We start from the raw sequence: 141,252 nt of genomic DNA, 5'->3' as shown, positions 1-141,252 counted from the left end.
GAGGAAAAAAGGTGCTGCTGAGCTGGTAGGGGAGGGCAAGGTCCCAGGCGGGTGTTGTGTGAGGAGCTGTGTAGGCCCGGAAAGAGGTCCTGCTGGGCAAGGGCAGGTGAGGAGGGCCAGGGCTTTTCCCAGGGCTGTTGCTGCGGCCAAAGCCTTTGGGAAGCAGAAGAGGGCCAGGGGTGTTGTTGCCTGCTGGGGCCCATGCGACGGTGTAGGTGTACGCTGACCATAGCTGGTCTGTGGGAGCTGGGGCCACTCACCGTACCCCTTTCCTCGTTAGTATAGTGTTGAGTATCCCTGCCTGACACGTGGGAGACCGGGGTTCAATTCCCCGACGGGGAGGGTGACCCCTTTCGAAGGGGGGACAAAAAAATCCTTAGCCTGCCCACCACATGCCTTGCATTCTTCTTCGATGGCCACTTCCCTTCGCACCCCGCACTGATGACTTTCACCTCCAGAGAGACAATTACCTCGCAAGGACACGCTTGCCCTAGCCAAAGCCTCCCCTGGGTCCTGCATGTGGGGGCACATTTCAGAGCGGCAAAGGGAAATAGGCTGGCCAGGGCCATGAGGACAATGGCCCAGACAAACGGGGAGGGACTTGGTCCAGGGGTGGAGGAAGACAGAAAAAGGGACAGGCATGGGATTGGCTTCCTGTCTTTTTTCCTTTGCTCAGCATTTGACCTGTGACTGTAATGGGGAGACTTGAGAAAGACCTGTGGCCGCCGGCGAGGTAGGTGGCCGCCCCGAGAGCGCAGAGCTGAGCATTTTCCGCTGGGCTGCTGCCTGCGCCCCCAGCGCCTGGCCGTGATCGTATAGTGGTTAGTACTCTGCGCCGTTGTTGGTGTCACTGGGCGTAGCTACCAGGTAACTCGGGGGGGTGGAAGACCACGAGTGTCGATGAAGCCCCCCTGCTCTGGGTCTAAGTGAGCCACAGTAACTCCATCTTGTGAACTTTAACCAACCTACATGCTAACAGCCTAAAAGCAGAATATGTGAGAGTCAGCTTTTCTAGCAGACAGCTGCGATCCTGCTTAAACTAGCAAAAGTAGTGATAAGATGGGGAGGAAAGGGGGAGAAGTCTTCATGTGCCTGAGCTGACAAGGCCAACAGATAAACATGCGTATGAGAACTTTTCTAACAAGCTATAATGTAATGCCTAATGTAGCTGCAGTTAACAAGGGAGGGGTAGGGGGGAATGAAACAAAGGCTTTTACAAACAGCTTGACATATAAAAAGGGAAAATTGCTTGTTTTTGTTGCGCTGGATTTGAGATACTGTTTCTCCTAATGCCTGCTTTGAGATCTCAAATAAACTTTGTTTTGCTTCTCCACCTTGGTGTGTTTATTGGAGCGAAGCACAGCGGGCAATGAACCACTGTTGCTGTCGCCTCAGGCCTTTGTGCCGGCAACAGTTTTGGCGTCCCTGGGTGGGCTCGAGGCAAAATTTAGCCTTGCCCGGATCCCTCCTGGTGGCCGACGGATTGCGACAACGACCGACGCCCAGCGCGCACCGGTGACTTCATCGGGGGCCTCGGCGGAGACGTGGTTTGGTCGACCCCGGAGGGCACAATGGTGCAACGCACAGATAAGTGGAGAAGCAGCTGCGGGCGACGGTGAGGAACCGGTCCTGTGGATAAGGTAGGAACGGTCCAGTGGTGTGGACTTTTTGCCTGTTAGGACCTGGGGACGCCCAGTGTCTTCATATTCTTAGAGTATGGGACAGGGACAGAGTACAGCCGGGAGAACACAGTGTACACCCCTAGAATGCATTCTAGCCCACTGGGATGTGTTCTCATCAGATTCAATGCTTAGAAGTAAACTAAAAAGGTTCTGTACAGTTGACTGGCCTCAATATCAGCTAGAGGACCAGGAAAGGTGGCCACCAGAAGGATCTCTTAATTACAACACGATCCTTCAATTACTTTTGTTTTGTCAGCGAACTGGTAAATGGAATGAACATCTCTATGCATATATGTTTACGATGTTAAGAAATAGGACTGATATTTTATATAAGTGCCATTTGACTCTGACAGACTCGGTAGTAACTGCTGCTAATCCCCAGAACCCTCCCACGGTTGTAATGGCAGAATCGGTGTCCCCTTCATCTCCAACACCCCCACAGGTTCCAGGGAATGCCCCCTCGGTGGGATTGTATCCGTTGATTACTGAGAATGTGGTAGCCCGTCCTGGAACACAGGCGCGTGCAGCCCAGATTGTGCCAGTGTACTCTCATGTTCCTTTTAACCCTGTACACCTAGCTGCCTTTAAGGCAGAAGCAGGGGAATTCTCAACGAATCCAGGTCGGTTCATTTCAATCTTTGAAGGGTGTCTAGCTAGCCATAAGCCTGACTGGGATGATTGCAACATACTTATGAGAACTTTGTTGTCTGAAGTGGAACGGAGTCAAGTTATAGCTAAAGCTAGAGAGGCGGCACAAAGAAGGTATAATGAGGATAGAGAAGGAAAACCCTTGCCAGAAGCTGCTGTCCCCACAGTGGACCCCGGGTGGAATCCGAATGAGGAGGGGGGTTTGAGGATGCTTAACTCCTATAAGGAATTGCTTATGTATGGCCTCAGGCACTCGGCTGTCCGACATAACAACTGGGCAAAGCCGTATGAGCTAATCCAGGAATCAAAAGAGAGTCCAGTGGCTTTTCTACAGCGCATTCGGGATACCATCCGGCAAAGCACTAGTGCAGACCCTGACAATGCAGCAACTGAGGCAATCATAAAGGGTATCTTTACTAGCCGTGCGGCCCCTGATATTAAAAGGAAATTGCAGAAAAAGGAGGATTTAATGGGAATGTCTATGGCTCAGATTTTGGAGACTGCCAACAGGGCCTATGCCCTTAGAGAGGGAGAGAAGGAAAAAAGGCAAGTGAAGATGATGTTAGCGGCGGTGCAGGCCGGCGGCAGAGGAAAGTCACAGAAAGGTGAAAGGGGCCGGGGAATGAGAGGCCGTGGATGTGGGCGCCCCGGTCCCCAGGAAAGGCATTTGGGTTGCAACCAGTGTGCCATATGCCGGAAGGAGGGACATTGGAAAAATGAGTGCCCTGAAAGGGAAGATACCCCCATGATGGCAGCAGAGGATCAAGATTAGGGGACCATCCTGCCCCCGGAACCCCGAGTAAAAATGAGGGTGGGAAATTCAGAAATAGACTTTTTAGTAGACTCTGGAGCAGCACGAACTGCCGTGAATCAACCCCTTCAGCTGCCAGTAGCAGACTCCCTTACAGTGGTTGGTGCCACGGGGAAAGGAACCAAGTGCCCAGTATATGCCCCAGCGGAATGTGCCTTGGGAAACACAACTGTATCTCACAAGCTGGTTTACCTCCCTGACTGTCCAACACCCCTATTAGGACGGGACCTGCTTTGTCGTTTGGGTGCCACTCTGCATTTTACTCAAGATGATATAACCCTTACCTTACCTCCTGAGAATGCCTGGATAATGGCCCTTGCAGTTGAACCCTCAGCCATGCAAGCCCCAGAGTGGAGCCAGTGGGAGGACCAGGTGTATCCCCTTGCCTGGGCATCAGGGGTCCCTGGAAGGGCAACCCATCACACCCCTGTTAAGGTTCAACTCCTCCCAGGAAAAAGCCCAGTGCGGATCAAACAGTATCCAATTAAAAGGGAAGCCAGAGAGGGACTGAAAAAGACTATAGCTCGATTCCTAGAGCATGGGGTACTACGAGAATGCCAATCAGCTTGGAACACCCCCATCCTGCCCGTGCAAAAGCCTGATGGGACGTATCGGCTGGTACAGGACTTGAGAGCAGTCAATGAGCGGGTTAAGACTCTGCACCCCCTTGTTCCAAATCCATATACACTGTTAGCTTCTATAGGGGGGCAGTATACCCATTTTTCAGTCCTAGATTTGAAGGATGCTTTCTTTACAATTCCAGTTGATACCCAATCTCAGGAGATTTTCTCCTTCGAGTGGGAAGACACTGGAAGGGTTAAAAAACAGCTCTGCTGGACTGTGTTGTCACAGGGATTTAAAAACTCCCCTACGCTTTTCGGCCAGGCGCTGGCCAAAGACCTGGAGGAGTGGAATACTCCGGACGGGATCCTCCTCCTGCAGTATGTAGACGATCTGTTAATTGCGGCTGTGGGATTAACCCCTTGCCTCCAAGCCACTGTGAGCCTCCTAAACTTTGTTGGGCTCCGAGGATACCGGGTGGTTGGAACAAGGCTCAAATTGCCCTCTCAGAAGTACAGTACTTAGGGTTTCACATAAGGCAAGGAGAACGGCAGCTCTCTAATGAAAGAAAGGAGGTTATTTGCCAGATTCCTATCCCAAGCAACCGGAAAAGGCTTAGGGCATTTCTGGGCATGGCAGGCTTTTGCAGAATGTGGATCCCAGAGTTTGGACTGTGGGCAAAACCTCTGTATGAATGTGTTAAGGGAGCGGATCATGACCCCTGTCACTGGTCCCCAGAAGCGGACAGGGCATTTAAAATCTTAAAGAGGAAGTTAATGGAGGCTCCAGCCCTGGGTTTACCGGATCTCTCTAAGCCGTTCCAACTGTATGTACATGAGAGAAAAGGGGTAGCCCTGGGAATGCTTACTCAGCTGTTAGGTGCTTGGAAACGTCCTGTAGCCTACTTTTCCAAACAACTGGATCAAGTTGCCAAGGGGTGGCCAGCATGCTTGCGGGCGGTCGCAGCCACGGCCCTGGTGCTTGGGGAAGCTGAAAAATTAACACTGGGAGGAACTGTTCAAGTGTATACTCCCCACATGGTCCAAGCCCTGCTGGACACTAAGGGTGGTCTCTGGCTCACTCAGGCTCGGGTGGCTCGGTACCAGGCAAAATTGTTAGAGAACTCTGAAGTTACCTTGCAAACCTGTCCCACCCTTAATCCAGCTACCATGCTACCAGAAACAGAAAAGCAGGAACATGACTGTCTGGATGTCATAGATGCCCAATACTCCAGCCGCCCAGATTTAAAAGATCAACCGCTCTCAAATGCAGACTGTGAAAGGTATACTGATGGGAGCAGTGCTGTCATAGATGGGCAAAGGAGGGCGGGCTATGCTGTTGTGACCCTCTACGATACAGTGGAAGCAGAGAGTTTACCTGCTGGAACATCTGCCCAGCTTGCTGAACTAGTGGCCTTAACCCATGCACTTGAACTGGCAAAAGACAAATGGGTTAATATTTTTACTGACTCAAAATATGTTTTGGGGGTATTGCATGCTCACGCTGGTCTATGGAAACAAAGGGGAATGTTAACTGCTCAGGGTTCTCCGGTCAAGCATGGGTCTCAAATTCGCCGGCTTTTAGAAGCAGTACAGCTCCCCTCAGCAGTAGCAGTGATGCATTGCAAAGCTCACCAGAAGGAGGACCAGGATGTAACCAAGGGCAACGCTAGAGCAGACAAGGAAGCCAAGCGTGCTGCTACCCTGAAATCACCAACAGAGGAGAATGCCCAAATGCATGCCCTCATTCCATCAGTAGGTGAGCTTGCAGCCCCTAAGTACTCCTCTGAGGACAGAAACCTGGCTGACAGGCTTGGTCTCCAGGAAAAGGAGGGATGGTTTTACTCCACAGAGGGAAAAGTCCTCCTGCCCAAGGGCTTAATCCGACCAGTGCTGCAAAAACTGCATCAAACCACCCACGCAGGCAGGGAGGCTCTTACTCAGCTCATGAGCAAGTATTTTCTAACCTCTGGACTTAGACCCGTAGCATCCCAGGTACAGGCTGAATGCCTACTCTGCCAAAAGAATAACCCTCGACCAGGAGTGCCAGTGCTGCCAGCTACCTTGGAACCTACCCCAGGCCCAGGATTGGTGTGGCAAATAGACTTTACTGAGTTTCCTAGAACCCAAGGGTACAGGTATCTCCTCGTCATGGTGGATCGATTCAGTGGATGGCCCGAAGCCTTCCCATGTCGTAACAACACCGCCAAAACAGTGGCTCTTAAGTTTGTCAAGGAGATCATTCCCCGCTTTGGGCTCCCCCAGTGGATGGAATCTGACAATGGGACACACTTTACATCTCAAATTGTTCAAAGGATTTCAGATGTCTTGCAAATCTCCTGGAAGCTCCACACACCGTGGCGACCACAGGACAGTGGTGTAGTGGAACGTACTAATCAGACACTCAAGCGACACCTCTCTAAGATTTGCCAGGAAGCCTCTCTTAAGTGGCCTGATGCTTTGCCCCTTGTGTTACTCCGCATTCGTGCTCTCCCCCAGGGCAGGTTAGGGATTAGTCCCTTCGAGATTATGTTTGGAAGGGCATGGCCTCTGGATGGTACACCGGTTCTGTTAGGGGAGTGGGAGGTAGGCTGCGGGTTTTTGTCTCAGTACATGTGCTCTCTGTCTGCTGTTCTTTCTTCTCTTCACAGGTATACCAAAGATTCACAGCCTCCTCTACTGGATACCCCGGTCCACTCCTTGCAGCCAGGCGATTCTGTACTCGTTCGGACCTGGAAGGACGAGCCTCTCCAAGAGAAGTGGAAGGGACCCTACACCGTCCTGCTTGTTTCCCACACGGCGGCAAAGGTCGAAGGACACAAGAACTGCATTCATCACTCTCGACTGAAAGCAGTGCCTGCTCCTGAACAGTGGACTGTGCAGCCTGCTAAAGAAGCAGCTTCTAGCGACGATTTGGGACTTAAACTGCTATTCAAAAGACAATAAGGGTCGCTGGGAATGCCCTGTGATCTCTCTGAACAGCCACAGCGCACTTCCCATGAACACCCTGAGCATTGGTTTTATCTATTCACAGAAGGCCGACCTAATTTCTGGTCCTGGTCCTTTTATTTTCTGATTTGTTTGGTGGCTTTCATTCTTATCCATTGGGCATTTGGGTTGCTGTAATTGCCAGTATGGGTTCAGGTTTAGGGTCTTTCACAGCATTCTTTTTTGTCACAGAGGCATTCCTTCTGTTCCCTCCTGTTACACCCACAGCACATGCAGAATGGGGACCTCTCCCTACAGATATGGCTACCAATACATATGAAGCCCTGAAAATTGCTTTTGCCCGTGAGTTTAATCTCTCCAACTGTTGGATATGTGCCCAGATTCCCCATCATTCAGCGGGGCTGCCCTGGTGTGCCATTCCCCAAAATTGGTCTGATATTTGCCAGGAAATATTGATAACTTCTTATAATATACAGCAGCCTTTTATGTCGGGCAGAGTTGGAGGAAACCTAAGCCATAATTGTTCTCAGGAGCGCTTTTATAGTTTGACCAACAGCTCCTGGCAACCCTTTGGCAACCTCTTACAAAAACCTACCCCCATCAGACTCCGGGTTGTACCCCAAGGTCTGCTTTGTTTTAGGGAGCCTTCTTCACCTAATGCCCTTTGGTTTGCAGGTAATAGTTCCTGTCACTATTACTTGTCTCCAACAACTAATGTTATAGTCCCCTTTCTCAACAGCACTGGCCAGGATACTGGGGAAGGACTCCAGTACTGGCCCCCTCATATTGCCACCCAGCGCCAGCAGGGGATTAATGGGCTGGTTGCTAATGGACAGGCATTTTTTATATGTGGCCGTAATGCCTACAAGTGGCTCCCACATGGGTGGCATGGAAGTTGCTATAAAGGATTCCTTGCCCCTCCCCTCCGTGTTGTGGCCCACGCTCCCTCAGGTCGCCCCAGGTACTACCGGTCCCTGAGAGCTACCCTTGAACCCATCGGTGAGGGAGACAGGTTTGGAATGATATTCCTCCCTTCCTATGGGGTAGGACAAATGGCCCAACTGTACAAGAGACTTTCTGTATTCCTTACTCAGTTGCCAATGACACCCTGGCCATAGACAAAGGCATAAGTTCTGAGTTATACCAACTCCGGTTATTATCCCTGCAAAACCGCCAGGCCCTAGATTATATTTTGGCCTCACGGGGCGGGTCTGTGCCCTTATTGGGGACGAATGTTGTACCTATGTCCCAGAATCTTCACAGGATATTAAAAAGCACATCCTGTCAGCTGAACGGGTCTTTAACCTGTGGAAGGCCCAGGAAGCAGAACCTACTATTTTTGATTCCCTCTGGGGTTGGTTACCTGATCTAGGGGGATAAGGGGGAGGTATTGTTCGCCTCCTGCTCACAGGTGTTGTAATCTGTTTTGTTCTCTTTCTTTTGCTCGCTTGCTGTAAAGCACTTATACATAAGCTTTGTACCCCCCATTCCCCAGATGTTCCCTTGTACCCCTTAATTGATGACCCTGATTGTATGGAACTTAATCGCTTTTTGTCTTCGGAGTATGAGAAAACTCTGCCAAAGGTTTGTTGAGTGTTCTCAAAGGAGGGAATTGTTGGTGTCACTGGGCGTAGCTACCAGGTAACTCGGGGGGGGGGGGTGTGGAAGACCACGAGTGTCGATGAAGCCCCCCTGCTCTGGGTCTAAGTGAGCCACAGTAACTCCATCTTGTGAACTTTAACCAACCTACATACTAACAGCTTAAAAGCAGAATATGTGAGAGTCAGATTTTCCAGCAGACAGCTGCGGTCCTGCTTAAACTAGCAAAAGTAGTGATAAGAGGGGGAGGAAAGGGGGAGAAGTCTTCATGTGCCTGAGCTGACAAGGCCAACAGATAAACATGCGGATGAGAACTTTTCTAACAAGCTATAATGTAATGCCTAATGTAGCTGCAGTTAACAAGGGAGGGGTAGGGGGGAATGAAACAAAGGCTTTTACAAACAGCTTGACATATAAAAAGGGAAAATTGCTTGTTTTTGTTGCACTGGATTTGAGATACTGTTTCTCCTAGTGCCTGCTTTGAGATGTCAAATAAAGTTTGTTTTGCTTCTCCACCTTGGTGTGTTTATTGGAGCAAAGCACAGCGGGCAACGAACCACTGTTGCTGTCGCCTCAGGCCTTTGTGGCGGCAACACTGTGGCCGCAGCAACCTCGGTTCGAATCCGGGTCATGGCACTCCTTTTTGGTGGGGAGGGGCTTTCCTGCAGCATGCCTCGTGGCTCAGTCTGATGGCGTCCGTTTGCAAAGAGAGCCATCAGCCGGTCCTTAGTTTCTGCTTGGTAAAGGCAAGTCAGTGGGGTCCATCGGTCAGAAAAAGAGTACCAGGACTTCTTGCTGAGCGCCAGGGTCCAAAAGCAGGACATTCCCTCCTGGAAAGGGCTGTGTTTGGAATGTCCGTCCAGTGCGCGTTGAAGGGAAGGATCTGCGTGCCTGGGAAGCTGCGTCCCTCCAGAGGCGCTTGAGAAGCCAAAGGGGCCATGGGTGAGTTTGTGATGAGGTGAGTGTGAAGTGTGGAAGGGGGAGGGTGGCAAGAGGAGGTTTTGAGAGGAAAAAAGGTGCTGCTGAGCTGGTAGGTGAGGGCAAGGTCCCAGGCGGGTGTTGTGTGAGGAGCTGTGTAGGCCCGAAAAGGCGTCCTGCTGGGCAAGGGCAGGTGAGGAGGGCCAGGGCTTTTCCCAGGGCTGTTGCTGCGGCCAAAGCCTTTGGGAAGCAGAAGAGGGCCAGGGGTGTTGTAGCCTGCTGGGGCCCATGCGACGGTGTAGGTGTACGCTGACCATAGCTGGTCTGTGGGAGCTGGGGCCACTCACCGTGCCCCTTTCCTCGTTACTATAGTGGTGAGTATCCCTGCCTGTCACGCGGGAGACCGGGGTGCGATTCCCTGACAAGGAGGGTGACCCCTTTTGAAGGGGGGGACAAAGAAATCCCTGGCCTGCCCACCACATGCCTTGCATTCTCCTTCAACGGCCACTTCCCTTCGCACCCCGCACTGATGACTTTCACCTCCAGAGAGACAATTACCTCGCAAGGACACGCTCGCCCTAGCCAAAGCCTCTCCCGGGCCCAGCTTCGGGGCCTGCCCATGGGGGCACGTTTCAGAGCGGCAAAGGGAAATAGGCTGGCCAGGGGCATGAGGACAATGGCCCAGACAAACGGGGAGGGACTTGGTCCAGGGGTGGAGGAAGACAGAAAAAGGGACAGGCGTGGGATTGGCTTCCTGTCTTTTTTCCTTTGCTCAGCATTTTACCTGTGACTGTAATGGGGAGACTTGGAAAGACCTGTGGCCGCCGGCGAGGTAGGTGGCCACCCCGAGAGCACACAGCTGAGTATTTTCCACCAGGCTGCTGCCTGCGCCCCCAGCGCCTGGCCGTGATCGTATAGTGGTTAGTACTCTGCGCCATGGCCACAGCAACCTCGGTTCAAATCCGGGTCCTGGTATTGCTTTATGGTTGGGAGGAGCTATCCTGCAGCACGCCTCATGGCTCAGTCTGATGGCGTCCATTTGTAAAGAGAGCCATCAGCCGGTGCACTCAGCACTGCTATTATAAGTTCTGTGCACTACCCCATTGCACCTCTGTTGCCCACCTGAGGGTCTTGTCTCCTTGATTCATGGATGGATTAGGGGTTGAGGGGGTTGCATTAGCTAAAACAAATCCATATTAATGGCTGCAGAATTGCAGCAGCAGAGGTGGGGAGTCTCCTTCCATGTGATAGAGTTGGTTCCCCCTTCCGTTGCTGAGGGGAAGGTTGGTGCTTTTAGCCCACCCGGGGTGGGGGCAGCACGCAGAAGCACAGCCCCACCCTGCCCTGCCATGCGGAGGGGCCGGCAGCCACTGGAGCGAGCAGACAGATGCTGCTCAGCTCCGCTGCACTGCCGGGGCCCCTGGGGGGGGGGAGCGCCTGGGGGCAGCCGGTGGGGCCAAGGGAGTGACCAGGTCCCAAAACTGCTGGAGCCCCACGGGCGAGACCTGGGAACCAGGACTGCCAGCCAGACAAACACCTTTAAGAGGAGGCATCCCTCTCCCTGTCAAAAACTGATCTTCCTCCTTCAGTTCAGCAACAGCCTGAATTGTGCCTTATCCCGCCAGAGCCAGAGGATTGAAAGCAGCAACATCAAACCCCTGTGTAGCTCGCAGGAATGGACATAAACACTCCCTGGTAGCTGAGGAGATGTTCAGCTTTGCCCTTGGTCAACTACATGGCTAAAGGGAAAGGAGGTGGCGCCAGGTATAAAGAGTGAAACACGACACATCATAGTTATGCCCAAGGTGACTGCAAAATCTTTTTATGTACTTCCTGTTATCAGCAGTGTATTGTTTTCTCTGGAGTCTAGGCCTTGGCCAAGAAATTTGTATCTTGATAAAATAATCCTGACATCTCCAGTGCTGTGCCTGTCCTGGGAGTGTGAGTTTGCAACTGTGAGTGTGACACCCCCCCCCCCACTTCTTCTTTTGAGCTTAGCTGTCAGTATAATAAACGTGCTGCTTTCTGCCAAACTCTGGTGGGTCATTAGTCCTCCCTATGCTGACTAGCTGGCCCAATTTTGGGTAACACCTGCGATAAACTCAACCCCTGCAGGATAGAGGGCGGTGAAATGAGCTGGGAAAAAGCCTTGGCATCAGTAGGGGAAAGCTAGAGGATCTGGGCCAGGCATCTTTTGAAGCCTTGTGGCTTGGCTTCCTCTGCCCTTGGAGGTTGGCCTATGGCGGCCGGCTCTTCCTGCTGCCTCCTCTGTGTGACTTGCCAAAGGAGAAAGTGAGGCGGGTATGGGGCAAAAGAGGAAAGTCGAGCTGAGGAAGGCAGGGCAGAAGCTAAGTGCCTCAGTGGGGTTAGTAGAGCGTCACCAGTCGTTCTGCAAAGCCTGGGGAGATGTGGTTGGCTGCTGGGAGGTAGAATCCTGTGCCTGTCTCTTCACTTCCCAGGGATGGCTACTTGCAGCCCAGGAGAAGAAGGACAGTTCTTGGTGAAAGGATGACAAGCAAAGCTCTGGGAGGAAATTTGGGTGCGGGGTGCTGGCTCTGCGCTGGGGGAGGGGGTTGGAGTGCAGGAGGGGTGGCACTTACCCCGGGCACTGCAGCTCCCAAAGTGACTGGTACACACAACCCTCCGGCAGCAGGTCCTAGGTGGGCCATGCCAGGGGGGTCTCTGTGTGCCGCTGCCTGCAGGCGCTGCCCCCAGAGCTCCCATTGGCTGCAGTTCCTGGCCAATGGGGGCTGCGAAGTTGGTACTCGGGGCAGAGGCAGTGAATGGAGACACTCCCCCCACCCCAGGGAATGCTGGGACGTGCCAACCACTTCTGGGAGCGGCACGGAGGGACGGAGGCAGAGTGGGCAGGGAGCCACCTTACAGCTGCTGGCACATCTCTGCACACCCATTGGGGAGGGGAGCAGAGGGCCTCCATGTGCTGCCTGGGGTAGGGGCAGTGCACAGAGCTGCCTCCCCTCCCGGGTCTATTACAGGAGTGGGTGGGTGGGGTGTTTTGGCCTGCAAGGTGCAGCAGGTCAGACTAGATGATCACATTGTTCCCTTCTGACCTTAAAGGCTCTGAGTCTAAAATGGAGAGGGAAGTAAAGAATTTTTTTTTTTAAACAAACCAAACATTGTAATACCAGGGTAACTCCAACAGCTCATTGTACAGTCCCACCCCTTTCTTCCTCCACTGTGTGTTCAGTGACCTGCAGGACATTGATTCTTTCATTTCATTAATAAACTGATACAATGTGACTGAAATTAAACCAATTCCCAGTAGAGAGAATGTCACATCTCTGCATTGGCTGGGAATCGAACCCAGGTCAACTGCTTAGAAGGGAGCTATGCTAACCTCTATACCAGCAATACATATGGCAAAAGTGCCACTTATGCTTGCCCAATGAGGCTAGACCAGCATTGAGGCGATTTTCTGCCTGTTAAAATGTACTGGATTCTCATCACTAAAAAAACCCACCTCCATCTTCACTTGGGTTTGAACCATCAGCCTTTCAATTAGCCACCAAAGTTGTTAATCACAGAGTATGTCTACACTATGGGATTATTCCGATTTTACAGAAACTGTTTTTTGGAAACAGATTGTATAAAGTCGAGTGCATGCAGCCACACTAAGCCCATTAATTCGGCGGTGTGCGTCCATGTACCGAGGCTAGTATCGATTTCCAGAGCGTTGCACTGTGGGTAGCTATCCCGTAGCTATCCTATAGTTCCCGCAGTCTCCCCAGCCCATTGGAATTCTGGGTTGAGATCCCAATGCCTGATGGGGCAAAAACAGTGTTGTGGGTGATTCTGGGTAAATGTCGTCACTCAATCCTCCCTCCGTGAAAGCAACGGCAGACAATCATTTTGCGCCCTTTTCCCTGGATTGCCTGGGCAGACGCCATAGCACGGCAACCATGGAGCCCATTCAGCCTTTTTTCACTGTCACTGTATCTCTACTGGATGGTGCTGACAGACGCGGTACTGCAGCGCTACACAGCAGCATCCCCTTGCCTTTTGCAAGTTAGCAAAGATGGCTACCTGCCATACCGTCCCGTCTGCTGCTTTGCAAGTTGACAATGACAGTTGCCAGTTATACTGTACCGTTTGCTGCTGTCATGGGTGCTCCTGGTTGGCCTTGGTGAGGTCGGCCGGGGGCACATGGACAAAAATGGGAATGACTCCCCAATTCATTCTCTTCTTTAAGTTTTGTCTAAAGGGAGAGTCAGTCCTGTCTAGACTATCAGGCAAGCCTACTAAAGAACCAGAGAGGGAAACGGCTGCTCCGGGTCAGAGCCCCAGACAGCCCACAGAAATGATGAGCTGCATGCCATTCAAGGGGGTGCCCCTGAAACAACCCCACCCGTTGCTTCCCTCCTCCCCCACCCCTCCTGGGCTACCATGGCAGTTATCCCCCCATTTGTGTGACAAAGTAATAAAGAATGCAGGAATTTGAAACAACACTGACTTTATTACCTCTGCAAGTAGAGCTCAAAGGGGGAAGGGGAGGGCAGCCTCCAGCTGCTATGATATTCCAGGCAGGACTGAATCTCCATTAGACAAAGTTTAAAGAAGAGTCATTCCCATTTTTGCCCAGGCACCCCCTACCGACCTCACTGAGGCCAGCCAGGAGCACTCACGGGACGACGATGACGGATACCAGTCCTACTGTACCGTCTGCCGTCCGCAAGGGAAGGGAAGGGAAGGGGATGCTGCTGTGTAGCGCTGCAGCACCACATGTGCCAGCAGCATCCAGTAGACATACGGTGACACTGAAAAAAGGCGAGAAATGATTATTTTCCCTTTGCTTTCACGGGGGGAGGGGGGAATGACATGTACCCTGAACCACCCGCAACAATGTTTTTGACCCTTCAGGCTTTGGGAACTCAGCCAAGAATTCAAATGGTTTTTGGAGAGTGCGGGAACTTTGGGATAGCTACAGACATCAGTTGCCACTCCCTCCGTGAGCATCAATTTTATTCTTTAGCTTTCTGCTACGCTTATCCCAGCTCCTTAAGTTTCAGCACTGTGTTGAGTCCCTGTTGTGGCTTCTGTCTATCATGGCCTTGGAGATGTTTTCAAATTCTTTGGCATTTTGTCTTTTGGAATGGAGTTCTGATAGAACAGATTCATCTCCCCATACAGAGATCAGCTTCAGTATCTCCCGTACGGTCCATGCTGGAGCTCTTTTTGGATTCTGGGACTGCATGCTCACCTGTGCTGATCAGCGCTCCACGCAGGGCAAACAGGAAATTAAATTCAAAAGTTCACGGGGCTTTTCCTGCCAACCTGGCCAGTGCATCCGAGTTCAGATTGCTGTCCAGAGCGGTCACAATGGTGCACTGTGGGATAGCGCCCGGAGGCCAATACCATCGAATTGCGGCCACACTAACCCGAATCCGACATGGCAATACCGATTTCAGTACTACTCCCCTCGTCGGGGAGGAGTACAGATACCGGTATTAAGAGACCTTTATATCGATATAAAGGGCTTCGTTGTGTGGACGGGTGCAGGGTTAATGCGATTTAACGCCGCTCAATTCGATATAAACTCGTAGTGTTGACCACAGGGCCGGCTTTAGGCCGATTTGCCCGATTCCCCCGAATTGGGCCCCGTGCCGGCAGCGTCTCTCCCGGAAGCAGCAGCTGTTGTTGCTAGGCAACGAGAGATGCTGGCCGGCTGAGGGCTGAGGCAGCCGCGTGGGTGTTGCAGGTCAGGAGGGGGGAGGGGGGAGAAGGCACATGTGCTTTGCAGCCCTCCTTCCCCTCCCCCACCCCTAGCACTCACCTGGAGGAGACGCCCAGGGAGCTTCTGGTCCGGTGGGAGACAGGAATCTCTGCCGTGCACCTCACTCACCTGAGCAGCTGCTGGGGCTTCCAGCGGTGAGTGTTTGACCCTGTGATTCCCGGGAGGTTTGTAATATTGGGTTGGTTTTGTGGTTTTCGTGGTGTTGCTGTTTGAGGGTGAGTTGGTGCCTGCCTGTGTCTGGTTCAAAACTGTTATATCCTTGGGGCAGCCGGTGTAGGAAGCAATCACTTGAGGCCAGAGAGCAGGCAGCTAACCAAAACCTCCATTTTATTTGCATATATACAGAGAGCTTCCCAGCCGGTTGAAACCGGTTGAGCTAACCCATAATAATCTAACTCAGTTGCCATAGCAACAAAACCATGACAACCAAATACACAACATATTCCTCCCCCCCTAATAAGAACGTCCCCTAAATAAAACACACACTAGACTAGAGAAGGAGGGTAGACTGCCTCCATTCCTGGCTAAACCCTGGGGATTATTTTGCCCCATAACCGTGGGTTCGCCCTAGCTAAAGATCCAGCCAATGAGGAGGCCTTCTGTCTCTAGGTGGATTACGGCGAACTACTGGTGTTATTGCACCCGAAAGCACTAGGGGCTCAGGGTCCGCAGCACGAACAGGTGAGGAGGTGGTATCAGCTCGTGCTGGGCAAAGGGGTATCTCAGCCGCCGGCAGTAATGGAGGAGAACAGTCAGAAACAGGTGACTCGTGATTCGATCCCTCACCAGAAGAGGTGAAGTCAGACCCCTCAACTGCAGATGGGTCCTGAGGACTGGCATGACCTGGCAACAGCTGATCTACATGTCGCCGCCAGGTAAGATTCTCTGCAGTCCGAACTGTGTAGGAAACAGGTCCTGTTTGAGTGATGACTGTGGCCGGAACCCATTTAGCTCTGGAAGTATAATTCCGAGCCAAAACTGGCTGTCCCGGGCTAAAGGTTCGGTCTTTTGCTCTGGGTGCCCGTCTGATGACTTGATATTGCTGCTGATGTTGCACAATTTGTCGGGGTTCAGAAGGTTTCAGCAGATCAAAGCAAGTGCGCAGCTGTCGTCCCCTCATTAGAAAGGCCGGAGATGCGTGGGTCGTAGCATGAGGTGTGTTTCTGTAGGAAAGTAAAAAGGTATCCAGACGCTTTTGAATGGAGTGTTGTCCCCTTGCTGATTTCAAAGCGTTTTTCATTGTCTGCACAAATCTTTCAGCTAATCCGTTGGTGGACGGATGATATGGTGCTGACGTGATGTGGTGTATCCCATTTGCTTTCATAAAATTTTGAAACTCCTGAGAAACGAACTGCGGTCCGTTGTCGCTCACAAGTTGTTCTGGCAGACCAAAACGACTAAAGAGTCCTCGTAGTTTTTGGATAGTACTCTCTTCAGAAGTGGACTGCATTATAGAGACTTCTGGCCATTTAGAATGGGCATCTATTGCCACCAAGAACATGCTTCCTTCAAGGGGGCCAGCAAAGTCAACGTGAATATGTTGCCACGGGTTTTCAGGCCAGTCCCATGGGTGTAGGGGTGCCCACTGGGGTGCATTCCTCACACCCTGACATGACATACAAGCTTTTGCCTTCTCTTCAATAGCGCTGTCCAGTCCAGGCCACCAAAAATAGCTTCGTGCAATTTCCTTCATGCGCACTATTCCACAGTGACCGGAATGTAGCTGTTCTAACATCTGTGATCTCAGTGGTGGTGGAATAATGACACGTCTCCCCCACAACAAACAACCAGATTGGACCGATAACTCCGTCCGCTTGGACATGTAGGGAACAAGGTCGGATGAGACCGGAGAGGTTTGTCGAGATGTTCCATGCATCACCAGGTCCATAACGTGGGACAATACTGGGTCAACGCGAGTTGCCTTCTTTATCTGAGTAGCAGTGATGGGTGTATTCTCTACCTGTTCAAAGTAGAAGATTTCCTTGTGGGCACTATCTTGGTGTTTGACCGGCAAAGGCAACCTTGAGAGGCCATCTGCATTGCCGTGTAGAGTGGATTTCCGATATTTGATTTCATATGTGTGTGCTGAAAGTAACAATGCCCAACGTTGCATACGACTAGCAGCTAATGGGGGAATGCCTGTGTAAGGTCCAAAAATTGATGTTAGAGGTCGATGGTCTGTGAGAAGAGTAAATTTTCGCCCAAACAGGTACTGATGAAACTTCCGAATTCCAAAAACAATTCCTAATGCCTCACGTTCGATTTGGGCGTAGTTAGTTTCTGCTTTGCTTAGAGTGCGTGAAGCAAAAGCAATAGGTCTCTCTTCTCCTGAAGGCATAATATGTGACACGACTGCTCCCACTCCATAAGGGGAGGCATCGCAGGCCAATTGCAGTGGTAAGGATGGATCAAAGTGCGTTAGAACTTCAGAATTTAGCAATGCATCCTTAGCTTTGTTAAACGCAACATCACAGGCTTCAGTCCACTTCCAGGCCTTGTTCTGCCCAAGGAGCTCATGAAGTGGCTTTAGCAGTGTGGCTAACTGTGAGATGAACTTTCCATAATAGTTCAGGAGTCCTAGAAACGAGCGCAGCTGGCTTACATTTCGAGGTGGGGGAGCCTCCACAATAGCTTTAACTTTTGCAGGGGCCTTATGAAGACCTGCAGAATCAATGATATGTCCCAAATATTCAACAGAGGGCTTGAAGAATTCACACTTGTCTTTGCGAACTCGTAGGCCATACTCTTCCAGTCTTTGTAGGGTAGCCTCTAAATTCTTTAAGTGATCCTCTTCATTTCTTCCAGTGACCAGGATATCATCCAGATAGCACTGAACTCCTGACAAGCCACACAAGATCTGGTCCATAGCCCTCTGGAACAGGGCGGGAGCAGATGTTATTCCGAAGGGTAGACGACAGTATCGATAAAGCCCCTTATGAGTCACAATAGTCAACAGCTCTTGGGACTTTTCATCGACGTGCATCTGTAAATATGCTTGACTCAGATCAATCTTACTGAACTTTTGTCCCCCAGCCAGGCCTGCGAAGAGGTCATCGATGCGGGGAAGCGGGTATTGCTCTGCACACAACACTGGGTTGACAGTGACTTTAAAATCACCGCAAATCCGGAGAGAGCCATCTTTCTTCACGATTGGAACGATAGGAGTGGCCCATGAGCTATGGGTAACTGGTATTAGGACTCCATTGGTGACCAGGCGCTCCAGGTCTGCTTCAACTTTTGGCCTGATGGCATATGGCACAGTTCGGGCTTTCAGATATTTTGGTGGACTGCCAGGTTTAATGTTCAATGTCACAGTGATTCCCTTCATACTTCCCAAATCATCTCCAAAAACAGCAGCATGTTTCCTTAGTATAGGGGTTAGACTGGTTTCTTCTTTAGTCATCCGGTGCACTTCTGCCCAGTTCAGTTGAATCTTCCCAAGCCAAGACCTACCCATTAAGGCTGGGTAGTTACCTCTCACCACAAACAGTGGCAATTTAGCCACCTGTCCATTGAGCTCCACCTTAACATCAATAGTGCCCAGCATAGGCACAGCTTCTCCCGTATACGTCTTCAGAACAGTTTTTGTTGCCTTAAGCGGAAGATGCTGTAGCTTTTCTTTATACACAGTCTCGGAGATCAGTGAGACGGCTGCACCGGTGTCCTGTTCCATGGGTATACGTTTGCCATCCAATAACGGGGTTACCCAGTATTCATGTGAGCCCATTGCCAAAGACAAAACATGCAGTGGCACTTCCTCTTGCGATGAGGTGTCACCTTGATCATCCTGGGTCTGCTCTAGGGTATGCAGGGTTCCTCTTTTTGTCGGCCAAACCACAGGCCTCTTTTTCTTTTGTTTACAGGCACACTCAATGTGTCCCTTTTTGCCACAGTGTCGACACACCAGGTCCTTACACCAGCATTCTGATGCCTGGTGACCCGGCTTACCACAGCGGTAACATTCTTGACTCTGCACAGTTTTGTGGGTCGGTTCTTGTGACACTTTTTGCACCCTAGAGGGTGCACTGATGTATTGTGCCTCCCTTGTAGCCAGTTCCATGGAGACAGCAATATCAACAGCCTTCTGTAAGGTAAGCTGAGCCTCTGTCAGTAGGCGCTTCCGTATAGCTTCACTGTACAGGCCACACACTAACCTGTCACGCAGGGCATCATGTAACATCTCTTTAAATTCACAGTGTTCTGCTAGCTTTTTTAAAATGGCTACAAATTGTACAACTGTTTCATCTTCCTTTTGGTCTCTTTTGTGGAACCTATATCTTTCAGCAATTACCAGTGGTTTTGGGGAGAAATGAGACCCCAAGATTTCCACAATGTCACTGTAAGATTTAGTCTCAGGCTTAACAGGGTGTAGTAAGCTGCGTAGCAGAGAGTAGGTTTTAGCCCCTACAACAGTTAAGAATATTGGCACCTTCTTCGCTTCTGTAATGTCATTTGCAATACCAAAAAGCTCAAAACGCTCAGTATACACATGCCACTGCTCTGTATTTTCATCAAAAGGCTCCAGGGGCCTGGTCAGAGTAGCCATGATTTTTAGTTTCACTTTCACAGTCAGTGTAAACAAGCAGCTTTTTTGTTTGTTTGTTCTTTACCTTAACTTCTACTTCCTTCTGTTACTGGAGCAGCACCGGAGTCTCACCCTCGTCGCCAGTGTTATATCCTTGGGGCAGCCGGTGTAGGAAGCAATCTGGCCAGAGAGCAGGCAGCTAACCAAAACCTCCATTTTATTTACATATATACAGAGAGCTTCCCAGCCGGTTGAAACCGGTTGAGCTAACCCATAATAATCTAACTCAGTTGCCATAGCAACAAAACCATGACAACCAAATACACAACAAAAACTAAAGTCAGGATCATGTAACCCAGGAAAAAAGCCCCGAGCCGGTACTTAGTGCTGTGAACTCCAGGTGAGAGAGAGAGGGGGGTTTGGAGGAGGAAACCAAATACATAGAATCATAGAATCATAGAATTCAAGATCAGAAGGGACCATTATGATCATCTAGTCTGACCTCCTGCAAGATGCAGGCCACATTAGCCGATCTACCCACTCTTTTAGCAAGCGACCCCTGCCCCATGCTTCGGAGGAAGGCGAAAAACCTCCAGGGACACTGCCAATCTGCCCTGGAGGAAAATTCCTTCCCGACCCCAAATATGGCGGTCAGCTGAACCCCGAGCATGCGGGCAAGACTCTCCAGCCACACCCTCTGAAAGAGGTTAAGAATGCATCAAGAGGGGAGAATGCGAAAGGTCTGCAACACGGCAGGTTGAGACTTATCTCCGCCCCCTTCCTGGCAAGAGGGGAAACTGAGGCACGGAGTGATCTGATTCCCCTCTCCAAATTATTTTGCAAAGGAAGGGGACTGGGGCGCCTATCCAGACCAGTTCCCTTCCCATCAACTCTGCTTTCCCTGCTGCAAGACCGCTGTAGGGGCTGAATATTTCCATTAAACTATGACACCTTCATTTGCCCTACAACAATAAATTAGACCAGCTTGGGGGGGGGGCTATTCCCCTCCCCCAAAGCTGTGTGGATATTAAGGTTTTTTTGAGGGGGGCATGATAATATTCCAGATCAATCAAATGCCCAGCTCAGCTTTCTAGCCATCCAGCAGCTCTAGGGCAGGGAAGGAAGGTGCTCTTGGGGCAGAGTGGTTGCAAAACAGGGGTGAATTTAGCAGGGCGGGGAGTCCGGTTGAAATCCTGCCTGATGCAGCCATGCAGAATCGCTGGCAGCGCTGGGAGAGGCCAGGAGTGGAAGGTGGCCTGGGGGTGGGGGGACATTTGCCCTCAGTCCTGGGCTCTGGGATGGACTAGGCTGGGTGGTGGGTTCAGTCTAGTCTTCCAGCCTGTTGCTCTCACTGGGGTTTGTGGTTTTCATCTGGCTCCACCGAAAAGAGCAAACAAGCCCAGTAGAAAAGCGGGGTGAGAGAGGCGGGAAAGGGTGTGTAAGGGGTTAAAGTGACCCATCAACGAAAGAGTAAAACCAGAGTTTGACTGGGTTTCCCCCCAGCCACCAGTCCTGCAAACACTGGGCAAGGGGCAGCCCCATTCCCCACCGAGGCGATGGTGAGGGGCAGCAGAGGAGGAAGGAAGCCACATGTGATGGCAGTCCCCTCCCCTCCCCGCCCAGCACCCACCACCCCCTCTCCGGCCCCCAAACTCTGTCCCAGAGCCTGCACCCAGCCCTCCGCACTCCCTCCCACAGCCTGCACCCCTCCACCCTTCCTGCACCCCACCCCGTGCCCCAGCCCAGAGCCTGCACCCAGCACCCAAACCCCGTCCCACTCAGCCTGGGCAAAGCTCTCCTCCGTCTGGCTCCCAGCCCCTCTCCAAGAGTTGCAGCTGTCTGGAGGTGCTGCCTTCCACACCTTCCTCAGTCCCACCTCATCCATTCAACAGGGCAATTGATTACAAAGTGGGGGGAAGATCTTATTCTACTTCTAGCAAAAAGACATTTTTCTTTTACCTTAATTACACTACCTTAGAGGCCCCCTATAACATATTACCAAGGTTCAATACAAAGTGATATACAAGTTATACAAAAATGCATAATACAGAGATTTATCTACAACTGCATTGATTGACTGCTGTGTGCAGTAATATAGTGACCCCTGGGGCTTTGAATGAGGCTTTATACTTGAGGGGGAGGGGGAGGGGGCAAGTGGCGAGTGGGCAAAGAGGCGAGCAGTGAGCCAGCAGGAGATCTAGGGGTGGGCATGGGGGTTTCTGGCAGGGGAGGGAGAAGGTGAAAGGAGGCGAGTGGTGGGTGGGGACTGACTAGGAGGGACGCAGCAAGCCAGCGGGGGGCTAGGGGGTGAAGAGGGGTGTGATGGTGGGGCTGAGCAGGGAGGGGGCAGGTCCTATTTTACTGCTGTGATCTGGTCACCCCATGTGCCGTTTCTTCCTGCCCCCCGCCCCCACCGAACCTTGTTTTGACGGGGCGGAGCTGGGGAAGGAGGGTTTGTTTCCACGGGGCCGGGCGGCGCTGGGGGGGGGGAAGGAGGGGGCAACTTTATATTAATATTATAAATTTTAATAAAATAAACAGTGAAGAAGATCAGTTGTACAACTATCAAAACAAATTCTTTTCCTAATATGAAAGTGCAAATCAGCTAATTACTATATGATGCAATGTATGTAATAGATAATTTTGTTATTATTTATATAGTCATGGAAAGTAAATAATACATGGAAGAAATGAAAGGGTTTTTTTTAAGGTTTTTTTTGTTTTAGTCATCCCTGCCCCGGCCCCATCGAAACTGTTCAAATTGGGCCCCGCACTCCCTAAAGCCGACCCTGACAATGAGGCTAATCATCTAGTGGAACAAGCTCCACAAGGGATGTGGTTAATTCCACATCACTGCCCTGTGTAAATGAAGACCGCAGCTCTTGCTGCAAGACACCTGGTGTGTGGGTGTCCCTGTTCCCCTTCAGAACCTCTGGTACATGGTGCTTCCCTCCTTCCAGTTCAAGATCCCCATCATGTGGGTGCTCCCATCCAGGATCTCTGGTGGGTGTCTCTGTCCCCCACCCCATGAACTAGCTCCCGTGTGTGGTTTCCCCTGCCTGTCCCCATCCCGGATCTGTGGGTGTCTCTGTTCCCCTTTTCAAGATCTGTGTTGCTTGGGTGCATCCCTCCCCCCTCCAGGCTCTGCGGGGGGTGTCTGTATAAAAAGAGACCCTGTCTCACTGTCTTGCCCAGGCTACGCTGCAGGTGCTATTCACAGGTGCGATCCCACTACTGATCAGCACGGGAGTTGTGACCTGCTCCGTTTCCGACCTGGGCCGGTTCCCCCATCCTTAGGCAACCTGGGGACCCCAAGCTTCCTCGGGATCACCATATTGATGCCGAGCTTAGTGCAGACACCCGATAGGCACAGCCCCTTACAGCCCAGAACTCCAGCGATCCGCTGGCCTCAGCCTTCCCAGGTGCTGGGATCACAGGCACCAGCCACGGGGCCTGGCTGCTTTTATTGCTTGGCAGCTGGAGGTTTAAACTCTGCTTGTGAGTTCTGTGTCTTGGCCAGACGGGGACAGCCTGGAACTGGGAAATGCTCCTGCTTCCCCCGCCCCAGTCTCATGCTGGGGTGCAGGCTCCTCTGTCCTCTCATGTAAGATCCCGGAAGTTTCAGTGCCCCCACATCCCGTGTCCAGGAGCCCAGGTGTCCGGGTACCTCTGCCCCCCAGACAGAATCCTGGATGTGTGGGTGCCACTCTCCCCCCCTAGAAGATCTCTGCTGGGTGGGTGGGTGCCCCTGTTCGCCCTTACAGCATCCCTGGTGCACGGGGGCCTCCCTCTGTCCCAACTCAGAGTCCCCAGCGTGTGAGTGCTCCCATCCCCCAATACAGGCTGGGGCGGGGGGTATAACTGGCTCTCCCTGTCCTGCCCAGGCGGTGCTACAGCAGCTGTTCACAGGGGCAGCAACCCCACTGTCAGCCTGCTGCTTTAACCTGCTCCAGGGGTGACCTACTTCACCCTCCTTTGGGAGCCTGGGGACCCCGAACTTCCCAGAATCACCTGATTGACTCCAACCTTAGCACAGACACCGGCTCAGCATGGCAGGGTGCAGCCCTGAATTCCATCAGGTCGCCTCCGCCTCCTACTGCACAGCGAGGATCCCACGCGAGAATCTTTGTGCCCTGCGTGTCCAGCCAGGTCCCTCCCAGCTCCAGCTTTCAACTCTGCTTGTGAGCTCCCCTCTCCGGCCACACGGGGGCAGCACTAACGGCCTCATCTAAATTTGACCCTTCAGACTGCAGATTATAACCGAGCGGGCAGATTATAGCCCAGGAAGCCAAATCCTTCCCCAAATTGACCATTGAAGCAGAACCTCCCCTTGGAAAGATCAGGATTTTTGCCTTTAAAAACAAGGAAAATGTCCATTGTTCTCTTTTGTCTACAGCAAGAGATTGAAGACGCTCAATTGATTTCATTGACTGGAGGGTAAGAGGGGATTTAATCACTGTTTTTAAATACACAATTTTAAAAATTCCCAGAGGGGGGAATATCTGATTTTAAAGGGTTCTTTAATTCACCAGACAAAGGTTGAACACGACCCCATTGGTTCGCAGTCAACGTCACAAAATGCCAACTGGAAATTACCATTTTTTAACCGTGAGGCTAATTATCTAGTGGAACAAGCTCCGCAAGGGACGTGGTTAAATCCCCATCACTGCCGTGTGTAAATGAAGACCGCAGCTCTTGCTGCAAGACACCTGGTGTGTGGGTGTCCCTGTTCCCCCTTCAGAACCTCTGGTACATGGTGCTTCCCTCCTCCCAGTTCAAGATCCCCATCATGTGGGTGCTCCCATCCAGGATCTCGGGTGGGTGTCTCTGTCCCCCACCCCATGAACTAGCTCCAGTGTGTGGTTTCCCCTGCCTGCCCCCATCCGGGATCTGTGGGTGTGTCTGTTCCCCTTTTCAAGATCCGTGTTGCTTGGGTGCGTCCCTCCCCCCAAGACAGAATCCCCAGCGTGTGCAGGCTCTGCAGGGGGTGTCTGTATAAAAAGAGGCTGTGTCTCACCCAGGCCACGCTGCAGGGGCTATTCACAGGTGCAATCCCACTACTGATCAGCACAGGAGTTTTGACCTGCTCCGTTTCCGACCTGGGCCGTTTCACCCCTCCTTAAGCAACCTGGGGACCCGAAGCTTCCCCGGGATCAGGGCCGTCCTTAGGCATAGGCAGAATAGGCAGCCGCCTAGGGCACCACAAGGTCTGGGGGCACCACTCTGCCGGGAGCCCAGACAGAAGGGAAGCAGTGGAGCATGTAAGAGCAGGCTGCTGGGTCCTAGAGAGAGCCGAATGCAGCACAGGCTGAGGGAGGGGATTGGCTGCTGGGGTCTCTGGGAAGGGGAGGGGGTAGGGGTTGGGGAAGGAGCTCACCTGTGAGTGTGACTCTTCACCCCCCCCCCCGGCTGAGGTGAGGTGAGGCAGGCTCAGAGGCTCTGGAACCAGAATCCTTTGTTGTCCCCCATAACATCCATTCTTCTCCCCCCCTGCCCCATGGAGCACCCCCTCCTTTCTCCCTCCCCCCCCAGAAGCATCCCTCTCTCTCTCCTCCCTCCCCTCCATCAGGGCTGGGTTGGGTGAGGTGCTGGGGGGTAGGTGGGGGGGAGGAGGCTGCCTGCCTGCTGAGGAATGAAAGTGAAAGTAACTCACTTCCTGGGCAGGGAGCCAGGATTGGAATGTCACACAGGGCTGGGCTGGGGTTAGCCAGATGTGTAAAACATCAGGACAGGGGGTTGGGGTAGGGTGAGCAGATATCCCTATTCTATAGGGCTAATCCCAATTTTGGGGTCTTTTTCTAGTATAGGCTCCTTTTACCCCCCCCCCCCGGTCCTGATTTTTCACACTTGCTCTCTGGTCACTCTAGGTGGGGGTAATTGGTGCCTATATAAGACAAAGCCCCAAATATCGGGACTGGCCCTATAAAATCAGGACATCTGGATCTGGTCACCCTAGCTGGGGAGCGCGTCTCTCCCCCGGGCTGGCAGCGATCCACCTCATCCGGGGGGAGCTACACAGGCAGGATGAGCTGCTGTGGCTCCATGGGTGACCTGTCCCTGAGATCAGATGCTGTGCTAACTTCACCATGGTCCGTAAGGCTGGTGGTGGTGCCCATTGGTGTGTGATTGGACCTGAGGGTTTGCTGCTGCTGTTGCCACTCTGCACCCCAAGAGGTGGATTTTGGGGTCTACTGCAGCTGTTGGACCAGCAGGCTGGGGGGTGAGCCAAGCATGAAAGCAGTGCTGTGGTGCCATTTAGATTGTCATTTAACAACTTTGTTTGCCAAAAATTCTTGCTAACAATCCTGAATCCAATTTCAATATTTTTTTTTAATCAATATCTTAGCCAAAAACAGAAAATTAAGTTGTTGACAATTATTAGTGACAGGTTTGTTTTGAGGCAGGGAGTGGGCCAGTTTTCATCAGAGAAACAAAAAATGTTGACTGACTTTCCTATAGCCTGTTACTCCTGATAAGAACCGTCCAACAACTGTAATATGCTCATCTCCTTACTAGAGAATAAAGCAGGGGTCGGCAACCTACGGCACACGTGCCAAAGGTGGCAGGTGAGCTGATTTTTGATGGTACGCAGCGGCAGTCTGAGCAGCTCAGCCCATCACTGCTCTGGGGTTCCGGCTGCTGCCCTATTGCCAGCTGGGATACCGGCCACCAGCCCCACTCAGCACCCGCTGCTGGCCTGGGGACCCCCAAAGAACCCCAGGCTGGCAGCGGGCTGAGCAGACCAGCTGAACCACTCAACCTGCTGTCAGAATGGAGTTCCATTCACTCAGCCGGCAGCGGGCTGAGTGGGCTGGTGGCGGGCTGAGCAGGGCCGGTGGAGGGTTGAGTGGCTCAGTCTGCTGCCAGTCTGGGGTGCCGGCAGCACTCAGCCTACTGCTACTCCGGGGTTCCAGCTGCCAGCCCCTTGCCAGTCAGGAGCCCAGCCGCTGGCCCCACTCTGCCTCCTGCCAGCCTGGGTGAGCAGAATCCCAGGCTGGTAGCGGACTGAGGGGGGTTGGCGGCCGGGATCCTGGCTGGCAGGAGTTGGTGGTCAGAACCCCAGACCAGCAGCGGGCTGAGCAGGGCCTGGGATCCTTGTCTAGGGTTCCAGCCACCAGCCCCGCTCAGCCCGCTGCCGGTCTGGGGTTCCATTTACTCAGCTGGCAGAGGCCTGAGCAGGACCAGTGGCCAGGACCTCAGATAATAACAATAGTTTATTTATTTAATATAGACATAGAGACCTTCTACAAACATTAAAATGTATTACTGGCATGAGAAAACTTAAATTACAGTGAACTTGGCACACCACTTCTGAAAGGTTGCCGACCCCTGGTATAGACTGACCATATGTTGTACTAAGATTCTCCTGCTTTTTTTTTTTCCTGTGACTCAGTATAGCTTTTGCCAGCCCAGAAGTTGGGCAGCCAATGTTTTATGTTTTCACAATGTTTTCTTCAACTTTCATAAAGTAAATACATAGTTAATATGAGTTAAAAAGGCCAGGGACACTTCATTGTGAAGAATCTGTACAGCAGATCATGCTAGAGCTGTGAAAATGTCAGTTTTTGATGGAACTTTAGAGGCAGTGATTTATCATGTATTTTATCATGTGAATGTGCTGCTATTGCTAATGTCTTTCCAAACAAAAATAAGGTACAATAGGACTTCTGTAACATTTCTGTGCTACCTTAATCTAGATGAGATGATTCTGTGCTGACTTCATTTTGGTCACTTTGTGCTTTACCTAGCAGTAAAACTAGGGTTATATTTTCCCACTGTTTGGAAACCCAGCTTATTAAACTGATTTTGCAGCCAAAAAAGCCAGAAAGATTGCTTTTAATTAAAAACAAATCTTTGTTTCAATACCTCTTCATATAAATTTCCAATAAAATTTTGACAAATTAAAAAAATTATATTATTTGCATCATTCTGTCAAATCAGAATTTTTTCTATAGTGCTACTTCTTTAGTGCTAGTGCATCAGCATTACAGTGTGCTTAATTAAGTTAAACTGGTTTTAATAACGTGAATGTGGCAAGTTTTCCAATACTGTATGCTTATATTTGTGTTGCTAAGAGCAGATCAGGCACAGGGGCACCAGTTTAATAATCTCACCTAGGGCACCAGAAATCCTAAGGACGGCCCTGCCCGGGATCACCATATTGATGCTGAACTTAGTGCGGACACCCAACCGGCACAGCCTCCTGCAGTCCAGAACTCCTGAGCTCAAGCGATCCACCGGCCTCAGCCTCCCCAGGAGCTGGGATCACAGGAACCAGCCACAGGGCCCGGCTTGTTTTGTGACCTGGCAGCTGGAGCTTTAAACTCTGCTTGTGAGCTCTGTGCCTTGGCCAGATGGGGACAGCCTGGAACTGGGAAATGCTCCTGCTTTCCCCGCCCCCATCTCATGTCGAGCTGGAGGCGCCGCTGTCCTGCCAGGTAAGATCCCGGATGTTTTGGTGCCCACTTCCCCCGCCCAGGTGTCCGGGTACCTCTGCCCCCCCCTACAGAATCCTGGATGTGTGGGTGTCCGTCCCTCTGCAGAGGATCCCAGAGTGTGGATGCCCTGGTCACCCCCTACAAAATCCTGGGTGTGTGGGTGCCACTCTCCCCCCCAGCAGATCTCTGGTGGGTGGGTCCCCAGGGTGTGAGTGCTCCCATCCCCCGATACAGGCTGGGGGGGGGGGTATAACTGTCTCTCCCTGTCCTGCCCAGGCAGTGCTACAGCAGCTGTTCACAGGGGCAGCAACCCCACTGTCACCCTGCAGCTTTACCCTGCTCCAGGGGTGACCTACTTCACCCTCCTTTGGGAGCCCGGGGACACCGAACTTCCCAGAATCACCTGATTGATGCCGAGCTTAGCACAGACACCGGCTCAGCCTGGCAGGGTGCAGCCCTGAACCCTGACAATCAGCTTCCCTCCGCCTCCTGCTGCACAGCGAGGGTCCCACACGAGAGGCTTCATGCCCAGTTTGTTCAGGAGCGTCCCAGGCTCCAGCTGTAAACTCTGCTGGTCAGTTCTAACCTTTGGCCACACGGGGGCGGCACTAACGGTCCCATCTAAACGCTGTTTGCGTTCGGCCCTTCGGATCGCAGATTGTAACCCGCGGGCAGATCTCTGAGTGCAGCCAGATCCTTCCCCAAACTGAACATTGAAGCGGCAGCTCCCATTGGAAAGATCAGGATTTTTGCCTTTAAAAACAAGGAAAATGTCTACAGCGAGAGACTGAAGAAGCTCAATTGATTTCATTGACTGGAGGTTAAGAGGCGATTTAATCACAGGTTTAAATACGTTTTACAAATTCCCAGAGGGGGGAATATGTGATTTGAAGGGTTCTTTAATTCACCAGACAAAGATTGAACAAGACCCCGTTGGCTCGCAGTCGATGTCAGAAAATCCCAACTGGAAATGACCATTTTTTAACCGTGAGGCTAATTATCTAGTGGAACAAGCTCTGCAAGGGAGGTGGTAAATTTCCCATCACTTGGAGTTTGTAAATCAAGACCGCAGCTCTTGCTGCAAGACACCTGGTGTGTGGGTGTCCCTGTTCCGCGTTTCGGGATCCCTGGTATATGTGCTTCCAGTCTTGCCCCAGGTGCTTCCAGTCTTGCCTTTGCCATTCGTGACTTGCCAAAGAAAATGGGCGGCTGCCCGGGCTAGAGTTTGGAGCAGTTTCCCTCTTCCAAGTGTGCGCCTATCCCTGTGCTGGAGGGTACTTGCTAAATAACACCTTGGGAGCCTGGGTGTTTCTCTGTTTCTCGCCAGCTGGGGAAAAGCCTCTTGGGGTAAAATCTCCTGCCCCACTGCCAAAGTGAGCACCTTGAGTGGGAATGGTAAGAGGCCCCACCAGGGGGGCTGGCCCTGCTTTCCTACCATCTTCTGATGTTGGCCACAAAGCATCAGCAGCTGGCTGTGGGTGGTTTTCAGTGGGTGTTCAGCATGCCAGGGAGCAGGGAGCAGCCTGGCTGGGTGTCTCTGTGGCTGTCTGCTGGCCACGCATAGGCATGGTTCTCCCCTCTTCTTGCCCTGCCCTTGGTTGCTCTGTGGCTTTTAAGCTTCCCTTGGAGCTGTCAGCACCAGCCACCTCTGCTCCAGGTGCCCAGAGGAGGAGAGGTGTGCTGGGCTCCAGCCTGGGACTCTTCCTCCCTCCTGCCTTTCCCTGACTATGAAACCTGGCCCTGACACTCCTTCCTTCAAGCGCCATGTGGGCAAGAGGAAAAGTGTGGTAGAAAGCACAAGGGCCAAACGTGTGGGCATCAGAAATCCCAAACACCCAGTCAAACCACAGCCACTTCTAGACCCCATTCCAACCAAAGACCTGGCTCCAGTGGGTATGAGTCACTCAGCACAAGGTAAACAACTCATTCTTAGACAGCTGGAGATAGGAAAGCACTTGGATCTCCAGGGATTTACCACAAAGTCCCACTGAGATTTGAACTCAGATTTCAGCATGCCAACCATTACACCATGGGACCAGCCTGTGCTAGTTTCTGTGAACATTGGTGACCCTATCATAGAATACCAGGGCTGGAAGGGACCTCAGGAGGTATCTAGTCCAACCCCCTGCTCAAAGCAGGGCCAATCCACAGACAGACTTTTATCCCAGATCCCTACATGGCCCTCTCAAGGACTGAGCTCACAAACCTGGGTTTAGCCGGCCAATACTCAGACCACTGAGCTCTCCCTCCATCACAAGGCCCAGCTTGTGTAAGGGACTGTTGGCCCTTTACTTAAACTGAGTGGGGTTTTTTTGGTTGGCTAGTTCCCAGTCCCAATAGAAGGGGGAAGGGTCAATGGGAAATCAGGCCCCTGAGACTGACAGGCCCCTGGGACGATGGTCACCAACTGGTAGGGAACAAGTGAGAATTTGTTAATGAGTAAAATTCCTGCTGAAAATTGGCAAAGCTGTGGAGAGTTTGAAAAGTTCCAGTGAATTTACACATGAAGATAGAAACAGAGAGACAACTAGAGAGAAAGAGAACATCACAGACTGCACAGGCCCACACAGACATAAACAAAAAACAAACCCACACAAACCCACACTGCACACAGTGCCATATACACATAAGGGAAAGCCACACAAAACATAGAACAAATCCACACCAAAAAATACAGCAAAAGCCCACAACAGGAAAGCACAAAAACCACATACCAAAAGAATACTTAGCAAAAAACCAATCTGCATGCAAAAGCCATACACACACCCATGCACACAAAACTATGCAAGACATCAACAAAAATCACATAGGACCCACATGCACAGCAACACGACAGACAACAAAAAACCCCAACATACAGAAAGCCAGGCAGGGTTTGAGTCTCACAGCGAAGAGGGTGAGCACACAGGTGGTTTGGGGAGCAAAGACTGAGGGGGAGTCAGGGGCAGTGCTCTGGGCTCTGCTCGACCCCTCCTGACACAGGCGGCTGGTGGAGAGCAGAGCTCGGTAGATCTGTGGAATCTGCCCTGCTCTCTGTAAAGCAAGGGGACCTCGGTGTCTTCTGAGCTGCAATTGTATTTTCTGCAGGGCAAAATGATTGGCAGAAGCCATTTGCTTAAAGGAAAGTAGTGCTCTAGGTGAGGTTTGAACTCACAACCTCAGCATGACTCAACTCAGCACTGCTCTGGAAGTACTGGGCACTAACCCACTGCACCACTGGACCCTGCTGTCAGGAGCTTGTCTCCATGTTTCATGGATGGATTAGCGGAGTGGGGGAGGGGGTTGCATTAGCTAAAACAAATCCATATTAAAGGCTGCAGGATGGCAGCAGCAGAGGTGGGGAGCCTCCTTCCATGTGATAGAGCTGGTTCCCCTTCCGTTGCTCAGGGGAAGGTTGGTGCTTTGAGTCCACCCGGTGCTGGAACGTCCCATGGGTGAGATTAACGGGACTCTTGGGAAGGGAAGGGAAGGGAAGGGAAGTCTTTTCTATCCCTGCCTAGCTCCATTGGTCTCCTGTGGCCCTTTCAGCTCTCTGCTCCCCTGTTGGGGAGATGCAGAGACAAGCCCCCATCTGGGTGAGTCACCAAGAGGCTGTGTCCCATGGCATGTGGGGGGGAGAGGGGTAGGGGTGGGATGGGGCTCAAGGGGAGAAGGTTGTGTGTGACAGTGTGGGGGGGAGGGTGTGCTCCTTAGGATAGAAATGATGGAAAACACAGGGGTAGTGACAGTGGAGCCCCGTGTCTGAGTGTTATGACCCTGTGTGGTGCTGCCATTCACCTTCCCCTCCTATGGGCTCAGCTTTCATTGAATCCAGCATTTTTTCACCTGTTCTCACCACAGAGGTGTCCCACATGACTCAGCTACCGAGTGTCCCTCTTAGAGACGCCGAGGACCTGAACTGATTTCAGCTGCTGGACAGCTCTGCTAGGTCTTTATTGATTTGCACAGGAAAATGCTGAATGTTTAAATTCATTTCAAGCTCCTCCCGCCCCCATTCAGCGAACTCCTGAACATACTGGAGATGGGTCTGGAAATCGATTTTCATTCGAAAAAGATTTTTAAGGGAATTAGTTGGATTGGAACTAAGAACCCATTACCCGGCAGGGAAACATTCACCCACTGAGCTACCCTCACAATAGAGAGTGTCCTGGATAGCCCAGAGCAGGAACAGTTTTTAACCTAGGGGTTAGTAAACTTTATCTCTATACAAACACCACAGCTTACAAACTCCCCACCCCCGCTCTGTGTCACCAGAGCACAACAACAACTCTCCTTGGGGCACACACAGCTCCCCAGCTCCCTGCCCGTCAGTCTCTCCAGCATTGCTCCAATCCCTTAAAGCAGGGTCTCAACCACAATTTACCTTAGGGCCAGGGCCAGTCCTCCAGTCCTCCCAGTGGGCCAATAATGTCACTCATACTGCCCAGAACCCGCCCCCCAAAACTCCGCCCCTCACCTGCCTAAGGCTCTGGGAGGGAGTTTGGGTGGGGAAAGGAGGTCTAGGGTGCAGGCCCTGGGCTGGGGCTGGGGATTGGGGTGCAGGAGGGGTGCAGGGTCTGGGAGGGAGTTTGGGGGTGGGAGTGAGTATATGAGGAGTGGGTGGGGGTGCAGGCTCTGGGAGGGAGTCAGGAGTGTGGCGCTTACCTGGGGCTCCAAGGCAGGGCAGGCTGGGGGTCCTCCACATGCTGCTGCCCCCAGGCATCACCCCCACAGCGTCCCATTGGCCACAGGGGTGAAAAGGCAGGGGCAGTGCGCGGAGGCACAGCCCCACCCTGCCCTGCCATGGGGAGGGGCCGGCAGCCACTGGAGCGAGCAGGCAGATGCTGCTCAGCTCCGCTGCACTGACGGGGCCCCTGGGGGGAGCGCCTGGGGGCAGCAGGTGGGGCCAAGGGAGTGACCTGGTCCCAAAACTGCTGGAGCCCCACGGGCGAGACCTGGGAACCAGGACTGCCAGCCAGACAAACACCTTTAAGAGGAGGCGTCCCTCTCCCTGTCAAAAACTGATCTTCCTCCTTCAGTTCAGTGACAGCCTGAATTGTTCCTTATTCCGGCAGAGCCAGAGGATTGAAAGCAGCAACATCAAACCCCTGTGTAGCTCGCAGGAATGGACATAAACACTCCCTGGTGTCTGAGGAGATGTTCAGCTTTGCCCTTGGTCAACTACATGGCTAAAGGGAAAGGAGGTGGCGCCAGGTATAAAGAGTGAAACACGACACATCATAGTTATGCCCATGGTGGCTGCAAAATCTTTTGACGTACTTCTTCTTATCAGCAGTGTATTGTTTTCTCTGGAGCCTAGGCCTTGACCAAGAAATTTGTACTTTGCTAAAATAATCGACTGCCCCTGGTGAAGACAATGGACTTGACACCCACTGGGGTGTCCCTACACAGGTACAAGTACTAACAATAGTGGCTGCCTTTTAGCCATAGATTTTAAACAGGGCAATAAATTGAAACAAACTCCTGTTAAATCATTTCTCAGCCCGAGTCCTTCACCCACATTCCCTAGAGCATTGGGCCACCATTTGGACGTTTCATTTCTGACCTCAGTTTCACACAGAGACAAAATTTCCTTTGCACAGATCCATAAACAGCAAAACCTCCCTGTGTCTCTGGTCTGAGCCAGGGCATTCGATGCCAGTGAACCTTTTTCTCCTGCAATGGCGACGGTCAGACAGAGGGGTCATGGCACCTGCATCCCTGCCAGGGAGATATTGGCTCGGCTTTTTCTTTCTGCTGCTGTTGTTAGTCCATGAAACATCAAGGGTGGAATGCAAGGCTGAGTTCACGCGCCAGCCCTCTGAAAAATTTCAGTGCCCCAGAGAAATCCTGCCCCCTGCTATTGGAACGATGTGCTGGAGATTTGACTAGGAAAGGGACTGTCTGAATTGTCAGAGTGGGGAATGAACAACAATCTACAGCAATGTCATTCACACAAACACACTCTGATCATGCTCCAGTCGGAAGGGAAATGGGCAGGAATTCTCGCTGTTCAGCCCAGGACACACTTACACTGATGTGCAGCCGTGAGTGTGCTGGGGAAGCTGGTCTGGGCAAACAATTTGAAGTGACAATTCAGTGAGAACAAAATCATCATGCAGGAAAATGGACACATGTCAAGTAGTTGTGGCCGAGTGCTTAAGATGCTGGACTAGACATCTATTGGGGGGTCTCCCTGTGCAGGTTTGAATCCTGCCAACTATGCAAGCACTGCGCTGCTCTTGTTATTATTGTAGTCTTAGGCTTTGGCTACACTTATACTTCAAAGCGCTGCCGCGTCAGTAGTGTAGTCAAAGCGCCAGCACTGGGAGAGAGCTCTCCCAGCGCTGTCCGTACTCCACCTCCTTGTGGAGAAAAACGTACAGCACTGGGAGCCGTGCTCCCAGCGCTGGGGCTTTGACCACACTGGCACTTTGCAGTGCCGCAATTTGGAGCGCTGGAGAGGGTGTGTTTTCACACCCTGCTGCAGCGCTGCAAATTTGTAAGTGTAGCCAAGCCATTAGTGCCTGAGCATCCACAGTGCGAACTGGAGATAAATCTAGTTTTACTCTGTCTACACTTAAAACACTGTTGTGGAACTGCTATAGCACTTTGGAGTAGACAGTGACTGGAGGGATTTTCCCATCCCTGTAATAGCTGCATGGATAGAACAATTCTTCCTTTTCTTTAGCACTATCTAACCCGGGCTTAGGTCATCTTAACTATATGGGTTTGTGCAGGGGGTCATACCCTGGGAGACATCGCTTTGCCAGTTCAGTGCCCAGCGTACACCAGCCCTTAGATCCCTCTGGGTATTTCAATGCAGGCACTGACCTGTGAGAGGAAAACATCAGCTCACAAACACAGAGACTGAATTTCCCACATTTAATCTCGCTGCACTTTCCAGAAAGTCACAAAATTCAATTCATTTTTGCTAGGACAGAGAAAGAATAAGTGATACTAAGTTTTTGGTATCAGAGGGGTAGCCGTGTTAGTCTGGTTCTGTAGAAGCAGCAAAGAATCCTGTGGCACCTTATAGACTAACAGACGTTTTGCAGCATGAGCTTTCGTGGGTGAATACCCACTTCTTCGGATGCAAGCAGTGGAAATTTCAGGGGCAGGTGTGTATATATAAGCAAGCAAGAAGCAAGCTAGAGATAACGAGGTTAGATCAATCAGGGAGGATGAGGCCCTGTTCCAGCAGCTGAGGTGTGAAAACCAAGGGAGGAGAAACTGGTTCTGTAATTGGCAAGCCATTCACAGTCTTTGTTTAGTCCTGAGCTGATGGTATTAAATTTGCAGATGAACTGGAGCTCAGCAGTTTCTCTTTGAAGTCTGGTCCTAAAGTTTTTTTGCTGTAGGATGGCCACCTTAAAATCTGCTATTGTGTGGCCAGGGAGGTTGAAGTGTTCTCCTACAGGTTTTTGTATATTGCCATTCCTAAGGTTTTGGCTTGATTAAATAAAATTAAGTGTTTAATTAATATAGTAAAAATCTGTACTGATTCCTCTAACTAACACCATAGCGTGAAATAGGAACAGAGACAAATCTTGTCAGTGACGACTAATTTCACAAATGATCTTCCCATTATTAATTTCCATGCTGCCCCCACTGGAGGTCTGGGCATCTCCAGTGTCATTGCTCTGCGTTCACCTTCCCCTAGAATTGTTCTCGGACATTCGCTTTCCTCTGTGGCATGGGGCTCGGGTCACTTGCTGGAAGATTCCCTGCACCTTGAGGTCTTTAAGCCACTATTTGAGGACTTCAATAACTCAGACATAGGTTAGGGGTTTGTTACAGGAGTGGGTGGGTGAGATTCTGTGACCTGCATTGTGCAGGAGGTCAGACTAGATGATCATAATGGTGCCTTCTGACCTTAAGTCTATGAATCAATGAATCTATTCCCAAATTTGGAAAACTGTGCAGTTCAGAATGAGAACAGTGACCCCGTCTCCTTCCTGCACCTGCTCTACATTGCTCCACAGCAGCTTCTCCACCTGCAGAGTCACCCCAGCACGGCAGTGCAGCCACCCAGGGTTCAGCAGGGGCCCCTGGCAAGGACCGTGGGTGCAGCTAACAGCCCGGTGTGCCTGGCCCTGAGGCAGCTGTAAAAAAGCAACCCCCACCCTCCTCAGAAGTACAGAGACTGAATTCCTTAACTTTAACATCATGACCCCCTGTAGAAAGCCACACGTGTCAGTTGTATTTTCACAGGGAGATGCAAAAATCAAGTGACCAATTTTTAAGTTGAGTAAATAAAGTTGAGGAGATAGGTATTAACCTCCCAAAAATATACTAAAGATCCCTCAACATAACACCTGAAGGTGAAATATGAACAGAGACAAACCTTGTCAGCAAAGGCTCATTTCCCAAACGATCCTCAAAATGTTACTAATTCCCACCCCTCCTCCACAGGAGCTCTGTGCAGTGTCACTGTTCTGCAGGCAGCTTCCCATTAAATGCTGTTGTGGGACATTCCCAGACCTGGGAATGTACCAACGACAGAATTTGAAGAGCAAACCTGGCTCCCCGCACCAGGTGGGATTTGAGTGTTTTGTCCCTGTCACTTAGTCTGTGTCAATAGTACAGACGCCAGGGGCAGGACTCCAGGCTCTGCTTGAGGGATCCTGGCACAGGGGCTGGGGGGGAGAAAGGATTGTAGATTCTGACCTGGAGAGGAGGTAATAAGTGAAGGGGGCATTTTTTATTAGCCCCCTCCTGAGAGTCCCCAGGGCTGGAATTTTACGTTCCACAGGGCCAAATGAGGGGGTGATGCCACTTGGCTAATGAAAACCAGGGCTCCAGGTGAGGCTTGAACTCACAACCTCAGCATAGCTCCTCTCAGCACTGCCCTATAAGTACTGTGCGCTAAACAATCGCACCACTGGAGCACCTATTAATTGGGCTTCTTTGAGACCCCTAGGTTGATACAGGCGAGGAGTGACCCCAAAACATTCTCAGTGGGGTTGAGAGCAGGTAGTGACAAGTGTTGTACTTGGTGGGGTGGATTCTTCTTAAGGGTTCCAGGCCCCATTTCACCCTTTTGTTCTTCCCTGTGTAATAACAGAGCTGGTTAAGACTCAATGGAGAGTCTTGCTGCAGACCAACAGATCTGAAATCACTGATAACCAGCTCTAAGCGTTAGTCCTGCTTTGGGACAGTGTCTCTCATGCAAGAAACTGCCCAGTCTGCGCTAGCAGTGAGGCTCCCTCACTAACAGCTGAAATCAGGGAGAGCTGTGTGAAGTGCAGGGCCCCAGGGGTGTCTGAACAGGGGGGAACAACACCCCAGGTGCCCAGAGGAGGAGAGGTGTGTTGGGCTCCAGCCTGGGACTCTGCCTCCCTCCTGCCTAGCTCTGACTGTGAAGCCTGGCCCTGGCCCTCCTTCCTTTAAATGCCATGTGGGCAAGAGGAAGAGTGTGACAGCTGCAGGGACCAAAGTTGTGGACATCAGGTGAAGCAGCAAGAAGCAACCATATGATCAATCCACAGGAAACTCTAGCCAGACTGTTAAGTTCTGGGACCCCCAACCTACAGTGGCCAGTCCACTGAACAAGCCGGACCAAAGACCTATCTCCGGTGGGCATCAGTCACCCAGCGTAAGGGGGAAAAAGACTCAGTCTAGTTCACCCTGAGAGAAGGTAGCCAAACACATTGAGCTCCAGTGCTTTGCAGCAAAGCAATGTATCACCACGAGGTCCCACTGACATTTGAACTCAAATTCCAGGATTCAAAGTCCTGAGTGCTGCCCATTACACCATGGAACCTGCTGCTATTTCATTTTCTAGACCCCTGTGACTCTCAGCTGGCTGGTTTGCACTCTGCACTTATTGCTTCCCACCATCAGCTTCCTCTTGCGGGACTCTCTGTCCTCCTCCAGTGACTGTGGTCCTGCACTACCGGATCCGTGGGTCCTGCCCTGAGTCCCTGCATCCCCCTGCTTTGTCTCCATTCCCTGCAGGCTGCAAAAATGTCAGGGGAGTCTGCTCCTCCCTTCACTCGATGCTCCCGCTCATATCGGCCAGCTGCAGCCTCATCTCCTGGAACTCGGGCAGCTGTCGCTTGATCCGGTCGTACAGTCACACGCTGACTGGCTTCCCTGCCTGGATGCTCTTGTGGAAATCCCACAGGTGACACTGCAGGACTTTGCACTGTTGGTTTCTTTAATGTTGTGGTGTTTCCCCAGCCACCGGAACAAAGCCGCCAACTCCTCCCTCACCGACTCCCACCAATCCCCCTGGTAACCACAGAACCCTCTGATGCTTTCCCGTTCTGCCTACACCGCCAGGCCTCGACCCCCTGCTCCTTTATCTTGCAAGCTCTGGATGTTCAGCTTCAATATCCTCTGCCCTGGGTCAGGGAATTGCCCACATTGAGCACATGGTGAGAGCTGCGTGATCCGAACAGTCCATTGGCTCCACCCTACACTGGGCTGTCGACGTGCTCTCCTTCACGTAAATCCGGTCAGTGCGACTCCTGGCCTGTCCCCGCAGAAAGGTGTATCCCCTCTGCGGCTGGTGTGAGCTCGGGTCAGAGAAATAGGAGGCTACTGCCAACCCTCCACTGGTTCCACTGTGGAGAAACACGTCCTCTAAGGCAACCTCGCTACAGACCTGTGTCAGGTAGTGCTCATCATAGAAGAATTTCCTCTGACTGTCGGGAAAACAGGACCAGCAGTCCTCAGGCCGGTGCAACAATTGAAATCCCCCCCCAACACCAAACACCGTGCAGTCTAGAAGAAGGGAGCCAGTTCCTTCATAGAACTTTCCTTTCATGCCTTAACTGGGGACCATACACACTAATATAGCAGTAACCAGTGCCATGGAGCACAAAGCCACCAGTAATGCCCTCCCTGGTCAGAGCTCCAGCCCCTTCTGTACTCGCACTGCGAATGTGAAGAACAAGACTCCAACCCCATCATTCTTCCCTGGCCTGGAGGACCAGAGAGATGGGCCCTTCCTCCAATCACCCTCTGCCCATCAAGCTACCCTAGAGCTGTTAATGTGCATTTCCTGAACACCCACCATGTCCAAGCCCAGCTGCTCCAAGACACTGAACATCAAGTGCCTCCTCCTGGGCCCCCAACTCCCTTCCACAGGGCCACTTTCACACATGCCCCTTCCCTGGTACTGCCCTCCCTCAGCTGCACAGAAGAGTTTTCATCCTCTCTACCTGCCTATCACTGCCCAGCACCCCCTCTAGCACTCTCTTCCTGCCATATTGGGTCCACCAATAACTCACTTAGGAGAGACAGCTCCTGTCCCTCATTGTTAAATGTCAGGCCAGCCAATTAGGGGTGGAAGCCCACAAAATCTTTTCTTACTGCAGAGCCCAAGCACAGGGACTCACCTTGGGTGCAGGGACCACTGTGCTCCCAGAAAACAAGCCACCACTGTGCAAAGAGGGATGAAAGGTCCTGCCAAAGCCTGGGATTGAACCAGGGACCTTTAGATCTTCAGTCTAACGCTCTCCCAACTGAGTTACTTTGGCAGCTGCATGGTAATATTTTGGCCTGTTGCTTCTCTGCTCGAGATGTTTTTGCAGCAGTTGCACACAAAAAGGACATCATTGTGAGCAGCCCATGAAGACAAGACTCGCTTTTCCCTGCCTTGCTTAGCTTGACTTGCTGCCTCACCCTGTTCCTGCCCTAGTGCCCGGGTTGACCTGGTGGTGGAAGGGGACTGGGGGCCAGTGGCGCGGGGAGGAGGTTGAGCTGGACCCTGAGCTAGACTAGACCCTGGCAGTGAGAGTCTGGCCACCACTTGCTGCCCCACCCTGTTGTCCTGGCTTCCCCCACTGGGCGTCATGTCGGGAGGGAAGTGGGGCTTCTGCCTCCCCTCCCCGATTTTCACACCGCAGAGGAGTGTGAACAGGAAAACGAACGGCTGCTCCACACCCCCACCGGAGGAACCCGGCGCCCTTAGCTGCTTCCCCTGCTCCCCCCCAGCTGTGCTACTGAGTGGAAGCGACCTGTGCCCATCACACAGAGGTCGATTAATCAAAACCCTCTTCTGCCAGCACCAGGCCTCCTGCTTCTTACACGGGGCCTGCAAGCGAGGGGGCGGCTGGCACAGCACCAAGAGTCTAACCTGTGAGGCAGGAGGCGGCTGGTGCCCTCAGCCTCCTGGGGAGCTCCCAGAAGTTATTAAGGGACAGAGACTCCTTGATGCCCTTAGTAACAAGGGTTTGGGGGTCACCGAGGCCAGTAAGGGGGTCACTATATCGGCCTTATAACCCTGGGGTCAGGTCACTGTGCAGCTTTGATCTAAAGCTCGGATCCCAACAACCAACCAGTAGCCCACAGCCTCCCCCTGGGTCTGCCCCACCTGGTTACTCCTTACAGGGCGACCTTACCCCCCTTCCAGCCCCGGATTCGCCCCCTAAGCATTCTACTGCCACTCAGAGCCACAGCCGTGGAGGCGCTGAAGGAGGGAGGGGTGACTCTAGGGTGGGGTTCTTCTCTAAAGATGGCTGGCAGAAAGGTGGTGCTCAGCTCTGTCAGCCACCTGCCCAGTTGCCTCACTGCCAGGGGATCCAGACGTTTCTGTAAGGCCATTAAATGGGTATTTGGCTTCTGAGTGAATGTGAGGAATGTGCAATCCTGAGAGGGAATTTCCATCCTTCTTTTTCCTGCTTTTCAGGGCCCCAGTGGCCTAATGGATAAGGCATTGGCTTCCTAAGCCAGAGATTGTGGGTTCAAGTCTCAGCTGGGGTGGAAAAACTCCTTCCTCCTTGTATATTGCAACAAAGCCTTGGTGTTATGTTCCCCAAGGAAGCTGGGAGACATTTGAACCCAAAGTACTGGATCTTGGGAGCAATCCCCCAGAAACAGCATCTTCCACTTGACAAATCCTTTCTAGACCCATCAGTAGCAAACACTTAATACGAGTGTTTGTCTGAGAATAGAAGGAAGGGGAGTGTTTACTCCGACACCTCAGTGAGTGACACGGACAGAAAGAGCAAGGCCGTCCTGAAAGAGACTGGATCTGTCTGGAGACAAAGCAGAACCTGAGAATGAGCAACAGTGTGAAAAGAAGAACTTCAAATGTGTTAGGTGTTAGATAGGTTGGTCTGACAAATTTCAAGAAAATACCAATGCTCGTAGACTGATGCGGACACTGGCTGCCTCTGATCGTTTACTGAGAATTCATTGAGAAATATTTTCCTTAACTATGTTATGGAATATTGGGTGGGCTATGAAGGCACCATTCCTCCTGCTTTCGCCCTTGGAGACAACACGGCTACATGGCATGCGGCCATGTCAGAGTCTACCCTCACTTGAAACTGGGCGGTTTCAAAGTGAGGACCCGCATGTATTCCCCCACCCTAAAATCTTAGGGTAGGTCTCCCCTTCGGCTGCCACCACCCGGTCAATTCCGTGGGCCGGGACACCCCTGTTTCCCCCCTTGGGAACACAGATCAATTCACAGAGGAGGAACCTCCCCCCTCTTCCCTCTCTCCCCTGCTCCGGAGACAGAGGTGCCTGGATTCAAATGCCTTGAATCTCTACACACAGGGAAGCAGCCCACTTCCCCCTCCCCTTCCCCTGAATTTCCCCAAGGGAAGAAATTAACCAAGTCCAAAGAAAAGAAAAGAATTTATTAAGAGAACAAAAGAAAATACAGAATCTCTATGAATCCAAGCTGGGCACTCATAGGGTATAACCTTATCAATCTCTGGAGAGAATCCCCTCTCCCCCTTTTCTCAGTAAAAGCAATATCAGCAAACAGGAATAAAGCATTTCCTTTAGCAAACACACAATTGCAAATATAGAAATCAAATCATAAGACTAATTTGCCTTTCTAATTAATACTCACTATTAATTAGTAGAAACTACTCCAGGAGAACTTGGAGACATGACTGTCCTCTGTTAGATTCAAAAACAGTTCTCACCCAGACAAAGGCTTCCCTCCACAGAGATTTGAAAAAATCTTATCTCTGATTGGTCCTCTGGTCAGGTGGTCACCAGGTACTGCATGTTAACCCTTTACAGGTAAAACAGACTTTAACCTTTAACTATCTGTTTATGACAGGCCAGTGCTCACCTTCCAGTCAACTGCTAGAGAAGACAACACAGACAGGGACGGCAGCAGGGCAGACTGGAGCTCTGCGGAGATGGTGGGACCAGGTCTCATCAACGGGGAGGTGGCCACCCCAGAATGCACAAGGCTGAGCCAGTAAGTGTGGTGTGTGCTCCACGGTGCCCCTACTCCCTGCATGCGGTGGTGGAGGGCAGTTACTGAGTTCGGTTGGTCTGGGAAATTTAGGGCTTGGCTACACTGGCAGATGTAGAGCGCTGGGAGTTAAACCACAACAGGGAAACCGCTGCCGTGTGTTCACACTGACAGCTGCAAGCGCACTGGAGTGGCCACATTAGCAGCTCTGGCAATGCCACAGAGAGCAGTGCACTGTGGTAGCTATCCCAGTGTGCAAGTGCCTGCAACGTGCTTTTCAAATGGGGGTGTGACAGGGAGTGTGTTGTGTGTACATGGGGGGAGTGACAGTGTGTTTGGGGGGCTGAGAGTGTGTCAGCATGCTGTCTTGTGTGTTCGGACAGCAGCAGACCCCCACCTCCCCTCATACACACTCACAACAGCAGCAGCATTCCACACTAATGGTTGCTTTGTCCCAGAGCAGGTAAGCAGCCGGCTGTCAGAAACAGAGTTTTGAAAGGGGATCTCCGCATGCCTGCAGCCGATTTCAAAACAATGACCAGAGCGGGCACTTGACTTCAGGGGATTATGGGACATTTCCTGAGGCCAAACACAGTGCAGTGATGCAATACGTCATCCACACTGATGCCTGGGTATTTCAGCAAGGCTCAGCAAGCTTTATGCTTCTCATGGAGGTGGATTACCAGGAGCGCTCCAGCTGCAGAGCCCAGGTGCTCCATGTGCCTTGCGAGTGTGGACACCTCAGGAGTTAGGGCACCCGGGGCTGCTTTAATGGGCTCTAACTTGCAAGTGTAGCCAAGCCCTTAGACTATGTCACTTGTGTGACTTACTTGTGCTATTGTAATAAATACAATAGACGTGCAATGGTCAGAAATTGCACCAGCAGAGAAGTATATTGCAGGGAAACCATAAGGAAATTAAGAGTTTAAATTATCCTCCACATGTCCCACGTCCCACTAAAATGAATCCAACCCACAGGTCACATGGGCAGAAGTATCGGTGTCAGGATGCTACATTGTTAGCACAGTAAATGAAGCTGCAAAATAAATGATGTTTAAATGACCTCACTCTATTTTTTACAATCCGGTGTTAAGAGGTAATAGATACAGATGGACACCAGGCAGGGTCGCTTGGAGGACGAAGCGTTTATGCTTCCATCCCCCACCACTGTCAAGTTTTAGCCAATTAGGACAAGTCAGCAAATAAGAACAACCTCAGGTCTCAGTAACTGCTGCAGGTAGCAAAGTCCTACAGGGAGCAGTTTCTGGCACTACACCTGCACAGCTCTGCTCCCCGGCTCTTCTCGGGCTCCTGCTCTCGCCTTAGCTCTGCCTCACTCTGGCCCAGGCAGTTCCAGCTCCCACGGAGGATGGGCCCCCCTGGCCTGGTGAATCCCTCATTACACTGCCTGGCCTGTCAGTGCGGCTACCTTGGAGCTTTGTCCTCTCCCCATTGCCCCGGGGACTGTCAGTCTCAGGGTCCTGATTTCCCATTGGCCCTTCCCCCTTCTACTGGGACTGGGAAGTAGCCAACCAAAAACCCCACTAAGTTTTAGTAAGGGGCCAACAGTCCCTTACTCGAGCAGGCCCCGTGAGGGTCACTGATGGCCAGAGAAGGCCACATGAGCTGGTCCCATGGTGTAATGGGCAGCACTCAGGACTCTGAATCCTGCAATCTGAGTTCAAATTTCAGTGAGACCTTGTGGTAAAGCCCTGGAGCTCCCACTGCTCCACTTCCCTGTCTCCAGCTGTGCAAGAGCCATTTTTTCCCCTCCTGCTGGATGGGTCAGGGCTGTAGAACTGGCTACTGACACCTGAGGGTTGGGATTCTCATGGCTTCACCTGGTGCCCACAAGTCTGGCACTTGCCACTGTGCTTTCCCTCTTGCCCACCTGGCACTTGAAAGAAGCAGGGCCAGGGCCAGGCTTCATAGTCAGGGCTGGGCAGGCGGAAGCCCAGCACCTCTCCTCCTCTGGGCACCTGGAGCAGAGGCGGCTGGTGCTGACAGCTCCAAGGGAAGGTTTAAAAGCCACAGAGGCCAGGGCAAGAGGAGGAGAGGGTGAAGGAATAAGCCCTCTAACACTGTCATTTGTTGCTCTAGGCTCCATTAACATCCCACTTCTGACACAATCACTGTCTTCTATCTGAGGAAATAGCCTAATTTCAACCTCTCCTGTAACATTACACCACCAACTATTTAGCATTTGTATGAGAGAAGTTGGAGGGAATTCAAACATCTTCAAAAGTGGTGCGTGTAGAGCCCCTAGCTGGGTAAATTCCAAGCTCCTTACCCAGAAGAGTCTTGGCGTGGCTTGAGGGGGGCAGGCTTGGCTGGTCAATATAGAGGGGGAGGGAGAAGGGTACATTGACAGTGTAGAATGTGAGGCTCATAAGCTGTGGTTATGTGCTCTGAGAGTTAGCCCCTTGCTTTCCATTTAAGGTCAGGGAGGGATATTATAACCAAGTGTTCCGGCAAAACTTTTCCCCCGGCCTGGTCAGTGAATCCTACGGTGAGAAACTTTCTGTGCATTTCAGTTTCTTGTATTGTTGGATGGGGCCTGAGGTGCTGGAAGGGAAATGTCCATGGAAAACTTGGACATCACTGTTGTCCGAAAAAAGGCAGGTGTTAGACACTATCACTTCTCGTATTCCCGTGGAATCCGAGTCTAGCTAAAGAATTTCTGTCTATCCTAGAGAGAATCATTCCATTGTAAATACAAATGAAATGAGATCTTCAGGTCGAGTCAGCGCCTTTTAAAAATATTTACTGAGAAAAAAGCCATTCTTTGCCTTGTTGATATGGACAAGAAGCCCTCTTTTCCTTTCCATTTCAAATGCGAAATGAATGGAGATTTTCATTGAAAAACTTCTGGCTTTAAAAGAATTGAACCCAGGCCATGGCTGTTAAAACACCAGAACCTACTGCTTAAAGCACCAGGGAGGGCTGTTTTTTTTTTGACAGCCAGTGTTGTTTTTCTCAGCCTCCTACTTCACCAATGTCAGACTCTGAGTGTAGTTAAGCTCTGGAATAGGCTCCCAAAGGCGTCTGTGGTGTCTCTGTCCTCAGAGGTTTTTAAGAACAGGTTGAACAAACCTCTGTCACGGATACTCTGCATATACTTGGTCCCATAGACAACCTGCTCTGGCTCTATCTGCTACCTTCATCGTGTTTGGATGTAAAGGTGGGAAATGATGGGGAAATTGGCCCCTCTTTCAAGTTTAAATGTTGTAACTTCTACATCTAGACTGGGGTGGCCAACCTAAGCCAACGTAACTGCCAAACATGCACCTTTGTATGCAACTGCTGAGTCAGTTGTGAACCTTGCTACCATTATCATTATCCCTTTGAAATGATGATGGTGATGGACACTTGGCTGTATATCCCAGAGTGCCCTGGACGTCTACAGGCTGCATTAGCCAATCCAGCCATTTGGCACTTACAGATGGGCACCTCTGTATTGTGCCTGAGTCTTGTACAGCTATGAAAGGAAGGTAGATGCCGAAATTTTCCCATCTTTTTAACCAGCACTAATACCCAGCCAGGCCAGGGCTGGGAAGAGAGAGAGAGCAGCAGGTTTCCCCTATTGTGGTCATCTTGCTTTTTCTTGACTAGCTTCACCTCTGTACCAACTTGTGCTTTTGTTAATTTGTGAGCCTGGCTAGCTCAGTTGGCAGAGCATCAGACTTTTAATCTGAGGGTCCAGGGTTCAAGTCCTTGGTCAGATGAAAAACTTCTCCCAGTGATTATAAAAATCTGTCTCTCTGGAGTCTAGTTCAGTGTTACTCTTTCTCTCCAGGATTTTGCCTTTCCTAAGAAGGGCCTTTCTGTGGGGGGGATTGAAAGAGCAATTCCCTGACATCCCCTCTGTCCTTGCAGCCTGGAGGAATAAAGTCTTCTGGGCATATAGCATGTTCCTTGCCTGCACACACAAACACACAGAATATTCATAAGGAATTAGAATTAGAATCCACCACATTCCTTGGGAGCTTGTTCCTGTCGTGAATCATCCTGGCTGTTGAATATTTGTGCCTTAGTTGTAATATGAATTTGTCTCTTTTCACCTTCCAGCCATTGGGTATTGTTATGCCTTTCTCTGCTCGATTAAAGAGCCCTTTCATACCCAATCTTTTCTCTCCATTAAGGCCCTTCAACACTTCAGTGAAATCACCTTTCAATCTTCTTTTGATAAGCTAAACAGGTTGAGCTCATTCAATTGCAAAGAGCCACCAAATGTTCTGAGGGCTGGAGAAAAATGTCTTCTAGGGAAAGTGGTGGATTCTCCATCTCCTGATGTCATCTAATGGAGACTAGATGCCTTTCTGGAATGTGTTTGCCCAAAAGTAGCTCTTGTGTCATACAAGAGGCCTGTGATATGCAGGGGGTCAGATTAGATGCTCTAATGGTCTCTTCTGGCCATAAAGTCGACTAATTTCTGAAAAACTGAGTGTAACTTTGGGAGCAGCGTCTGATGTTTTTCTGTCTAGCCGGCTTGCTGCCTAGAACAAACGCTCCTTGAGTGGGGTGATCTACAGGGAGTAGCTCAAACCTCCAAAGTGCCTGGGCAGGGGCAGGACATTAGCACAGCAAGGGAGGGGTGTGACAGTGACATCACAAAGGCCTTTTGCAGGACCTCAGACTATTGGTCCAAGATGGTGGGGAGGTGGTGACCTCACAGAGAGATGCTGACATCAGCCAGGCAGGACAGGGGCGAGGGGCCAGGGAAACCTCAGAGACCCCTGTGGCTTTGCTTCAGCAAGTCTCCTTCTCCAGGTCTCTCTTTGAGGACTGAGAGAGTATTTGGGTTCAGGTACGTGAGTGCCAGGAGGAACCTCTTTTGAGTTTTCTCTTTCCCTTTTCCTGATTTTACTAGAAAACAGCCATCCCTGTTTAGAAGGTAAGAGCCTCCTTGAGGGAAGGGGTGTCATGGGCGTGTCACAGTTCGGATGCCAGTGGCCCCCCTACACTGTCAGGAAGTTCCCGCCACCCTGCTCTTTGTTCGCAGGGCGGGAGAGAGCAGAATCCATGGCAGTGATTTGCTCCTGGCTGCCGGAGCAGAGCAGCAGGCTCAGCTGTCAGAACTTCCCGGAGCGATGAAAGGGGAGGGGCCTATGGCTCTGTAGCAGGAATGCAGGGCAGACGAGTTCACGGCGGGCATTGTGGGATACTGGGGAAGGCCAGTTATGGTGATATAATGAACAGCAGCGTCTACTCTGTTACTTTAAGTTTGCTGCAAAAAGCTCTAGCCCTCTCATTGAAGTCGTTTTATTTTGTCAGCAAAACAGGGCACTGTTGTCGCCAGACACATGGGCGCCAACTTATATGGGCTCGTGGAGCTAAAGCCCCAGGAATATTCACAATCAGGGGCTCTGCTCCACCAATATTTGGAGCTAGGTTTCGCCCCTTTAAATCCCAGCAGCAGCCGGGAGTCAGAGGGCTCTGGGCTGCCGGCAGCAGCGGGGAGCCCAGAGCCTTTTAAATCCCAGACGCGGCTGGGAATCAGAGGGCTCTGGGCTGCCGGCAGCAGCGGGGAGCCCAGAGCCTTTTAAATCCCAGCCGCGGCCGGGAATCAGAGGGCTCCGGGCTGCCTGCAACCGCGGGGAGCCCAGAGCCCTTTAAATCCCAGCTGCGGCTGGGAATCAGAGGGCTCCGGGCTGCCTGCAACCGCGGGGAGCCCAGAGCCTTTTAAATCCCAGCCGCGGCCGGGAATCAGAGGGCTCTGGGCTGCCCGCTGCGGCGGGGAGCTCAGAGCCCTTTACATCCCAGCCGCGGCTGGGAATCAGAGGGCTCTGGGCTGCCGGCAGCAGCGGGGAGCCCAGAGCCTTTTAAATCCCAGCCACGGCTGGGAACCAGAGGGATCTGGGCTGCCTGCAGCCGTGGGGAGCCCAGAGCCTTTTAAATCCCAGCCGCGGCTGGGAATCAGAGGGCTCTGGGCTGCCAGCTGCAGTGGGGAGCCCAGAGCCCTTTAAATCTCAGCCGCGGCTGGGAATCAGAGGGCTCTGGGCTGCCCGCAGGGGCAGAGAGCCCAGACCCCTTTGAATGCCAGCCGCGGTGGCTGGGATTTAAAGGGCTCAGGGCTCCCCGCGGCTGCCAGCAGCTCAGAACCCTTTGAATCCCAGCCCCTGGCCGCTGATTGCCCCCTCCCCAGACCCCTGCCCCAACTGCCTCCCAGGACCCCCTCCCCCTATCTAAGCACCACTGGTCCTTGTCCCCCGATTACCCACTCCCGAGACAACTGCCCCTTGGGACCCCAGCCCCTATCTAAGCCTCCCTTCTCCTTGTCCCCAACTGCCCCCTCCTGAGACCCCACCCAACTTCCCCCAGGACCCCACCCCCTACCTGTCCCCTGATAAACCCCCTGGACTCCCATGCCTATCCAATTGCTGCCTGTCCCCTCACTGCCCCTCCGAACCTCTGCCCCATCCAACCCCCCCTGCTCCTTGTCCCTTGACTGGCCCCTGGAACCCCCTACCCCTTCTCCAACCTTGCAATCTTGTGGCACTGATGCGTTGTAGCTTCATTTTATATCTGCTTACAGGGCGGGAGCGGGGGGGCACCACCATTTTGGGCCCTGCCAAAAATTATACAAACCTGCCGCCTATGGCCAGACATGGCATTGCAGTGTGTACACCAGCCACAAGCTACCGACCGAGAGAGCGTTGTGTGTTTTTCACACACCTGAGCAATATAATTCTGCTGAAACAACTTTGTAGTGCAGACCTGGCTAAAGATTCACTCACACACAGCTTGCAAGAAAAACCTCACCTGCTCCTCTGCTTTGCAGAATCCAAACACAAGCAAAGCTTGTCAGGCCCTGATGGTGATGGCAGGGAGTCAGGTGTGGGCAGACAGTGTATTTTGGCCACCCTCAGGCACCATGGCTTAGCTGGCTAAAGCTTCTGTTTTGTAAACAGGAGATCCTAGGTTCAACTGCCAGTGGTGCCTTGTTGACTGGTTGTTGGGGCACCTGGCATTGGCTGCTGTCAGAAGACAAGGTCCAGAGCTAGCTGGGCCTTTGGTCTGGCCCAGTGTGGTTTTTCTTATGGTTTAAATAACACTCACAGGCACTGATAACAGAGTTACTGAACGTTTGGGAGTTAGGAGCGGGTAGGTCAGTGGTCCAGTCCCCACACAGATGACCTCCTCCCTCTGGGACAGGGGCAGGTCTGAGCTCTCACCCAAATGCTCATTGTGGCTGCCAGAATCTGTGAGCAGCTTGTTTAGTTTACGCCAAAGGTTGAGTCCTGCTTTGTGCACCGTGTGTGAGAATGAAAATCCTAAACTGCCCTTTGAAATAACAAATGCAGCAGGACGTGTTATTGTCCCTGCCCCCAAGCAGACAGACCAATGGAGAAATGTTGAGTCCAAGGTAATACTCCACTGCCATTTTACCTTTTTTGCTTGCTAAACTCCTTCTTATCTGCCTGGCCCAGGCTGTCCTCTGCCTCATCTGCTGCTCCCGGCCTGCTCTAGAGTCAAACACGCAGGGCCCCCAGGGGAACAGAGGCTGGGACAGGGCAGTAGCCTGGGCTGGGCTGGGAAGATGCTGGGAGTTCTCGTTCCCTGAGAACTGGCCTGGCTCCCTTCTCAACAGAAAACAAATCAATTCCACATCCCCTCCCCAGAAAAACCAGCCTGGAGCCAAGGGCAGCAGGGGACGATTCCCTGCAGTTCCCACCGAGGCAGGAGAGAACCCAGGGTGTTTCTAGCAGAGCTTATGGAACTGATGTGGGAAAACCAGCCTTTAATAACAGGCAGTTCCAGTTTAAGCTAAGTGTTTTTAACAATTTCTACAACATTAAATAACCCTTTAATCATAGTGTCACCATCCATAAAATTGCCTCCTAAGTGCACAACTAAACATCTCTTCAAATCCAAGGGAGTGGAGATCAGTCAATGTTCAGAGTCATCCCACATAAAAGAACCATGTTGTGGTACATAGTGGCCCCATCATGTGGCCATCGCCTTTCCCTCCTCCTCTAGAGTCAGAATGTGATCAGCTCCCACTGAGGGGGTGCAACACCCCTCCCTTGGTTTCTGTGTCAGAGCTCCTATCAGCTCAGTGTCCTTCCCACAAGAGTTGTCTGCTGAGAGGATTGCAATGGGGTAAATGAAGGCAGAGGAGGATGGTTCCTGATGGGTTTTCTTTGTGTTGCTCTGTGATCCTGCTGTAGGAAGCATCATTTGTGTTTGTTTCAGTGGCTTGGGTTGATCTCAGGTTGTGAGCCTGAGTACAGGGATTCCTGCACTTTCTGCTCTTAGCCCCTCAGGGAATGGACAATGGAGCAGCTTCAGAAATTGGATAGAAAGTAGCCTAAGAAAGTGTAACATAAGTGAGAAGAAAAACAGTATCATTACCTCCCTGGTGGGCTAGTGGTTAGGATTTGGCACTTTCACTGCCATGGTCTGCGTTCAATTCTCAGTCAGGGAAAAGTGACTTTAAACCAAAGCTGCTTCAATTATTCTTCACTTACAACATAAACAAATCCGTGGTATTTTCCTGATTCCCCCATCTTCCTAGTGTCTCCATGGCAGGGCTGGCTCCAGGCACCAGCACAGCAAGCAGGTCTGTGGGGTGGTCAATGGAAAGGGGAGGCTTCAGCAGCAATTGGTCCCTCTCAGAGTGAAGGACTTGAGGCCAAAAGCGGCAGAGGTAGAGCTGCAGTTGACTGCAGCTTTTTTATTTTTTTTCCACTTGGGGTGGCAAAAACACTGGATCTGGCCCTGCTCCATGGAAGACAATTTGTTAAATCCCAGATGAGTGGAGTTCTATCAGTTCTCAGTGACCCTAAGAACCAGCAGCCTCCAGAACAGCAGGTTTGGCCCTAAGAGCAGGGAATGTGTCCCCCAGGCTGCTCTTAGGCCACTGGATGCTCTGGGAATAGGACAGCTCTGAGTGTAACTTGCAGCTCAGTTGGGGATGTAGTGCAGTGGTAGAGCACATGCTTTGTATGTATGAGGTCCTGGGTTCAATCCCTCCCATCTCTAGGTTCTTTTTTTCTCCCTGCTGCTTTGCTCATGCCCAGAGGGGATGTGGCCCAGCAGTCTCCCTGCAGGAGTTTTAATCCTGCTCAGTGAGGGGCAAGTGCCAGTTGCATGGAAGGTCGGGGGGGGGGGTTCTGCTTCTAAGTCACCTCAGTACATGTAAGATTCCCACCCGCTGTGCTGCTTGGGACAAGGGTAGATGAGAAGGGCAAATCCTCCAGCACTGGATGGAAAGGTCCCATCTGCACAGACTGAGAGGCAAGGAAACACAGGGGCAGTGAGTGCTCAGAGAGGAGAGAGGTCAGTGATTTACACCCACCAGGGGACACTGTCTTTTTGAGTATCACAGGGGTAGCCGTGTTAGTCTGGATCTGTAAAAAGTGACAGAGTCCTGTGGCACCTTATAGACTAACAGACATACAGGAGCATAAGCTTTCGTGGGTGAATCCCCACTTCGTCAGATGAATGGAGTGGGAATTCTGTGCCTGGCTAGCCAACTACAAAAGCAATTTCTCCTCCCTTGGTGTTCGCACCTCAGCTGCTAGAAGAGGGCCTCATCCTCCCTGATTGAACTAATCTCCTTATCTCTAGACTGATTCTTGCCTGCATATTTATACCTGCCCCTGCAAATTTCCATGACATTAATCTGACAAAGTGGGGATTCACCCAAGAAAGCTTATGCTCCAATATGTCTGTTAGTCTGTAAGGTGCCACAGGACTCTTTGTCTTTTTGAGGCGAGTGCAGCTGGCTTGGGATGGTGCTGACGATGGATAGAAAAAAGGCTGGAGTCAATGACAGATGAGACCACAGAAGGGGAAGGGGAATGGCAGCCTCACAGAAGGTCCTGGGTGCTCAGATGTCCCAGTTATTGCACCCTGGCCTGTCACAGAGAGAGAAAAGACACCGAGGGACCCAGCCCCCATGCAGTGATCCCATGGACAAGAACCTGGTTGGGAGTGCGGTGAAGGTTCCCTCTGGGCAAAGGGGAGCTGAAATCCCCCAGTGTCCTGGAATTTAAGCAATGAAAGCTTCAAACCCTGCACGGGTGTGGACTGAGGTGCATCAGCAGAAGGTTGGGCTGGACAGGGGCGGCAGGTTTGTATAATTTTTGGTGGTGCCCAGAATAGGACCAAGTCCTGCCCCACCCCCACACACACCTGCCTAAGGCTCTGGGGGGGTGTTTGGGTGAGGGAGGGAGAGGGGCTGGGCTCTGGGAGAGTTTGTGTGCAGGGTCTGGACTCAGTCAGGGGGTTGTGCTGCAGGAGGGTGCGCAGGGGGCAAGCTCTTGGACGGAGTTTGGGTGCAGGTGTGGGGTCTGGGTTGGGGTTGGGGGTGCAGGAGAGGGTGAGGGGTGCAGCATTTACCTCAGGCATCTCCCAAAAGCAACCTGCATCCCCCTCTGGCAGCAGCCCCTAAGCGGGAGGGCCAGGGGTGTCTCTGTGCACCGCTGCCCGCAGACTCCACCCCCGCAGCTCCTATTGCTACAGTTGGCAGAGTTGGCACTCAGGGCGGGGCAGTGCATGGAGACCCCCCACCCACACCAGGGACATGCCTGCCGCTTCCAGGAGTGGTGTGCCACATGGAGTGAGGGCAGGCAGGAAACTGCCTTAGCCCCCTTGTGCTGCTGGTGGTGGTTGCGGGGGTCCCCGGGCCCTTTTAACTTGACCGGGGCAGCAGGTGGGACCAGGGGAGACACTCCCAAGGGCCTAACGTTGCTTTGCACAACAATAAATCTTGGAACAGGACAGAAATGAAATGGCAGCAGAACCTAAGGAATTAAAAGCCTCCGGATTCTTGTGTGTGCACTGACTCCGAACGGAAACTGAAATTTGACTCGCTTTGTGTCTGCGGCCGGTAAAATGTCAAGGCAAAATCATTCCATTGATTGTGACACTGGGATTGAGGCTTTGGTCTTATTAAAATGTAACTAGCATGTTACACTTGTGTTTTTAAAGGTGGCTTCCCCAAGGAATCCCAAGTTGTTCTTCCCACAGCTGGCTGATGCGGGGCAGCAGGGGATCTCCCCAATCTGGGGGAATCTCTCTGGGACCCACTGTTAGTTCTCCATCTTTTCTCCCCCTAACCACGCCCACTCCTCCCCTCCCCTCGCCATTATCAATGTTTTGGAGCAACCCCTCCCTCCCTCCCTTTATGGGATACAGACTCTCTGTGACAGAGACTAACTGGGGCTCCTCTCTGCGCGGCCCCAGTGGGGAAGGAAAGAGACTGGAGGGAGGGAGAGAAGATGAGCAGAAGGAGTCAAATGGGGCTGAACCAGAACAGAGGAGATTTTCTTCCTGTTAAAATGTCCTGGAGTCTCATGGCTGAAAAGCTGCATCTTGAGTTAAGTTTGATGCATCAGCCTGACAATCGCCAGGCAAAGGTATGACCCACAGAGACTGATAACTGCCTGCTTCCCAGCTTTGTCTAAGAAGCACCTGCAGTGGTGCAACTGGTTAATGCAGAAGAGGATTGTACTGGGGTTATGAATTCAAGCCTTATCTGGCGCCCTGGTTTCTATTACCTGTGTAGTTTCCCCAACTTGCTTTGCTTAATTTGCATGGAAAGGAAAAGGAGAGTAAGTTCCAAAAGGTAGAAGTAGGTGCATAGCTTGGAAACATCCCCCCTGTGCTGCCATTAGTTCCAGTAGATTGTCCACTGGCAGCATGAATTGATTTCTTTGCTGCTGTGAAAGCTGCCAGGAAAAGTCTCTGGTCACCAAAGCTCCCTGCTTCTTCCAGCACATCCCTGGCTCCTTCCCTGCCCCAGTCACTGCTGTAGGGGGGTCCTATATACACTGAGCCTAAAACTTTTCCATGCCTTCTTAGTGCAGTTGGCAGCGTGTCAGTCTCATAATCTGAAGGTCCTGAGTTCAAACCTCAGAGAAGGCAATGGCTTTTGCTGCCTGCTTCAGATTTTCTACAGAAAATCAGAGAAAAGAAACTATAGGAGACTGGTTTCTAGATACCCTCCCACCCATCTAACACACACACACACACACACAGACTTTTCTAAGACATTAACTTTTCCTTCTCTGTGCAGTTTGTATTCTCCATAGAGCAAAATAAAACAAAAACATGCAAGTCCAAGCCTAATACAGTATGAAACTCAATACAGATCAAATCTCACCCTCAGAGATCTTCCAATAAGCTTCTTTCGCAGACTAGACTTATTTCTTGTCTGGGCCCAACCTTTTCACCTGGTACAGTCCTTGTTCCAGCTCAAGTGGTAGCTAGGGGATGTCTCATGACTGCAGCCATGTTTGTTCAGTTCCACCCCCTTATACAGCTTTGGTACAAGGCAGGAATCTTTTGTCTCTGTCCTGAGGAAGAGCCCCAGGTTTAAGATGGATTCCTGTACCAGGTGACATGGTCACATGTCCTGTGAGACCCCCAAGCCTTCATTCTTCCTGGCTTGACTCACAGATGGTGCAGGACACAGCCATCTCCAGTCAATTGTCCTGGTTAATGGGAGACATCAAGAGTCCAAACCACTATTAATGGCCCACACTTTGCATCATTACAACAGGACCTCAGAGTTATAGTTCATATTTCTAGTTTCAGATACAAGAATGATCGGTTCATACAAATAGGATGAACACACACAATAGATAATAAGCTTTGTAATGATACTGTACAAGAGACCTTTTGCATGAAGCATGTTCCAGTTACATTATATTCACAGGTTTCAGAGTAGCAGCTGTGTTAGTCTGTATCCGCAAAAAGAACAGGAGTACTTGTGGCACCTTAGAGAATAACAAATTTATTTCAGCATAAGCTTTCATGGGCTACAGCTCACTTCCTCGGATGCATCTGAAGTGAGCTGTAGCCCATGAAAGCTTATGCTGAAATAAATTTGTTAGTCTCTAAGGTGCCACAAGTACTCCTATTATATTCACACTCATTAGTATATTTTCATAAAATCATCAACATCACAGCAGGGATAGGGTTTTACTGCGGCACCTGGGAGCAGTTGAGTTTCATGTTCAGGCTGTGGTATGAGTTCCTCCAGGTTTCTCGTAAGCAGACAGGGACCTTCGCGGGTGCTCTCGATACAGGAATGGCCCCCACATGATAAAGTGATGGGGATTGCATTTTCCTTTTTTAGTTTTTTATTTCCAATGACATTTCTGTTTGTGATTTCATTTTGTTTTGTATAACTGTGTTTTCTTCTGGATTTGATATTTAACTAAAAAAAGAATAAGGCCTCAGGGCGCCGGATGGAGGAGCAGGCTGGGGCTAGGACTGCTAAGAGAGCGAGAGTAGCAGGTTTTCTGTATTGTTTCCTGCCCTCATTTTCATGACTAGTTTCTCTTCTGCATGAAATGTGTTTTTGTTTATATGTGAGCCTGGCTAGCTCAGTTGGCAGAGCATCAGACCTGAGGTTCCAGGGTTCAAGTCCCTGGTCAGGTGAAGAAGGAACTGTTCCCCTCAAAATGGAAGAAAGTGTCTCTCCAGGATGTTATTTGACACCACCTTTTTTTCCCCAGGACTTGGCATTTGTTATATCCTTGGGGGGAGCCGGTTTAGGAAGAAATCAGTTGAGGCCAGACAGCAGACAGCTAACAAAACCACCATTTTATTTACAGAGACAGAGAGCTCACTCAGCCGGCTGAAGCTGGCTGAGCTAACCCATAATAATCTAACTCAGTTGCCATAGCAACAAAAACCATGACAACCAAATACACAACAGCATTTCACTAGGAATGGCCATGTACTGCCTGGGACTGAAGGGGCAACTTCCTCACATGCCCACTGGCCTCTCAGTCTGGATTAAGAAAGGCCTCTGGGAGCTGCAGCAAACTGCTGCATGACAACTTGGTGAGCAAAGGCAGGGCTGCCAGCACAGGGTCGTCCACACCAGAGCTCAGCAGAGGTGTGGGGGTTCCCTATTGGTCCCATGGTGTAAGAGCAGCACTCGGGACTTTGAATCCTGCAATCTGAGCTGAAGTCTCAGTGGGATCTGAGGACAATTCCTGTGCCACAAACCTTGCTGGGTCTTCCAAGGCTCGATCTTGCTTTCTCAAAGGCCATGAAAGCCTGTCTTTTGCCCGCTAGCTGTTGTGACTTGAGCACAAGAGGGGATGTTTGATCCAGAAGCCTGGCCGTGCCTGGAGTCCTGTAGGTAGGGATGCGCGCTCCATTTCCTCTGAGTCCTGAAGCTGGGCTGCAGCCTGGCCTAGGAGGCAGCCCTATTGGTTGACCTATTGGCCCAAAGTCACTTGGGCAGCATTGGTGTTCCCCAGGGATGCTGAAGGGCCTAAGGGAGGGAGGCTCAATACTCCCCCCTGTCAGTCAGGGCGGAAGAGGAGAGCTGCAAGAGTGGGCAGGTTGATGGCTGGGCCTTCTAGTGTTCGGCTGGGGACAAGGTGGGGAACGCGAACTGGGAGAAATGGTTGCTGGCCTGTGAGGAATGGCTCAGCCAGTGGCGTAAGTGGACCTTGTCATTAACCTACAAATTTGTGATGCTCAAGACCTATCTTCTGGCTGTGGGGAATTTCCTCAGCCATGTGTTTCCCCCTGCTCCACGAGTGCTGCTGAGACCGAACACGATAGCCTTCCACTTCTTGTGAGGCCATAGGACGTTCCTACCTAGTCAGGAGAAGTGCAGCTTTTCTGTTGTATTAGAAGAGGGGTTGGGCCTGGTGGGCTTTGAAGCCTTGTACGGCTCTACTGTTTTGCTTTTCAATTTTCAGTGGGTGGCTGAGCTGGAGGTCAGATCAGGCCCGAGGGGAATGGTGGGGCAACCACAAAGAACGCAACTGACTCTTCCGATATAGCTGTATTTTTTTTTACCCCACTGGGTGCAGCACTGGGTATGGAATGGCCGATGGTGGCAGAAGGGGGAGGAGATTAGGAAGCCCCCCTCCCCCAGTGTTCTTCTATTCACACCTTACATCCTACAGGATTTTCAGTGAGTGGCTAGGTGGAAGGTGCTTCCAGGATGGCTTCATCCGCAACAGTGGCCACCCTCACAGCAGTGGCAGCCACAGCAGCGAGGCCCGCCCCCCTTCGGCTCAGTCTGAACAGAGGTCAATGTACCACTGGGTGAGACAGGCTAATTTTAGGGAGCTTCCTCTGAAGGTGAGCAACTGTCCCCAGAACTTACTGACAGGAGTTTTAAAGTATTTGCAAATGTGCACGGCCGGCATGTGCAGAGCAAAGGCTGCCCAGGGGCACTGTGTCAGGCTCTGGCACCGCTTGAGACAATGGACCATCTTCAGCCACCAGGCGACCCAGGATCTAAGGCAGGAATGGGATGAGGAAGCAAGTCAAGCTGAGCAAGGCAGGCAAAAATTCATCTCACCTTCATAGGCGCTCCCAATGATGCCCTTTTTGTGTGCCAGGGCTGACAAAAACCTCCCAGACAGAGAAGCAGCAGGCCAAAAAAGCCCTCTACACCAACATTCCACACAAAGATGGATTACAAGCCATCAGGAACAGTATCCCCGATAATGTCATGGCAAACCTGGTGGCTGAACTTTGTGACTTTGTCCTCACTCATAACAGATTTGGGGACAATGTATACCTTCAAGTCAGCAGCACTGCTATGGGTACCCGCATGGCCCCACAGTATGCCAACATTTTTATGGGTGACTTAGAACAACACTTCCTCAGCTCTCATCCCCTAATGCCCCTACTCTACTTGCCCTACACTGATGACATCTTCATCATCTGGACCCACAGAAAAGAAAACCCTTGAGGAATTCCACCATGATTTCAACAATTTCCATCCCACCATCAACCTCAGCCTGGACCAGTCCACACAAGAAAACCACTTCCTAGACACTACAGTGCTAATAAGCGATGGTCACATAAACACCACCCTATACCATAAACCTACTGACCATTATACTTACCTACATGCCTCTAGCTTTCACCAGAGCACACCACACAATCCATTGTCTACAGCCAAGCTCTAAGATACAACTGCATTTGCTCCAACCCCTCAAACAGAGACAAACACCTACAAGATCTCTATCAGCTGTTCTTACAACTACAATACCCACCTGCTGAAGTGAAAAAACAGATTGTCAGAGCCAGAAGAGTACCCAGAAATCACCTACTACAGGACAGGCCCAACAAAGAAAGTAACAGAACCCCACTAGCCGTCACCTTCAGCCCCCAACTGAAACCTCTCCAGTGCATCATCAAGGATCTACAACCTATCCCTCACTCTCACAGATCTTGGGAGATAGACCAGTCCTTACTTACAGACAGCCCCCCAACCTGAAGCAAATACTTACCAGCAACCACACAACAAAAAACACTAACCCAGGAACCTATCCTTGCAACAAAGCCCGTTGCCAACTCTGTCCACATATCTATTTAGGGGACACCATCATAGGACCTAATCACATCAGCCACACTATCAGAGGCTCGCTCACCTGCACATCTACCAATGTGATATATGCTATTATGCGCCAGTAATGCCCTTCTGCCATGTACATTGGCCAAACCAGACAGTCTCTACGTAAAAGAATAAATGGACATAAATCACATGTAAAGAATTATAACATTCAAAAACCAGTTGGAGAACACTTCAGTTTCTCTGGTCACTCATTTACAGACCTAAAAGTCGCAATATTACAACAAATAATCTTCAAAACCAGACTCCCACGAGAGACTGCTGAAGTGGAATTAATTTGCAAAGTGGACACCATTAAATTAGGCTTGAATAAAGACTGGGAGTGGATGGGTCATTACACAAAGTCAGACTATTTCCCCATGTTTATTTGTCCCCCTACTGTTACTCACACCTTCCTGTCAACTGTTGGAAATGGGCCATCCCAATAATCACTACAAAAGGTTATTTTCTCCTGCTGATAATAGCTCACCTTAACTGCTCACTCTTGTTATAGTGTGTATGGCAACACCCATTTTTTCATGTTCTCTGTGTATATATCTTCCTGCTGTATTTTCCACTGCATGCATCCGATGAAGTGAGTTTTAGCCCACAAAAGCTTATGCTCAAATAAATTTGTAAGTCTCTAAGGTGCCACAAGTACTCCTCTTTCTTTTTGCAGATAAATGAATGGAGGTTAAGTCCATGGCCAGAGAGGCATGTTCCCACTGAGTCCTCCCTGCCAGAAAAAATTGTCCGCCACAGACAGGGGCGGCTCCAGGCCCCAGCACACCAAGCGCATGCTTGGGACAGCAAGCCGCGGGGGGTGCTCTGCCGGTCGCTGCGAGGGTGGCAGGCAGGCTGCCTTCGGCGGCGTGCCTGTGAAGGGTCCGCTGGTCCTGCGACTTTGGCGGACCTCCCGCAGGCAAGCTGCCGAAGGCAACCTGCCTGCCGTGCTTGGGGCGGCAAAATGCCTAGAGCCGCCCCTGCCCACAGAGTCCTCCCTGCTGGAAGTCTACAGTAATCAACAGGTGCTCTGCTGGTCCCATGGTATAAGGGCCAGTACTCAGGACTTTGAATCCTGCAATCTGAGCTGATGTCTCAGTGGAATCTGAGAACAATTCCTGTTCCACAAACCCTGCTGGGTCTTCCAAGGCTCTGTCTTGCTTTCTCAAAGGCCATGAAAGCCACTACAAAAGGTTTTTTTCTCCTGCTGATAATAGCTCACCTTAACTGATCACTCTCGTTATACTGTATATGGCAACACCCAATTTTTCATGTTCTCTGTGTGTGTATATATATATATCTTCCTGCTGTATTTTCCACTGCATGCATCCAATGAAGTTGGTTTTAGCCCAGGAAAGCTTATGCTCAAATAAATTTGTTAGTTTCTAAGGTGCCACAAGTACTCCTCTTTCTTTTTGCAGATAAATGAATGGAGGTTAAGTCCATGAATGGCTATTAGCCAGGCTGGGTAAGGAATGGTGTCCCTAGTCTCTGTTTGTCAGAGGGTGGAGATGGATGGCAGGAAAGAGATCATTTGGTCATTACCTGTTAGGTTCAGTCCCTCTGGGGCACCTGGCATTGGCAACTGTTGGCAGATAGGATGCGGGGTTGGATGGACCTTTGGTCTGACCCAGTGTGGCCATTCTTATGTTCTTATGAAGGGAGGGGCAGGTGCTTATGACAGAGTTTCTGTAGTTTAGTGGTTATCACGTTTGCCTAATATGCAAAAGGTCCCTAGTTCGAAACCAGGCAGAAACATGCTGGTTTGATTTTCCCAGCTCCTGCTGTTGTAGGAGCAGCAGTGATTTCTATGCTCAAAAGGTCTATTATACTTCCCCTGCTCCCACTTTTGTCTCCTCTCCCTCTCTGAATGCCTGTGAAGTGGCTTTCGCCTCCCGCTCCCTCCTGGAATGCTGGTGGGATGAATGGGCTGGTTGAAGAGCAGAAGAGCTCCCAGGTAGACAAGGCGTCTGGGACGCTAATTAGGCAGCGATCACACACCCAGAGCATGGACACTGCCCAAGGTGGAGTGTAACCAACCAGATGCAGCTAAGTCATCTCTAGTCGCAGGCCATGAGCTGCAGGCCCTTAAAAGGGGAAGGGGCCATGTGCTCAGGAGAGCACTCACAAGCTTGTACCTCCAGTGAATGCCCTTTACCCAGACCGCCTGGCCAGTGGTTCTCTGCGTTGTATTTCATTGTGCCTCAGGAAGATTTACCTTCATCACACCATCCATAGCTGCGCTGTGGGACACTTACCTTGCCGAATCCTGACATCTCCAGTGCTGTGCCTGTCCTAGGAGCATGAGTATGCAAGTGTGAGTGTGACACCCCCGCCTTCTTCTTTTGAGCTTAGCTATTATTATAACAAACGTGCTGCTTTCTGGCAAACTCTGGTGGGTCATTAGTCCTCCCTACGCTGACTAGCTGGCCCAATTTTGGGTAACACCTGCGATAATCCCAACCCCTGCAGGACAGAGGTTGGTGAAATGAGCTGAGAAAAAGCCTTGGCATCAGCAGGGGAAAGCTAGAGGACCTTGGCCAGTCACCTTTTGAAGCCTTGTGGCGTGGCTTCCTCTGCCCTTGGAGGTTGGTCTATGGCGGCCGGCTCTTCCTGCTGCCTCCTCTGTGTGACTTGCCAATGGAGGGAGTGAGGCAGGAATGGGGAAAAAGAGGAAAGTTGAGCTGAGGAAGGCAGATCAGAAGCTAAGCGCCTCAGTGCGGCTAAGTGGGGTTAGTAGAGCACCACCATTCGTTCTGCAAAGCCTGGGGAGGTGCGGTTGGCTGCTGGGAGGTAGAATCCTGTGCCTACTTCTTCACTTCCCAGGGATGGCTACTTGCAGCCCAGGAGAAGGATGGTTCTGGGTGAAAGGAAGACAAGCAAAGCTCTGGGAGGAAATTTGGGAGCAGGGTGCTGGCTCTGCACTGGGGGAGGGGGTTGGGGTGCAGGAGGGGTGGCGCTTACCCCGGGCACTGCAGCTCCCAAAGTGACCGGTACACACAACCCTGCGGCTGCAGCTCCTAGGTGGGCCGTGCCAGGGGGTCTCTGTGTGCTGCTGCCTACAGGTGCCGCCCCCAGAGCTCCCATTGGCTGCAGTTCCTGGCCAATGGGGACTGCGGAGTTGGTACTTGGGGCAGAGGCAGCGCATGGAGACACTCCCCCTGCCCCAGGGGATGCTGGGACATGCCAGCCACTTCTGGGAGCGGCACGGAGGGACGGAGGCAGAGTGGGCAGGGAGCCACCTCAGTGCTGCTGGCACATCTCTGCACACCCATTGGGGGAGGGGAGCAGAGGGCCTCCATGTGCTGCCTGGGGTAGGGGCAGTGCACAGAGCTGCCTCCCCTCCCGGGTCTATTACAGGAGTGGGTGGGTGGGGTCTTTTGGCCTGCAAGGTGCAGCAGGTCGGACTAGATGATCACACTGGTCCCTTCTGACCTTAAAGGCTCTGAGTCTAAAAGGGAGAGGGAAGTAAAGGAATTTTTTTTAAAAAATAAACCAAACATTGTAATGCCAGGATAACTCCAACAGCTCATTGTATAGTCCTGCCCCTTTCTTCCTCCATGAGAAAACATCACATCTTTGCATTGGCTGGGAATTGAACCCAGGTCAACTGCTTGGAAGGCAGCTATGCTCACCACTATACCACCAATGCATCTGGTGAAAGTATGGCTTATACTTGCCCAATGAGGCTAGAGCAGCATTGAGGAGATTTTCTGCCTGTTAAAATGTACTGGATTCTCATCACTAAAAAAAACACCTCCATCTTCATTTGGGTTTGAACATTCAACCTTTCAATTAGCCACCAAAGTTGTTAATCACAGGGTATGTCTACACTACGGGATTATTCTGACTTTACAGAAACCAGTTTTTGGAAACAGATTGTATAAATTTCAGTGCATGCAGCCACACTAAGCACATTAATTCGGCAGTGTGCATCCATGTACTGAGGAAAGTGTCGATTTCCGGAGCGTTGCACTGTGGGTAGCTATCCCATATCTATCCCGTAGTTCCCACAGTCTCCCCCACCCATTGGAATTCTGGGTTGAGATCCCAATGCCTGATGGGGCAAAAACAGTGTCGCGGGTGATTCTGGGTAAATGTCGTCACTCAATCCTCCCTCCGTGAAAGCAACTGCAGACAATCATTTCGCGCCCTTTTCCCTGGATTGCCCGGGCAGACGCAATAGCATGGCAACCATGGAGCCCGTTCAGCCTTTTTTCACTGTCACCATATGTCTACTGGATGGTGCTGACAGACACAGTACTGCAGCGCTAAACAGCAGCATCCCCTTGCCTTTTGCAAGTTAGCAAAGATGGTTACTAGCCATAGAATCATAGAATCATAGAATTCAAGATCAGAAGGGACCATTATGATCATCTAGTCTGACCTCCTGCAAGATGCAGGCCACATAAGCCGATCCACCCACTCCTTTAGCAAGCGACCCCTGCCCCATGCTTCGGAGGAAGGCGAAAAACCTCCAGGGCCACTGCCAATCTTCCCTGGAGGAAAATTCCTTCCCGACCCCAAATATGGCGGTCAGCTGAACCCCGAGCATGCAGGCAAGACTCTCCAGCCATACCCTCTGGAAAAAGTTTATATCATATCATTGACCCATTGTACAATTTACCAGTGGGGCACTTAATTGACCTATTGACTAAGCCCGTTATCCTATCATACCATCTCCTCCATAAACTTATCTAGCTTAATCTTAAAGTCATGGAGGTCCTTCACCCCCACTGTTTCCCTCGGTAGGCTGTTCCAGTATTGCACTCCCCTGATGGTTAGAAACCTTCGTCTAATTTCAAGCCTGAATTTCCTGACTGACAACTTATATCCGTTTGTCCTCGTGTCCACATTAGCACTGAGCTGAAATAATTCCTCTCCTTCCCTGGCATTTATCCCTCTGATATATTTAAAGAGTGCAATCATATCTCCTCTTATCCTTCTTTTGGTTAAGGAAAACAAACCGAGCTCCTCAAGTCTCCTTTCATACGACAGACCTTCCATTCCTCGGATCATTCTAGTGGCCCTTCTTTGTACCCGTTCCAGTTTGAATTCATCCTTCTTAAACATGGGAGACCAAAACTGCACACAATACTCCAAATGAGGTCTCACCAACGCCTTATATAACGGGACTAGCACCTCCTTGTCCCTACTAGAAATACCTCGCCTAATGCATCCCAAGCCCGCATTAGCTTTTTTAACGGCTACATCACATTGCCTACTCATAGTCATCCTACGATCAACCAGGACTCCTAGGTCCTTCTCCTCCTCTGTTACTTCCAACTGGTGCGTCCCTAGCTTATAACTAAAATTCTTGTTAGTCATCCCTAAATGCATTACCTTACACTTCTCACTATTGAATTTCATCCTGTTACTAATACTCCAGTTAACCAGGTCATCCAAATCTCCCTGGAGGATATCCCGATCCTTTTCCGAATTGGCAATACCTCCCAACTTGGTGTCGTCCACAAACTGTATCAGCCCACTCCTACTCTTGGTTCCCAGGTCAGCAATAAATAGATTGAATAAAATCGGACCCAAAACCGAACCTTGAGGAACTCCACTGGTAACCCCCCTCCAACCTGACAGTTCCCCCTACAATACTACCCTCTGCAGTCTCCCCTTTAACCAGCTCCTTATCCACCTCTGGATTTTCATTTAGATCCCCATCTTTTCCAATTTAACCAGTAATTCTTCATGCGGTACCGTATCAAACGCCTTACTGAAATCCAGATATATTAGATCCACCGCATTTCCCTTGTCTAAAAAATCTGTTACTTTCTCAAAGAAGGAGATCAGGTTTGTTTGGCACGATCTACCTTTCGTAAATCCATGCTGTAATTTATCCCAGTTGCCATCGGCCTCAAGGTCCGTAACCACTCTCTCTTTTAAGATTTTTTCCATGACTTTGCATACTACAGATGTTAAACCAGGGGTCTCAAACATGCGGCCCGTGGGCCGCATGCGGCCCGCGGAGCACTTCCCTGCGGCCCGCGGAGCTCCCCAGGGGAGCTCCGCAGGGGCCCCCAAGAGAAAAGTGGAGGCTCCCGCCTCCGCCCCTCTCCTGGAGCCTCGGCGCATAGAGCGCCGAGTCTCCGTCCGAGCGCCTGAGCCCCGCCCCGATCTGAGCAGCGTGGGGAGGGGGCGGGGCTGGGAGCTCTGGGCTGAGCTCTGCGCTCGGCGTGGAGCTCACAGCCCCGCCCCCTCACCACGCGGCTCTGAGCGGGACGGAGCTCAGGCCTCGCCGGAGACGCGCTCGGGTAAGGGGGGGGGGAAGCGGGACCCGCCGGGCCCGGGCCGTGGGGGGGGGGAAGGGAAGCGAGACCTGCCGGGCCGGGCCGGGCCGGGGGGTGGGGGAGGGAAGCGTGACCCGCCGGGGTCGGGCCGGGGGAAGGGAAGCGGGACCCGCCGGGGCCGGGCTGGGGGGGGGGGAAGGGAAGCGAGACCCGCCGGGGCTGGGCCGGGCCGGGGGGCATGGGCGGCAGGTTATATACTTGTGTGGGGCCCGGGCCCCAGCAATATTCAGGGCTGGGCGCCCTGCTCCAGCAATAGTTGGAGCTGGGTCTCTTCCCGCCCCCCCCCCCGGGTCCTGCCTGGATCGGCCCCAGCCACCGCAGGTCTCCCCCCGCCGCCGCGACCCTGCCTGGAGCAGGTCCCAGCCCCCGCCTGCCACCCCCCCTCCGCGTGTCCCCCCCCCTCCGCCGCGTTGTGTTGCGTCCCTGCCTCACAGAACGCAGCGCGCCTCTCCCCTGCCTGCTGCCCGGAGGGCTCCCAGCAGATTTGCTGTCTGCTGCCGCAGGGTCCTAGTGCCTGCCCTCCGCCAGTACTGGCAAGGCAGGCTGCCCTTACCCTGAGCCTCTCCAACCCCAAACCCTCAGCCCCAGCCAGAGCCCTCATTCCCCCCGCACCCTAATCCTCAGCCCCAGCCCTGAGCACCCCCACATCATGAACCCCTCATCCCCCTGCACCCTAATCCTCAGCCCCAGCCAGAGCCCTCATCCCCCCACACCCTAATCCTCTGCCCCAGCCCTGAGCGCCCCCACATCATGAACCCCTCATCCCCCCACACCCTAATCCTCTGCCCCAGCCCTGAGCCCCCTCGCATCATGAACCCCTCATCCACAGCCCTCACCCCACAGCCCATCCCTCTTCCCTAGCCCTGAGCCCCCTCGCATCATGAACCCCTCATCCACAGCCCTCACCCCACAGCCCAACCCTCTTCCCTAGCCCTGAGCCCCCTCCTGCATCATGTACCCCTCACCCTCAGCCCCACAGCCCTCACCCCTGCACTCCCTCCTATCCCCAAACTCCATCCCAAAGCCTGCACCCCCACCCCCTGCCGCAGCCTGGAGCCTGCATCGAGCACAGAGCCTGCATCCAGACCCTCTCCCCCACCCAAACTCCCTCCCAGAGCCTTAGGCAGTAAATCTAAGTGCGTGTTTTGTCCTTTGAGTGAGGTGCATTACTGAGTGTATATATTTATTAAAACTGCGCGCGCTTAGGGGAGGAGGTGGAGAAGAGACAGGGCAGGGGCGGGGCCTCATGGAAGGGGTGGATTGGGGGTGGGGCCAGGGGCAGCAAGGGGGCGTGTCAGTGATGCGGCCCTCGGGCCAATGCACTAGTCCTCATGCGGCCCTCGGGGTCATTTGAATTTGAGACCCCTGTGTTAAACTAACAGGCCTGTAGTTACCCGGGTCACTTTTTTTCCCCTTCTTGAATATAGGAACTACATTAGCTAATCTCCAGTCAAACGGTACAATCCCCGAATTTAGAGATTTATTAAAAATTATCGCTAACGGGCTAGCAATATCACTCGCCAATTCCCTTAATATTCTAGGATGAAGATTATCCGGGCCCCCCGATTTACTTCCGTTAAGCTGTTCAAGTTTGGCTTCTACCTCGGATACCGTAATGTCTACCCCCATATCTTCATTCCCATCGGTCCCTCTATCACTATTCCCTAGCCCTTCATTAGCCTCATTAAAGACCGAGGCAAAATATTCGTTCAGATATTGTGCCATTCCAAGATTATCCCTAATCTCCACGCCGTTTAAAGTTTTAAGCGGTCCCACTTCTTCCTTTTTGGTTTTCTTCCTATTTATATGGCTAAAAAACCGTTTGCTATTAGTTTTAATCCCCTTCGCTAGGTCCATCTCCACCCGTCGCTTTGCCTTTCTCACTGCTTCCCTACACCCTCTGACCTCAATAAGGTAGGTTTCTTTGCTGATCCCTCCCATTTTCCACTCCTGGTACGCTTTCTGTTTTTTCTTAATGACCCCTCTAAGACGCTTGCTCATCCAGCTCGGTCTAAAACTGCTACCTACGAGCCGTTTTCCCCTTCTTGGGATACATGCCTCTGACAACTCCTGCAACTTCAACCTGAAGTAACCCCAGGCATCATCTGCCTTTAGATCCCTAAATATGTTAGTCCAGTCCACTTCCCTAACTAGTCGCCTTAATTTAGTAAAGTTAGCCCTTTTGAAATCGTAAACCCTAGTCTCAGATGCAGTATTGATTATCCTCCCATTTATTTTGAAACGAATTAGCTCATGATCACTCGAGCCAAGGTTGTCCCCTACAACAATTTCCTCAACAAGGTCCTCGTTATTCACCAAAATCAAATCTAAAATGGCATCCCCCCTCGTCGGTTCAGCAACCACTTGATGAAGGAATTCATTAGCTATCACGTCTAGGAAAAGCTGAGCCCTATTATTATTACTAGCATTTGTTTCCCAATCTATATCCGGGAAGTTAAAGTCCCCCATGATCAAGCAGTTCCTATTAGTATTTACCTCCTTAAAAACATTAAAGAGCTCTCTATCCGTCTCCAAGCTAGATCCCGGCGGTCTATAGCACACCCCAATCACTATCCCGGGTGAGGCTCTGGTAGTTTTCTTCCCCAATGTGACCATTGCCCAGACAGACTCCGTATTATCCATTGCATTGCTAGTTATTTCATTACATTTCACCTCATTATTGATATACAATGCTACTCCCCCACCTTTACCTTTGCCTCGGTCTTTCCTAAACAGCACATACCCTTCCATACCTGTACTCCAGTCATGGCTACCGTTCCACCATGTTTCGGTTATTCCTACGATATCCGGTTTCAATTCTCGGACCAGGAGCTCCAGTTCCTCCATTTTGTTACCTAAGCTTCTCGCATTGGTGAACAAACATCCTAATCTTTCCTGTTGGGCTCCTCTCACTCTTTTCCCCCAACTCGGTAGGGACACAGTACTTCCAGTATGACTTGTAGATCTAGTATCCGTCCCCCCCCTCTTCCTTACACCTAACTGTCCCCCTCTGGCTATATCTGTTGTTATCCTGTTGTTCTCACTCCCAATGTATAAATTTGGCGTGGAGAGCACCAGGAGCTCTCCCAACCGTCTCCCCCCAGTGTCTAGTTTAAAGCTCTTTTGATCAGATGAGCCAGCCTCCCGCCTAGAATTCTACTTCCTTCCCTACTCAGGTGGAGCCCATCCCTTGAGAACAGTTGTCTGTCCCCAAAAGCCTCCCAGTGCCCATACATCCCAAAGCCCTCCTTGTAACACCACTCCCTCAGCCAACTATTAATCGTCACGATCCTGTCACCCCTTTGGCGCCCTTCCCTAGGGACAGGAAGAATCCCACTGAAGATCACCTGAGCCTCAATTTCCTTGAGCGTCTTACCCAACCTGGCATAGTCTCCCTTGATCCTTTCTAGCGAGAATCTAGCAGTGTCATTCGTTCCCACATGAAGGATGACCAAAGGGTTCTTACCTGCTCCTCTTAGGATCCTTTTCAACCTCAGGTCCACATCCCGTATTTTAGCGCCCGGTAGACAGCACACCCTTCTGTTCTCCGGATCGGCCCTGGTCACAGGCCTGTCCAACCTTCTCAGTATGGAATCCCCAATCACGTAGACCTGCCTTCGCCTGGGGACAGTGCGGTCCTCTAACCTATCCCCCGTTCCCCCTGGTTGCAAGTTCCTTCCATTCCTATCATCCCTTGTGGTTCCCTTTAAGCCATCCTGTATCCTCCCTGGGCCCAAACTTGGTGCTACCTCCATAGACTCCTCCCCTTTTTCTATGGGACTGGCAGCTCGTCTCTTTTTCCTTGGCCTCCCACCATCAGCTACCATCTGCTTTACCCCTTCCTCATTCTCCAGACCTTCAAACCTGTTTCTTAGCTCAATTTCCCCCTCACTGGCTCTCCTTTTCCTTGGCCTGCTTCTCACAGTCACATGCCTCCACCGCCCATCTTCCTCATCTGGTGGTCCCCCCTCATTGGCCTCAGCCCCTGCTCCCCCCTGTGCCCCTGGGCGTTCCCCTTCGGTTACTGCTTGCCATTGCTCCATCAGCTGCTCGAACCCCCTTCTATTCTCTATCAAAGTTTCTACCTGCAGCTCTAGGCCCTGGATCTGTCTGCCGTCCTGTCTGCTGCTTTGCAAGTTGACAATGACAGTTGCCAGTTATATTGTACCGTCTGCTGCTGTCATGGGTGCTCCTGGCTTGCCTTGGTAAGGTTGGCTGGGGGCGCGTGGACAAAAATGGGAATGAGTCCCCAGGTCATTCCCTTCTTTACGTTTTGTCTAAAGGGAGAGTCAGTCCTGCAGTCCTGTCTAGACTATCAGGCAAGCCTACAAAAGAACCAGAGAAGCAAATGGCCACTCCGGGTCAGAGCCCCAGATACCCTGCAGAAATGCTGAGCTGCATGCCATTCTAGGGGGTGCCCCTGCAACAACGCCACCCAGTCCTTCCATTCTCCCCCACCTCTCCTGGGCTACTGTGGCAGTTATCCCCCTATTTGAGCAATGAAGTAATAAAGAATGCATGAGTTTGAAACAACACTGACTTTATTGCCTCTGCAAGTAGAGATCAAAGGGGGAGGGGAAGGCAGCCTTCAGCTGCTGTGATATTCCAGGCAAGACTGAATCTGCATTAGACAAAGCTTAAAGAAGAGAATGACCTGGGAGTCATTCCCATTTTTGCCCAGGCGCCCCCCACCGAGGCCAGCCAGGAGCACTCACAGAACGACGATGACAAATACCAGTCTTACTGTACCATCTGCCGTCGGGAAGGGAAGGGGATGCTGCTGTGTAGCGCTGCAGCACCGCATCTGACAGCAGCATCCAGTAGACATACGGTGACATTGAAAAAAGGCGAGAAATTATTTTTTTTCCCTTTGCTTTCACGGGGCGGGGAGGGTCGGGGGGATGACATATACCCTGAACCACCCGCAACAATGTTTTTGACCCTTCAGGCTTTGGGAACTCAGCCAAGAATTCAAATGGTTTTCGGAGAGTGCAGGAACTGTGGGATAGCTACAGTTGTCAGTCGCCCCTCCCTCCGTGAGTGCCCATTTAATTCTTTGGCTTTCTGGTACGCTTGTCTCAGCTCCCTAAGTTTCAGCACTGTGTTGAGTCCCTGCTGTGGCCTCTGTCCATCATAGCCTTCGAGATTTTTTCAAATGTTTAGGCATTTTGTCTATTGGAACAGAGTTCTGATAGAACAGATTAATCTCCCCATACAGAGATCAGCTTCAGTATCTCCCATACGGTCCATGTTGGAGCTCTTTTTTGATTCTGTGCTGATCGGCGCTCCACACTGGGCAAACAGGAAATTAAATTCAAAAGTTCATGGGGCTTTTCCTGTCAACCTGGCCAGTGCATCCGAGTTCAGATTGCTTTCCAGAGCGGTCACAATGGTGCACTGTGGGATGGCGCCTGGAGGCCAATACCATTGAATTGCGGCCACACTAACCCTAATCCGACATGGCAATACCGATTTCAGCGCTACTCCCCTCGTCGGGGAGGAGTACAGATACCGGTATTAAGAGCCCTTTATATCGATATAAAGGGCTTCGTTGTGTGGACGGGTGCAGGGTTAATGCGATTTAACGCTGCTAAATTCAATATAAACTCGTAGTGTTGACCAAGCCAGAGAGAGCAGCAGGTTTCCCCTATTGTTTCCCACTCTTGTTTTCTTGACTAGTTTCTCCTCTGCACCAGCTTGCCATTTTGCTTTATGAGCCTGGCTCTCTCAGTTGGCAAAGCATCAGACTTTTAATCTGAGGGTCCAGGGTTCAAGTCCCTGGTCAGGTGATAAACTATTCACTAAGATCTTAAACTGTGTTTCTCACATCCTCTTTGATGTTACTTTTTCTCTGCAGGATTTTCCCTTTCCTCAGAAGGGCCTTTTTGTGTGGGGTTTGAAGGGGCAACTTCCTGACAGCCCCTCTGTCTTGCAGCCTGGAGGAATAAAGGCCTCTGGGCATAGAGCATGTTCCTTCCCTGCACAGACACACACAGACAAAGCAACAGAATATCCCTAAGGAATTACAATAACCTGCTGCCTTCCCCTTTCCTTCTGGATCCCCAAACGAGGATGCTCTTCAGCCTAAACCCATGTCCCCTCTTTTCCCAGTGCCCCTCAGTCCCAACCCTCAGTCCCTCCTATGCTCAGTGCTCCTCACTCCCAACCAGAGCCTGCTCCTCTTCACCCTTCTCCTCTGTCCCAACCCACAGCCCTTTCCTATTCCCAGAGCCCCTCAATCCCAACCCACAGCTCCCTCCTTCCCTCCAGCAGCAGGTGCTTCAGACCCCTACAGGAAGATTTTCTTGCAAGGTTTCATGTATGAGTCTGCATGTGGATTTTACAGTATGTTGGAAATAGGTTGGGTTGCTTGCTGAAATGATCACTTTTGGCTGGTGTTGGAATCCCAGTCTCCATGTTATAGGGGCAGGAGAAATAAAGGGTTGTTATCCTTGTTGTGTGAATCGAGGGCAGCACAACTGTGCTTGGCAGACCCCGATAGAGGGACTCACCCTCAATTCAATAGCACTTGCTAGGCAGGGGACATACGGTGCCTTCTTATTTTCCCCCATTTCCACCCAGGATGGCAGGTGAACTCTACAGAGGCACCTCTGGGCTTGCACTGACTAAGGACAACAGCTGTGAGTGGGGTGCAGACAGGGGATGGCTCATGTTAAAGGACTTTTGGTTGCTGGACTTATGAACCGTAGGGAGAAGGACACTGCCCAGCTTATCTGGGGGGTGGGTCTTTCTCTTGTGGTTTATGTTTATGTGTTGGGGCTGCTGACATGACTTCTACTAACCCTGGGCTTACATTGCAGTGTAGACATATCCTGAGACGGCATCTATACTGTGACAAAATCCCGCTGGCCTGGATGGTCTGATTTGGGCTCCTGGGGTTCAGGTTGTGGAGCTAAAAACTACAGCGTAGACATCTGGGCTCAGACTGGAGCCCAGGCTCAGAGACCCTCACCCCTCGTGGGGTCTCGGAGGCTGGGCTGAAGCCCAAGTGTCTACGCTGTAATTTTATAACCCTGCAGCACAAGCCTCTCAAGCCTGAATCAACTGACCCAGGGTTTGAGAATAGTGACTTGGGTGTGTTAATGGCAGTGTAGACATAATGCTAGGCGATGTCCACACTGCAATGAAACACCCAGCGCTGTCCCGTGCCAGTGCAGGCTCCCAGGCTAGGGCCGTGGGGTGGTAAATTTGCAGCATAGACATCTCGGCTCAGGCTCAATACCGGGCTCTGGGAGCCCTCAAGGTTGGGAGGGAGTTTAGCAAGCGAAAAAGGTAAAATGGCAGGGGAGTGTTAACCTGGACTCAATGGCATTACTCCATTGGTCTGTCTGCTTTGGGGCAGGGACAATAACACGTCCTGCTGCTTTCGTTATTTCAAAGGGCAGTTTAGGATTTTCATTCTCACACACGGTGCACAAAGCAGGACTCAACCCTCGGTGTAAACTAAACAAGCTGCCCACAGGTTCTGGCAGCCACAATGAGCCATTCAGCATGAGAGCCCAGACCTGCCCCTGTCCCAGAGGGAGCAGGATCATCTGTGACAGGCTGGAACACTGACCTATCAGCTCTTAACTCCCAAACTTTCAGTAAGTCTGTTATCAGTGCCTGTGAGTATAATTTAAACAACTATACTGGGCTGGACCAAAGAGCACTGTGTTTTGCCCTCCTGCAGTAGCCAATACCAGGTTGCCCAGGAGTTAGTCAACAAGGCACCACTGGGAATTGAACCCAGGATCTCCTGTTTACAAGACAGGTGCTTTAGCCAGCTAAGCCATGGTGCCTGCCTGTGGAAGCAACACAGCGTCTGCCCACACCTGACTCCCTGCCATCCCCACTGGGGCCTGAAAAGCTTTGCTTGTGTTTGGATTCTGCAAAGCAGAGGAGCAGGTGAGGTTTTCCTTGCAAGCTGTGTGTGTGTTTGTGTGTGTGAATCTTTGGCCAGGTCTGCACTACAAGGTTACTTCAGCATCATTATATTGCTCAGATGTGTGAAAAACACACAATGCTACCTCGGTCAGCAGTTTTTGGCTGGTGCACACACTGCAATACCACGTCTGGTGACAAAATTGCCCTGTTTTTGGTGACAAAATAAAACCACCTCGATGAGAGGCCTAGTGCTTTTTGCAGCAAACTTAAAGTGACAAATTGTCAGTGTAAATGCTGCTGGTCATTATATCACCATAACTGGCCTCCACCAGTATCCCACCACATCTGCCGTGAACTCGCCTGCCCTGCATTCTTGCTACAGAGGCTGGGCCCCTCCCCTTTCATAGCTCCAGAAAGTTCTGACAGCTGAGCCACTATCTATACCGGGATTAGCTTGATAGAACTGCATTGCCAGCCTAAGTCATGTAATTACACCAACCTAACTTTATAGTGTAGACCTGTCCAAAGAATCACACACACACCTTGGGAGCAAAACTTCATCTGCTCCTCTGCTTTATAGAATACAAACACGAACAACACTTGTCAGGGCCCAGTGGGGATTGGCAGAGAGTCAGGTGTGGGCCATCTTTATCCCAGGAGAGATAGACTCTAAGGGTACGTGTCCATTGCAATGTAAGCCCAGGTGTGGCACGCTGTGCTCAAAGCAGCACCTGGAAGCCCCATATTCACCACTCTCATATAATGATGACATGGTTTGTACAAAGTCTGCCTGGTGAGGTGTTATTTCAAAAGTCTTGATCTGTTGAACATTAATATCGTGTTGGATTGTGTGTGTAGCATTGGTTGGGAAGTTATGAAGTTTGGTCTGTGTGTGTTACTGAGATATGTTATGAGGTTGGGAAATGCCCCACACCAGCCTTTCAGATATGACAATGGAGGCACCAGACTCGCTGCTGGCCCACTGAAGATATCCACACTCCCAAGGACTAGCCCAGGAACCGTTTACAATGCAGACTTCTCCGAGATAGCACAGCGACAATGGACACTGCTTGACTCACATGGTAGCAAAGGAGCTTCCTAGCAAGTTAGAAGAAACTATGAAAGAGGGGAAGAGACATCATGACTTGGCCTCTCTCCCCCACAACTCAGCAGCTGGAAACACACCTGGAGGACAAAGACTGAACTGAACTGATTCAGAAATCAGAAGAGAATAATAACAATAATACTTTCAAACCAAAGTCCCCAACCAGACTAGTATTGGTTTTTCAGCAGAAAATTTTCAGTTTGGGGAATTTTGTTTTCTCAGTCAGACCTTGCCAAGGGAAGCAGGGAGAAAACGTTTGAGTTGCCTCCTTCAGAACAGCTTGGCCTGGACACTAGCTCTGGTTCACTGCTCTGGCCTTGCATGGGTTGAGGGTATTTTAATAATTTGGGCAGGTCCCAGGGTGTTTGGGGGAGATGATGAGGATGTTCCCTTTGGAGAAAAAAACTAAGAAATACAGCACTAGAGAATTTTTTTTTAAAGAAATCTGGGATTTAGACATTTTATTTAAAGCAAGGGAGTTCTGAGTTTCTGTTTGCAAGAAGCAACATTGTTTGATCTGTCACTGTACCAAAAGGGGACATGGTTGTCTACAAAGGAGGGATGATGACTAAACACATCGGATGAGGATGGGATTTGAACCCATGTGTGCAGAGCACAATGGATTAGCAGTCCATCACCTTAACCACTCGGCCACCTCATCTGAGCTGTCAAGTAACAGACAGGAGGAGAAATCTAAGGCCAGCAGAGCTAGGGACACTAAGGAGTTTTTAAATACTAAGCGGAAGCAGGGGCTGAATGAGCTCCCCCTTCACATCTAGTGAGGAGCTGGGGGAAAGACTTCAGGAACAGACCATGTTTGCACAGACACACCTACTCTGCCTAGCTATGCAGCATGATGGGGCCACTTCTCCAAAATGACCAGTTTTGGCTGGTGGTGGGTTACAAATCACTTTAGGATTGAGTGGAATGAAATGTTATTATCCTTCCTGCGTGAGTGAAGGGCAGCAGAACATACCTAGTCCATCCTGATGGAGGGGTAGGTGGGTGAGGAATAGCTTTTATTGGACTGCATAGAAATGATTGAGAACATCACCCTAAACCAGTGATTCCCCAAACATTTCACACTGTGCCCTCATATCCATGGCTGTGGCCCCTCGGAAGCCACAGTCAAGAACCGAGGCTGGGAGTGGGGCTGTTGCTTGCTGGGGAGAGGGGTGCAGACAGGGGTAAGGGGGTCGAGGCTGAGCTGGGAGCCAGAGGCCCAGGCTGAGGGTGGGGTTGGGGAAGAGCTGGGGCAGAGTGGGGCTGAGTGCTGCTCCCTCCATGGGGGCTGGCTCAGGCCCTGAGGTGCCCCCATGAATGTTCCTCTGTGTCCCCCTAGGAGTCATGCCCCACTTTTTGGGGACCACTGAACCCTACTCACTAATCAGCAGCTAGTGATGCCAAAGCCCAGGGAAAAGGAGAACAAGTGCGGGGCCCCCAGCACTGGAGCCATGTGAAGGGGCTGCAGGAGAGGGGCAATGGCTGGTGGCCCAGGGAGTTAAGGGCAAAGGGGGCACAGGAGGGGCAGGAGTTAGGGGTGAAGGAGGTGCAAGGGCTGGGAGTGCAGGAGCTAGCGGTAAAGGGGGAGTGGGGATCGTCCAGGGGCAATGGGGAAGTGCCAAAGTACAAGTTGCCAAGGGCACCATTTTCCCTAATGCTGGTCTGAGCAAACAATTGGAAATGACCCTTCAGTTAGAACAGAACCATAGTGTAGAAAAGCCTTTTGGTTAAGTGGTGGTGGCTGAGTGCTTAGGAAAAGCAACTGGGTGTCTTTCTGTGGAGGTTTGATTCTTGCCTGCTAGGCAAGGCTGGTGTGTGGTGTCTCCACGGCTGTATTTTCAGTGTCTGATCACCCACAGTGCCACAGGGACCCAAGTCTAGACATATTCAGAGGCTCTATGCCAGGGTTTCTCAAACTTCCTTTCACCGCAAACCCCTTCTGCCAAAAAAATACTTACTACATGGCCCTGGAAAGAGGGACCAAGCCCCTCCACACTGGGCAGAGGCAGGGGAGACAAAGCCTGAGCCCTGCCCCAGTTAGGGGAGGACAAAACCAGAGCTTGAAGGATTCAGCTCTGGCTGGTGGGGCTCAGACTTTTGGCTTCAGCCCCAGGCACCAACAAGTCTAATGCCAGCCCTGGTGACCCCATTAAAACAGGGTTATGACCCACTTTGGGGTCCTGACTTAGAGCTTGAGAACCACTGCTCTATGCTGATGGGAGAGAGTTTTCCTGTGGGTGCAGTTAATCCACTTCCCCAAGAGGTGGCAGCTATGTCAGTGGGAGAAGCTGTATCGGTGGGTGTGCAAGCTGTGGTGTTTACCACATTTAAGAAGTTTAATCAAACCCCATTTTTAAAACCACCTGTGTTCTGGGAATGGCAAAGGTGCTCGATGAAGCAGGGTCTGTCCTTCAAATTCCTGGAGATCACAATTCCACTTTACTGATGTGATGGGGGTATAGCTCAGTGGTAGAGTACTTTACTATTGATCAAGTGGTACTTGGTTCAAACCACAGTACTTTTGTTTAAAAAAAGGAAAACATTTTCATTTCCATTCTCCATTATGTTCAGGAGCTCCACTATATGTGGATGCTTAATATGAATTTAAACACTCAACATTTTGCTGTCCAAATGCATAAAACCCTAGCAAAGTTGTCCATCAGCTGAAATCAGTCCAATCCTCTAAGTGTCTAGTGTATGTTTTCACTAATTAAACAAAGGGATCATATGAATGTACATTTGCAGATCCCTCTTCTCCAGGGGCTGTGCTGTGCAGAAGAACAAGAACCACATCCAGCTGCAGTTCAGGAGTCTGATGACCAAAGAACCAACAAATGTTCTGAGGGCTGGAGAAAAATGCCTTCTCGTGAGCTATTGAACGAGCTCAACCTGTTTCGCTTATCAAAAGAAGATTGAAAGGTGACTTCATTGAAGTGTTGAAGGGCCTTAATGGAGAGAAAATATTGGATATGAAAGGGCTCTTTAATCTAGCAGAGAAAGGCATAACAAGACCCAATGGCTGGAAGGTGAAAAAAGACAAATTCATATTACAACTAAGGCACAAATATTCAACAGCAAGGATGATTCACCACAGGAACAAGCTACCAAGGAAAGTGATGGATTTGCCATCTCCTGATGTCATTTAATGAAGACTAGATGCCTTTCTGGAATGTATTTGCCCCAAAAGTAGCTATTGTGTCATACAGGAGGCCTGTGATATGCAGGGGGTCAGATTAGATGCTCTAATGGTCTCTTCTGGCCATAAAGTTGACTAATTTCTGAAAAACTGAGTGTAGCATTGGGAGCAGTGTCTGATGTTTTCCTGTCTAGCCGGCTCGCTTCCTAGAACGAATGCTCCTTGAGTGGGGTGATCCACAGGGAGTAGCTCAAACCTCCAAAGTTCCTGGCCAGGGGCAGGACATTAGCACAGCAAGGGAGGGGTGCGGCAGTGACATCACAAAGACTTTTTGCAGGACCTCAGACTATTGGTCAAAGGTGGTGGGGAGGTGGGGACCTCACAGAGACATGGTGACATCAGCCAGGCAGTACAGGGGCGAGGGGCCAGGGAAACCTCAGAGACCCCTGTGGCTTTGCTTCAGCAAGTCTTCTTCTCCAGGTCTCTCTTTGAGGACTGAGAGAGTATTTGGGTTCAGGTACGTGAGTGCCAGGAGGAAACTTTTTCGAGTTTTCCCCTTCCCTTTTCCTGATTTTACTAGAAAAGAACTGTCCCTGTTTAGAAGGTAAGAGCCTCCTTGAGGTTTGAAACCTGTTCAGTGTGATCCATCTGGTGACAGTTGAATGCTACGCATGGAAAACACGAGTTTAAGGGGGTCAAATTTTATTCTACACCTGGGATTTTGTCCCTTAGAATCACTGGGGATATTAGGGTTTGTCCTTTTTGTTTCATCTTTTCCTTCATCCGTCCCTCCCTCCTTTCTCTTTGTCTCTTGCTTCTTTTGTCCTTTCTCCTGTTCCGCTCCCAACAGCAGGAGCGGTGTGTGTGTGTTTTGCGGGGGAGTGCTCGGCAGTGTTGAGATGAGTTCCTGTCTGCATCCTGTAAAACTTGCCCATACCGGTATTGCCCTGGCCTCTTCTTTTGTCATTCAGTGTTTAACGCATTCTAAGACAATATGCATTTCCTCACCTTTTGGGGGCGAAGCCAGACTTTAAGGCACCTGCTCCCCTACTTGGTGTAAACTTTGCTTGTGCCAATCAGAAACGGACACAAACAGGTTTTGGGCACCGTCCCCTATGACACTTCTATGCAGGGCCGGCTCCAGAGCCCAGCGCGCCAAGCAGGCGCGTGGGGCAGCGTTGTCGGGGCAGGGCGGCATTTGACTCCGGTGGACCTTCCGCAGTCATGCCTGTGGGAGGTCCACCGGAGCCCGGGACGAGCGGACCTGCCGCAGGCATGACTGCGGTGGGTCCCCTCTTCCTGCGGCTCCGCTTGAGCTCCCGCAGGCATGACTGCGGCGGGTGCGCTGGTCCCGCGGCTCAGAGGGAGATCCCGCAGGCATGCCTGCGGATGCTCCACCGGAGCCGCGGGACCACCACACCCGCCGCAGACACTTCTGCCCCGGCCGCGGGACCAGGGAAGGGCAGCGCAGCACGGCGCCCTGCTTGGGGCGCTGTATTTTCTAGAGCCGCCCCTGCTTCTATGATGTCATAGTTAGTACTTTAGGCCTGCCTGCCATGTGCAGGCAGGGAGAGGAGAAAGAAAAACGAATCCTGTGTACACCCGTAACCGAGCCTGGTCACCTCGACGCCTCTCTCTCAGCTCACGTGTTTCAAACAGAACTTCTACGTTTGCCAGTCGTTATGTGTTGGTTTGTATTTGTAAGTATCAGTTATTATTAAATGCTGCACCTTTGTTTATAAATATTGTTAGTGGATATTTTAGTCATTGTGTGTTTTAAGTTTCATTAACTCTATTAGCTAATCATACGCTCCTCCCTTACCCCTTGTAATTATCCCCAATAAAACTTTAAATTGATTAATTTTAGTGTGTGTGTGTGTCTGCAGTTTGCATCGTGACCCATACTCTCCTTGCATCCCTTACCAATATAGTCTGTTGCCACGTACAGCCTGGTAAATAACAGGCCTGCATTTTCTTTCGCCCCTGCGAGTCCGTGGCAATCTACAGGCAGCTCCCACTGTGGGTGGTCCACCCAAAAATGTGGGGCTGAAATAGTGCTGGGGCAGTGATCCCCACCGGTGACCTGGGCCATCCTTTGGGCTCTCTGGTGAGAACCCTCAGCCTCCCGTCCTCAGTCTCTACCCTGATTGGCTGAGCAGGGGGTTATTGACAGGGAGGAGACTCAGGTCCTTGTTCTTCTCTTTTCAGACCAAGGAAATAAGTCATAACCTGTCATATGTTTGACAAATTTTGCTGCTTTCTGCATTAATGGTCTCTGAGCAGTTCATGATTCTCTCTAAAATTGTAGTTCTCAAATACTTGCTGAATAATTACTGTGCACTGTTGTTGGTCTGGAGCTCATCTGAGAGCACTTTATTCAGTTCCTTCAGTGTCTGAAATTCAAGATCTGATGGTTACTTTGAAAATCAGGGCTCTTGGGTCCTATTCCCAACTCTGCCACTGACTGGCTGTGTGACCTAAGACAAGTCAATTCTCCTTTCTCAGCCTTAGCTTCTCCCTCTTTCAAGTAAGGATAATAATGATCTGCTCCTACCTACCTCACGGTGGGTGGAGGATGCAGATCCATTGGAGAGCGTCACTAGGAGTAGTGCATAATATGAGGTGTCCTATCACATTTACTCAGAGCAGATTAACACATAATAGAATAGCTGAAATAGTCTATTTCATTTGTATTCTTTTATTTTGAAATTGTGAAGAGCAGCAACTACTTAGCTCAGACTGAAGCATATTATCTAATGTTTGAGATCTAGGTGTCTCTTTGTGTGTGAGGAGACAATTTAACACACTGTGACAAACAGGAGATGCTTTTGTTTTGCAACAACATATTTTTGCAAAGAACTTTCATCCCACTTGTTATGATTTTGAGAAACAAACTGGTTTAGTCTGAATAGGCTTTTCTGACAGAAACGGTTTCAATGAAATTTCCCCACCATCTCTATTCCTGGGCTCTATCCCTGCCTCGGGGTGGTGGTGGGGTGTTTGTCTGTTAGAACAGGAGTCAGGACCGGTGGCTTCTCTTTCTGGCTCTGTCACCACCTTGCTGGGTAGGTCACTTCCCTTCTCTGTACCTCAGGCTCCTCCTCGTCTGCCCAATGGGAACAGGGACAATTCTCGAACTCTGGGCAGTTTTGAGCCTGAGTGAGATAAGGGGCATTAAAGCCCTTTGTGAAGGAGAAAGGGGAGTTTCACAGAGTTTAGCACCAAGGAATTCTAAAGTTTGCTAAAATGTCTAGTCTGCAGAAACAAGAAATGGTCGGGGCCAAACCTTTTAACCACTGCCTTTTTAAAAGCCCCTTCAGGGATGTGAGTCCCTGTCTTTTAGGTAGCTGGGGTTCTTTGCCAGCAGGAGAGAAGAGGTTCCTGCCTCTGTTTTTGTGGCCTTAACAAACCAGGTGTTGTGCCCGAGTTCTCGTCTGAGATCCCTGGTAAAAAAACATCCTCCCATCCATGAACAAGACAGGACCTATCTTTAAAAGGGGAACAAAGAGACCCCTGGGACTTACAGACTAGCTAGCCTCACTTCCACAGCTGGGGAGATACTGGAATACATTCTTAAACACTCAGTTTGTCAGGAGCACCTCAGAATACTTTGGTTCTTAGGACTATTGAGCATGGATTTGTCAAGAACAAATCATTCCAAACCAATCCTCTTGCCTTCTTTGGCAGGGTTCCGGGCCTAGTGGAGGTGGGTAAACAGTAGATGGGATCTATCTCAGTGTTACTAAGGCTTTTGACACAGTCCCGTAAGACAGTCTCACAAGCAAAGGAGGGAAATGCAGTCTAGATGCAATCAGTGTCATGTGGACGCAGAGCTGGTTGAAAGCCCAGACTCCAAGAGCCCTTCTCCATGTCTGGCTGTCCAACGGAGAGGGTGCACCTAGTGGGTCCGGCAGGGATCAGTCCGGGGTCCGGTACTATTCAATATTTTCATGAATGATTTGGAAAATGGAGTGGAGAGCATACTTCTAAAATTGGCAACTGACACCAAGCACTTTGTTGCACAGGATTGGAATTCAAAACGCCCTTAACAAACTGGAGACTTGGTCTTCTTGAGCCAAACTCCATGGCTGGGCTCCTCTCTCTAGACTGGTCTGAAGTGAAACCCCAGAGCCAAACCCTCCCCCTCCTGGGCAGTGCGCTCCACCCTTGAATGGTCAGATGCTGCTTAGCACTGTCAGAGCAGCTTTGGCTGGGGGATTCTCCCAGCACTTTCCACTAGCAGGAAAGTATGAAATCCCCATTTGACTGCTGGGGACAGAGCCCTAGAGGGGGGAGCAACGTGCCCAAAGTCCCACAGGAAAAGGAAAACAACCAGCAGTGGAACCAATAGGAGACCCAGCAATGGAACTCAGGAGTCCTGACTCCCAATCCCCTGGCCCAGTCACTCCAGCGGAGCACACTCCCTCTCAAAGGCGGGGGGGGGAGCGGACATGAGGGCCTGGCTTGTAATTGCCAGCTGTGGGAGGGAGTGTGCAGCAGGGGTTAGTGAAGGGGCCTAGAAAGAAGGACTGCTGGGTCCCATCCATCCTTCTGACACTTGGTGTGACCCTGAGTCAGTCGCTTCCCCTCCCCAGGCCTGTTTCTCATCAGCGGGATTGGGGTCGCAGTCCCGACAGCCCAGGGGGGTTGGGAGGCTCTAGGAAGGTGTGTAAAGTGCTGGGATGTCAGGATCCTGGAGGCCCCTAGCGGGATGTAAAGCCTGGCAGCACCAGATGATGTAGTAGGCGATAGCTAACCCAGGTGGGGCACATGACCCCACACGCCCTCTGCAAGTGTTGCCTCTGAAATTAGGAAAACTGCTGAGTTGAAGGCACAGCTTCACACCCAGAAGAAAGCCCAGCACGACACGCCCAGGGTGAAGGGGGTGCTTAAGCCTGGCATCAAACCAGAAACCTTCATATCTTCACTCTAATGCACTCCCAGCTGAGCTACTTTGGAAATGACCGGGCCAACCAGGAAGGCTTAATACACGAGCCGCAGCACATGCTGGGAAGATTTAAATCTGGATGTCACAACGCAGGAGACAAGCAGTGGACTTGGCCCCGAGGGGCAGGCTGGGGTTTCCTATATCCCAGTCACTCAAGCCAGCACCTGCCCCCTCAAGCTGTCACTGGTGCCCCCAGGTCTGGGAGACAAGAGCAGCGGTTCTCACTGGAACAACTCCACCCACAGCTCGCAGGCGCCTCCCAAGCCTAAACCGGAAAACCATCTTGCCAGAAAGCCGCCCACGAGGACTCACCATTGCTTCTTTTCCTTCCACCCAGAACCCCACTTCTTCTCCTGGGCTGCAAGTAGCCACCCCTGGGATGCCAAGAGGCAGGCACAGGATTCTACCTCCCAGCACCAACCGCATCTCCCCAGGCTTTGCAGAACAAATGGTGGCTACTACTAACCCCACTTAGCCACACGTAGGCCAACCTCCCAGGGCAGAGGAGGCCAAGCCACAAGCATTCAAAAGGCGACTGGCCTAATTCCTCGAGTTTCCCCAGGCTGACGCCAAGGTACTTTGTCCACTGATGTCACCACCCTCCATCGTGCGGGGGTTGGGGTTATCCCAGGGACAGGCCAGTGGCAGAAGGAGGAGCACCTTGCTGGACAGCATGGGGAGCTGGGAAAAGGAAGCCAGCATGTTGCTGCCTGGTTTTGGGCTGAGGCCCTTCTGCATGTCAGGTTACCGTGAGAACCACTACACTACAGAAACTCCATCACCGTGCGCTGCCCTGCCCCGCCCCTCAAATTCCATGCACTTTGGTGGTGCTCACCCTGGCACATACCGAGGGGCGAACCCGGAGAACATGGCCGCAGCTCTTCAATGGGTCAGCTGGAAGAGCAGAGGACTGGAGCCGGGACTCAGGAAGTCGTCCTTACATCACCCTTGTGACTCCAGCTTGAAGGGAGAGCTTCTTTTCCTTCCCCTTGCTGAGAAAGAGCAAGAGAAGAAAGAACGGTCAGGTGGGCCAACTGGGTGCAGAAGCCAATACTGCCTTTTCCTGCAGCTAAGCCTGAAATGAGGGACTTGCATTCGGTAAAGGAACTGCTGTGTTTCCAGGAAACAGCCCACTGCTGCAGAAAGAGGGATGAAAGAGTCTGCTAAAGCCTGGGATTGAACCAGGGACCTTTAGATCTTCAGTCTAACGCTCTCCCAACTGAGCTACTTCAGCACCTGCAGGGGGCCTTTTTGGGCTGCTGCTTCTCACCTTGAAGCTTATTCTCAATAAACCATCACTCCAGTCAATAATGGCCAATGCAAGACGGACATCACTTGCTATTTTAGCACTTGGAAATGTCATTAACTAGTCTTTGGATCTCCCGAATGCTGTGCTTCAGTTCATGGGGGAAAGGTGAGAGAAGCGACCTTTGAACAAAAGGCCTGGGGTTAACATCCTAACGCTGTCTGTCTCCGACTGTAACACTATTTAATAGCGGCCCACCCTGTGCTGGTGACAGTTCCATTGCTAGGTGTTAGCACAGTTCAGTTACTGTTAAAATTAAAAGTTTCTATATGCTTAAAGGAAATGATTTTTTATTTGCTTATATATGGCATGAATAAATACAGGTTTACACATCCTAGCATGAAAATGTATTTTATATGACAGAGAAAATCATGTATCCAAACTGTGCATCAAAATCATGCAATGAGCTACAAATGCAATAAAAAATAAGGTATTCAATGGTTTAACATATGGAGCAGGGGTGGGGGGCACCGAAGACACTTCTTGCCTGGGACGCCACTTGGTCTAGGGGAGGCCCTGTCAGGGAGAGCAGGAGTTAGTCTCACACGCCTATTTCCAGGCTGTTATCTGTGGGCACCCTGCTCTGGGGACGGGTTCGCGGCAGCCCAGACTCAGGGCTGGAACAGACCCCGGATTGAGGGGGTGGCTGCAGGGTTTGCAGCACTCTGATGTCTCAGACAATGTCAAGTATCAGAGGGGTAGCCGTGTTAGTCTGGTTCTGTAAAAGCAGCAAAGAATCCTGTGGCACCTTATAGACTAACAGACATTTTGTAGCATGAGCTTTCGTGGTTGAATACCCACTTCGGATGCAAATACCCACTTCTTCAGACAATGTGTCTCCCCAAAGCCTCAGATCTGCGTCCCCAGAAGGCTCCTGCGCTGCCTCCGCTCCTCTCACAGTCTATAGCAAGGAGCAGCAGCAAGGAGCAGGGATGAGCCATAGGGCACTAGGTGGGGGGCAGAGGCTGCAGGACTAAACCCAGCACCCAGAGCAGAGGGGGTATGAGGCTTTTTCTCTCTCCTTAGCCACGTGCTATAGCGCCGAGAGCTCTGTGAAATGCCTCCCCGCCCACAGCCTGGGGAAGGGGAAGGAGTCTCAGGTTCTAGCGTGATTTGGATGAGAATCACTGGACCCTAGAACCATTCACTGCCCTTTCCCGGAGAAACCTGTGATGCACAGAACGGGGCTGAGATAAATGCTGACAGGAGCCAGGATTTGCTCCCCTGGAATAGCAGCAGGATTGGGCAGCTGGAAATCTCACCAAAGGAGCTGAAGCCTTGATGGGTCAGACACAGATGTCCCAGGTACTGCATGGGGGGTTTAGGTTTGTTTCTGGACAAGAGCAGTGAGAGTCTTATTGTCTCAACGTTTCAGTAGAAAAATTCAGACCCAAACTGTCTGTGGCGGGGAGGTCGATAGCGGTTTCTTTGGGTTTGATTTAGTTTGTTTTCTCTTTCTCATTGTAAAAGCCCTGGATCATTTTGATGGGAACAATGTTTGCACAAGGCCAAGGAAAAATAAGAAAAGTTAAACATCTGCATTGGAGTGAGGGGGTCTCTGAGGGCCAGGGCAGGGGTGGAGATTTTCATGGGGAGGGGGTTAAGGGATGAATGAGACACTTTTGCGGGAACACAGGGGGATGTTTTGCAGTTTAATTTTTCCAAAGGGAAACCTCCCCACTCTCCCTGTGCTGCTGCCCAGCTCAGACCCCACTGACACCCCTGTGACGAAGTGGGAATTTTCAGAATGTTTTGCATATTGTGCATGCCTCAGTTTCCCCTATTTGTTGCATGATTATCTAGGACAGAGGTCCAAAACGCAGGGTGCATCCCGCCAGGTGGAATGAAGTAACACTCAGGGGAATGGACCTGGGGCCCAGGCCAGCCCCCAGAGTGTGTGGGGAGGGAGCACCATCCAGCTCCGCTCCTGGCCCCAGCCCCAGTTGCTGGCCCTGGCTGCTGGCCTGGCTCCCAGGGCTCCACTCCCAGCCCTACACCTGTGGCTCTGCTGCCGGTCTCTGCCCCCACCCCCAGCTCTGGCCCCTGCCTCAGCCCCCTGACCCCTGTCTGCGTCCCTTCCCCCACAGCTGTGGCCCCATTCCCAGGTGTGGCTCATGGGGGCACGGACAAGGGTAAGGGGGGGGCCTGACCCTCAAAAAGTTTTGGGACCACTGATCTCGGTGCTGGGACAAGGGTGTTTACTCTGCGGAGACCCCCAAAGGGCAGGTGTGGCTGCTGTCCGGCTGCCTGGGCCCAGACAATGGCCACAAATTCTGTCTCCTAGCAACTGCTGGCCGGGGCGCACCTGCTGCAAGACACCAGCTGGCTGGGATGAGTTGGAGAACAAAGAACGAGGTAGAGGCCAGGTGAGCAGGTTACCGGGGAAACAGAACAAAGGACAGAAGAGGGGAAAGGGCCTGGCTGAGTCAGGCTGTTGGAAGCAAGGAGTCTGCTGGGTTGGGGACTCGACGGGAGAGCCCAGGCTCTGAGTTCGGGGTCCCCCCAAGATGGACGTTGCTGAATCTTCCTGCTTCCTGTGCTAACACAGAACTTTCCCAGTCTGGATTCCAGACCACTAATAAACCTTCTGTTTTACAGCGCTGGCTGAGAGTCACTGGTGATTGTGGAAGTTGGGGGTGCAGGACTCCTTTGCGGGCGGGGGGGGGTGGTGTAAGGCTTTCCCAGGTGTCCTGCTAAGGTGACTCACTACAGGAAGCTCCTGGCATGGAACAGGGGTGCTGAAAGGTCCAAGGTCAGTCCGAGGACGTGCTGAAGGCCAGGAGGTTTCCCGCAGTGACAGCGTCCCCTGGGCGGTGTCACACTGATGAGGGCTCTGCCTGGGTTTGGTTCAGAGCTGTTCCAGAGCACTGAGTCTGGGTCAGCCCCCCAGCATGTGACCTGCAGGCTCCACTCTGGCAAAGCTCCCTGTCCCTGGGCTTTGGCACCACTAGCCCCTGCTTAGTGACTAGGGGTCAGTTTAGGGGAGTGATTCCCAAAATGTGGGGCATGCCTCCTAGGGGGGCTCAGAGGAATGTTCATGGAGGCACCTCAGGGTTGAGCCAGCCCCCATGGAGGGCACGGAGGGAGCCCCACTCAGTCCCAGCTCTTCACCCACCCTACCCTCAGCCTGAGCTTGAGCCCCTGGCCCAGCTGCAACCCCCTTACCTGTGTCTGCACCCCTCTCCCCAGCAAGCCACAGCCCCACTCCCAGCCCTGGTTCTCGACCGCAGCTTCTGGGGGGCCTTGGCCATGGCTAAGAGGGCACAGTGTGAAAAGTTTGTGAAAAGTCGGTCCTCAATTGCTTCTATGCAGTCCAATAAAAGCTATTCCTCACCCACCTACCCCCTATCAGGACTGACTAGGTATGTTCTGCTGCCCTTCACTCATGCAGGAAGGATAATAACATTTCATTCCACTCAATCCTAAAGTGATTTGTAACCCACCACCAGCCAAAATTGGTCATTTTGGGAAAGTGGCCCCATCATGCTGCATACCTAGGCAGAGTAGGTGTGTCTATGCAAACACGGTCTGTTCCTGAAGTCTTTCCCCCAGCTCCTCACTAGATGTGAGGGGGGAGCTCATTCAGCCCCTGCGTCCACTTAGTGTTTCAAAACTCCTTATTGTCCCTATCTCTGCTGGCCTTAGATTTCTCCTCCTGTTCATCTTTCAGCAGTTCTGATGAGGTGACCGAGTGGTTAAGGTGATGAACTGCTAATCCATTGTGCTCTGCATGCATGGGTTCGAATCCCATCCTCATCGGACACATTTAGTCTTCATCCCTCCTTTATAGACAACCATCTCCCCCATTGGTACAATAATAGACCCAACAATGTTGCTTCTTGCAAACAAAAACCTTCTCAGGAACTCAGAACTCCCTTGCTTTAAATTAAATGTCTAAATCCCAGATTTCTTAAAAAAAAAAGAATTCTCTAGTCCTGTATTTCTTAGTTTTTATCTCAAAAGGTAACATCCTCATCATCTCCCCCAAACACTCTGGGACCTGCCCAAATTATTAAAATACCCCCATCCTGAGCAAGGCCAGAACAGTGAACCAGAGCTAGTGTCTAGGCCGAGCTGTTCTGAAGGAGGCAACTCAAACATTTTCTCCCTGCTTCCCTTGGCAAGGTCTGACTGAGAAAACAAAATTCCCCAAACTGAAAATTTTCTGCTGAAACACCAATACTAGTCTGGTTGGGGACTTTGATATGAATGTATTATTATTATTATTCTCTTCTGATTTATCTCAGTTCAGTGTTTGTCCTCCGGATGTGTTTACAGATATTGAGTTGTGGGGGAGAGAGGCCAATTCATAATGTCTCTACCCCCCTTTCATAGTGTCTTCCAACTTGCTAGGAAGCTCCTTGGCTGCGATGTGAGTCAAGCAGTGCCAATTGTCGCTGTGCTATCTCAGAGAAGTCTGCATTGTACACGGTTCCTGGGATGGTCCTTGGGAGTGTGAATCCCTTCAATGGGCCAGCAGCAAGTCCGGCTCCTCCCTTGTCGCACCTGAAAGTCTGATGGGGGGCATTTCCCCACCTCATAACATATCTGAGTAACACACACAGAGCAAAACTTCATAACTTCCCAACCAATGCGAGCACACACAATCCAACACGATATTAATGTTCAACAGATCAAGACTTTTGAAATGCTACCTCACCAGGCAGACTTTGTACAAACCATGGCATCATTATATGAGAGTGGTGAATATGGGGCTTCCAGGGTGCTGCTTTGAGTAGAGTGTGCCACACCTGGGCTTCCATTGCCATGGAGACGTACCCTTAGAGTCCATCTCTCCTTATTATCCCTAGCTCTGCTGACCTTAGATTTCTCCTTCTATCCCTTTCTTGACAGCTCAGATGAGGTGGCCAAGTGGTTAAGGTGATGGGCTGCTAATTCATTGTGGTTTACACACATAGGCTTGATTTCCATCTTCCTACAATGCTTTTAGTTTTCACCCCTCCTTTGTAGACAACCATCTCCCCTTTTGGTACAATGACAGATCAAACAATGTTACTTCTTGCAAACAAAAACCTTCTCAGAAACTCAGAACTCCCTTGCTTTAAATAAAATGTCTAAATCCCAGATTAAAAAAAAATTCTCTAGTCCTGTATTTCTTAGTTTTTATCTCAAAAGGGAACATCCTCATCATCTCCCCCAAACACCCTGGGACCTGCCCAAATTATTAAAATACCCTCAACCAGAGCAAGGCCAGAATAGTGAACCAGAGCTAGTGTCTAGGCCAAGCTGCTCTGAAGGAGGCAACTCAAACATTTTCTCCCTGCTTCCCTTGGCAAGGTCTGACTGAGAAAACAAATTCCCCAAACTGAAAAACCAATACTATTCTGGTTGGGGACTTCGGTTTGAAAGTATTATTGTTATTATTCTCTTCTGATTTCTGAATCAGTTCAGTTCAGTCTTTGTCCTCCAGGTGTGTTTCCAGCTAAAACCACATTGAGGGTACTGGACCACTGACCTATCAGCTCTTAACACCCAAACTTTCAGAAACTCTTTATCAGTGCCTGCGAGTGTAATTTAAACCATAGGTCCATCTAGCTCTGAATCTTGTCTTCTGACAGTAGCCAATACCAGGTGCCCCAAAAGCTACTCACCAAGGTACCACTGGGAGTTGAACCCAGGATCTCTTGTTTACAAAACATGTGCTTTAACCAGCCAAGCCATGGCACCTGCTGTTATTTAAAGCAGCATGTTTGCCCACACCTGATTCTCTGCCAATCCCCACTGGGCCCTGACAAGTGTTGCTCGTGTTTGGCTTCTGTAAAGCAGAGGAGCAGGTGACGTTTTGCTCCCCAGGCGTGTGTGTGTGATTCTTTGGACAGGTCTACACTATGAAATTAGGTTCGTGTAATTACACCAGGCTGGCAATGCAGTTCTATCAACCTAATCCCAGTGTAGAGAGCAGTTCAGCTGTCAGAACTTTCTGGAGCTATGAAATGGGAGGGGCCCAGCCTCTGTAGCAGGAATGCAGGGCAGGCGAGTTCACAGCAGACAGGGTGGGATACTGGTGGAGGCCAGTTATGGTGATATAATGAACAGCAGCGTCTACACTGACAATTTGTCACTTTAAGTTTGCTGCACAAAGCTCTAGGCCTCTCGTCGAGGTGGTTTTATTTTGTCACCAAAACAGGGCAATTTTGTCACCAGACGTGGCATTGCAGTGTGTGCACCAGCCACAAGCTGCCGAGCAAGGACTGAAATACCTTTGTAGTGCAGACCTGGCCAAAGATTTACACACACACACACACACACACACACACACACACACACACACACACACACACACACACACACACACACACACCCCCCTACCTTGCAAGGAAAACCTCACCTGCTCCTCTGCTTTGCAGAATCCAACACACGCAAAGCTTTTCAGGCCCCAGTGGGGATGGCAGGGAGTCAGGTGTGGGCAGACACTGGGTTTTAGCCACAAGCAGGCACCGTGGCTTAGCTGGCTAAAGCACCTGTCTAGTAAACAGGAGATCCTGGGTTCAACTCCTAGTGGTGCCTTGTTGAGTACATCTTGGAGCACCTGGTATTGGCTACTGTCAGAAAACTAAATGGGCCTTTGGTCCAGCCCAGTGTGGCTGTTTAAATCATACTCACTGGCACTGATAACAGAGTTACTGAAAGTTTGGGAGTTAAGAGCTGATAGGTCAGTGGTCCAAGCCCCTTGCAGGTGACCCCCTCCCTCTGGGACAGGGGCAGGTCTGGGCTCTTGCACCAAATGCTCATTGTGGCTGCCAGAATCTGTGAGTGACTCATTTAGTTTGCATGGATGGTTGAGTCCTGCTTCGTGCACCATGTGTGAGAATGAAAATCCTAAACCGCCCTTTGAAATAACGAAAGCAGCAGGATGTGTTATTGTCTCTGCCCCAAAGCAGACAGACCAATGGAGAAATGCCATTGAGTCCAGGGTAATACTCCACTGCCATTTTACCTTGTTTGCTTGCTAAACTCCCTCCCAACCTTGGGGGGTCCAGAGCCCGGTATTGAGCCTGAGCCGAGATGTCTACAGTGCAAATTTACCACCCCACGACCCTAGCCTGGGAGCCTGCACTGGCACGGGACAGCGCTGGGTGTTTCATTGCAGTGTGGACATAGCCTAGTGTTATGTCTACACTGCCATTAACACACCCAAGTCACTATTCTCAAACCCTGGGTCAGTTGATTGAGCCTTGTGGGGCTTGTGGTGCAGGGTTATAAAATTACAGTGTAGACACTTGGGCTTCAACCCAGCCTCCAAGACCCCACGAGGGGTGAGGGTCGCCGAGCCTGGGCTCCAGTCTGAGCCCCAGGAGCCCAAATCAGATCATCCAGGCCAGCGGGATTTTATCACAGTATAGATGCCCTCTCAGGGTATGTCTACACTGCAATGTAAGCCCAGGGTTAGCAGAAGTCATGTCAGCAGCCCCAACACATAAACATAAACCACGAGGGAAAGACCCACCCTCAAATAAGCTGGGCAGTGTCCTTCTCCCTACGGTTCATAAGTCCAGCAACCAAAAGTGCTTTAACATGAGCCATCCCCTCTCTGCACCCCACTCACAGCTGTTGTCTTTAGTCACTGCAAGCCCAGAGGTGCCTCTGTACAGTTCACCTGCCATCCTGGGTGGAAAAGGGGGAAAATAAGAAGGCACCGTACTCACTCTGTTGTCTAGGGACTCACGCATCCCTCTACAGCCACCCTGTCCTAAAGTTGGTCTAACACCTAAATTTTACTATTGAGACCCAAACCCCAGCCCACTCGGCTTTGGAAACCCTGTCCCCTGCCTAGCAAGTGCTATTGAATTGAGGGTGAGTCCCTCAATCGGGGTCTGCCAAGCACAGTTGTGCTGCCCTTGATTCACACAACAAGGATAACAAACCTTTATTTCTCCTGCCCCTATAACATGGAGACTGGGAATCCAACACCAGCCACAAGTGATCATTTCGGCAAGCAACCCAACCTATTTCTAACATACTGTAAAATCCACATGCAGACTCATACACGAAACCTTGCAAGAAAATCTTCCTGAGGGGGTCTGAAGCACCTGTTGCTGGAGGGAAGGAGGGAGCCGTGGGCTGGGATTGAGGAGCAGCGTGAGGAGGTGGGGCCTGTGGGTTGGGATTGAGGGGCACTGGGAATAGGAAGGGGCTGTGGGTTGGGATTGAGGGGCACTGGGAATAGGAGGGGGCTGTGGGCTGGGATTGAGGAGCAGCGTGAGGAGGTGGGGCCTGTGGGTTGGGATTGAGGGGCACTGGGAATAGGAGGGGGCTGTGGGCTGGGATTGAGGGGCACCGGGAATAGGAGGGGGCTGTGGGTTGGGATTGAGGGGCACTGGGAATAGGAGGGGGCTGTGGGTTGGGACAGAGCAGAAGGGTGAAGAGGAGCAGGCTCTGGTTGGGAGAGAGGAGCAGTGAGCATAGGAGGGACTGAGGGTTGGGTCTGAGGGGCACTGGGAAAAGAGGGGACATGCGTTTAGGCTGAAGAGCATCTTCATTTGGGGATCCAGCAGGACAGGGGAAGGCAGCAGGTGATTCTAATTCCTTAGGGATATTCTGTTTGTTTGTATGTGTGTGTGTTTGTGTGTGTGTGTGCAGGGGAGAAACATGCTCTATGCCCAGAGGCCTTTATTCCTCCAGGCTGCAAGTACAGAGGGGCTGTCAGGAAGTTGCCCCTTCAAACCCACACACAAAAAGCCCTTCTGAGAAAAGGGAAAATCCTGCAGAGAAAAAGTAACATCAAAGAGGACTCCAGCAAGACAGCTTAAGATTTTGGTGAATAGTTTATTACCTGACCAGGAACTTGAACCCTGGGCCCTCAGATTAAAAGGCTGATGCTCTGCCCACTGAGCTAGCCAGGCTCACAAAGCAAAAGAGCAAGTTGGTGCAGAGGAGAAACTAGTCAAGAAAACAAGAGCAGGAAACAATGGGGGAAACCTGCTGCTCTCTCTGGCCTGGTCAGGGGGCTGTGCCGATCGGGTGTCCGCACTAAGTTCGGCATCAATATGGTGATCCTGTGGAAGCTCAGGGTCCCCAGGTTGCCTAAGGAGGTGTGAACCGGCCCAGGTCGGAAACGGAGCAGGTCAAAACTCCCGTGCTGATCAGTAGTGGGGTTGCGCCTGTGAATAGCCCCTGCAGCGTAGCCTGGGCAAGACAGTGAGACACGGTCTCTTTTTATACACCCCCCTCCCCCGCAGAGGCTGGCTGGGGGGATGGGAGCACCCATTGTGGGGATCCTGAACTGGTGGGAGGGAGGCACCATGTACCAGGGATCCTGAAACGCAGAACAGGGACACCCACACACCACGTGTCTTGCAGCAAGAGCTGCGGTCTTGATTTACAAACTGCAAGTGATGGGGAATTTACCACCTCCCTTGTGGAGCTTATTCCACTAGATAATTAGCCTCACGGTTAAAAAATGGTCATTTCCAGTTGGGATTTTCTGACATCGACTGCGAGCCAATGGGGTCTTGTTCAGTCTTTGTCTGGTGAATTAAAGAACCCTTCAAATCACATATTCCCCCCCTCTGGGAATTTGTAAAACGTATTTAAACCAGTGATTAACTCGCCTCTTAACCTCCAGTCAATGAAATCAATTGAGCTTCTTCAGTCTCTCGCTGGAGACATTTCTCTTGTTTTTAAAGGCAAAAATCCTGATCTTTCCCATGGGAGCTGCTGCTTCAATGTTCAGTTTGGGGAGGGATCTGGCTGCACTCAGAGATCTGCCCGCAGGTTACAATCTGCGATCCGAAGGGTCGAACGCAAACAGCGTTTAGATGGGACCGTTAGTGCCGCCCCCGTGTGGCCAAAGATTAGAACTGACCAGCAGAGTTTACAGCTGGAGCCTGGGACGCTCCTGAACAAACTGGGCCCAAAGCCTCTCGCGTGGGACCCTCGCTGTGCAGCAGGAGGTGGAGGGAAGCTGATTGTCAGGGCTCAGGGCTGCTCCCTGCCAGGCTGAGCCGGTGTCTGTGCTAAGCTCGGCATCAATCAGGTGATTCTGGGCAGTTCGGGGTCCCCGGGCTCCCAAAGGAGGGTGAAGTAGGTCACCCCCGGAGCAGGTTAAAGCTGCAGTGTGACAGTGGGGTTGCTGCCCCTGTGAACAGCTGCTGTAGCACTGCCTGGGCAGCACAGGGAGAGCCAGATATACCCCCCCGCCAGCCTGTATCGGGGGATGGGAGCGCTCACACCCTGGGGACCCACCCACCAGAGATCTGCTGGGGGGGAGAGTGGCACCCACACACCCAGGATGTTATAGGGGGGGACAAGGGCATCCACACTGCGGGATCCTCTGCAGAGGGACGGACACCCACACATCCAGGATTCTGTATGGGGGGCAGAGGTACCCGGACACCTGGGCTCCTGGACGGGGGATGGGGGCACCGAAACATCCAGGATCTTACCTGGGAGGACAGCGGCGCCTGCAGCTCGACATGAGACGGGGGCAGGGGAAGCAGGAGCATTTCTCAGTTCCAGGCTGTCCCCGTCTGGCCAAGGCACAGAGCTCACAAGTGGAGTTTAAAGCTCCAGCTGCCAGGCTGCAAAGCAAGCCGGGCGCTGTGGCTGGTGCCTGTGATCCCAGCTCCTGGGGAGGCTGAGGCTGGCGGATCGCTTGAGTTCAGGAGTTCTGGGCTGCAGGGGGCTGTGCCGATCAGGTGTCCACACTAAGTTCAGCATCAATATGGTGATCGCAGGGAAGCTTGGGGTCCCCAAGTTGCCTAAGGAGGGGTGAACCGGCTCTGGTCAGAAACAGAACAGATCAAATTTCCTGTGATGATCACTAGTGGGATCGCACCTGTGAATAGCCCCTGCAGCGTAGCCTGGGTAAGACAGTGAGACACGGTCTCTTTTTATACAGACACCCCCCGCAGAGCCTGGAGGGGGGATGGGAGCACCCACACGCTGGGGATTCTGACTTGTGGGGAGGGACGCACCCAAGCAACACAGATCTTGAAAAGGGGAACAGAGACACCCACAGATCCCGGATGGGGGCAGGCAGGGGAAACCACACACGGGAGCTAGTTCATGGGGTGGGGGACAGAGACACCCACCAGAGATCCTGGATGGGAGCACCCACATGATGGGGATCTTGAACTGGGAGCAGGAAAGCACCATGTACCAGAGGTTCTGAAGGGGGAACAGGGACACCCACACACCAGTTGTCTTGCAGCAAGAGCTGCGGTTTTCATATACACACGGCAGTGATGGGGATTTAACCACGTCCCTTGCGGAGCTTGTTCCACTAGATGATTAGCCTCAACTGGGATAGCAGGGGCTGAGGGTCGGGAGTGAGGGGCACCGTCAGAGCTGGAGGGAGCCCAGGGGGCTGCAGGTCGGGAGTGAGGGGCACCAGCAAAGCTGTGAGTCTGGAGGTCAGGACTGGGATGGCAGGGGCTGCGGGTCAGGAGTGAGGGGCACCGTCAGAGCTGGCGGGAGCCCAGGGGGCTGCGGGTTGGGAGTGAGGGGCACCAGCAGAGCTGTGAGTCTGGAGGTCAGGACTGGGATAGCAGGGGCTGCGGGTCGGGAGTGAGGGGCACCACCAGCATAGTGACTGGGAAGCTCAGCGGGGAGCCCAGGGCGCTGCGGGTCGGGAGTGAGGGGCACCGTCAGAGCTGGAGGGAGCCCAGGGGGCTGCAGGTCGGGAGTGAGGGGCACCAGTAGAGCTGGGGGAAGCCCAGGGGGCAGCGGGTCGGGAGTGAGGGGCACCAGCAGAGCTGTGAGTCTGGAGGTCAGGACTGGGATAGCAGGGGCTGTGGGTCAGGAGTGAGGGGCACCGGCAGCGCAGTGACTGGGGAGCTCAGCAGGGAGCCCAGGGGGCTGTAGGTCAGGAGTGAGAGGCACTGCTAGAGCTGTGAGTCTGGAGGTCAGGACTGGGATAGGACGATGGGCAGAGGGTGATTGGACGAAGGGCCCATCTCTCTGGTCCTCCAGGCCAGGGAAGAATGATGGGGTTGGAGTCTTATTCCTCACATTCACGGTGCGAGTACAGAAGGTGCTGGAGCTTCGACCAGGGAGGGCATTAGGAACCCATTATCATGCAGGGAAACATTCAACCGCTGATCTATACTCACAACAGAGAGTGTCCTGTATAGCCCAGAGCAGGAACAGTTTTTAACCTGGGGGTTAGTAAACTTTCTCTCTATACAAACACCACAGCTTACAAACTCCCCACCCCCGCTCTGTGTCACCAGAGCACAACAACAACTCTCCTTGGGGCACACACAGCTCCCCAGCTCCCTGCCCGTCAGTCTCTCCAGCGTTGCTCCAATCCCTTAAAGCAGGGTCTCAACCACAATTTACCTTAGGGCCAGTGCCAGTCCTCCAGTCCTCCCAGTGGGCCAATAATGTCACTCATACTGCCCAGACCCCGCCCCCCAAAACTCCGCCCCTCACCTGCCTAAGGCTCTGGGAGGGACTTTGGGTGGGGGGAGGTCTAGGGTGCAGGCCGTGGGCTGGGGATTGGGGTGGAGGAGGGGTGCAGGCTCTGGGGGGAGTTTGGGTGCAGAAGGGGTGAGAGGCTGGTCTCTGGGAGGGTGTTTGGGTGGGGGAGGGGTTCTGGGGGGCAGGCTCTGGGATGGAGTTTGCAGCGCCGTAACAAGGGCCAGGCGAGTGAGGCACTTGCCTCGGGCGCGCAAAGTGGAGGGGCGCAACTCTACCCCAATCAGCTCTACCACTGCTGCTTGGTCTGAGCAATTTGAAGTGACAATTCAGTGAGAACAGAATCATCATGAAGTGAAACAAATGTATTTCAAGTAGTTGTGACCGAGTGGTTAAGGTGATGGACTAGAAATCCATTGGGGTCTCCTTGCGCAGGTTCAAATCCTGCCAACTATGCAAGCACTGCACTGTTGTTATTATTACTCTAGTCTTAGTGCCTGAGCATCCACAGTGCAAACTGGAGCCAGATCTACTTTCACTCTGTGGACACTTAAAATGCTGCTGTGGCACTGCTATAGCACTTTGGAGTAGACAGTGACTGGAGGGGTTTTTCCATCCCTGTTGTTGGGGATGGTTCACACACTCATAGACTCAGGAAGCTTCCTCGCCGGATGATGCCAGGCCGAATCAGCCCACCGTGGGTCGGACCTCCTAAAGATCCACTAGTTACTGGGCTTGCGTTAGAGTACTCCTGATCACGAGCTTTTGCTTCACAGGGTACTCTGGGCGTCTTCCGGTAACAGTCACTCACACTGGTGTACACACACACACCAAGTCCTCTTTTTTCTTTCCTTTTTCTTCTTTACCTTTTTTTTTTTTTTTTTTTAACCACGATGCATCTTTACCTGGTCCGGACCAATACCATGAGGCGGTATGACAACCCCTCTTGAGGCGGTAAAAACCTCTCAGCACCGGTGCATTCTAATGCATTTACCTATGCATTACCTTATGCATTTATCTATGCATTTACCTTGGCCAACTCAGCAGTTCCCCATACTGCTATAAACTAACCTTATTGGGGCCTCTCCCCAATACCACTTTGCATCTGATCCTGCTGCATAGTCAATAAGTTCAGATGGCGTGAGCCCAACAGAGACAGACGTCCTCACAGACAGTCCTCCTCCGATACCCCAATAGAGATTTCAAAAGGTCTCATACCTCTCATGTGGCGCCATGGGTTTCAAAGGGGAATGATCCATAGTAGCCGTCTGTGGGTCCGTGGGCGTTGCCATCCTGGACGAGCCCCCAAATTGTCGGAGAAAAACTCAGTTCTCGCTTTTTCTTTGGGTGCAGCAAAATCAAATACTTTATTCTTTCTCCAGTAATTACAATGGAGGGAGAGAGTGCCATAGGACACAGGGTCACCCCAGTCCCGGACAGGTCTCTCAACTGGTAAACAATTACAGCAAGCCTTTATACTTTTGTTATAGACAATAACTAGCAATAATACAGACAATAGAGAGCAACTACATTTTGTTTATACATAAGCCATTCTGCTATCTTGTTTGTCTCACTCCTAAGAAAAGCAAGCCTGCATATTTGGTTATCAGTTACAAGGTCGTAATAACTTTGTACACAGTTCTTTCCCTATGTCTCACACAATCCTTGCTTCTAGAAGTCTCACGTCATTAGGGTTACAGCTGGGCTAACTCTTGCTAACTAACTGACATGCATTAAGATCCCCTTCAAATCCTTATTAATTCTTTCCCTGCTTCCACACTGTAATAGTTACATTGACAGAACAACTCTTCCTTTTCTTTAGCACTATCTAACCAGGGCTTAGGTCACCTTAACTATATGGGTTAGGGGGGATTCACACCCTGAGAGACATCGCTCTGTCAGTTCAGTGCCCAGCATACACCAGCCCTTAGATCCCTCTTGGTATTTCAATGCAGGCACTGACCTGTGAGAGAAAAACATCAGCTCACAAACACAGAGACTGAATTCCCCAAATTTAATCTCGCTGCACTTTCCAGAAAGTCACAAAATTCAATTCATTCTTGCTAGGACAGAGAAAAAATAAGTGACACTAAGTTTTTGGCTTGGGTAAATAAAATTAAGTGTTTAATCAATATAGTAAAAATCTGTACTGATTCCTCTAACTAACACCACAGCGTGAAATAGGAACAGAGACAAAACTTGTCAGTGACGACTAATTTCACAAATGATCTTCCCATTATTAATTTCCACGCTGCCCCCATTGGAGGTCTGGGCATCTCCAGTGTCACTGCTCTGCATTCACCTTCCCCTTAGAATTGTTCTCGGACATTCGCCTTCCTCTGCAGCGTGGGGCACGGGTCACTTGCTGGAGGATTCCCTGCACCTTGAGGTCTTTAAGCCACGATTTGAGGACTTCAGTAACTCAGACATAGGTTAGGGGTTTGTTACAGGAGTGGGTGGGTGAGATTCTGTGGCCTGGATTGTGCAGGAGGTCAGACTAGATGATCATAATGGTCCTTTCTGACCTTAAGTCTATGAATCTATGAATCTATTCCCAAATTTGGAAAATTGTGCAGTTCAGAATGTGAATAGTGACCCCGTCTCCTTCCTGCACCTGCTCTACATTGCTCCACAGCAGCTTCTCCCCCTGCAGAGTCACCCCATCACTGCAGTGCAGCCGCCCAGGGTTCAGCAGAGGCCCCTAGCAAGGAGAGTGGGTGCAGCTAACAGCCCAGTGTGCCTGGCCGTGAGGCAGCTGTAAAAAAGCAGCAGCCCCCCACCAGAAGTACAGAGACTGAATTCCCCAACTTTAACATCATGACCCCCTGTAGAAAGCCACACGTGTCAGTTGTATTTTCACAGGGAGATGCAAAAATCAAGTGACACCAATTTTTAAGTTGAGTAAATAAAGTTGAGGAGATAGCTATTAACCTCACAAAAATATACTAAAGATCCCTCAACGTAACACCTGAAGGTGAAATATGAACAGAGACAAACCTTGTCAGCAAAGGCTCATTTCCCAAACGATCCTCAAAATGTTACTAATTCCCACCCCTCCTCCACAGGAGCTCTGTGCAGTGTAACTGTTCTGCAGGCAGCTTCCCATTAAATGCTGTTGTGGAACATTCCCAAAACTGGAAATGTACCAACGACAGAATTTGAAGAGCAAACCTGGCTCCCCGCACCAGGTGGGATTTGAGTGTTTTGTCCCTGTCACTTAGTCTTTGTCAATAGTACAGACGCCAGGGGCAGGACTCCAGGCTCTGCTTGAGGGATCCTGGCACAGGGGCTGGGGGGGAGAAAGGATTGTTGAGTCTGACCTGTGCTCTGGAGAGGAGGTAATAAGTGAAGGGGCCATTTATTTATTAGCCCCCTCCTGAGGGTCCCCAGGGCTGGAATTCTACATTCCACAGGGCCAAATGAGGGGGTGACACCACTTGGCTAATGAAAACCAGTGCTCCAGGTGAGGTTTGAACTCACAACCTCAGCATAGCTCCTCTCAGCACTCCCCTATAAGTACTGTGGGCTAACCAATTGCGCCACTGGAGCACCTGTTAATTGCTGTTCTCCCAGTTCCCTAGGTTGATACAGGCAAGGCGTGACCCCAAAACATTCTCAGTGGAGCTGAGAGCAGGTAGCGACAAGTGTTGTACTTGGTGGGGTGGATTCTTCTTAAGGGTTCCAGGCCCCATTTTACCCTTTTGTTCTTCCCTGTGTAATAACAGAGCTGGTTCAGACTCAATGGAGAGTCTTGCTGCAGACCAAGAGATCGGAAATCACTGAGAACCAGCTCTAAGTATTAGTCCTGCTTTGGGACAGTGTCTCTCATGCAAGAAACTGCCCAGTCTGCGCTAGCAGTGAGGCTCCCTCACTAACAGCTGAAATCAGGGAGAGCTGTGTGAAGTGCAGGGCCCCAGGGGTGTCTGAACAGGGGGGAACAACACCCCAGGTGCCCAGAGGAGGAGAGGTGTGTTGGGCTCCAGCCTGGGACTCTGCCTCCCTCCTGCCTAGCCCTGACTGTGAAGCCTGGCCCTGGCCCTCCTTCCTTTAAATGCCATGTGGGCAAGAGGAAGAGTGTGGCAGCTGCAGGGACCAACGTTGTGGACATCAGGTGAAGCAGCAAGAAACAACCATATGGTCAACCGACAGGAATCTCCAGCCAGACTGTTAAGTTCTAGGACCCCAACCTATAGCCGCCAGCCCATTGAACCAGCCGGACCAAAGACCTATCTCCAGTGGCATCAGTCACCCAGCAGGAGGGAAAAAACTCACTCTAGTTGACCCTGAAAGAGGAGGACTCTCTCTCCTCCTCCAGCGACTGTGGTCCTGCTCTACCGGATCCATGGGTCCTGCCCTGAGTCCCTGCATCCCCCTGCTTTGTCTCCATTCCCTGCAGGCTGCAAAAATGTCAGGGGAGTCTGCTCCTCCCTTCACTCGATGCTCCCGCTCATATCAGCCAACTGCAGCCTCATCTCCTGGAACTCGGGCAGCTGTCGCTTGATCCGGTCGTACAGTCACACGCTGACTGGCTCCCCTGCCTGGATGCTCTTGTGGAAATCCCACAGGTGACGCTGCAGGACTTGGCACTGTTGGTTTCTTTAATGTTGTGGTGTTTCCCCAGCCACCGGAACAAAGCAGCCAATTCCTCCCTCACCGACTCCCACCAATCCCCCTGGTTGCCACAGAACCCTCTGATGCTTTCCTGTTCTGCCAACACTGCCAGGCCTTGCCCCCCTGCTCCTTTATCTTGCAAGCTCTGGATGTTCAGTTTCCAATATCCTCTGCCCTGGGTCAGGGAATTGCCCACATTGAGCACACGGTGAGAGCTGCATGATCCGAACAGTCCATTTGCACCACCCTGCACTGGGCTGTCGACGTGCTCTCCTTCACGGAAATCCGGTCAGTGCGACTCCTGGCCTGTCCCCGCAGAAAGGTGTATCCCCTCTGCGGCTGGTGTGAGCTCGGGTCAGAGGAATAGGAGGCTACCGCCCGCCCTCCACTCGTTCCATTACGGAGAAACACGTCCTCTAAGCCGATCTCACTACAGACCTGCGCCAGGCAGTGCTCATCATAGAAGAGTTTCCTCTGACGGTCGGGAAAACAGGACCAGCAGTCCTCAGGCCAGTGCAACAATTGAAATCCCCCCCAACACCAAACACCGTGCGGTCTAGAAGAAGGGAGCCAGTTCCTTCATAGAACTTTCCTTTCATGCCTTAATTGGGGACCATACACACTAATATAGCCGTAACCAGTGCCATGGAGCACAAAGCCACCAGTAATGCCCTCCCTGGTCGGAGCTCCACCACCTTCTGTACTCACACTGCGAATGTGAAGAACAAGACTCCAACCCCATCATTCTTCCCTGGCCTGGAGGACCAGAGAGATGGGCCCTTCCTCCAATCACCCTCTGCCCATCAAGCTACCCTAGAGTTGTTAATGTGCATTTCCTGAACACCATGTCCAAGCCCAGCTGCTCCAAGACACTGAACATCAAGTGCCTCCTCCTGGGCCCCCAACTCCCTTCCACATGGCCACTTTCACACATGCCCCTTCTCTGGTACTGCCCTCCCTCAGCTGCACAGAAGAGTTTTCATCCTCTATACCTGCCTGTCACTGCCCAGCGCCCCCTCTAGCACTCTCTTCCTGCTATATTGGGTCCACCAATAACTCACTTAGGAGAGACAGCTCCTGTCACTCATTGTTAAATGTCAGGCCAGCCAATTAGGGGCAGAAGCCCACAATATCTTTTCTTACTGCAGAACCCAAGCTCAGGGACTCACCTTGGGTGCAGGGACCACTGTGCTCCCAGAAAACAAGCCACCACTGTGCAAAGAGGGATGAAAGGTCCTGCCAAAGCCTGGGATTGAACCAGGGACCTTTAGAGATAGGTCTTTGGTCCGGCTGGTTCAATGGGCTGGCGGCTATAGGTTGGGGTCCTAGAACTTAACAGTCTGGCTAGAGATTCCTGTCGGTTGACCATATGGTTGTTTCTTGCTGCTTCACCTGATGTCCACAACGTTGGTCCCTGCAGCTGCCACACTCTTCCTCTTGCCCACATGGCATTTAAAGGAAGGAGGGCCAGGGCCAGGCTTCACAGTCAGGGCTAGGCAGGAGGGAGGCAGAGTCCCAGGCTGGAGCCCAACACACCTCTCCACCTCTCCTGAGACTCACAGTCCCCAGAGGCAATGGGGAGAGGCCAAAGCTCCAAGGTAGCCGCACTGACAGGCCAGGCAGTGTAATGAGGGAGTCACCAGGCCAGGGGGTCCCATCCTCCGTGGGAGCTGGAACTGCCTGGGCCAGAGTGGGGCGGAGCTAAGGAGAGAGCAGGAGCCCGGGAAGAGCCGGGGAGCAGAGCTGTGCAGGTGTAGTGCCAGAAACTGCTCCCTGTAGGACTTTGCTACCTGGAGCAGTTACTGAGACCTGAGGTTGTTCTTATTTGCTGACTTGTCCTAATTGGCTAAAACTTGACAGTGGTGGGGGATGGAAGCATAAAGGCTTCGTCCTCCAAGTGACCCTGCCTGCTGTCCATCTGTATCTATTACCTCTTAATACCGGATTGTAAAAAATAGAGTGAGGTCATTTAAACATCATTTATTTTGCAGCTTCATTTACTGTGCTAACAATGTAGCATCCTGACACTGATACTTCTGCCCACGTGCACTGTGGGTTGGATTCATTTTAGTGGGACGCGGGACATGTGGAGGATAATTTAAACTCTTAATTTCCTTAGGGTTTCCCTTTAATATACTTCTCTGCTGGTGCAATTTCTGATCATTGCACGTCTATTTTATTTATTACAATAGCACAAGTAAGTCACACAAGTGACATAGTCTAGGGGCTTGGCTACACTTGCAAGTTAGAGCCCATTAAAGCAGCCCCGGGCGCCCTAACTCCTGAGGTGTCCACACTCGCAAGGCACATGGAGCACCTGGGCTCTGTAGGTGGAGCTCTCCTGGTAATCCACCTCCATGAGAAGTATAAAACTCGCTGAGCCCTGCTGAAATACCCGGGCATCAGGGTGGATGACGTGTTGCGTTACTGCACTGTGTTTGGCCTCAGGAAATGTCCCATAATCCCCTGAAGTCAAGTGCCCACTCTGGTCATTGTTTTGAAATCGGCTGCAGGCATGCGGATGTCCCCTTTCAAAGCTCCGTTTCTGACAGCCGGCAGCTTATCTGCTCCGGGACAAAGCAACCATTAGTGTGGAATGCTGCTGTTGTTGTGAGTGTGTATGAGGGGCGGTGGGGGTCTGCTGCTGTCCGAACACACAAGACAGCATCCTGACACACTCTCAGCCCCCCAAACACACTGTCACTCCCCCCACGTACACACAACACACTCCCTGTTACACTCCACCCCCGTCCCCCATTTGAAAAGCACGTTGCAGCCACTTGCACACTGGGATAGCTACCACAGTGCACTGCTCTCTGTGGCATTGCCAGAGCTGCTAATGTGGCCACTCCAGTGCGCTTGCAGCTGTCAGTGTGAACACACGGCAGCGGTTTCCCTGCTGTGGTTTAACTCCCAGCGCTCTACCTCTGCAAGTGTAGCCAAGCCCTAAATTTGCCAGACCAAGTGAACTCAGTAACTGCCCTCCACCACCACATGCAGGGAGTAGGGGCACCGTGGAGCACACGTCGCACTTGCTGACTCAGCCTTGTGCATGGTGGGGTGGCCACCTCCCCATTGATGAGACCTGGTCCCACCATCTCCGTGGAGCTCCAGTCTGCCCTGCTGCCATCCCTGTCTGTGTTGTCTTCTCTAGCAGTTGACTGGAAGGTGAGCATTGGCCGCACGCCATGTAGCCGTGTTGTCTCGAAGGGCGAAAGCAGGAGGAATGGTGCCTTCATAGCCCACCTAATATTCCATAACATAGTTAAGGAAAATATTTCTCAATGAACTCTCAGTAAAAGATCAGAAGCAGCCAGTGTCTGCAGCAGTCTATGAGCATTGGTATTTTCTTGAAATTTACCAGACCAATCTAACACCTAACACACATTTGAAGTTCTCCTTTTCACACTGTTGGCTCATTCTCAGGTTCTGCTTCGTCTCCAGACAGATCCATTCTCTTTCAGGACAGCCTTGTTCTTTCTGTCTGTTTTTCTAATTGAGGTGTCGGAGTAAACACTCCCCTTCCTTCTATTCTCAGACAAATACTAGTATTAACTGTTTGCTACTGATGGGTCTAGAAAGCATTTGTCAAGCGGAAGATGCTGTTTCTGGGGGATTGTTCCCAAGATCCCATTGTTTGTGTTCAAACGTCTCCCAGCTTTGTTGGTGAAAATAACACCAGGTTTCTTTGCAATATACAAGAAGAAAGGAATTTTTCACTACAGATGGGACTTGAACCCACAAAGCCAATGCTTTATCCATTAGGCCACTGAAGAGTAGTAGAAAGAAGGATGGAAATTCCCTCTCAGGATTGCACATTCCTCACATTCACTTAGAAGCCAAATACCCATTTAATCACCTTACAGAAATGTCTGCATCCCCTGGCAGCGAGGCACCTGGGCAGGTGGCTCACAGAGCTGAGCACCACCTTTCTGCCAGCCATCTTTAGAGAAGAACCCCACCCTAGAGTCACCCCTCCCTCCTTCAGCACCTCCACGGCTGTGGCTCTGAGTGGCAGTAGGATGATTAGGGGGTGAATCCGGGGCTGGAAGGGGGGTGAGGTCGGCCTGTAAGGAGTAACCAGGTGGGGCAGACCCAAGGGGAGGCTGTGGGCTGCTGGTCGGTTGTTGGGATCCGAGCTCTAGATCAAAGCTGCACAGTGACCTGACACCCAGGGTTATAGGGCCGACATAGTGACCCCCTTACTGGCCTCGGTGACCCCCAAACCCTTGTCACTAAGGGCATTGAGGAGTCTCTGTCCATTAATAACTTCTGGGAGCTCCCCAGCAGGCTGCGGGTGTCAGCCGCCTCCTGCCACACAGGTTAGACTCTTGGTGCTGTGCCAGCCGCCCCCTCGCTTGCAGGCCCCGTGTAAGAAGAAGGAGGCCCGGTGCTGGCAGAAGAGGGTTTTGATTGATAGACCTCTGTGTGCTGGGCACAGGACGCTTCCACTCAGTAGCATAGCTGTGGGGGAGCGAGGGGAGCAGCTAAGGGTGTCGGGTTCCTCCGGTGGGGGTGTGGAGCAGCCGTTCGTTTTCCTGTTCACACTCCTCTGCGGTGTGAAAATCGGGGAGGGGAGGCAGAAGCCCCACTTCCCTCCCGAAATGACGCCCAGTGGGGGAAGCCAGGACAACAGGATGGGGCGGCAGGCGGTGGCCAGACTCTCACTGTCAGGGTCTAGTCTAGCTCAGGGTCCAGCTCAACCTCCTCCCCGCGCCACTGGCCCCCAGTCCCCTTCCACCACCAGGTCAACCCGGGCACTAGGGCAGGAACGGGGTGAGGCAGCAAGTCAAGCTGAGCAAGGCAGGCAAAAGCAAGTCTTGTCTTCATGGACACCTCCCAATGACGTCCTTTTTGTGTGCAACTGCCGCAAAAATATCTCGGGCAGAGAAGCAACAGGCCAAAATATTATCACACAGCTGCCAAAGTAGCTCAGTTGGGAGAGCGTTAGACTGACACCTGAGGGTTGGGATTCTCACGGCTTCACCTGGTGCCCACAAGTCTGGCACTTGCCACTGTGCTTGAAGGAAGCAGGGCTGGGCAGGTGGGAGCCCAGCACCTCTCCTCCTCTGGGCACCTAGAGCAGAGGCGGCTGGTGCTGACAGCTCCAAGGGAAGGCTTAAAAGCAGCGGAGGCCAGGGCAAGAGGAGGAGAGGACCATGCCTATGTGTGGCCAGCAGACAGCCACAGGGCCAGGCTGCTCCCTGCTGTGCTGAACCCCACTGAAGGCCACCCACAGACCAGCATGCAGGGCGGCTACTGATGCTCTGTGGCCAACATCAGAAGAGGGTAGGAAAGCAGGGCCAGCACCCCTGGTGGGGCCTCTGACCGTTCCCACTCATGGTGCTGACTTTGGAAGTGGAGCCGCCCATTTTCTTTGGCAAGTCAGGAAGGGCAAAGGCGAGACTGGAAGCACCTGGGGCTCATGCCCCAGCCTTTGTGACGCCCAACCCCCAACTCCTTCCCGGGGCTCTAGCTGAAGCCAGAGCATTGGCCTGAGCGGCCAAGAAGAGGTTCCAGCCCTGAAGGGAGCAGGACTTGCAGCACAAAGTGAGCACAACCATGAGGGGACTCAAATCCTGAATCATCCGATCCACAGGGAGATGCCTTATCCTTTAGGCTACATGATGAGGGGGTCTAAGCTCTTCTTTGGAAAAGCCGGACACTGTGTTTCTCGGGTCAGCTACTGAGGGGGGCCAAGACTCTCTGGGCACAAGAAATCAAGTTCCCAGTGACACGTGAGACTTAATTCTCTGGAGCCAGGTGCAGGGCTTTGGCAGGGAGGCTCAGGCATGGGGGATTGGGGTGCAGCGGACGGACCGGCTGTCTAGGTGCGGAGATTTATTCTCCCTGAGGAGGAGGAGGAATCCTGCTGACAGGCAGTGGCTGTGCAGAAAAAGAGGAGGGGTTCCTGGGACTTTTTTTGCCTCTCTTTTGCCTGCCTGCTCACTCTTGCCTGCACACTGGGATAATCACTCTTGTGGTGAATGGTGAAGATGTTTCCTAACAAGCCCAGGTAGCTCAGTTGGTAGAGCATCAGGCTCTTAATCTGAGACTCCAGGGTTCAAGCCCCTGTCTGGGTGCTCAGCTTTTAAGTTGCCTTGTGTGCCAGGAGCCAAATTCTGTTCACAGCCACACAGGGATTCCCAGAAACTGTGGCCATTTCCTGGAAAAGTTCCTTTCCTTAGCAATCAGGAGAGAGGCTGCAGATGCAGATAGCGCAGTCTCTGGCTGCCAGGAAGCGCTGTGGGGCCAGGTGCTGAGAAAGCCCAGGGGGGGAGCAGCAGAGATGAGGGGAAGAGAGACAGAGAAGCAATGAGGACAGAGCACAAGTGTACAGGGGGCATCTGGTCTGGCAATTGTGGGGAACTTGCCTGGTTTATACACGACCCTGGTGGAATTGGCCAGGGGAAGGATCTGAGTCCCCACCCCCTTACCCAGAGGCTGCCTGACCTCAAGGACTGTTAGGATACAGAGATTCAGGCCAGTCTGCAGAGGCCTGTACTTTAAGAATTTAGGTGTATTTTTATCACTTAGCTAGTTATAAAGATATAAAAGAAAGAATAAAAAATCACTGTCTGTCTGTGTAATGGCCTTCTCTCACTGTGACAGTCTGAGGCCTGGTTCTTCGGCTAAGCAGCAAAGGCAGCCATAAGGTGGGAGGTGTATGGTCACATCCTCACATTCCCAACTAGTCACATTGAAATAAGGTGCGATTGGGCTGTTAGGAATACAATCCTGCCCTGATATTCCATCCCCTCCAGAGAAAGGGAAACTTAGTTTGGTAGCATCCTGTCTGGCAAGAACTCACTTATCAATAGACACAGCTGGAAAACCCTTATGTCTGTATAGATGTAGTTGTGAAATCCTCCCTTCTGCATTGTTTTGTATGTTTATTTGCATGGTCTCTGTCTGGGTCTGTGATTGTTTCTGTCTGCTGTATAATTAATTTTGTTGGGTGTAACCAGTGAAGGTGGTGGAATATAACCATGTTACAGGATATTAGGACTGGTTAGTCTAGAGAAGGAGTGAGGGTGCCAGGCGGCGTGGCAGTCGGGGCCGCGTGGTGAGTGCCCCGCTGAAGCGCTGGCCGCCCCCCTTCTCTCTCCCCCCGCTCCCTCCCCTTCCCCCCCACTAGACCGGGCGCGCACTCTGCAGCACAGGGAGTCCCCTGGCTCCGGCCGCCCTGTGGGGTTTTTTATTTTGTTTTTCCCCTGCTTTGCCGGCCGCGCCATTGTCTTTCCCCCCACCCCCTGGTTTGCTGCTCCAGCCCCACCGTTTTTGTGTTGTCCCCCGCCCCCCGCTTTGCTGCTCCAGCCACGTTGTGTCCCCCCACACCCCCCCGCTTTGCCGCTCCACCCGGGCCGTTTTTTCCCCCCTGTTTTGTTGCTCTGGTGGCCCCACCCCATTTTTTTTTGCTTGGGGCTGCAAAAAAGCCAGAGCCGGCCCTGCCCACACCTGACTCCCTGATATCCCCACCGGGGCCTGACAAGCTTTGCTGGTGTTTGGATTCTGCAAAGCAGAGGAGCAGGTGAGGTTTTCCTTGCAAGCTGTGTGTGTGTGTGTGTGTGTGTGTGTGTGTGTGTGTGTGTGTGTGTGTGTGTGTGTGTGTGTGTGTGTGTGAATCTTTGGCCAGGTCTGCACTACAAAGTTGTTTCAGCAGAATTACATTGCTCAGGTGTGTGAAAAACACACAACGCTCCCTCGGTCGGCAGCTTGTGGCCGGTGCACACACTGCAATGCCACGTCTGGTGACAAAACTGCCCTGCTTTGCTGACAAAATAAAACGACTTTGATGAGAGGTCTAGAGCTTTTTGCAGCAAACTTAAAGTGACAGAGTAGATGCTGCTGTTCATTATATCACCATAACTGGCCTCCTCCAGTATCCCAAAATGCCCGCTGTGAACTCGCCTGCCATGCATTCCTGCTACAGAGCCATGGGCCCCTCCCCTTTCATCGCTCTGGGAAGTTCTGACAGCTGAGCCTGCTGCTCTGCTCTGGCAGCCAGGAGCAAATCACTGCCATGGATGCTGCTCTCTCCCGCCCTGCGAACACAGAGCCGGCGGCGGGAGCTTCCATACATTGTGGGGGGGGCACCGGCATCCGAACTGTGACACCCCCATGGCACCCCTTCCCTCGAGCAGGCTCTTACCTTCTAAACAGGGACGGCTGTTTTCTAGTAAAATCACTAAAACGGAAGGAGAAAACTCGAAAGAGGTTCCTCCTGGTGCTCACGTACGTGAACCTGAATACTCTGTCAGTCCTCAAAGAGAGACCTGGAGAAGCAAAGCCACAGGGGTCTCTGAGGTTTCCCTGGCCCCTTGCCCCTGTCCTGCCTGGCTGATGTCAGCATCTCTCTGTGAGGTCACCACCTCCCCACCACCTTTGACCAATAGTCTGAGGTCCTGCAAAAGGCCTTTGTGATGTCACTGCCACACCCCTCCCTTGCTGTGCTAATGTCCTGCCCCTGCCCAGGCACTTTGGAGGTTTGAACTACTCCCTGTGGATCACCCCACTCAAGGAGCGTTCGTTCTAGGCAGCAAGCCGGCTAGACAGGAAAACATCAGACGCTGCTCCCAATGCTACACTCAGTTTTTCAGATATTAGTCGACTTTATGGCCAGAAGAGACCATTAGAGCATCTAATCTGACCCCCTGCATGTCACAGGCCTCCTGTATGACACAATAGCTACTTTTGGGGGGCAACACATTCCAGAAAGGCAGCTAGTCTTCATTAAATGACATCAAGAGATGGAGAATCCATCACTTTCCTTGGTAGCTTGTTCCTGTGGTGAATCATCCTCGCTGTTGAATATTTGTGCCTTAGTTGTAATATGAATTTGTCTCTTTTCACCTTCCAGCCACTGGGTCTTGTTATGCCTTTCTCTGCTACATTCAAGAGCCCTTTAATACCCAATATTTTCTCTCCATTAAGGCCCTTCAACACTTCAATGAAGTCACCTTTCATTCATGAAGGACCCCCCGCCGCCGAATTGCTGCCGAAGACCCAGAGTGGAAGAATCTCCGGAGGCCCGGACCCCCACGAGAGTTTTCCAGAGCTCCCGGAGTTAATAAAGGACCCCGCTCCAGGAGCCCCAAAAAACTCTTGTGGGGGCCCCTGCGGGGACCAGGGCAAATTGCCCCACTTACTCCCCCATCTGGGCGGCCCTGATGGGACCTGGAGCTACTGTTATTTCAGGACTCCTGTGAGACCCTCAGCTGGTCGGTTTGCACCCTGCTCTCGGGACTCTCTCTCCTCCTCCCTCTCTGCTGCTCTCCTCCCCTAGACATTGACCCAGCCCTTGCTGCTGCCAACACCAACTGGCAGAAGAGCCTATAAGTCCCCTGCCTGAGGGGAGGCCAACGCATGTGGTCGGCCATAAGCAATATGATATTTTCTTAATGATTCCCAAGATTCTCTTTGCTTTTTTGCCCGTCGTTGCACACTGAGTGGATGTTCTCAGAGAACTATCCGCAGTGACTCCAAAATCCCTCACTTGAGTGGCAACAATTATTTTTGGCCTCGTCATTTTATATGTAGAGTTGGGATTATGTTTTCCAATGTGCATCACTTTGCGTTTATCAACAAATCTGCCATTTTGTTGCCCTTTCACCCAGTTTTGTGAGATCTTTTTGTAACTCTTCGCAGGCCGCTTTGGACTTAACTTTCCTGAGTAGTTTTGGATCATCTGCAAATGTTGCCACCTCGCTGTTTACCCCTTTTTCCAGATCATTTATGAATATGTTGAATAGCACTTGTCCCAGACCCCCTGGGGGGCACCACTATTGACCTCTCTCCATTTTGAAAACTCACCATTTATTCCTACCTTGTAACCAGTTATTTACCCATGAGAGGACCTTCCCTCTCATCCCATGAGAGTGTAACAGAGCAGAATAGGGCTTCCTTGGGAGGGGGAGTGAATGGAGAATCTATCAGGGGGTTGTGCACATTTATTGTCCTGGTGAAAAAGTGTGTCTGATACTGAGTCTTTGCTGCTCCTGCCGGCTGTGACTGCTGAGGACATTTTCCTTCTCTGCTCCAGGGTCTCTCCTCTGCCAGATTCTCAGCAAGTCAGGCCCCCTGCAGACTATGGCAGAGCAGTTTGGTAATAGGCTGCAGGACTCACCACGTAAGAATGTAGCTGCTGTAGCACCTTGACTGTCCATGGGCCAAATCCTGCAGCCCAGGATAACCTCCCACTGCTGGTGATGGGAATTGAACCTTTGTAACTAGCTGCTGGTACCTGAGGTCTCAGCCATGGATTAAACTGGTGGCAAACACAGCTTCAGCCAAAGAAGTGAAGGATGTAAGTGAAAAAGCAGAGCTGGCCCTGGGGAGCTGCTGCAGTCCCATCACCACAGCTGGAAGGGAGAAGAGGAAAAACTCCCTAAAGTGCTGGGACCAGCCCCGAGAAAAGGAAGTTTGTCAGTGAGATCAGTAGCAATAACTGTGAAATGACGGAGTGCTTTGTCCTCTGTGCTGACATGGCTGAATTGTGTTACTTTACTGTGAGAATAAGCTTTAAAATATCCTGCTCTAATTTCAGGATGGGTCTGTAACCATAACTGGACTCTGTGGGAAGTGGCCTCTGGATAGTGATCTTTGGGAAGAGCTGGCTGAAGAGCCTTCCTATTCACCAGGAGATCCTGGCTTGGCCTGACAGTTCTTCCTTGCTGAACCTAGTTTGTCTGTCAGGCTCCTTTCTTTTATTTCTTCTAATGAAAAGAAAAGACCTCACTGCACAATCCTTGTAAGTGCTTATTCACGACACAGAGACCCTTCCTTGCAGCTAAGTCTTGGAAAGTGTTAAGTGGTAAGTCTGGAGCTGATGGAAAGGTTACCATGACTCAGAGTTGAGCTGAAGCTGCTGTGACTGAAACACAGAGCACTAATCAGTATCTGATCACAGCAGCTTGTGGGAGAAGCACATGTTAGAAGCCCTCTGTCAGCTCAGCTGTGGCTTTCTGTGCACTGAGCCAGCCTGCTCAAGGTCTGCAAGTCTTGAGGGAAATGGGGAACATTTTTACTTTGGAATTTGAAGGTGTAGTCTTGGACCATCAAGTGGAGTGGTTGCAAACGGCTTGCTGGGGAAGGCACCATGGCTTAGTAGGCTAAAGCACTTGTCTAGTGAACAGGAGATACTGGGTTCAACTCCCAGTGGTGCCTTGTTCTATAGCTTTTGTCTCCTCTGCTCACATTTTCCTGTGTCTTCCTAGGAAACAGAAGAGACCTCCCTTGACAATCCAAGTAATTGCTTGTGAAGGAAAAGGCTTCTTTCCAACGGAGCATTGGAGAGAATCAAATCCTCAGTCTGGTGTTGATGAAAAGGCTATTGGCATTGGCAAGGAGGTTGCTCCAGCTGCAATTTGCTGTGACAGGAGAGCCTGTGTCATGCGCCCATGTGATTCGCTGGGGATATCTGTGCACAGAGCCCCTTCTAGAGGGTTCTCTGCAGGGCTTGCAGGAAATGGAGAATTACTGTCCTTTCACCTTTCATGTTATTGTTGATGAAAAATGGAGCAATTAGGGGAGAAGTCCCAGAGCGTGGCACCATGGCAGAGCTTGCCAAGAGAGCTGCTGAGCAGATTCAGGATCCAGCATCCAGTGCTGCCTTGCTGAACGTGCCTCCTTTTGGTCAATCTTTTTTGTTAATGGAGAAGCCCGACTCTGGCTAGCTATACAAATGCTTGCAAAAGAAACGGGTCTTTTTGCTGACAAGTGTCAAAAGGAGGCTTTGGATAAACATGGAAACAAGGTCAAGGTCACTGTAACTCATCTTGCATGTGCAGTTGTTGAAGCTACAAGGCAGGGCACTAAGCTCAGTATTACCATGGCTGGTCACAGCAGGGTCTCTGTTTGGTGGGATCTGCGGGGTACAATCCCAAACTGTGGAAATGCTCTGTTCTCTTATCTCTCCAGCCTGGGCTGTGTCTTACAATGCTGCACTAGTGACAAGCAGCAAAACCCCCTCCATGTGCTGTGATCACTCAGCCAACAACATGCAGCAATGCACCCAACTAAGTTGCATGAATGCTTTATAAGCCACTCCTCAATTATACATAGAGAGACACCAGCATATCTCCCCAGCCCTCAGCCTTGCACCTCAGAAATGTACCATCTTACACTGCTCAAAACCTCTTGAAAAGTGCAAGCTCATTAATTAATTCACCACTTCCTCAAAAAGAAAGTGAATATGCACCAGCCTTTTTAATCTGAGCAGCTTTCCCAAGCACTTTGGACAATTTCACAAGTAAGTATAAAACATTAAAATAAGTTTATTAACTACAGAAAGATAGATTGTAAGTGATTATAAGTTTTAGGCAGAGAGGTCAAAGTTGGTTACATAAATGAAAATAGAATCTGTGTGACATTCTATACCTTTGGGGGAGCGTGCTGTAACCCCCATATTCGTCATTTTCATATAATCGTGATCTTACATATAGAGCATGACTTGTAAGGTATCAGGGGAAAGGATATGATCTGCTGAAAGTCATTTCTCTACCCATCTATGTACACCATTCATGCATATGAAGTTATGAGAATTGTGCGGTATGGTTGTCACTATGCTGTAAGTTGGGGGAATCAGCCATCACCTGCACGAGGCCACACGAAGGGAATTGCTCAGCCTTGCTTGGAGAGACGCAGTGATGCTCACCTGACTCTGAAGAGGGCCACAAAGCCAATGGGGAAGTAAGGACATGATAAAAGGAGAGTCATTCGCCATGCTTTATCTCTCTCTTCCACCTCTACCTACAGCCATCACCACACCAAGCGACTGAAGAGCTGATCAAAGGGGAGACCCCAGCTGAAAAGCAACCAGCCAGCCTGTGGTGAGAAGCATCTAAGTTTGTAAGGGCACTGAAAGGGTTAAGATCAGCTTAGAATGTGTTTTGCTTTTATTTCACAAAAACAGCCAGGAGTCCGGTGACACCTTAAGGACTAAGAGATTTATTTGGGCATAAGCGTTCGTGGGTCAAAAACCCACTTCCCCAGATGCATGGGGTGAAAATTGCAGATACAGACATAAATATATATTGGAACATGACATGAATGGAGGGCTTGGCTACACTTACAAGTTGCAGCGCTGGTGGAGGCTTTCCAGCGCTGCAATTACACCCCGTCCACACTTGCAGGGCACAACCAGCGCTGCAACTCCCTGGTTGCAGCGCTGGCTGAAAACCCATCCCGGCAGGGGTATAAGGAGTGCAGCGCTGGTGATCCAGCGCTCCTCAGCAGGTGTGGACACTCACCAGCGCTTTAAGTGTCCTCCAGGGAATAAGGAGTTATCCCAGAATTCCTGTTCAGCCACTCTGCTCATCAGTTTGCACTCTACTGCTCTTGCCTCAGGTGACCAGCCCTTTAAATGCCCCGGGAATTTTAAAAATCTCCTTCCTGTTTGCTGCAGCCAGGTGTGGAGTGCAATCAGTTAATCTTTCCAGGTGACCATGCCTCCACGTGGCAAACGAGCCCCAGCATGGAGCAATGGCGAGCTGATGGACCTCATCAGTGTTTGGGGGGAGGAATCAGTGCAGGCACAGCTGCGCTCCGGCCGTAGGAATTACGATATCTTTGAGCAGATATCAAGGTCCATGCTGGATAGGGGCCATGATCGGGACGCACTACAATGCAGGGTGAAAGTTAAGGAGCTGCGGAGTGCCTATTACAAAGCCCGCAAGGGTAATCGCCGATCCGGAGCTGCCCCCACGACCTGCCGTTTTTACAGGGAGATGGACGAGATACTTGGGGGTGACCCCACTGCCAATCCCAGGACAACGATGGACACTTCTGAGCAGGCTGGGGGACAGGAGGAGGAGGCGGCGGCGGCGGCGGCGGCGGGGGGGGTGAGGAAACCACGAGTGAAGCTACTGGGATGGGGGAAGACACCCCAGAGTGGGCATGCAGCCAGGAGCTCTTCTCAAGCCAGGAGGAAAGTACCCAATTGCAGCAGCCAGCAGTTGCAGAAGGACAAGCAGAGGAGCGGGTTAACGATAAGCGGCTTTTATTTTCTGGGTGGAAATGTTTCTGGAGAGGAAGGGGGGTTATGGCTGCATGCATGCCAGCCTCTAGATGTGGAATAGCCCGTTGATGTGGTCTATCACGTCGCGGTAATCTGCTTCAGTTATCTCAGCAAAAGTTTCAGCCAGAGCGTGGGCAATATGCCTGCGCAGGTTTATAGGGAGAGCCACTGTGTTTCTTGTCCCAGTCACGCTGACGCGTCCGCGCCACTGTTCCACGAGTGGCGGGGGAATCATTTCTGAACACAGGCAAGCCGCGTAGGGTCCCGGGCGGAATCCACATTGCTGTAAAAGAGCCTCCCGCTGTCCCCTAGTGACTCGCAGCAGGGAGATATCTTGCAGGATTAACTCCTGTGAAAAATGTTGGGAGACTCTTTAGTGAAGAGATAGGTAGATAGTGAAGATCACCCCTGCAGCTGCATCTTCATTCAACCCCTCTATCACTCCAGATTACCCGAAGCAACCAGCTCCCCTCTATCAATCAAGCCCCACTTCTCCCTGTATAAGCACCCCTCACTCACCATTTCGTGGCTTCTGTCGTGTTATGCGTGTGGGAAAAGAATGTTAAAGTGCGAACTCCCTCAGTGTAACAATTCATGTCTGGAGATAGTGGATACAATGCTGCCCCTGTTAAATGTTTCATTTCTGGGTTTCTACAGTGACCTTGACTCCTGGAGTGGGCAGATGTTCCACAGCACAGAGGCTACAAAATTTGAGAAAAAATCCCCGAAAGAGCAAAGAGGACATGCTGAAGACTGTTCTTCATCACTCTGCTGCAGAGAGAAAGGAACTGAAGGAGTGGCGAGAGAAGGAAAGCATGATCCGCCGGAGACATTGGCGTAGAAACGCTGTGGCAAAGAGGAAAAGCACAAACCAGCTGCTAGAGATCCTGTCGAGCCAAGCGGACTCTCTCAAGGCTATCGTAGCCATGCAGGCAGAGCAGTCCCGTGCTGCCCCACAGCCCCCCCCGTCCCAAAGCTTTTTTCCTTGTGCCCCAATGTCAGCTCAAACCGCCTTTCCCCAGCATTCAGTTTCTTACCACCACCAGCTGCCTCCAACACCTGTACGTTCACCAACCAGCCCTGATACCTACCACCCTTACCCTCTGCACTCAACCCCCATCACCATGCAGTATATGCACCCTGAAGTGCAGGATTCGTTAAACAGCACTCCAGACAGGACATATGCAAACTTGTGACTGTACAGTTCACCAACCCACACCCCTTCCCTCTTGTGTTCATGAAATGTTGTGTGTCTGTCTGTCAAGGAATTTTTTTTCTTTACAATAAAACAATTCTTGGCTTTGAAAACAGTCTTTATTATAGCAGATAGTGAAAGATACCTTAGCCCAGTAAAGAAAGAGGCACTGCAAATCATTTTAGGGATAATAGAATAACAGTGTAAACAGTGCAATTCACTCCCATGCAAGGCAGCAAACATTACTGTTGGCTTTCAGCCTCAAATTCTTCCCTCAAGGCATCCCTAATCCTTGTAGCCCTGTGCTGGGCCTCTCTATTAGCCCTGCTCTCTGGCTGTGCATATTCAGCCTCCAGGACTTGAACCTCGGTGGTCCATGCCTCACTGAATGTTTCACCCTTCCCTTCACAAATATTATGGAGGGTACAGCAAGCGGATATAACCGCGGGGATGCTGCTTTCCCCCAAGTCTAGCTTCCCATACAAGCAACGCCAGCGTGCCTTTAAACGGCCAAAAGCACACTCCACAGTCATTCGGCACCGGCTCAGCCTGTAGTTGAACCGGTCCTTGCTCCTGTCAAGCTTCCCTGTATAGGGTTTCATGAGCCAAGGCAGTAACGGGTAAGCGGGGTCTCCAAGGATCACAATGGGCTTTTCGACGTCCCCTACTGTGATCTTCCTGTCTGGGAAAAAAGTCCCTGCCTGCATCTTCCTGAACAGGCCACTGTTCCGAAAGATGCGTGCATCATGCACCTTTCCAGGCCAGCCTGTGTAAATGTCAATGAAACGCCCACGGTGATCCACAAGCGCCTGGAGAACCATAGAGAAATACCCCTTACGATTAACGTACTCTGATGCCAGGGGGGGGGGGGGGCCAGAATAGGAATATGCGTCCCGTCTATCGCCCCTCCACAGTTAGGGAAACCCATTTGTGCAAAGCCATCCACAATGTCCTGCACGCTCCCCAGAGTCACGGTCTTTCTTAGCAGGATGCGATTAATTGCCTTGCAAACTTGCATCAAAACGATTCCAACGGTCGACTTTCCCACTCCAAACTGGTTCCCGACCAGCTGTCTGGATTTGCCAGCTTCCAGATTGCAATAGCCACCCGCTTTTCCACCGTTAGGGCAGCTCTCAATCTTGTGTCCTTGCGCCGCAGAGTGGGGGCGAGCTCAGCACACAGTCCCATGAAAGTGGCTTTTCTCATACGAAAGTTCTGCAGCCACTGCTCGTCATCCCAGACTTCCATGACGATGTGATCCCACCACTCAGTGCTTGTTTCCCGAGCCCAAAAGCGGCGTTCAACGGTGCTGAGCATTTCCATGAATGCCACAAGCACTTTAGTGTCACACGCGGCAGGAGAATCGATATCGATATCATCGTCAGACTCCTCGCTGTCACTTTGGAGCTGAAGGAATAGCTCAACTGCCAAACGTGTTGTGCTGGCGACACTCATCAGCACAGTCCTCAGCAGCTCGGGCTCCATTTCCCACAGAAATCGCGATTCACACACAGAGCAGACACTCACAATGGCGCCAAACGTTGCCAGAAAGACAGAATGCTGGGATGTGAAGCGATGCACCACGGGGCGTTGGAACAGGAAGCGGAATGACCCACACACTTCCTTCCCCTTCCCACAATACTCAGCACCAAAACGGCGCCAAAACGGGACGAGGTGCTCCGTGGGATAGCTGCCCACAATGCACCTCTCAATACAGCGCTGGAAAGTGCTGCAAGTGTGGCCACACTGCAGCGCTGGTAGCTGTCAGTGTGGCCACACTGCAGCGCTGGCCCTACACAGCTGCATGACCAGCGCTGTAACTCCCAGCGCTGCAACTTGTAAGTGTAGCCAAGCCCGGAGTTACCTTACAAGGGGAGAACCAGTGTTGAAGGCCAATTCAGTCAGGGTAGATGTGGTTCACTCCCAATAATTGATGGGGAGGTGTCAATACCAAGAGAGGGAAAATTGCTTTTGTAGTGAGCCAGCCACTCCCAGTCCCTATTCAAGCTCAAATTAATGGTGTTAAGTCTGCAAATAAATTGTAATTCTGCAGATTCTTTTTGACGTCTGTTTTTGAAGTTTTTTGAACGGCTACTTTTAAATGTTAATGAATGTGAATGTGTGAATGTGTTAGTGAATGTGTAAATGGATTAGCAACTATGCAAGTCCCATATGGTCTAGTAGTCAAGATTCCTGGTTTTCACCCAGGTGGCCTGGGTTCAATTCCCAGTGTGGGAATAGTCCAGAGCTTTTGCTCAGAGGGGAGGCAGGAAATGAAAGGAATGGGAAGGGATCCTGCCAGCAGGGGAGTTGGACAGTGTTCAGAGAGGATCCCAGAAGTGGGGGCGGGGGCAGTAGCATAGCTGGCGGGATTCAGCAGAAGCAGGCGCGGAAGCGGTGCCTGCCAGCTGCGCGGCCAGAGGAGCTGCAGGGCGGCAGCAGCAGGCCGGCGTGGAAGCTGTGCCTGCCGGCCAGTGCAGACACAGCCAAGCGCTGGGACAGGAGCTGGGGATGGGCGGCAGCACAGGAGGGAAGGTGAGCGGGTGGAGGGTCTGGTCTGAGGGGGAGCCAAGGGGGCGTGGCCAGAGGGGGAGCCGGGGGGGGGGTGCCTTTTTTATGTTTTTTGCTCCCCCTATGCTGAAAACCTGGCTTCACCACTGGGTGGGGGGCAGAGGTCTGAGGGGAGATCAGGGAAGAATCCCAGCTGTGTGGGAAGTTGACACTCTGGAGAGCACAGGCCTGGCATGGGGAGTGGGAAGACGGAATGTGTCCCTCTAAACTCACCAGTGGCAGACTCGGCAGGACTGGAAGAATTACGTGTTTGTTGGTAAATGTCAATTTCTGTGTAAACACACGACCCAATGGCAAAATATTTCCATCGATAATAATCAAAATTGACAGATAGGCAAAGTTAGAAACATGCTGCTTGAGAACGTGTCCTGTTCTAATCCTATAGGGGTCCCTTCTGCCTTAGGCACCACCCCGTGGGCGTTTCATTTCCCTCCCCATTTTCACACAGAGACACAATTTCCTTTGCATGGATCCATGAACAGCAAAACCTCCCTGTGTCTCTGGTCTGAGGCAGGGCATTCGATTCCAGTGAAACCTTCTCTCCTGCAATGGCAATGTCAGACAGAGGGGATGCGGCCACCTTCACCCCCCGCCCCCCGGCAGTGAGATATTCTCTTTCCTCTTCATGCTGCTGCTGTTATTCCATGAGTCATCAAGGATGGAATAAAAAGCTGAGTTTACTCCAGGGTGAGGAAAGAAAGGAGCCACCAACTCCCTGAAAAATCTCAGTGCCCAGAGAAAACCTGCCCTGCTATTGGAATCACAGAGGTGCTGGCGATACGACGGGAAAAGGGACTGTCTGAATTGTCAAGGCAGGGAATGAACAATCTACAGCAGCATCATTAACCACAAACACACTCTAGCCATGCTCCAGCCAGCAGGGAAATGGGCAGGAATTCTTGCTGTTCAGCCATGGCCACACGTACAGAGCTGCACAGCAGTGAGTGTGCTGGGGAAGCTGGTCTGAGCAAACCATTGGAAATGACCCTTCAGTGAGAACAGAGCCATAGTGTAGAAAGGCCCCTGTGTTAAGTGGGTGTGATGAGGGCTTAGGGAGCTGGGCTGACACCATAGGGGTTTTTCTGTGGAGGTTTGATTCTTGCCAGCTAGGCAACGCTGGTGTGTGGTTTCTTCATGGCTGTACTTTCAGTGATGCAGGTTTCTCTATCCCATTGTTCCATAATTATAATCAGCCAATCAGAACCTCTCCATAGACCCCTTACACGACAACCTTTCTACCATATTGGCTGCAAATATAGAACAGTGGTCGCAACGGTGATCTATACAGTTACAGATTATGTCAATAACGTCACAGGAGGTGACACGGCATCAGTGAGACTGATACTGGAATACTGCCTCCAGTTCTGGTGTCCTCATTTGAAAAAGATGTTGTGAAATTGGAGCTGGGTCAGCAAAGAGCCACCAAATGTTCTGAGGGCTGGAGAAAAATGCCTTCTAGGGAGCTATTGAACGAGCTCAACCTGTTTAGCTTATCAAAAGAAGATTGGCAGGTGACTTCATTGAAGTGTTGAGGTGCCTTAATGGATAGAAAAGATTGGGTATGAAAGGGCTCTTTAATCTCGCAGAGAAAGGCATAACAAGACCCAATGGCTGGAAGGTGAAAAGAGACAAATTCATATTACAACTAAGGCACAAATATTCAACAGCGAGGCTGATTCACCACAGGAACAAGCTACCAAGGAAAGTGGTGGATTCTCCATCTTCTGATGTCATTTAGTGAAGACTAGATGCCTTTCTGGAATGTGTTTGCCCCAAAAGTAGCTCTTGTGTCATACAGGAGGCCTGTGATATGCAGGGGGTCAGATTAGATGCTCTAATGGTCTCTTCTGGCCATAAAGGCGACTAATTTCTGAAATATTGAGTGTAGCATTGGGAGCAGCGTCTGATGTTTTCTTGTCTAGCCGGCTTGCTTCCTAGAACGAACGCTCCTTGAGTGGGGTGATCCACAGGGAGTAGCTCAAACCTCCAAAGTGCCTGGCCAGGGGCAGGACATTAGCACAGCAAGGGAGGGGTGTGGCAGTGACATCACAAAGGCCTTTTGCAGGACCTCAGACTATTGGTCAAAGGTGGTGGGGAGGTGGTGACCTCACAGAGAGATGCTGACATCAGCCAGGCAGGACAGGGGCGAGGGGTCAGGGAAACCTCAGAGACCTCTGTGGCTTTGCTTCAGCAAGTCTCCTTTTCCAGGTCTCTCTTTGAAGACTGAGAGAGTATTCGGGTTCACGGACGTGAGCACCAGGAGGAACCTTTTTCGAGTTTTCTCCTGCCCTTTTCCTGATTTTACTAGAAAACAGCCATCCCTGTTTAGAAGGTAAGAGCCTCCTCGAGGTTTGAAACCTGTTCAGTCTGATCCATCTGGTGACCGTTGAATTCTAGGCACGGAAACCACGAGCTTAAGGAGGCAGAATTTTATTCTGCACCTGGGATTTTGTCCCTTAGAATCACTGGGGACATTAGGGTTTGTCCTTTTTGTTTCACCTTTTCCTCCATCCATCCCTCCCTCCTTTCTCTTTGTCTCTTGCTTCTTTTGTCCTTTCACCTGTTCCCCTCCCAACACCAGGAGTTGTGTGTGTGTGTGTGTGTGTGTGTGTGTGTGTGTGTGTGTGTGTGTTGCAGGGGAGCAGTGTGTTTTTTCCCCATGTAGCCAGCACCAGACCTGGCACCACCCCCAGCTCTGCCCCCTTCCTGCCACTGCAACCCCATCTCACCTCCTGACCCTGGCTGGGCACCCCCGGCCCCTCGTAGCAGGGGGCAGTGCAGGAGGGTGCAGGGGGGTCTCCTTGCAACCAGGAGTGGGTGTCTGGTGGGTGCTGTCACTTCTGCCAGAGACCCCCAAGAGACTCACTAGCTTCCTCCGCATGCGAGGAGGGGCTCCTACTTTCTGACTTGGGGGGGGGAGGAGATTCTGTGATGTCAGAGCCCATGGGGGGAGGGGTTCAAATCACGAGTCTGGTGTGGAAGGGCAACCGCCCCCCAGTCAGATTCTGCTAGGGGGCTGGGCTGGGATCTGTAGGGAGGGAGACACAGGAAAAATCAGCCGCCACTATGGAACCCAGGAGTCCTGGCTCCCAGTCCCCCTGCTCTCACCTCTAGACCCCCCTCCACTCCCAGAGCCAGGGATAGAGCCCAGAGCTCCTGGCGCCCAGCCCCCTCCCTGCTCTGACCACTAGACCCCACTCCCCTTTTAGGCTCGCTGCCTCTTCTATCCACCCAGCCCACCTGTCCATCCCTTTGCTGCAGGTTTCTGGGGTGTCACCCCTGCTCTGTGCTCCCCCAGTGCAGCCCAAGACCTTTCCTCCCCCCAACCACATGTCCTCTCCCCCCTCGTGCTGGATCGTCTGCTTGGCCCCCCACCGCCTCCCGGGGTGCGCTGTGCGGCGTGGCTGGGGATTGTGCAATGGCCCAGCACCAGGCAATGCAGAACGGACACCACACGCCCTTCCCTGCCCCACCACACTGGAGCTGCCTTCCAGGTGCATCGGAGCCCAGCGCCCTGCATCTGTGCCCTCCTGCCCCACAAGGGGTGAGCTGCAGTCCCCACCATGCTCTGCAGAGGGAAGAAGGGTCAAGCCAACCAGCCCATTTAGGATGGGGGAATCAACACCCTTTTTTCTGCACAGCCACTGACCATCAGCAGGATTCCTCCTCCCTCCTGTGCCTCAGTGCGACTAAATCTCCACACCTAGACAGCCGGTCCATCCGCTGCACCCCAATCCCCCATGCCTGAGCCTCCCTGCCAAAGCCCTGCACCTGGCTCCATAGAATTAAGTCTCACATCTCGCTGGGAACTCGACTTCTTCTGCCGAGAGAGTCTCGGCCCCCTCAGTAGATGACCTGAGAAACACAGTGTCTGCCCTGATCCACTCCAGCCATCCCACCCAGAGCCTGGTTCTAGGAGGTGAGAGTCACCCAACAGGAGGGGAAAGACTGGCTCTTGCACAGCTGGAGACAGGGGAGTTGAGCACTGGGAGCTCCAGGGCTTTTCCACAAACCAACACAAGGTCCCACTGAGATTTGAACTCAGATTGCGGGATTCAGAGTCCTGAGTGCTGCCCGTTACATCATGGGACCAGCTTGTGCTGTTTTCTCTGCACATCGGTGACTGTCACGGGGCTGGCTCATGTAAGGGACTGTTGGCCCCTTACTAAAACTTAGTGGGGTTTTTGGTTGGCTAGTTCCCAGTTCCAATAGAAGGGGGAAGGGCCAATGGGAAATCAGGACCCTGAGACTGACAGTCCCGAGGGCCAATGGGGAGAGGCCAAAGCTCCAAGTTAGCCGCACTGACAGGCCAGGCAGTGTAATGAGGGAGTCACCAGGCCAGGGGGTCCCATCCTCCGTGGGAGCTGGAACTGCCTGGGCCAGAGTGGGGCAGAGCTAAGGAGAGAGCAGGAGCCCGAGAAGAGCCAGGGAGCAGAGCTGCACAGGTGTAGTGCCAGAAACTGCTCCCTGTAGGACTTTGCTACCTGCAGCAGTTACTGAGACCTGAGGTTGTTCTTATTTGCTGACTTGTCCTAATTAACTAAAACTTGACAGTGGTGGGGGATGGAAGCATAAAGGCTTCGTCCTCCAAGCAACCCTGCCTGGTGTCCATCTGTATCTATTACCTCTTAACACAGGATTGTAAAAAATAGAGTGAGGTCATTTAAACATCATTTATTTTGCAGCTTCATTTACTGTGCTAACAATGTAGCATCCTGACACCGATACTTCTGCCCATGTGCCCTGTGGGTTGGATTAATTTTAGTGGGACGTGGGACATGTGGAGGATAATTTAAACTCTGAATTTCCTTAGGGTTTCCCTTTAATATACTTCTCTGCTGGTGTGATTTCTGCCCATTGCACGTCTATTGTATTTATTACAATAGCACAAGTAAGTGACACAAGTGACATAGTCTAGGGGCTTGGCTACACTTGCAAGTTAGAGCCCATTAAAGCAGCCCCGGATGCCCTAACTCCTGAGGTGTCCACACTCGCAAGGCACATGGAGCGCCTGGGCTATGTAGGTGGAGCGCTCCTGGTAATCCACCTCCATGAGAAGCATAAAGCTCGCTGAGCCCTGCTGAAATACCCGGGCATCAGTGTGGATGACGTGTTGCATCACTGCACTATGTTTGGCCTCAGGAAATGTCCCATAATCCCCTGAAGTCAAGTGCCCACTCTGGTCATTGTTTTGAAATCGGCTGCAGGCATGCGGAGATCCCCTTTCAAAGCTCCGTTTCTGACAGCCGGCTGCTTATCTGCTCTGGGACAAAGCAACCGTTAGTGTGGAATGCTGCTGCTGTTGTGAGTGTGTGTGAGGGAGGGGTGTCTGCTGCTGTCCGAACACACAAGACAGCATGCTGACACACTCTCAGGCCCCCAAACACACTGTCGCTCCCCCCACGTACACACAACACACTCCCTGTCACACTCCACCCCCGTCCCCCATTTGAAAAGCACGTTGCAGCCACTTGCACACTGGGATAGCTACCACAGTGCACTGCTCTCTGTGGCATTGCCAGAGCTGCTAATGTGGCCACTCCAGTGCGCTTGCAGCTGTCAGTGTGAACACACGGCAGCGGTTTCCCTGCTGTGGTTTAACTCCCAGCACTCTACCTCTGCAAGTGTAGCCAAGCCCTAAATTTCCCAAACCAACCGAACTCAGTAACTGCCCCCCACCACCACGTGCAGGGAGTAGGGGCACCGGGGAGCACACGCCGCACTTACTGGCTCAGCCTTGTGCATGCTGGGGTGGCCACCTCCCCATTGATGAGACCTGGTCCCACCATCTCCATGGAGCTCCAGGCTGCCCTGCTGCCATCCCTGTCTGTGTTGTCTTCTCTAGCAGTTGACTGGAAGGTGAGCACTGGCCGCACGCCATGTAGCCGTGTTGTCTCGAAGGGCGAAAGCAGGAGGAATGGTGCCTTCATCGCCCACCCAATATTCCATAACATAGTTAAGGAAAATATTTCTCAATGAATTCTCAGTGAAAGATCAAAAGCAGCCAGTGTCTGCATCAGTCTACGAGCATTGGTATTTTCTTGAAATTTGTCAGACCAACTTAACTAACACCTAACACCCATTTGAAGTTCTTCTTTTCACACTGTTGCTCATTCTCAGGTTCTGCTTTGTCTCCAGACAGATCCATTCTCTTTCAGGACAGCCTTGTTCTTTCTGTCTGTGTCACTCACTGAGGTGTCGGAGTAAACACTCCCCTTCCTTCTATTCTCAGACAAACACTAGTATTAAGTGTTTGCTACTGATGGGTCTAGAAAGCATTTGTCAAGTGGAAGATGCTGTTTCTCAGGGATTGCTCCCAAGATCCAGCACTTTGGGTTCAAACGTCTCCCAGTTTCCTTGGTGAAAATAACACCAAGGCTTTGTTGCAATATACAAGGAGGAAGGAGTTTTGCCATCCCAGATGGGACTTGAACCCACAATCTTTGGCTTAGGAAGCCAATGCCTTATCCATTAGGCCACTGGGGCCCTGAAGAGCAGTAAAAAGAAGGATGGAAATTCCCTCTCATGATTGCACATTCCTCACATTCACTCAGAAGCCAAATACCCCATTTAATGGCCTTACAGAAACGTCTGCATCCCCTGGCAGCGAGGCAACTGGGCAGGTCGCTGACAGAGCTGAGCACCACCTTTCTGCCAGCCATCTTTAGAGAAGAACCCCACCCTAGAGTCACCCCTCCCTCCTTCAGCACCTCCACGGCTGTGGCTCTGAGTGGCAGTAGGATGATTAGGGGGCGAATCCGGGGCTGGAAGGGGGGTAAGGTCGGCCTGTAAGGAGTAACCAGGTGGGGCAGACCCAGGGGGAGGCTGTGGGCTGCTGGTTGGTTGTTGGGATCCGAGCTCTAGATCAAAGCTGCACAGTGACCTGACACCCAGGGTTATAGGGCCGACATAGTGACCCCCTTACTGGCCTCGGTGACCCCCAAACCCTTGTTACTAAGGGCATTGAGGAGTCTCTGTCCCTTAATAACTTCTGGGAGCTCCCCAGCAGGCTGCGGCGTCAGCCGCCTCCTGCCTCACAGGTTAGACTCTTGGTGCTGTGCCAGCCGCCCCCTCGCTTGCAGGCCCAGTGTAAGAAGCAGGAGGCCTGGTGCTGGCAGAAGAGGGTTTTGATTAATCGACCTCTGTGTGATGGGCACAGGACGCTTCCACTCAGTAGCACAGCTGGGGGGGAGCAGGGGGAGCAGCTAAGGGCGCCGGGTTCCTCCGGTGGGGGTGTGGAGCAGCCGTTCGTTTTCCTGTTCGCACTCCTCTGCGGTGTGAAAATCGGGGAGGGGAGGCACAAGCCCCACTTCCCTCCCGACATGACACCCAGTGGGGGAAGCCAGGACAACAGGGTGGGGCAGCAAGTGGTGGCCAGACTCTCACCGCCAGGGTCTTGTCTAGCTCAGGGTCCAGCTCAACCTCCTCCCCGCACCACTGGCCCCCCAGTCCCCTTCCACCACCAGGTCAACCCGGGCACTAGGGCAGGAACGGGGTGAGGCAGCAAGTCAAGCTGAGCAAGGCAGGCAAAAGCGAGTCTTGTCTTCATGGGCCGCTCACAGTGACGTCCTTTTTGTGTGCAACTGCTGCAAAAATATCTCGGGCAGAGAAGCAACAGGCCAAAATACTGTTACACAGCTGCCAACATAGCTCAGTTGGGAGCATGTTAGACTGAAAATCTAAAGGTCCCTGGTTCAATCCCAGGCTTTGGCAGGTCTTTTCATCCCTCTTTGTGCAGGGGTGGCTTGTTTTCTGGGAGCATAGAGGTCCCTGCACCCAAGGTGAGTCCCTGAGCTTGGGCTCTGCAGTAGGAAAAGATACTGTGGGCTTCTGCCCCTAATTGGCTGGCCTGACCTTTTCCAATCAGGGACAGGAGCTGTCTCTCCTACATGAGTTATTGGTGGACCCAATATGGCAAGAAGAGGGTGAGTGAGGCAGGGTGGCCCTCAGGAATGGTGCCAGAGGGCTGCTGGGCAGTGATGGGCAGGAATAGGGGATGAAAACTTCTCTGTGCAGCTGAGGGAGGTCAGTGCCCTGGAAGGGGCATCTGTGAAAGTGGCCATGTGGAAGGGATTTGGGGGCCCAGGAGGCAGCACTTGACGTTCATTGCCTTGGAGCAGCTGGACTTGGACAAGGTGGGTGTTCAGGAAATGCACATTAACAACTCTAGGGTAGCTCGATGGGCAGAGGGTGACTGGTGGAAGGGCCCATCTCTCTGGTCATCCAGGCCAGTGAAGAATAATGGGGTTGGAGTCTTGTTCTTCACATTCATGGTGCGAGTACAGAAGGTGCTGGAGCGCTGCCCAGGGAGAGCATTACTGGTGGGCTTTGTGCTCTGCAGCACTGGTTATGGCTATATTAGTGTGTATGGTCCCCAGTTAACAGGTGAAAGGAAAGTTCTATGGAAGGAACTGGCTCCCTTCCTCTGGACTGCACGGTGTTTGGTGTTGGGGGGGATTTCAATTGTTGCACCGGCCTGAGAACTGCTGGTCCTGTTTTCCCGACCATCAGAGGAAACTCTTCTATGATGAGCACTACCTGGAACAGGTCTGTAGTGAGGTTGGCTTAGAGAACGTGTTTCTCCATAACAGAACCAGTGGAGGGTTGGCAGTAGCCTCCTATTCCTCTGACCCGAGCTCACACCAGCCACAGAGGGGATACACCTTTCTGCAGGGACAGGCCAGGAGTCACACTGACCAGATTTCCGTGAAGGAGAGCACGTCGACAGCCCAGTGCAGGGTGGAGCCAATGGACTGTTCGGATCACGCAGCTCTCACCATGTGCTCAATGTGGGCAATTCCCTGACCCAGGGCAGAGGACATTGGAAGCTGAACATCCAGAGCTTGCAAGATAAAGGAGCAGGGGGGCGAGGCCTGGCGGTGTTGGCAGAACGGGAAAGCATCAGAGGGTTCTGTGGTTACCAGGGGGATTGGTGGGAGTCGGTGAGGGAGGAGTTGGCGGCTTTGTTCCGGTGGCTGGGGAAACACCACAACATTAAAGAAATCAACAGTGCAAAGTCCTGCAGCGTCACCTGTGGGATTTCCACAAGAGCATCCAGGCAGGGGAGCCAGTCAGCGTGTGACTGTACGATTGGATCAAGCGACAGCTGGCCGAGTTCCAGGAGATGAGGGTGCAGCTGGCCGATATGAGCGGGAGCACCGAGTGAAGGGAGGAGCAGCCTCCCCTGACATTTTTGCAGCCTGCAGGGAATGGAGACAAAGCAGGGGGATGCGGGGACTCAGAGCAGGACCCGCGGATCGGGTAGTGCAGGACTATAGTTGCTGGAGGAGGAGAGAGAGTCCTGCGAGAGGAAGCCGCTGGAGGGAAGCAATAAGTGCAGAGGGCAAACCAGCCAAGAGTCACAGGGGTCTAGAAAGCAAAACAGCAGCAGGTCCCATGTTGTAATGGGCCCCACTCAGGACTTTGACTCCTGGAGTCTGAGTTCAAAGCTCAGTGGGACGTCCTGGTGATTTGTGACTTTGATGCAAAGCCCTGGAGCTCAATGTATTTGGCTACCCTCTCTCAGGGTCAAGTAAAGTGAGTTTTTTCCCTCACGCTGGGTGACTGATGCCCACTGGAGACAGGTCTTTGGTCTGGCTGGTTCAATGGGCTGGTGGCTATAGGTTGAGGTCCTAGAACTTAACAGTCTGGCTAGAGAGTCCTGTGGTTTGACCATATGGTTGTTTCTCGCTGCTTCACCTGATGCCCACAACTTTGGTCCCTGCAGCTGCCACACTCTTCCTCTTGCCCACATGGCATTTAAAGGAAGGAGGGCCAGGGCCAGGCTTCATAGTCAGGGCTAGGCAGGAGGGAGGAAAAGTCCCAGGCTGGAGCCCAGCCCCTCTCCTCCTCTGGGCACCTAGAGCAGAGGCGGCTGGTGCTGACAGCTCCAAGGGAAGGCTTAAAAGCCACAGAGCAACCAAGGGCAGGGCAAGAGGAGGGGAGAACCATGCCTATGCGTGGCCAGCAGACAGCCACAGAGACACCCAGTCAGGCTGCTCTGTGCCATGCCGAACCCCCACTGAAGGCCACCCACAGACCAGCATTCGTTCTGTGGCCAGCATCACAAAGAGGTAGGAAAGCAGGGCCAGCCCCCCGGTGGGGCCTCTGATCATTCCCACTCAATGGGCTCCTTTTGGCAGTGGGGCAGGAGATATTTCCCCCAAGAGGCTCTTTCCCAGCTGCTGAGAAGCACAGAAGTACCCGGTCTTTGCTCTTGCGGTGAAAGGGGTTAATACGTTTAAGCGGCCTGGCTAGCTCAGCTGGCAGCACCTCTGGCTCTTACTCTGAAGGCTGAAGTTACAATTCCCTGTTTGGGTGCTTGGGGCTCCTCTTCAACAATACAACACACAATCTGCTTAAGCCCCCACCCAGTAACCTGGGGAAACTAACCCTGGCCACTGGGTGCCTCTAAGAGGTGATACTTTCCCCACTCACAACAACTGAGTGTAGAAAAGAAACTAAAGGAGGAAAATCACCTTGTATTAACTTGGGAAAACACCACAATCAGGATTCATAACACAACACTATGAGCAAAACACCCCCCCACAGTGCGCTGGGCAGTGGCCTTTTGCCTCAGGCTCCTAAATCCAGACACCAGAAGCTCTGTGGATGTTCCCCTCCCTTCACTGCACCTCACCCACAGCTGCTGCCCTGGGTCAGTGAAAACCCAGAGTTCACCTCTCACCTCCGGGGGGGAAAGCCCCTTTCTCCCTCTGCTGTCTGGCTACGTTGCTGGCCACTTGCCGTTCCCCCGTCACTGCTCTGCTGGCCACCCTCTCTGCTCTGGGACGTCTTGTGGTCCCACCAGGAGCGGAACAGGCTCCCTAAAAGTAGCAGCCTCCAGAGCCCGAACAGTAGCCCCATCCCTGCCACTCAACGCCACGCCCCTGCCCCACCCCCTCTCCCCAAGGCCCCGCTCCTACGCTGCCTCTTCCCCCAAGACCCCACCTCCCGCTCACTGCTCTCCGTCCCCTCCCCACCCTCACTCGCCCTTACGGTCATTACAAAGTGGCAAGGCAGAGCCCTCCCATTTTTAAAAGCCCTGGGGTGTTGTTCCCCCCTGTTCAGGCACCCCTGGGGCCCTGCACTTCACACAGCTCTCCCTGATTTCAGCTGTTAGTGAGGGAGCCTCACTGCTAGCGCAGACTGGGCAGTTTCTTGCATGAGAGACACTGTCCCAAAGCAGGACTAATGCTTAGAGCTGGTTATCAGTGATTTCAGATCTGTTGGTCTGCAGCAAGACTCTCCATTGAGTTTTAACCAGCTCTGTTCTTACACAGGGAAGAACAAAAGGGTCAAATGGTGCCTGGAACCCTTAAGAAGAATCCACCCCACCAAGTACCAACACTTGTCGCTACCTGCTCGGGGGTCACTCCTCACCTTTATCAACCTAGGAAACTGGGATAATAGCAATTAACAGGTGCTCCAGTGGCGCAATGGGTTAGCGCACAGTACTTATAGGGCAGTGCTGAGAGGAGCTATGCTGAGGTTGTGAGTTCAAGCCTCACCTGGAGCACTGGTTTTCATTAGCCAAGTGGCATCACCCCCTCATTTGGCCCTGTGGAATGTAGAATTCCAGCCCTGGGACACTGAGGAGGGGGAGTCTAAAATGCCCCCTTCACTTATTACCTCCTCTCCAGAGCACAGGTCAGAATCTACCATCCTTTCCCCCCCGCCCCAGCCCCTGTGCCAGGATCCCTCAAGCAGAGCCTGGAGTCCTGCCCCTGGCGTCTGTACTATTGACAAAGACTAAGTGACAGGGACAAAACACTCAAATCCCGCCTGGTGCGGGGAGCCAGGTTTGCTCTTCAAATTCTGTCGCTGGTACATTTCCAGGCCTGGGAAAGTCCCACAACAGCATTGAATGGGAAGCTGCCTGCAGAACAGTTACACTGCACAGAGCTCCTGTGGAGGAGGGGTGGGAATTAGTAACATTTTGAGGATCGTTTGGGAAATGAGCCTTTGCTGACAAGGTTTGTCTCTGTTCATATTTCACCTTCAGGTGTTATGTTGAGGGATCTTTAGTATATTTTTGGGAGGTTAATAACTCTCTCCTCAACTTTATTTACTCAACTTAAAAATTGGTCATTTGATTTTTGCATCTCCCTGTGAAAATGCAACTGACACGTGTGGCTTTCTACAGGGGGGTCATGATGTTAAAGTTGGGGAATTCAGTCTCTGTACTTCTGGGAGGGGGTGTTGCTTTTTTTACAGCTGCCTCACGGCCAGGCACACCGGGCTGTTAGCTGCACCCACTGTCCTTGCCAGGGGCCCCTGCTGAACCCTGGGCGGCTGCACTGCCGTGCTGGGGTGACTCTGCAGGGGGAGAAGCTGCTGTGGAGCAATGTAGAGCAGGTGCAGGAAGGAGACGAGGTCACTATTCACATTCTGAACTGCACAATTTTCCAAATTTGGGACTAGATTCATAGATTCATAGACTTAAGGTCAGAAGGGACCATTATGATCATCTAGTCTGACCTCCTGCACAATGCAGGCCACAGACTCTCACCCTCCCACTCCTGTAACAAACCCCTAACCTATGTCTGAGTTACTGAAGTCCTCAAATCGTGGCTTAAAGACCTCAAGGGAATCCTCCAGCAAGTGACCCCATGCCCCACGCTGCAGAGGAACGCAAATGTCCGAGAACAATTCTAGGGGAAGGTGAATGCAGAGCAATGACACTGGAGATGCCCAGACCTCCAATGGGGGCAGCGTTGACATTAATAATGGGAAGATCATTTGTGAAATTAGTCGTCACTGACAAGATTTGTCTCTGTTCCTATTTCACGCGATGGTGTTAGTTAAAGGAAGCAGTACAGATTTTTACTATATTAATTAAACACTTAATTTTATTTAACCAAGCCAAAAATTTAATGTCACTTATTTTTTCTCTCTCCTAGCAAGAATGAATTGAATTTTGTAACTTTCTGGAAAGTGCAGTGAGATTAAATGTGGGGAATTCAGTCTCTGTGTTTGTGAGCTGATGTTTTCCTCTCACAAGTCAGTGCCTGCATTGAAATACCAAGAGGGATCTAAGGGCTGGTGTACGCTGGGCACTTAACTGGCAGAGCGATGTCTCTCAGGGTGTGACACCCCCCCAAGCCCATAGAGTTAAGGTGACCTAAGCCCTGGTTAGATAGTGCTAAAGAAAAGGAAGAATTGTTCTGTCCATGTAGCTATTACAGGGATGGGAAAACCTCTCCAGTCACTGTCTACTCCAAAGTGCTATAGCAGTGCAACAGCAGCATTTTAAGTGTAGACAGAGTGAAAGTAGATCTGGCTCCAGTTTGCACTGTGGATGCTCAGGTACTAAGGCTACAAAAATAACAACAACAGCACAGTGCTTGCGTAGTTGGCAGGATTCAAATCTGCGCAGGGAAACCCCAATGGATTTCTAGCTCATCGCCTTAACCACTCGGCCACAACTACTTGATATGCACTTATTTTGCTACATGATGATTCTGTTCTCACTGAATTGTCACTTCAACTTGTTTGCTCAGACCAGCTTCTCCAGCACACTCATGGCTGCATTAGTGTAAGTGTATCCTGGGCTGAACAGCGAGAATTCCTGCCCATTTCCCTTCCGGCTGGAGCATGATCAGAGTGTGTTTGTGTGAATGACATTGCTGTAGATTGTTGTTCATTCCCCACTCTGACAATTCAGACAGTCCCTTTCCTAGTCAAATCTCCAGCACATCGTTCCAATAGCAGGGGGCAGGATTTCTCTGGGGCACTGAGGGCTGGTGCGTGAACTCAGGCTTGCATTGCACCCTTGATGTTTCATGGACTAACAACAGCAGCCTTTGTCTGGGATAAAGATGGCAGCAGTGCTGGCCTCGGTCATCTGACTTGAGCTCGTGGAGCTAAAGCTGAAGGGCTAAAAACTGTGGTTCAGATATTTGTGTTCACGCTGAAGCCTGAGTTCAGAAACCCTCGCGCCTCAGAGGTTGGGCTCAAGCCCATATGTCTGCACTGTAATTTTATAGAGGTTGGGAGGGACTTTAGCAAGTGGAAATGGTAAAACCGCATTGAGGGGAGTGGACCACTGACCTATCAGCTCTTAACACCCAAACTTTCAGTAACTCTATTATCAGTGCCTGTGAGTGTAATTTAAACCATAGGTCCATCTAGCTCTGAATCTTGTCTTCTGACAGTAGCCAATACCAGGTGCCCCAAAAGCCATTCCGAAGGGACTACAAGGAGTTGAACCCAGGATCTCCTGTTTACAAAACAGGGGCTTTAACCAGCTAACCCAGGATACCTACTGTCACTTAAAGTGCTGTGTTTGCCTACACCTGACTCTCTGCCAATCCCCACTGGGCCCTGACAAGTGTTGCTCGTGTTTGGATTCTGTAAAGCAGAGGAGCAGATGAAGTTTTGCTCCCAAGGTGTGTGTGTGATTCTTTGGACAGGTCTACACTACAAAATTAGGTTGGTGTAATTACATTACTTAGGCTGGCAATGCAGTTCTATCAAGCTAATCCCGGTATAGATAGTGGCTCAGCTGTCACAACTTTCTGGAGCTATGAAAGGGGAGGGGCCCAACCTCTGTAGCAGGAATGCAGGGCACGCAAGGTCACGGCAGGCATGGTGGGATACTGGTGGAAACCAGTTATGGTGATATAATGAGCAGCAGCATTTACACTGACATTTGTCACTTTAAGTTTGCTGCTGTCTGAATTAGCTGGGGGTTCGTTCAAGCTTGGTATTGAGTGAGGAAAAGACAGGCAGGACCAGGGTAACACTGAAAAGCCAAGTGGCTGCGTTTATTTAGGGGATAATTACAACTTGGGCTGGGGGAGTAGGCAACTTTGGCTGGGATGGTATCAAAAGTACAAACACACCCCAAAACACAGTAATAATACACTTTATACTGCTCACCACACCACACCAAATAGGCAGACACACCAATCACACAGATAGGAATCGGGTTCATCAGGGCGATGCCCGGTGCAAACACAGAAAAGAGACCCACGGGCCACTGCCTCAGCCACCCTTGCTTTCACACAGAGGGTAAACCCAGAGTGTGGTGCGGCTGCAGCTGGGCAGATTCCACTCACTCAGACCGCGGGGACTGGACCCCCTTGGTCAGCTACCCTCTAAGTAGAGGCAGCTCCCCAGTTAAACACACACACACTGGACACAGACAGAGCAGTGATTCAAACACATAAAGCAGTTGGCAATTAACAATTCAATAACAAAGAGAACAATAATACAAGCTAGCTAAACAATTGTGCAATTCTGAGCTCACTAATACAATCCTGATATTCTGAGTAGATATTTGGTACCAAGTTAGGGAGGGGAAAAGATAAGAGGCTAAATAAGCTAACTGTCAGATATCAAAAAGCAAATACCGCACTCCAGGCGCAGCTGACCAGCAGAACAGACACCAGAAGCATGACGAGCAGACAGGGATCGGGTCCAAACGACAACGAATCCAAACGATACGACACGAGTGCACTTTACCGGGAGGAGACCCTGGCCGAACGAGTGATCAGGTCCTTCAGCTAACACGCGGATGCTCCACACAAATTTTGGGGGGAAATCTAGTTTTATAGAAAGGTCTCACTCCCTCGTGTCAGCATCTGATTGGCTCCCTGGTCCCTCCTCCCTTCAGGTTTCGAGCTGTTGCCACCCCACGTCGGAAGGCTTTGCACACGGCACACTGGAGTTGACGAGTAAACAAACCTGACCCTTAGATGACTGGGTCCAAAAAAGAGCAGGAAAATGAGTCTCTGGGCAGAATTAACCTGACCTCCAGACGACCGACCCAAAAAACCCAGGTTGCTGGGCAGAATCAGGCCTCCACACACAGAACTAGCCTGACCTTTAGATGGCCCAGCAGGAGAGAAAAAGAACAAAAACACAGGAGAGCATACACAGCTAGTGTTGCTGGGCAGGACTGAGTCTCTGCCCTATCCTATACAACAGGAACCTGGTCCAAAATGGAGGCTGCCTTGTCCTTTTAACAGGACAAGATGGCCATGGACCGACAAGTGGCCATACATAGCCATAACTGTGCAACGGATTGCGACAGCTGCAAAAAGCACTAGGCCTCTCGTCAAGGTGGTTTTATTTTGTCACCAAAACACGGCAATTTTGTCGCCAGACGTGGTATTGCAGTGTGTGCACCAGCCAAAAACTGCCGACCGAGGGAGCGTTGTGTGTTTTTCACACATCTGAGCAATATAATGATGCTGAAGTAACCTTGTAGGGCAGACCTGGCCAAAGATTCACACACACAAACACACACACAGCTTGCAAGGAAAACCTCACCTGCTCCTCTGCTTTGCAGAATCCAAACACAAGCAAAGCTTTTCAGGCCCCAGTGGGGATGGCAGGGAGTCAGGTGTGGGCAGACGCTGTGTTGTTGCCACAAGCAGGCACCATGGCTTAGCTGGCTAAAGCACCTGTCTTGTAAACAGGAGATCCTGGGTTCAATTCCCAGTGGTGCCTTGTTGACTAACTCTTGGGCAACATGGTAATGGCTACTGTGGGAGGACAAAACACAGAGCTAGCTGGTCCTTTGGTCCAGCCCAGTATGGTTGTTTAAATTATACTCACAGGCACTGATAACAGACTTACTGAAAGTTTGGGAGTTAAGAGCTGATAGGTCAGTGTTCCAGCCTGTCACAGATGATCCTGCTTCCTCTGGGACAGGGGCAGGTCTGGGCTCTCACACCAAATGCTCATTGTGGCTGCCAGAATCTGTGGGCAGCTCATTTAGTTTACATGGAGGGTTGAGTCCTGCTTTGTGCACCGTGTGTGAGAATGAAAATCCTAAACCACCCTTTGAAATAACGAAAGCAGCAGGACGTGTTATTGTCCCTGCCCCAAAGCAGACAGACCAATGGAGAAATGCCGTTGAGTCCAGGGTAATACTCCACTGCCATTTTAACTTTTTCGCTTGCTAAACTCCCTCCCAACCTTGTGGGGTCCCAGATCCCGATATTGAGCCTGAGCCGAGATGTCTACAGTGCAAATTTACCACCCCCACGGCTGAAGCCCCGGGAGCCTGCACTGGCATGGGACAGCCGTGGGTGTTTCATTGCAGTGTGGACATAGCCTAGCATTATGTCTACACTGCCATTAACACACCCAAGTCACTATTCTCAAACCCGGGGTCAGTTGATTCAGGCTTGTGGGGCTTGTGCTGCAGGGTTATAAAATTACAGTGTAGACACTTGGGCTTGAGCCCAGCCTCCGAGACCCCACGAGGGGTGAGGGTCTCCAAGCCTGGGTTCCAGTCTGAGCCCAAATGTCTGCACTGCAGTTTTTAGCTCCACAATCTGGGCCCCAGGAGCCCAAATCAGACCATCCAGGCCAGCGAGATTTTGTCACAGTATAGATGCCCTCTCAGGATATGTCTACACTGCAATGTAAGCCCAGGGTTAGTAGAAGTCATGTCAGCAGCCCCAACACATAAACCACAAGGGAAAGACCCACCCCCCAAATAAGCTGGGCAGTATCCTTCTCCCTACGGTTCGTAAGTCCAGCAACCAAAAGTCCTTTAACATGAGCCATCCCCACTCTGCACCCCACTCACAGCTGTTGTCCTTAGTCAGTGCAAGCCCAAAGGTGCCTCTGTAGAGTTCACCTGCCATCCTGGGTGGGAAAAGGGGAAAATAAGAAGGCACTGTAGTCACTATGTCCCCTGCCTAGCAAGTGCTATTGAATTGAGGGTGAGTCCCTCAATCGGGGTCTGCCAAGCACAGTTGTGCTGCCCTCGATTCACACAACAAGGATAACAACCCTTTATTTCTCCTGCCCCTATAACATGGAGACTGGGAATCCAACACCAGCCACAAGTGATCATTTCGGCAAGCAACCCAACATATTTCCAACACACTGTAAAATCCACATGCAGACTCATACACGAAACCTTGCAAGAAAATCTTCCTGAGGGGGTCTGAAGCACCTGCTGCTGGAGGTAAGGAGGGGCCTGTGGGTTGGGATTGAGGGCACTGGGAATAGGAGGGGGCTGTGGGTTGGGACTGAGGGCACTGGGAATAGGAGGGGCCTGTGGGTTGGGATTGAGGGCACTGGGAATGGGAGGGGGCTGTGGGTTGGGATTGAGGGGCACCGGGAATAGGAGGGGGCTGTGGGTTGGGATTGAGGGGCACTGGGAATAGGAGGGGGCTGTGGGTTGGGACAGAGGAGAAGGGTGAAGAGGAGCAGGCTCTGGTTGGGAGTGAGGAGCAGTGAGCATAGGAGGGACTGAGGGTTGGGATTGAGGGGCTCTGGGAAAAGAGGGGACATGGGTTTAGGCTGAAGAGCATCCACATTTGGGGATCCAGCAGGACAGGGGAAGGCAGCAGGTGATTCTAATTCCTTAGGGATAGTCTGTGTGTTTGTACGTGTGTGTGTGTGTGTGCAGGGAAGGAACATGCTCTATGCCCAGAGACCTTTATTCCTCCAGACTGCAAGGACAGAGGGGCTGTCAGGAAGTTGCCCCTTCAAACCCACACACAAAAAGGGCCTTCTGAGGAAAGGGAAAATCCTGAAGAGAAAGAGTAACATCAAAGAGGATGTGAGAAAGACAGTTTAAGATCTTGGAGAATAGTTTATCACCTGACCAGGAACTTGAACCCTCAGATTAAAAGTCTGAGGCTCTGCCAACTGAGCTAGCCAGGCTCACAAAGCAAAAGAGCAAGTTGGTGCAGAGGAGAAACTAGTCAAGCAAACAAGAGCAGGAAACAATAGGGGAAACCTGCTGCTCTCTCTGGCCTGGTCAACACTACGAGTTTATATCCAATTTAGCAGCGTTAAATTGCATTAACCCTGCACCCGTGCACACAACGAAGCCCTTTATACCAATAAAAGGGCTCTTAATACTCCCCGACGAGGGGAGTAGCACTGAAATCGGTATTGCCATGTCCAATTAGGGTTAGTGTGGCCGCAATTCGACAATATTGGCCTCCGGGTGCTATCCCACAGTGCACTATTGTGACTGCTCTGGACAGCAATCTGAACTCGGATGCACTGGCTAGGTAGACAGGAAAAGCCCCCACGAACTTTTGAATTTCATTTCCTGTTTATACAATCTGTTTCCAAAAAACAGTTTCTGTAAAATCGGAATAACCCCGTAGTGTAGACATACCCTGTGATTAACAACTTTGGTGGCTAATTGAAAGGCTGATGGTTCAAACCCAAGTGAAGATGGAGGTGGGTTTTTTTTAAGTGATGAGAATCCAGTACACTTTAAGAGGCAGAAAATCGCCTCAATGCTGGTCTCGCCTCATTGGGCAAGCATAAATAGCATTTTTGTCAGATGCATTGGTGTAATAGTGGTGAGCATAGCTGCCTTCCAAGCAGTTGATCTGGGATCGATTCCCAGCCAATGCAGGGATGTGATGTTTTCTCCCCTGGGAATTGGTTTAATTTCAGTCACATTGTATCAGTTTATCAATAAAACAAGAGAATCAATGTCCTGCAAGTCATTCAACACACAATGGAGGGAAAAAGGGACGGGACTGTACAATGAGCTGTTGGAGTTATCCTGGTATTACAATGTTTGGTTTATTTTTTAAAAAAAAATTCTTTACTTCCCTCTCCCTTTTAGACTCAGAGCCTTTAAGGTCAGAAGGGACCAATGTGATCATCTAGTCCGACCTGCACCTTGCAGGACAAAAGACCCCACCCACCCACTCCTGTAATAGACCCGGGAGGGGAGGCAGCTCTGTGCTCTGCCCCTACCCCAGGCAGCACATGGAGGCCCTCTGCTCCCCTCCCACAATGGGTGTGCAGAGATGTGCCAGCAGCACTGAGGTGGCTCCCTGCCCACTCGGCCTCCATCCCTCCGTGATGCTTCCAGAAGTGGTTGGCATGTCCCAGCATCCCCTGGGGTGGGCGGAGTGTCTCCATTCACTGCCTCTGCCCCGAGTACCAACTCCGCAGCCCCCATTGGCCAGGAACTGCAGCCAATGGGAGCTCTGGGGGCGGCACCAACAGGCAGCGACACACAGAGAGCCCCTGGCACGGCCCACCAAGGACCTGCTTCCGCAGGGTTGTGTGTACCGGTCACTTTGGGAGCTGCAGTGCCTGGGGTAAGCGCCACCTCTCCTGCACCCCTCCCCCCTCCCCCAGCGCAGAGCCCGCACCCCGCACCCAAATTTCCTCCCAGAGCTTTGCTTGTCATACTTTCACCCAGAACCATCCTTCTTCTCCTGGGCTGCAAGTAGCCATCCCTGGGAAGCCAGGAGGCAGGCACAGGATTCTACCTCCCAGCAGCCAACTGCACCTCCCCAGGCTTTGCAGAATGAATGGTAACACTCTACTAACCCCACTTAACCACACTAAGGTGTTTAGCTTCTGCCCTGCCTTCCTCAGCTCGACTTTCCTCTTTTGCCCCATTCCTGCCTCACTTCCTCCTTTGGCAAGTCATGCAAAGGAAGCCAGCAGGAAGAGGCCAACCTCCAAGGGCAGAGGAGACCAAGCCACAAGGCTTCAAAAGGTGACTGGCCAAGGTCCTCTAGCTTTCCCCTGCTTATGCTAAGGCTTTTTCTCAGCTCATTTCACCACCCTCTGTCCTGCAGGGGTTGAGTTTATCACAGGTGTTACCCAAAATTGGGCCAGCTAGTAAGCGTAGGGAGGACTAATGACCCACCAGAGTTTGATGGAAAGCAGCACGTTTGTTATACTGACAGCTAAGCTCAAAAGAAGAAGTGGGGGGTGTCACACTCACACTTGCATACTCACGCTCCCAGGACTGGCACAGCACTGGAGATGTCAGGATTCTGCAAGGTAAGTGTCCCACAATGCAGCTATGGACGGTGCGATGAAGGTAAGTCTTCCTGAGGCATAATGAAATACAACACAGAGAATCACTGGCCAGGCGGTCCGGGCAAAGGGCATTCACTGGAGGTACAAGCTTGTGAGTGCTCTCCTGAGCACAGGGCCCCTTCCCCTTTTAAGGACCTGCACCTAATGGCCTGCGACTAGAGATGACTTGCCTGCATCTGGTTGGTGACACTCCACCTTGGGCAGTGTCCATGCTCTGGGTGTGTGAGTGCTGCATAATTCGAGTCCCAGACTCCTTGTCTACCTGGGAGCTCTTCTGCTCTTCAACCAGCCCATTCATCCCACGAGCATTCCAGGAGGGAGCGGGAGGGGGAAAACCACTTCACAGGCATTCAGAGAGGGAGAGGAGACAAAAGTGGGAGCAGGGGAAGTATAACAGACCTTTTGAGCATAGAAATCACTGCTGCTCCTACAACAGCAGGGATAGGCCAGTAGGAGCTGGGAAAATTAAGCCACCATGTTTCTACCTCGTTTCAAACCAGGGACCTTTTGCATGTTAGGCAAATGTGATAACCACTACACTACAGAAACTCTGTTGCAGTGCTTTGCCCCTCCCTTCATAAGAACGGCCATACTGGGTCAGACCAAAGGTCCATCCAACCCCGCATCCTATCTGCCAACAGTGGCCAATGCCAGGTGCCCCAGAGGGACTGAACCTAACAGGTAATGATCAAGTGATCTCTCTCCTGCCATCCATCTCCACCCTCTGACAAACAGAGGCTAGGGACACCATTCCTTACCCATCATGGCTAATAGCCATTCATGGACTTAACCTCCATTCATTTATCTGCAAAGAGTATTTGTGGCACCTTAAAGACTAACAAATTTATTTCAGCTAAGCTTTCATGGGCTAAAATCCACTTCATCAGATTCATACAGTGGAAAATACAGTAGGAAGATATATATATATATATATATATACAGAGAGAATATGAAAAAATGGGTGTTGCCATACACACTATAACAAGAGTGAGCAGTTAAGGTGAGCTATTATCAGCAGGAGAAAAAAACCTTTTGTAGTGATAATTGGGATGGCCCATTTCCAACAGTTGACAAGAAGGTGTGAGTAACAGTAGGGGGACAAATAAACATGGGGAAATAGCTTTACTTTGTGTAATGACCCATCCACTCCCAGTCTTTATTCAACCCTAATTTAATGGTGTCCACTTTGCAAATTAATTCCAATTCAGCAGTCTCTCGTTGGAGTCTGTTGTTGAAGGTTTTTTGTTGTAATATTGTGACTTTTAGGTCTGTAATCAAGTGACCAGGGAGATTGAAGTGTTCTCCGACTGGTTTTTGAATGTTATAATTCTTGACATGTGATTTGTGTCCATTTATTATTTTACGTAGAGACTGTCCAGTATGGCCAATGTACATGGCAGAGGGACATTGCTGGCACATGATGGCATATATCACATTGGTAGATGTGCAGGTGAACGAGCCTCTGATAGTGTGGCTGATGTGATTAGGTCCTATGATGGTGTCCCCTGAATAGATATGTGGACAGAGTTGGCAACAGGCTTTGTCGCAAGGATAGGTTCCTGGGTTAGTGTTTTTGTTGTGTCATTGCTGGTAAGTATTTGCTTCAGGTTGGGGGGCTGTCTGTAAGCAAGGACTGGCCTGTCTCCCAAGATCTGTGAGAGTGAGGGATCGTCCTTCAGGATAGGTTGTAGATCCTTGGTGATGCACTGGAGAGGTTTCAGTTGGGGACTGAAGGTGACGGCTAGTGGCGTTCTGTTCCTTTCGTTGTTGGGCTTGTCCTGTAGTAGGTGACTTCTGGGTACTCTTCTGGCTCTGTCAATCTGTTTCTTCACTTCAGCAGGTGGGTATGGTAGTTGTAAGAACACTTGATAGATATCTTGTAGGTGTTTGTCTCTGTCTGAGGGGTTGGAGCATATATGGTTGTATCTTAGAGCTTGGCTGTAGACAATGGATTGTGTGATGTGGTCTGGGTGTAAGCTGGAGGCATGTAGGTAAGTATAGCGGTCAGTAGGTTTCCAGTATAGGGTGGTGTTTATGTGACCATCGCTTATTAGCACTGTAGTGTCCAGAAAGTGGATCTCTTGTGTGGACTGGTCCAGGCTGAGGTTGATGGTGGGATGGAAATTGTTGAAATCATGGTGGAATTCCTCAAGGGTTTTCTTTTCCATGGGTCCAGATGATGAAGATGTCATCAGTGTAGGGCAAGTAGAGTAGGGGCGTTAGGGGACGAGAGCTAAGGAAGCGTAATTTTAAGTAAGCCATAAAAATGTTGGCATAGTGTGGAGCCATGTGAGTACCCATAGCACTGCCGCTGACTTGAAGGTATACATTGTCCCCAAATGTGAAATAGTTATGGGTGAGGACAAAGTCATAAAGTTCAGCCACCAGGTTTGCCGTGACATTATCGGGGATACTGTTCCTGACGGCTTGTAGTCCATCTTTGTGTGGAACGTTGGTGTAGAGGGCTTCTACCTCCATAGTGGCCAGGATGGTGTTTTCTGGAAGATCACCAATGGATTGTAGTTTCCTCAGGAAGTCAGTGGTGTCTCGAAGATAGCTAGGTGTGCTGGTAGTGTAGGGCCTGAGGCGGGAGTCTACACAGCCAGACAATCCTGCTGTCAGGATGCCAATGCCTGAGATGA

The 141,252-nt window shown here is 51.5% G+C and overlaps 17 non-coding genes across 17 annotated transcripts; 10 read left to right on the top strand and 7 right to left on the bottom strand.

Annotated features, from left to right (window-relative positions):
- Positions 1-39,277: 39,277 nt before the first annotated feature.
- TRNAF-GAA lies at positions 39,278-39,350 on the bottom strand. Its single transcript has one exon. It is a non-coding gene; the product is annotated as a tRNA-Phe (tRNA).
- Positions 39,351-53,835: 14,485 nt separating this feature from the next.
- TRNAM-CAU lies at positions 53,836-53,908 on the top strand. The gene has a single exon. It is a non-coding gene; the product is annotated as a tRNA-Met (tRNA).
- A 6,144-nt stretch (positions 53,909-60,052) lies between these two features.
- Positions 60,053-60,125, top strand: TRNAI-AAU. The gene has a single exon. It is a non-coding gene; the product is annotated as a tRNA-Ile (tRNA).
- A 1,822-nt stretch (positions 60,126-61,947) lies between these two features.
- TRNAG-UCC lies at positions 61,948-62,019 on the bottom strand. The gene has a single exon. It is a non-coding gene; the product is annotated as a tRNA-Gly (tRNA).
- A 10,375-nt stretch (positions 62,020-72,394) lies between these two features.
- On the bottom strand, positions 72,395-72,468 carry TRNAT-UGU. The gene has a single exon. It is a non-coding gene; the product is annotated as a tRNA-Thr (tRNA).
- Positions 72,469-74,237: 1,769 nt separating this feature from the next.
- Positions 74,238-74,319, bottom strand: TRNAS-GCU. The gene has a single exon. It is a non-coding gene; the product is annotated as a tRNA-Ser (tRNA).
- Positions 74,320-82,906: 8,587 nt separating this feature from the next.
- Positions 82,907-82,979, bottom strand: TRNAF-GAA. Its single transcript has one exon. It is a non-coding gene; the product is annotated as a tRNA-Phe (tRNA).
- A 3,749-nt stretch (positions 82,980-86,728) lies between these two features.
- TRNAS-GCU lies at positions 86,729-86,810 on the top strand. Its single transcript has one exon. It is a non-coding gene; the product is annotated as a tRNA-Ser (tRNA).
- A 2,695-nt stretch (positions 86,811-89,505) lies between these two features.
- TRNAT-AGU lies at positions 89,506-89,579 on the top strand. Its single transcript has one exon. It is a non-coding gene; the product is annotated as a tRNA-Thr (tRNA).
- Positions 89,580-95,806: 6,227 nt separating this feature from the next.
- TRNAS-AGA lies at positions 95,807-95,888 on the top strand. The gene has a single exon. It is a non-coding gene; the product is annotated as a tRNA-Ser (tRNA).
- A 2,999-nt stretch (positions 95,889-98,887) lies between these two features.
- On the bottom strand, positions 98,888-98,981 carry TRNAI-UAU. The gene is made up of 2 exons: positions 98,944-98,981; positions 98,888-98,923 (listed from the first exon to the last, which is right to left on the bottom strand). It is a non-coding gene; the product is annotated as a tRNA-Ile (tRNA).
- Positions 98,982-106,053: 7,072 nt separating this feature from the next.
- Positions 106,054-106,126, top strand: TRNAK-CUU. The gene has a single exon. It is a non-coding gene; the product is annotated as a tRNA-Lys (tRNA).
- A 5,009-nt stretch (positions 106,127-111,135) lies between these two features.
- TRNAT-AGU lies at positions 111,136-111,209 on the top strand. Its single transcript has one exon. It is a non-coding gene; the product is annotated as a tRNA-Thr (tRNA).
- A 6,212-nt stretch (positions 111,210-117,421) lies between these two features.
- TRNAE-UUC lies at positions 117,422-117,493 on the top strand. Its single transcript has one exon. It is a non-coding gene; the product is annotated as a tRNA-Glu (tRNA).
- Positions 117,494-124,236: 6,743 nt separating this feature from the next.
- Positions 124,237-124,312, bottom strand: TRNAR-CCU. The gene has a single exon. It is a non-coding gene; the product is annotated as a tRNA-Arg (tRNA).
- A 4,938-nt stretch (positions 124,313-129,250) lies between these two features.
- TRNAI-UAU lies at positions 129,251-129,344 on the top strand. The gene is made up of 2 exons: positions 129,251-129,288; positions 129,309-129,344. It is a non-coding gene; the product is annotated as a tRNA-Ile (tRNA).
- A 4,866-nt stretch (positions 129,345-134,210) lies between these two features.
- TRNAT-UGU lies at positions 134,211-134,284 on the top strand. Its single transcript has one exon. It is a non-coding gene; the product is annotated as a tRNA-Thr (tRNA).
- The last annotated feature ends 6,968 nt before the right edge of the window (positions 134,285-141,252 follow it).

Source organism: Mauremys mutica, unplaced genomic scaffold (assembly GCF_020497125.1).
Source record: "Mauremys mutica isolate MM-2020 ecotype Southern unplaced genomic scaffold, ASM2049712v1 Super-Scaffold_100342, whole genome shotgun sequence".
Classification (NCBI taxonomy): domain Eukaryota; kingdom Metazoa; phylum Chordata; order Testudines; family Geoemydidae; genus Mauremys; species Mauremys mutica.
This window is presented reverse-complemented; position numbering and strand designations above follow the sequence as displayed.